The 144,179-nt window shown below is 42.0% G+C and overlaps 1 pseudogene; it reads right to left on the bottom strand.

Moving 5' to 3' along the window:
* Positions 1–45,285: 45,285 nt before the first annotated feature.
* On the bottom strand, positions 45,286–82,997 carry LOC138442973 (poly(A) polymerase type 3-like; annotated as a pseudogene).
* Between the last annotated feature and the right edge of the window lie 61,182 nt (positions 82,998–144,179).

Genomic DNA, 144,179 nt, shown 5'->3' with positions numbered 1-144,179 from the left:
TCCCATCTTACTCAGAGTTCAAACCTAAGTCCCTTCAGGGGTCAGGTCCTCACCCCCTCCCAGCTCCTTATCCTCCATTCATCTCCTCACTCACTTTCCCCACATTGAACCCCTGGTGATTCCTCAAACATGCCAGGCATGGTCTGACCTCAAGGCCAATGAGGTGTGAGCTGTGTATTGTATATGCTTAAATGTTATGTGTTCCCCACCTCTAAACAATGGGAACCAAACAATTCTCCTGAACTCTGACAGCAGGCCACATTTGCTAGTTTCATCCTGTAAGTTTTCATGCAGATAGTTATTCGCTCAGTCGTGTCCCAACTGTTTGTGACCCCATGGACTGTATCCCACCTGGCTCCTCTGTCCATGGATTTCTCCAGGCAAGAATACTAGAGTGTGTAGCCATTCTTTTCTCCAGGGGATCTTCCCAACCCAGGGGTTGAATCCAGGTGTCCTGTGTTGCAGGCAGGTTTATTATTATTAATATATGCATATTATATATATGTATTATATATATAATATATATATGTATTATATATATATTATATATGTGTATTATATATGTATATACATATATACATATATATGTATATATAATATATTATATATATATGTATATCATATATATATATAACCATCTAAGCTACTAGGGGCAGATAGAAGACTTTCTAACAACAAAAAAAATCAGTGACTTTGGTTAACAATGACACGTGATTGGGAAATTTTGGGGATAGATATATATTTTACTTATTAATTAAATGAATATTTTCCCCAATAGTCTTGACCAAGGCATATGTTGGCTAACTGATGAAGCCATGCCTTTGCCTCTTTCTGGCATCACAGGAATTCCCAGGAATGGGGAGCACATATCCAACATTCCCCAGCTCATGGTTTAAGGAGGAAATTGGCAACATTTTTCTGTAAATATCTAGACAGTAAATATTTTATGCTTTTGCAGATCATTCTAGTGTGAAAGGATCTTTAGATAATATACAAATAAATCACCATGGTTACATTTCAGTAAGATTTTATTTACAAAAAATGGTGGTGGCCAGATTTGGTTCATCAGCCATTAAGTTGCCAAACCTTAAACTAGGGGCACATGTAGGAGCCCAATCCAACACATGGGAGCACAGGTCAGGCAGGATACTTCCATGGGAGCTCTTGACCAGAATATAAACCACATTTTTTTTTTCTTTTATTTTCAGTGTCTAGCACCTCACCTGGTACATAGTAGACAGCCATACAACTTGCTTGGAATAAACTGCAGAATGAAGCATAGTTAGCAGTGGATGGGTCTCTTCCTATACTTATAGAGAGAGCTTGTTCATTTGGACATGTATTAGACAGACATTTACTCAGTGCCCCCACGTACCAGTACATGGCCTATGGGCTGAGCAAAAGGATGGGAATTTTGTCAGACCTCACAGAGTGTATCTGAGGAGACGAGTGTATCTGACAGCACAAATGTTTGAGAAGGAATATCAGTTGAGTGTGAAACATGGTAACGGGACGTTCAGGGGGCTTTGGGGTCACTTTGGGGGTGAAAAGAACACTCTCCGATGTGTTCCAAGAACAAATGATGATGTTTTCACAGTTGTCGATCAAAGCAGGATTGAGTTTGGCTAGAGGGCAAAGATAAAAGCCCACACGAGGGGACCAGAGCTTACCAAGTGATGGACGTGGTTGTTTTTGTAAACATTGATAAACTGTTTGGCTGCAAGGGCCTGTCTTCAATAAGGGAGGCTCAAACTGGTTCATAACAGGACTTTCCAACTGTTGATCAAGGGTAAATCACTCTGCTGTGAGGCTATTTTAGGAATTTTGAGTACCATTTTCTCTCTCTTCAAGGCTTTTTGAGAAAGTATTATGTTCAAAGCCAGCCCTTTAACAAAGCAATATATTTAATCTTTTTCCACTTTGATCTGTCTCACTAAAAATTATTTCCATTATTCCAAGCTTCATTTTTCCTTTTCTGTAATTCCTTTATAAAATTTTCTTTAAAAGATAAAGAGCCCATTAAATGTTGTGAAGTCCCAATTTTCCTTTAATAAAAAAAGAAATATGGGAGCCCTAACAGAAGGTCACTGCTTTGTGAGAAAAATGGGTTCACAGGATGTGGATTTTTTGGGACTTTGTTTTTTAGTGCACATGCTGGAGGGAGCATATGGCTGTGACTGTAAGAAAAATGGTAAATTCCAATCCTGAGATTTATCAGAATAACATTACTTATACACAAGATAGTCACACTATAATGAAAGATCTAACACTCACGTCTTTAGAGCCTCAAAAAGAGAGGAAAAAGAAGGCAGGGCTGAAAAAGTACACAAGTATTGTAATAATGGCTGAAAAGTTCCCAACTTTGGCAAACAATACTCATGCAAAGATGGGCACAATAAAGGGCAGAAATGGTACGGATCAAACGGAAGCAGAAGATATTAAGAAGAGGTGGCAAGAATACACAGAAGAACTGTACAAAAAAGATCTTCATGACCCACATAACCACGATGGTGTGACCACTCACCTAGAGCCAGACATCCTGGAATGTGAAGTCAAGTGGGCCTTAGGAAGCATCACTACGAATAAAGCTAATGGAGGTGATGGAATTCCACTTGAGCTATTTCAAATTCTAAAAGATGATGCTGTGAAAATGCTGCAATCAATATGTCAACAAATTTGGAAAACTCAGCAGTGGCCACAGCACTGGAAAAGGTCAGTTTTCATTCCAATCCCAAAGAAAGACAATGTCAAAGAATGCTCAAACTACTGCACAACTATACTCATCTCACACGCTAGTAAAGTAATGCTCAGAATTCTCCAAGCCAGGCTTCAGCAATACGTGAACCATGAACTTCCAGGTGTTCAAGCTGGTTTTAGAAAAGGCAGAGAACCAGAGATCAAATTGCCAACATCCGCTGGATCATCGAAAAAGCAAGAGTTCCAGAAAAACATCTATTTCTACTTTATTGACTATGCCAAAGCCTTTGACTGTGTGGATCACAATAAACTGTGGAAAATTCTGAAAGAGATGGGGATACCAGAACACGTGACCTGTCTCTTGAGAAATCTGCATGCAGGTCAGGAATCAACAGTTAGAACTGGGCATGGAACAATAGACTGGCTCCAAATCAGGAAAGGAGTACGTCAAGGCTGTATATTGTCATCCTGCTTATTTAACTTATATGCAGAGTACATCATGAAAAACGCTGGGCTGGAGGAAGCACAAGCTGGAATCAAGATTTCTGGGAGAAATATCAATAACCTCAGATATGCAGATGATACCACCCATATGGCAGAAAGTGAAGAACTAAAGAGCCTCTTGATGAAAGTGAAAGAGGAGAGTGAAAAAGTTGCCTTAAAGCTCAACATTCAGAAAACGAAGATCTTGGCATCCAGTCCCATCACTTCATGGCAAATAGATGGGGAAACAGTGGAAACAGTGGCAGACTTTGTTTTTCTGGGCTCTAAAATCACTGCAGATGATTGTTTTAGCCATGAAATTAAAAGACGCTTGCTCCTTGGAAGAAAAGTTATGATCAACTTAGACAACATATTAAAAAGCAGAGACATTACTCTGCCAACAAAGGTCTGTCTAGTCAAAGCTATGGTTTTCCAGTAGTCATGTATGGATGTGAGAGTTGGACTATAAAGGAAGCTGAACGCCAAAGAATTGATACTTTTGAAGTGTGGTGTTGGAGAAGACTCTTGAGAGTCCCTTGGACTGCAAGGACATCCAGCCAGCCAATCCTAAAGGAAATCAGTCCTGAATATTCATTGGAAGGACTGATGCTGAAGCTGAAACTCCAATACTTTGGTCACCAGAGCTGACTCATTTGAAAAGACTCCAATGCTGGGAAAGATTGAAGGCAGGAGAAGAAGGGGGCGACAGAGGATGAGATTGTTGGATGGCATCACCGACTCAATGGAGATGAGTTTGAGTAAACTCGGAGTTGGTGATGGACAGGTAAGCCTGGCATGCTGCAGTCCATGGGGTCACAAAGAGTCAGACACAACAGAGCGACTGAACTGAGCTGAATAAGTTCACAGATGCAAGAAGGTGGGTGAATTCCACACATAATCAAATTAAAAGAATTAACTCCAAGACACACTGTAATCAGACTTCTGAGAAGACAGAAGAGTATCTTAAAAGTAATAAGGTGGCTCATATGGTAAAGAATCTGCATGCAATACAGAAGACCGGTTTCAATCGCTAGGTCGGGAAGAACCCCTGGAGGAGGGCATAGCAACACACTGCAGTATTCTTGCCTTGGAGAATTCCATGGGCAGAGGAGCCTGGCAGGCGATGGGGTCACAAAGAGTCGACATGACTGAATGACTAACAATGAGAAGGAAGCAGAACCTTATCTAAAGGGGAAAAACAAATGGAATGGTATTGGATTTGTCCTCAGAAACCACGGAGGCATTTTCCAAATGTTGAAAGAAAAGCACTATCAACCCAGAATCCTATTCCTCTGAAGATATCTTTCAGGAATGAAAGAGGAATCAAAATAGTCTCGGGTGAAGGAACCAAGAGAATATGCCACTAGCATACCTACTCTAAAAGAATGGCTAACTAAAGTTCTCAAAGCAGAAAGAGAATAATAAAGGAAAAAACCTTGGATCATTAAGAACGAAGAAAGAATACAGCAAAAGTACAGATAAATACAGCAGGATTTATTTCTCCTCTTGAGTTCTCTAAAGTATATGATGGTAGAAGTAAAAGGATATTGTCTGCTTTGGTTCTAAGTGTATGTAGAAAAAAATGCTTACAATAATTACATTATAAGTGGGGAAAGTAAAGGGACATTAAGAAAGTTAAATTTTCTTTTCTGGTCACATGGTGTGCAGGATCTTAGTTTCCCAACTAAGGATGGAACATGCACCCCCTGCGGTGGAAGCGTGGACTCTTAACCACTGCACCACCAAGGAAGTCCCAAGAAAAGTAAGTTTTCTATACTTGATTCAAACTGGTGAAATGACACCACCAGTAGACTGTGTTGTGTACATATAAGATAAGATTTACAACAACCACTAAAATATAAAAATGATATACAATAGATACAAATATTTGCAAATTAATACAAATATATACAAAGTAATATACAATATGTAATATTATACAAAAGCAGAGACATTACGTTGCCGACTAAGGTTCATCTAGTCAAGGCTATGGTTTTTCCTGTGGTCATGTATGGATGTGAGAGTTGGACTGTGAAGAAGGCTGAGCACTGAAGAATTGATGCTTTTGAACTGTGGTGTTGGAGAAGAATCTTGAGAGTCCCTTGAACTGCAAGGAGATCCAACCCGTCCATTCTGAAGGAGATCAACCCTGGGATTTCTTTGGAAGGAATGATGCTAAAACTGAAACTCCAGTACTTTGGCCACCTCATGCGAAGAGTTGACTCATTGGAAAAGACTCTGATGCTGGGAGCGATTGGGGTCAGGAGGAGAAGGGGACGACAGAGGATGAGATGGCTGGATGGCCTCACTGACTCGATGGACGTGAATCTGAGTGAACTCCAGGAGTTGGTGATGAACAGGGAGGCCTGGCGTGCTGTGATTCATAGGGTTGCAAAGAGTCGGACACGATTGAGCGACTAAATTGAACTGAACTGAACTGAATATTATACAATCAAAAATATCACAGATAAGCCAGAAATGGAATTCTAAAGAATGTTGCCATAATTCACAGAAGGGAAGGAAAAAGAAAACAGAAATGAAAAGCACCATCTTAAATCCTCAAAAATCATGAACAAACTTCAAATAAAGTTGTTCTTTTGAATCCCTTCATGGTAAGGGCTGTAACTTCACGCCAAGCAAAGTCAGTGTATTTTATGGCCTTGTAGATGTTATTGTCCTTTCAAAATTGTTGCAAGGTTGTTCCTGATTCATCACTTGTCTTTATGGCTTGACAAAAAGTGTGATGTAAATATTATTTCTTAAAAGTCAGTATCATTCCCTGGTCCATGGGCTGGATGTATGATGTAGTATTCAGGGGCAGAAGCACTACTTTGATATTGAGGTGAAAGTCTTCCATGAACGGAGGTGGCCCAGAGCATTGCCTAGGAGCAAAAGAATGTCGAATGGGACCTCTTTCTCCAAGTAATATTCCCTAACTCCAGGATAAAGTGGTGGAAAAACCAGTCCTGGCAAATGAGCTACGTAACTCAGGCTTCGGTGTTACTCTTCCACACAACAAAAAGAGAGCCCTTGGCTCTGCTTTCAAGGGCTCTTGGATTCTCTGAATGATAAACAAAGAGAGGCTTCAGCTTCATATTACCAGAAACATTGCTACCAAATATCAGAGTTAGCCTATCCTTTGCTGCCTGGCATCAACTTTTCCTCCTTATTGAGGTAACTTCAATCTGGCATCCTCTTCTGGTACAGCCCCGTCGCATCCACATTAAAAGCCTGCTCGGGTAGATAAGTGCCATCATCAAAAATTTCTAGAAGCTTTTCAGGAAATCCCCAGGCAGCTACTATATCTGTACTCACTGCCTCGACACACTTTTGCATTGTGAAGTTTGGCCCTAGCTTTGAACTGGTGAAACTAGTCATGACTGGCATTAAAAGGTGCACCTGCCAATTCTTCACCATACTTCTTCAAGTCTTCAAAAAGGCTTTTAGCTTTCTCTTGAGTCAGCATTAAGCTGAGCGGGGCTTGACACTGACGCTGATCCTGCATCCACATGCTGAGAATTTTTCCACCTCCTCCATCACTTTTCCATTCTTCCTCAATGTTATTGTTGATGTCATTGGCACAGCAAACTTCACACGTTCCATGATCTTGTCCTTGTTCTTTAGAATCACGTTGATGGTTGAATGATTCATGTTATAAGAACAATCTTTTGTTTGAAAAGATGGTGCACCGTCTTTTCACCTTGTTCTACTCTCTCAATTATTTTCCTTTTTGTTTCCGTCGTTATCACTTGGTGCTTCTTAGCAGTAACAGCTACATCACCACTGCTTTTATGCTTGCTTTTGGAAATCATGGGCTGGAAATAAAGATACTATACTACTGTACTCTATACAGTACTGTACATAAAGTACGCAAAATCACAGCCACTTGTAGAGGACACACGTGTGAGACAAGATATACTAGACATATGAACTAACTTGCATGGTTGGACATGAGAACACATGCCTGCATCTTTGAATGTTCACAACTTGAAGGTTCATATATAGGGGACTTACTGTAATGAGAGGCTTCAAAAATAGTCTGAATCAGGAAATGTTTATTGATTACTTACTATGGCCAGAAACCTTTTTAGGAGCAAAGGAGACATCAAGGAATCAGACTAAGTCAATGATTTCATAGAATGTGTAGTCTAGCGTAGGAGAGAGAGAATTAACAAAGAAGTTAATTTATAATGTAATGTTCAATGTTGGTAAGTACTTTTATAAAAATAAAACAGTTTAAGGAAACAGTGATTGGGGGAAAGAGTAGGCGGAAGGCACTTCAGGGATCTGTCTGGAGGTTTAAGAGTTTGGTTTGGAACATGCTGCATTGAGATGCCACTGGAATACATAGATATCAGGTAGAGACATCCAGAAGGTAGAAATAAAGACATAAATTTTTGGAATCATTTTCATGGGAATGAATTTTATAGTCAGGGGAATAAATGAGATAACTAAGGGTGACAGTGTAGAGGGAGGGTAGAAAGAACCAAGGACAATCTTCATGAGTCAATACTAACATTTTTTTCCCCTCCTCGTGAATCCTGTGTTGGACATTCCCAGTTTTCTTCCTGAGTTTCTCCTCCGCTTCTAGCCCTCCTAACATTGGAGTTTATCAGCCCCTAGTCCTTTAATCTCTTCTCTTCTCCCTCTCCATCACCCCATTAGAGATCTCAGCCATCTGAACCCTTCTCCTAAGCTTCAGACTCTTCAGTTCAACTGCCCCTCTCCAGTCCATTTGGGTAGCAAGCTAGTTTTCTGGAATTGAATTTGAGAAGGTAGATATAAATAGAGCAGAAAAGCAAGAAATTTCAGCAGATCCTAAATTTCAGTATCTTGTTTTCATAGGAGTTGGGGAATCTTGGCCCAATTTTTTTTATGGTATATATTTTTATATTAAAAATAGACATTTATATATGGACACACAAACAACCAGGAGAATACAAGAACAACAAAATTAAACAGTGATAAGGTTGGCCCAAATTTTTTACAAGATGTTTTTCTCTAGGTTTCCTTCAGAGATATTCTATTCTTATTGGCACAAATATTATACACTTTATCTATAGTCTATGTTTTGTAACTGTGCTAGAGCAAAAACCATAATACTGATTGAAAAGGAAGTAACTGAAATGGGTGGGATGATCTTATTATCTCCTTTTTTCATTTTATTTGCAGTGCTTCCATTAACAAAGATGAGTTTTACAGAGGCAGATGTAAGCTGAAATAATTTCTAATCCCGGCTCTAAACACCTTTTGTTCTGAAATATATGCATATTTTCAAGTTCTTAATGAACAGTTTCCAAGCAGTCTGAAATATCTCACATAATTAAAAGTCCTTCCAAATCACTTTAACTTATGGTTAGTTTCATGAATCTTATATATTTAGGCTAAAAGGCCAAATTACATTATTGTTATGTTACCATTGTGTTTTGTACACAGATGCAATAAAGGTTCAGACAGTAAAGAATCTGCCTACAATGCAAGAGACCTGGGTACAATCCCTGGGTCAGAAAGATATCCTGGAGAAGGGAATGGCTACCCACTCCTGCATTCTTGCCTGGGAAATCTCATGGACAGAGGAGCCTGGTGGGCTATCGTCCATGGGGGTCGCAAAGAGCTGGACATGACTGAGGGACTAACACATGACATGACATGATACAGTGAGGCCAGGTGCCACTTTCTATGGAAACTGTTCGCTTGCCTTAAGAAAAAGACCAATGTATTTTTTTTCAATTTGTATCTTCGGTGCCAGGAAAGTGTGTATTGATCATGTCTCTGTGTAACAAATTACCCCAAAACTTGGTAGACTGAAACATCGACATTTATTTTCTTCCAGTTTCTGTGGATCAGAGATCAGGGCATGGCTTGGCTGGGTCCTCTGAATCAAGGTCTCTTGAAGCTGGGGTGAGGATGTCACCCTGGGCTGCAGTTAATGCAAGGCTAGATTAGAACATGCTTCTGAGCTCACTCATCCAGTTCACAGCATCCAGTTCCTTGTCTCATGAGCCTCTCAACAGATCAGCTCACAGTTCAGCCACTTACTTCAGCAGATAGAGTCAGCAAGTGAGATGAGACCAGAGGGAAAGACAGACAGACAGACAGACAGAGAATGAGAACAAGACAAAAGTCATGGTCTCCTGTAACCCATTCTTGCAGGTGATATTCCATGACTTTTTCTGCATTCTCAGTAAGCCTAGCCCATATCCAAAATTTATATTTAAGGGAAATTATACATGCATAGTTCCAGGAGGCAGAGAAAATACACATGCATAGTAACAGGAGGCAGAGATGGTTGAGAAACATTTTAGGAGCCGTGTACCATATGATGCTTGTATACTTGTTGAATGAATGGATAGATTAGATACATGCATGATGTTATACAGTCTGATGTCAAGCCTTGCAAAATAGCAATCTGTATGATACCCTTGATAAAGTCAGTCCATCTGATCGAGCACTTCTGGGTCAAAGCATATTTCAATGAAGGTCCATTCTTGGAAGGCTCTAATTGTCAGTTATATGTTTCTCCAGCTTTATTGAGTCAGTGGGACATGGAGTGGGCACTTTCTTAAAATGTTCATTTGTGTCAGGCTAGAATCTGCCAGTCCGGTTGTTGGAGGTAAATATTTCCATACAGCTGTCACTGACTCACTCAAGAAGATTCAGGCTTATAAAAATAGTGGACATATAAAAATTTCCTTAATTAAATCAAAAAAAGGACTGTTATCAGCCCAAGGGAAAAAAAAAATCCCCTTTTAGAGTCAATGAAATGGCCCAACATAGACACAAGAAAGACTTCAGACTAGTAAATGAGTGAGTAACAATATCAGGTATCAAAAGACCTGTGTAGTTATCTATCTCAGTGCATCCAGTGTGGACTCACAATGCAGGAACCATGCTCCTGGCTGTCCCAGCCACTGTGCCCAAACCAGCCCTTGAGGTAAGAGCCACTGGCAACGAGAAATATTCCTATAAAAGTCTGAAGCACGATTCTCAGAATATTCCACTTGTCTTCCCTCAGGATTTGTGACTGCTGATTGTGCACAATTTCCAAAACAAAACCAGGGCTAGCCCCACCAGCATGACGTTAGGGGGTCACCAATGGATGCCATCGGAGGCTGAGGAATCATGGCCCTGATCAAATGTCCTCCAAACCCCCTTGCCCTCGTTGCTCTCAGGTTCCTGTGCCACCAAGAAACCAAAGCAGAATCTGTGTAGGACGTATCCCTTTAAATGTATCTCATCCAGGAGGAGACAGATAACAAGTCACAAAGTTCAATATATCAGATTCCAAGCTGGTAAGCTGGCAAGCAGAGATCCTGAGAGTAAGTTTTAGGGCAAAGCAGTTGGAACACACTGGGAGGTCTGGCCAAGTGCCTGCAAACGGGAGAGAGAAGCCCCCACCACAGCTCTGCCGGTCTCGCCTACTATTTTATACCAACTGTATCCAGCATGTGATCTCTGACTCATTTCACAATTCCACTGAGGATTATTGCTACCATCTTACATATGAGAAAGTGAGGTTCAGGGGACAGAGGGGCAGGAGGAGGTATAGCCAGGATTTGAGGGCAACATTGTCTAGTTTTATTGCTGTAACATAAGTACTATTAGGGGTCTGTGGGCTGAGGAGTGTCCCCTAATATTATATCCACCCAGTTCAGTTCAGTTCAGTCACTCAGTCGTGTCTGACTCTTTGCGACCCCATGAATCGCAGCACGCCAGGCCTCCCTGTCCATCACCAACTCCCAGAGTTTACTCAGACTCACGTCCATTGAGTCAGTGATGCCATCCAGCCATCTCATCCTGGGTCGTCCCCTTCTCCTCCTGCCCCCAATCCCTCCCAGCATCAGAGTCTTTTCCAATGAGTCAACTCTTCACATGAGGTGGCCAAAGTACTGGAGCTTCAGCTTTAGCATCATTTCTTCCAAAGAAATCCCAGGGTTGATCTCCTTCAGAATGGACTGGTTGGATCTCCTTGCAGTCCAAAGGACTCTCAAGAGTCTTCTCCAAAGAACCTTAAAAAATATGATCTTATTTGGAAATATGGTCTTTGCAGATGTAATCAGTTACCTTAAAATAAGATCATGCTAAACTAGCCTGGGCCCTAAAGCCAACGGCTAGTGTCTTTATAAGAGGAAGGAGAGGGAGAGTCAGACGTACAGGCATGTGCTCACAGAAAAGAAGACCACGTGAAGATGGAGGCAGAGGCTGGAGTAATGCAGCTGTAAACCCAGGATCTCCAAGGAATGCCAGAGCTGCTGGGAGCTGGGAAGAGGAAAGGAACAATGCTTCCCTAGAGACTTCAGAGGGGACATGGCCCTGCCAACACTTTATTTAGGACTTCTGGCCTTCAGAATTGTGAGAGAATAACTTTCTATTGTTATAAGCCACTCAGTTTGTGGCACTTTGATATGGCAGCCCTAGGAAGCTAATAAGATTCCCTAAAATGGACATAAGCCCAAATGTTCTAAACCATTGTTGCCAACAATTACAACTGTAATTGTAATTGACTTACAATTACAACATTACAGCCTAGGACCACAGATAAATATTTCCTAAGCAGGACCCTCCCACTGCAATAATTTCCTTTCCTGTTTCCCCTTTACACTCTTTTTTTGGATCCAGTTTTTTTTTTTTTTTTTTTAATCAAGGCTCACATTTTTACCTACCTCAAGGATTCTTGGGCCAGTGACAAATTCAGTACTAGACCCGAATGCCTACCTGATCTCACTCTCTTTCCAGCATCCTTTTTTTCTTTTCACCTGATAAGGTAAATCCTTAAGATGCCCCATGCTGGGTGTTGTATATCCCAGCCACTCAGATACTCTTGGCTAGTGAGACCCATGTTTTCAGTTCATAGTGGCATGAAGATAACTTGTGGGATTTTATTCAAAGGGAACATTTTCCCCATCTTATCTATGGAATATTTCCTAAAGAGCATTCATATCACCAAGTCTGTGGACATCACCGCAGAGAACCAGATTCTTTCAAAAATTCTGCTGGGCTGCCTTCTCCCATAAAGCTTAAAAAAAAAAAAAAAAAAAAGGCAGTCTGGCTATTGTCCTTGGTAAATCTTGTTCCAGCAAGTTCTGCATCCACTTAACTTTATGAATTTGGGTTCTGTGGTTTGGATTCCCTCCTTGTTCCCCTCACCGCCCTCTTCCCGGTTGAAATCCAGGATTTCAGACAAAGTTGGGGGCTGGGGAAGCCAAAAAGAACATCAGATTTACTGTCTCTTGCTGCCCCCTGCTGGGAAAATCATTCCTTGTATATTTTCCTTTTTCTTTCTCTTTCTCAACTAAGGAAATATTGGCGGGTTCCCGGGGGGTGAATGGGTAAGGGAGAAGCAAAATGTCTTAGAGGGCGATAGAGGGCCAGACAGTTTCCATTACTTGAGATTCTTAGTTTACTTATTTTTTTTTAATGAAGAAATGGAATTTGTAATATTTAAAACATGTTTATATTCATCTGATTAGCATTTTTAAACACACACAAATACAAAATAGTGTAATGGTGCTTCCATAAGCGTGCTTTCAGATTAGATTTGTGAAAGCGTTGATTGAAGGACTTCCCTGGTGGGCCAGTGGCTAAGAATCCTCCTCCCAATGCAGGAGGCACAGGTTCAATCCCTGATCAGGGAACTAAGTTCCCACATGCTCGTGCTCCACAACTGAGACTGTGCGCCAAAAACAGATTCCTTGTGCCGTAATGAAAGATCCCGAGAGCCCCAGCCAAGACCTGGTGCAGCCAAAGAGGAAAAAAAAATGTTTGAAAGTACACTGCTGGCAGTTTGGCCTAGGCACGGAACATCAGAGTAGTTTTCTTCATTAATCCATCTTGGTCCTTGGCCACATCTGGCACCACTTTGGGATGATGGTAAGATTTTCTGCATGCTGAGATGAGGCTCATGGCCTCCCACCCTCCCAGGGACAGTATGGAGGAGACTGGCACTTTAGGGCCTTCAGTGAGGGCGGTGGGGGACGCAAGGGTAGGCACAAGCTGGGGACTACACAGTCCCTGGTCAGTGCCCAACACCCCTACCACCTAGTGAAAGACTGTAAGACCCTCTTCCCTAGGACTCCATTGCTATTGGAAAAGCTGTGGGTAGGAAGGCCTCTTAGGTGCCTCTGTTTACAGCTTCTCTGGGCCGGCCCTGAGAGCTTGGGGCCAGACCCTGATGTCAGAACTTGGAGGCAAGAGCAAAGGGAAAGGCCGCAGAGACAGCCACAGCAGCTTCAGGGCTGTCTGCCCAAAAGGAGAAAGCCAGGGTCTGCCTCTGCTTCCTGATGCTGATAAACAGGGATTTCTGCTCAGGATTCAGATCACAGACCTCATTTGAAGAGTCAAGGCCTTTCGGGAGAAAGCAGTTTCCTGCCAGCAGGAGTAAGTTCCCCATGCTGTGTATACTAAGGGTCTGCTGCTTCTGGGTCTGCCCCACCCACTTCCCTTCTAAACACACATTTAGTAGGTGCCCCGACATCATTCATTAGCACTACTGTTTCTTTTTTTTCACTGTAAAATCAGTTCACATTGACTTTATCATCTAAATTAGTTTATCTAAAATGCTGAGACAGAGAATCAGTTGCAGATTTTAGTTGATTTGAAGGAACTAATGGAAATGACCAGGCGCATCACTCCTCTCACCTGAGTCTGTATATGCTCGAACCCACCTCCTTATTTGTCCTGACATCTCTTGCGTTCCATTGCTGCTGCTGCTGCTGCTGCTAAGTCGCTTCACCCCATAACCAATCTCTCCAACATGGAAACTTCCTTTAGGTCTGCTTCTGTCTCATACTCCTCCCTAGTTGTGGGTCACTGAGAGTAAAGGTTTAAAAACTTCGGTTGCAATTTGACGTTGCTGCAACATGGCCATGGAATGGACTGATCTCCTAGAATGGAGTAGAACACTCAGGTATTGACAAGCTCAAGTGGTGGGTCTCACGTGTGTGTGACTGCACAAATCATGGCCTTTAGAACTACATATTGGTATAGGCTGAACTGGAAGAAATTCCAGCCCTTCACCACAGATAGTGTGAGAAGCGTGGGAGAAACATCCTCCCCTCCACAGCGCTCCCCCAACTTCTCACCTGAAGGGAGGTTACTGTGGCCTCTGTGTATGTGCAGCCTTACTTGATTTGTTTCCTCCATTGAACTGTGAGTTCCAGGAGAACACGGCTCTTGCTGTCTTGGTTCCCACAACACCCAGTGCCAGAGTGATGATAGTACACAGCAATGAATCACCTGACAAATACTTGTTAATGTTCCCTCTGCCCATGATCAGGAACCACCTAAACCCAGCACATTTTCCTGTGTTGCAGTCAGGACAATCTTCCTAAAACTTAAATATGATCAAGACCCTTCCCTATTGAAGGCCCTTCAATGACTCCTTGGGTTTCCCTGGTCGCTCAGATGGTAAAGAATTGTCTGCAATGAAATAATCATTAGTCAAATAATCTGCAGTCAAAGTTGACTCAAATTCTCCTCTCTTTTTCAGGCTTTCTTGAAGTCTCCTCTTTTAGGATTGAACATGAAGGTAAACTTGATGGGGAAGTCCTTCTCTGTGCTTGCAAGTCTCAAATGGGTGGTTGTATTGGGAGCAATCCCAGGGCCCACTGCCACATGATGATGCTAAAAGCAATAATAAATGAATAGCCATAAAATCACTGATTAATGGCACTTGTTACTACAGGAAGAACTTCACTCTTTTCATGTCACCGCTGGCAGAAGCTGGCTTTAAGAGCAAGTCCAATATTCTGTTACAGAGAAGGTCACAGGATAAACATTCCTCACCTAGCACTGCAGGATTTCATGGCAAGCAATGCAGTGTGTCATGCAGGTCTCTCCTGGTCAACCACCAATTTTGTCCTGTCCCTTTGATCCAGGAGTGCTGCTAGGGACAGGCGACATTCTCCTCATGAAGCTGGTTGTGTGCACATGAGAATCTGTATGTGTGCAGATATGTGCATTTATGTGCAAGCGTGCACGTGTGTATTTGCTAGAGTTCCTGTCTCTGTGTTCCACATGCTAACCACCCCCCTTATTTTGTTTTTAGTTCAACCTTTCCAAATTAGGTAAACAAAGTCTGGTTGAATAGATACAATGAAACAGACATTTTACACTCTTTAAAAAAAAAAATAATGGGCAGTAAGAATCGTGTTGGTTTGGAATCATACTGACTCTGGGATATGGAAAATTCTCTCTGTGAAGAAATTTGAATCCTGGTGTATTAACTGAAAGAATACAAGTTTTCTTTCTTTTTTCTTTTTTCTTTTTTGGCCACACCACATGGCATGTGGGATCTTAGTTCCCCAATCAGGCATAGAAGCTGTGCCCCCTGCGGTAAGAGCGTGGAGTCTTAACCACTAGACCACCAGCGAAGTCCCAATAAACGTTTTCTTAAGCAGTGACCTGAAAGGGTAAGCTTTAAAAATGCCTACATGACAGCCTGAGAGTGACTTGGTCTCAATCTTCAGTGCACACCAGAACCATGAAGAGGGCCTATTAAAACACAGATTGCTGCTGTGAGGTAGCCATCAATCCCTAGAGTTGCTGACCCAGCAGGTCTGGAGTGCGGCTCGAGAATTGGCATTTCTCACAGGCTCTCAGGTGCTGCTGGTCTGGGGCACACACTTTACCACGTATTAGACCACTGGTTCTGAGACTTGGCTACATAAAAATTAATGACGCCTTCACCCTGCCCCCCAGTGACTCATTTAATTTGTATGGAGAATGACTTAGGCATAAGAGAGTCTTAAAAGCTCCCAGGTGATTGTAATGTAAAAAGTTGAGAACCATTGATATGGAGGGAAAAAAAAACCTCACTTGTTGACGGCCTTTCGGGCCATTCCCTGGTGGCTCAGATGATAGAGAAACTGCCTGCAGTGTAGGAGACCCAGGTGCGATGGATCCCTGGGTCAGGGAGATCCCCTGGAGGGGGGAAGGGCTACCCACTCCAGTACTGTTGCCTGGAGAATTCCATGGTCAGAGGAGCCTGGCAGGCTACAGTCCACAGGGTCACAAAGAGTCGGACGTGCTGAGCGACTGACACTTTCACTTCACTTCATTCTGACTGAAACTAACACAACATTGTAAGTCAACTGTACTCCAATATACAATAAAACTTTAAAAAAATGTATAGGTGGGAGGGGGGTTCAAGTTTGGGAACGCATGTACACCCGTGGTGGATTCATGTCAATGTATGGCAAAACCAATACAGTATTGTAAAGTAAAATAAAGTAAAAATAAAAATTTAAAAAATAATTAATTAATTAATTAATTAAAAAATGTGTAAGATTTTAAAAAAATGAGGGTGTGGGAATCCCCAGGTGTGAAGTGGTCTGCCATCCCCTTCAGATGAACATTGTCCTGGATGGTTACAAAGGGGCAGGCGAAGAGCGCGCTGTGCTCGAAGTCTCCAAGCGCCTAGCTTGTTAGCAATAGCTCTGGTCAGCAGTGATTCTCAGGCTCCTGGAAGGCTGAAAACATTCCCCAGTATTTTGCACTTGTATCTCTCAGGGTTCTTAGTTTGATGCAAAGAAGTTTGCTGCCAACTAGGTAAGAAGAGTTTGTAAGAAGATACTGGATGATTTGAGGCTAAACTTCTGGAAGTCATGGACAAAATCAAGCTCAGAATGGCCTGATGAGGAAACTGAAATGGTTGCCCGCTCCCCGCTTCCCAGACACTTGAAAAACCACTGTAGCCACTGCCCCACCAAGAACTTGACACTGAAAACTTCTGGCACCTGTGGAAGCCAGACACCCCCTGTACCACCCTCATCAATAGACTTGGTCCCCCAAAGTATACATCTCACTTGGGTGAGCCTGATTAGAAGAGCTTCTTCACATGCTCTGTTCTGGAAACCAAACATGCAGGTTCTCATTGGACATGGCCATAGATGTCTGGAAATTCCTCCAAGTATCTTCCATTGACAGGGAACATGATAGACAAGGTGTGTTTATTATTGCTCAGACTCATGGCTCCTGCATTTTTCTTTTCTGATCTTCCGTGACCTTCACCAGAGGTGTCTTCCACCCTATAGTTCAGCTCAGTTCAGTCACTCAGTTGTGTCCAACTCTTTGCAACCCCATGAACCACAGCATGCCAAGCCTCCCTGTCCATCACCAACTCCTGGAGTTTACCCAAACTCATGTCCATTGAGCTGGTGATGCCATCCAACCATCTCATCCTCTGTCATCCCCATCTCCTCCTGTCCTCAATCTTTCCCAGCATCAGGGTCTTTTCCAATGAGTCAGCTCTTCGCATCAGGTGACCAAAGTATTGGAATTTCAGTTTCAACATCAGTCCTTCCAATGAACACTCAGGACTGGTCTCCTTTAGGACTGGTTGGATCTCCTTGCAGTCCAAGGGACTCTCAAGAGTCTTCTCCAATACCACAGTTCAAAAGCATCAATTCTTCGGTGCTCAGCTTTCTTTGTAATCCAACTCTCACATCCATACATGACTACTGGAAAAACCATAGCCTTGACTAGATAGACCTTTGTTGGCAAAGTAATGTCTCTGCTTTTTAATATGCTGTCTAGGTTGGTCTTAAGTTTCCTTCCAAGGAGTAAGTGTCTTTTATAATTTCATGGCTGCAATCACCATCTGCAGTGATTTTAGAGCCCAAAAAATAAAGTCTGACACTGTTTCCATTATTCCCCATCTATTCTCCATGAAGTGATGGGACCAGATGCCATGATCTTCGTTTTCTGAATGTTGAGCTTTAAGCCAATTTTTTCACCCTCCTCTTTCACTTTCATCAAGAGGCTCTTTAGTGCTTCTTCACTTTCTGCCATTAGGGTGGTGTTTTCTGCATATCTGAGGTTATTGATAGTTCTTCCAGCAATCTTGATTCCAGCTTGTGCTTCCTCCAGCCCAGCATTTCTCATGATGTACCCTGCATATAAGTTAAATAAGCAGGGTGACAATATACAGCCTTGACCTACTCCTTTTCCTATTTGGAACCAGTCTGTTGTTGTTCCATGTCCAGTTCTAACTGTTGCTTCCTGACCTGCATAGAGGTTTCTCAAGAGGCAGGTTAGGTGGTCTGGTATTCCCATCTCTTTCAGAATTTTCCACAGTTTGTAGTGATCCACACAGTCAAAGGCTTTGGTGTAGCCAATAAAGCAGAAATAGATGTTTTTCTGCAACTCTCTTGCTTTTTCCATGATCCAGCAGATGTTGGCAATTTGATCTCTGGTTCCTCTGCCTTTTCTAAAACCAGCTTGAACATCTGGTAGTTCACGGTTCACGTATTGCTGAAGCCTGGCTTGGAGAACTTTGAGCATTACTTTACTAGCGTGTGAGATGAGTGCAATTGTGTGGTAGTTTGATCACTCTTTGGCATTGCCTTTCTTTGGGACTGGAGTGAAAATGATCTTTTCCAGTCCTGTGGCCACTGCTGAGTTTTCCAAATTTGTTGGCATATTGAGTGCAGCACTTTCACAGCATCATCTTTCAGGATTTGAAATAGCTCAACTGGAATTCCATCACCTCCACTAGCTTTGTTCATAGTGATGCTTCCTAAGGCCCACTTGACTTCACATTCTAGGATGTCTGGCTCTAGGTGAGTGATCACAGCATCATGATTATCCAGGTCGTGAAGATCTTTTTTGTATAGTTCTTCTGTGTATTCTTGCCACCTCTTCATAATATCTTCTGCTTCTGTTAGATTCATACCATTTCTGTCCTTTATTGAGCCCACCTTTTGCATGATATATTCCCTTGGTGTCTCTAATTTTCTTGAAGAGATCTCTGCTGCTGCTGCTAAGTCACTTCAGTTGTGTCCGACTCTGTGTGACCCCATAGACAGCAGCCCACCAGGCTCCCCTGTCCCTGGGATTCTCCAGGCAAGAACACTGGAGTGGGTTGCCATGTCCTTCTCAAATGTATGGAAGTGAAAAGTGAAAGGGAAGTCGCTCAGTCATGTCCAACTCTTTGCGACCCCATGGACTGCAGCCTACCAGGCTCCTCCGTCCATGGGATTTTCCAGGCAAGAGTACTGGAGTGGGGTGCCATTGCCTTCTCTGGAAGAGATCTCTGGTCTTCCCCATTCTGTTGTTTTCCTCTATTTCTTTGCATTGACCGCTGAGGAAGGCTTTCTCATCTCTCCTTGCTAATCTTTGGAACTCTGCACTCACGTGGGTGTATCTTTCCTTTCCCTCCTTTGCTTTCACAGCAGTGAAACCAGTCTTCCCTGTCGTTTCTATCACCTGCTCCTTTCACAAATGGATTTTACTCTCAATCACTGCTTTTCACAAAGAGCAAGCTTGTGTTGTCAGCATTAAAGAAAAGAACTACTGTACTTGTTTTATGTGAAATGCCTCCTCTTCAGCCAGATTAAAGGAGGCCAATAGATTAAACCTTCTGGAATGTTGTTCACAGAAAGAAGAAAGGCCAAGAGTGGAGCCATTTGGAGCTGCTGCCTGGAGCTGGTTTGAATTCCTGATATCAAACAGAAATGAGGTTTTGACAATGCAAACTGGAGTTGAAACAAATCTAGCTGCCTGAGTTGATGGTGGCCTGAGTTGGTGGTGGCCTGGCTTGCCTTGGAATGAGAGTCAATGGCAGGTCTTAGAGATGCAAATTTCATTTGTTTCCTCAGAAGCCACCAGTTGTGAGCTCCATGAATGCAGGGTTCATCTTCCAATGACCTTCTTCCTCAGGCCTGTGAGAGCAGGGTGACTCTGTGGTCAGGACTCTGCCCAAACACTACTCTGCTATCCCCTCCTCTCCACTGCCATAGCAGGTGCTTTCATCGGCCCCGTTGCAGATAAGCAAGCCCAAGGCAGGGAGGATAAGAAGCTTGCCTAAGCCCAGATACACGGTGACCCAAACCCAAACTGACTCCAGAGACATCACTCTTTATTTCATAACAGAAATAATTTAATATCTTTTTTCTCATTATAGAACTGCATGTTACTCATTGTAAAACAACACAGGAAAACAACACAGGAAAATTTAAGAGAAGAGGTCAGGTTCACCTGAAATCCCATGGCTCTAAGATAACGTTTATATTTCGGTAACTATTCTTCACACAGACACACATACACACAGAGGCACACGCTGTGTTGCACAAATGGAATCCTTATGCTAATATTGATTCAGAATGGTTGCTGCTGGTCAGTATAACTCAAACAAACCCTCTGTTTCCTTATTGAAGTTACGATTATTGTAGGTAAAGAAGAAAGTCTGATCCAAGCAGAGAGCCCTATGCAGCCAAACTCTTCACTGTGCATGGATCAGTCCATTGCACTCCATCCCCATAGAAGGGAGGGAGGGAGTGTGGTGTGATTACAGTGTGAAGTCAGAATGCAAGGGCTCCTTTACTTACTAACATCTCACTTCCCCAGCTTGAAGGGAGGATAACAGTATCTATCTCATAGGTTGTTGTGAGAATTACGTTAGAAAATACATGTAAATTTAGAACATTCCTTCATCTAGCGTAAAGGCTTAATGTGGATTGATATATCCGCAGTGTGCAGAAATCCAGAAGGTATTCAAGTGAATCGTTCATTACCATAAAAGTATATGTGCTGTATTTAAAATTTCTTCCCTTGATACTAGTGATATTTACTGCTATTTTTAATCTCCCAAGTATGAGGTCTGTGGACAGTAACGGGTTTTTAAAAATTGTTATTTTTCTGAGGCCATGAGAAACAAGAGCATATAATGTTGGCGAGATATAGTAATGTCTTGAAGCTGGTGGTTTATTCGTTCACTTGCTCATTTACTTCTTTATTCATTTATTTATTGATTGATAATGCTAGGAAAGTAGTAAATATTTGTTGATTAAAAGAATGAATTGGGGGGGAACTGTAAAGATGGCGGAGGAATAGGATGGGAAGACCACTTTCTCCCTCACAAATTCCTCAAAAGAACATTTCAACGCCGAGCAAACTCCACAAAACAACTTCTGTAGGCTGGCAGAGGACATCAGGCAACCAGAAAAGCAGACCATTGTCTTCAAAAACAGGTAGGAAAAAATATAAAAGACAAAAAAGGAGACAAAGGAGGTGGGGAGGGAGCTCCGTCCCGGGAAGGGAAGCCCGTCCCGGGAAGGGAATTTTAAGAAGAGAGGTTTCCAAACACCAGGAAACACTCTCCCTGCCGAGTCTGTGGCGAGCCTTGGAAACACAGAGGGCAACATAACAGGAAGGAAAAATAAAGAAATAATTAAAACCAAGAGATTACAAGCCCAACAGTAACTCCCCCTGCGGAAAAGCAGCACAGACTCCTGCATCCGCCACTGGGAAGTGGGGGCAGGGCAGGGAAGCAAGGGAGGCGCGGGCTGCAGTGCTTTGTAAGAATCGGGCAGGAACGCCCCACGCGCCCGCAACCAGAATGATCTAACTTGGGCTAGCAAACCAGACTGTGGGATAGCTATCGCACGAAAAGCTCGAACATAAGACACCGCCAGGACTGAGCACCGAACAAAGGACGGAACGGAAAAAGCCGGCTGCAACCTCCCCCGCCCGGGACAGGCAGCCAGAGCCGTAAGGACTGGAAAGGGGCAATTGCAGACCCGGAGAGACTTTACTTACCTAACTGCAAGCAGGCTTCCTTACTAAGACTTCTGGGGGTGCTGGACGGTCACAATCTGCCTCACAGGGGGGCGCCAGCGGTCCACCCAGAAAGCTGAGCAGCAGCAGCAGAAAAGGTGACAAGCTGCGGCGATCGCGCTCGCCAAACTCCTGAGCTACTCGGACCTGGGAAGGGCACAAAGCGCAGTCCCAGCCGAATCTGTGCCTCTGAGGGCTGCCTGAGCGCCGAACCTGAGCGGCTTGGACCGGGGAAGTGGACGCAGCCTAGGGCCGGCCCCAGACGGTTCCCAGCTGAGCATCGTAGAGCCGGAGCGGTTTGTGCGCTGCAAGAAGGGACAGGTCAAGCGGGGCTGAGACACTGTGTGCACACAACAGTGCTATTTGTTTGCAGCATCCCCCCTCCCCACAGTGCAACTGAACTAGCGAGCCTAAAAAACCAGCAAACAGAAGAAGTTAAACAGAGGGAACCACCTTGGAAGTGATCCCACACGGCCCACAACATCAGAGAAGGACGAGATATATTTTTACTATTTTTAAAATCATTCTTTTTTGTTTGTTTGTTTGTTTTGTTTTTTCTTTTTCCTTTTTTTCTAACTTTTTTTAATTGTTAAGTCTTTTATTTCTCCTCTAATTTTTATTTCTATAACCTACTATTACTATTTTTTTAAAAAAAAGACTTTTTTTTTTTTTAAGGCAAACACCATATATAGTCTTTGGATGGTTGTTGGTGTTTTTTTTGTTTTGTTTTTTGTTTTTAAATAATTCTTTTTTTTTTCTTTCTTCCTTTTTCCTTCTGCTTCTTTTCTTTAATATTGTATTTTTGAAAATCCAACCTCTACTCTAGATTTTTAATCTTTGCTCTTAGGTTTTTGTTGTCAATTTTGTACATTTAAAAACCCAAACTTCACTACCCAAGTTTACCTGAGAGTGAGATTACTGGCTTGACCACTCTCTCCTCCTTTGGACTCTCCTTTTTCTCCACCAGGTGGCCTCTGTCTCTTTTCTCCCCCATCTCTTCTCTATCCAACTCTGTGAATCTCTGTGTGTTCCAGACGGTGGAGAACACCTAAGGAACTGGTTACTGGCAGGATTTGTCTCTCTCCTTCTCATTCCTCTCTCTTATCCTCCTGGTCACCTCTGTCTACTTCCTCCCTCTCCTCTTCCCCGTATAACTGTAAATACCTCTGAGTGGTCCAGACTATAGAGCGCACATAAGGAAGTGACTACTGGCTAGCTTGCTCTCTCCTCTTTTGATCTCACTGCATCTCATTCCAGTTACTTCTAACTACCCCCTCCATCTTCTCTTCTCCTTGTAACTCAGTGAACCTCTCTGAGTGTCCCTCAATGTGGAGAAACTTTTCATCTTTAACCTAGATGTTTTATCATCGGTGCTGTATAGATGGAGAAGTCTAGAGGCTACTGTAAAAATAAAACTGAAAACCAGAAGCAGGAGGCTTAAATCCAAACCCTGAAAACATTAGAGAACTCTTGAATTCAGGGAACATTAAGCAATAGGAGCTCATCAAATGCCTTCATACCTACACCGAAACCAAGCTCCACCCAAGGGCCAACAAGTTCCAAAACAAGACATACCACTCAAATTCTCCAGCAACACAGGAACACTCCCCTGAGCTTCAATATACAGGCAGCTCAAAATTATTCCAAAACCTTTGACGTCTCATAACCCATTACTGGTCACCCCACTGCACTCCAGAGAGAAGAAACCCAGCTCCACCCACCAGAACTCCAACACAAGCCTCCCTAACCAGGAAACCTTGACAAGCCACTGATACAACCCCACCCACAGTGAGGAAGCTCCATAATAAAGAGAACTCCACAAATTACCAGAATATAAAAAGGCCACCCCAAACGCAGCAATATAACCAAGATGAAGAGACAGAGGAATACTCAGCAGGTAAAGGAACAGGAGAGTTGCCCACCAAACCAAACAAAAGAGGAAGAAGTAGGGAATCTACCTGAGAAGGAATTCCAAATATTGATAGTGAAAATGATCCAAAATCTTGAAATCAAAATGGAATCACAGATAAATAGCCTAGAGACAAGGATTGAGAAGATGCAAGAAAGGTTTAACAAGGACCTAGAAGAAATAAAAAAGAGTCAAAATATAATGAATAATGCAATAAATGAGATCAGAAACACTCTGGAGGCAACAAATAGTAGAATAACGGAGGCAGAAGATAGGATTAGTGAAATAGAAGATAGAATGGTAGAAATAAATGAATCAGAGAGGAAACAAGAAAAACGAATTAAAAGAAATGAGGACAATCTCAGAGACCTCCAGGACAATATGAAACGCTCCAACATTCGAATTATAGGAGTCCCAGAAGAAGAAGACAGAAAGAAAGATCATGAGAAAATCCTTGAGGAGATAATAGTTGAAAACTTCCCTAAAATGGGGAAGGAAATAATCACCCAAGTCCAAGAAACACAGAGAGTTCCAAATAGGATAAACCCAAGGCGAAACACCCCAAGACACATATTAATCAAATTAACAAAGATCAAACACAAAGAACAAATATTAAAAGCAGCAAGGGAAAAACAACAAATAACACAAAAGGGGATTCCCATAAGGATAACAGCTGATCTTTCAATAGAAACTCTTCAGGCCAGGAGGGAATGGCAAGACATACTTAAAGTGATGAAAGACAATAACCTACAGCCCAGATTACTGTACCCAGCAAGGATCTCATTTAAATACGAAGGAGAAATCAAAAGCTTTACAGACAAGCAAAAGCTGAGAGAATTCAGCACCACCAAACCAGCTCTCCAACAAATTCTAAAGGATATTCTCTAGACAGGAAACATGAAAAGGGTGTATAAACCCGAACCCAAAACAATAAAGTAAATGGCAACGGGATCATACTTATCAATAATTACCTTAAACGTAAATGGGTTGAACGCCCCAACCAAAAGGCAAAGACTGGCCGAATGGATACAAAAACAAGACCCCTCTATATGCTGCTTACAAGAGACCCACCTCAAAACAAGGGACACATACAGACTGAAAGTGAAGGGCTGGAATAAGATATACCAAGCAAATAGAGACCAAAAGAAAGCAGGAGTGGCAATACTCATTTCCGATAAAATAGACTTTAAAACAAAGGCTGTGGAAAGAGACAAAGAAGGCCACTACATAATGATCAAAGGATCAATCCAAGAAGAAGATATAAAAATTATAAATATATATGCACCCAATATAGGAGCACCGCAATATGTAAGACAATTGCTAACAAGTATGAAAGGGGAAATCAACAATAACACAATAATAGTGGGAGACTTTAATACCCCACTCACACCTATGGACAGATCAACTAAACAGAAAATTAACAAAGAAATGCAAACTTTAAATGATACATTAGATCAGTTAGACCTAATTGATATCTATAGGACATTTCATCCCAAAACAATGAATTTCACCTTTTTTTCAAGTGCTCATGGAACCTTCTCCAGGATAGATCACATCCTGGACCATAAATCTAAACTTGATAAATTCAAAAAAATCGAAATCATTCCAAGCGTCTTTTCTGACCATAATGCATTAAGATTAGATCTCAATTACAGGAGAAAAACTATTAAAAATTCCAACTTATGGAGGTTGAACAACACACTTCTGAATAACAAATCACAGAAGAAATCAAAAAAGAAATCAAAATATGCATAGAAACTAATGAAAATGAAAACACAACAACCCAAAACCTGTGGGACACTATAAAAGCAGTGCTAAGAGGAAAGTTCATAGCAATACAGGCATACCTCAAGAAACAAGAAAAATGTCAAATAAATAACCTAACTCTACACCTAAAGCAACTAGAAAAGGAAGAATTGGAGAACCCCAGAGTTGGTAGAAGGAAAGAAATCTTAAAAATTAGGGCAGAAATAAATGCAAAAGAAACAAAAGAGACCATAGCAAAAATCAACAAAGCCAAAAGCTGGTTCTTTGAAAGGATAAATAAAATTGACAAACCATTAGCCAGACTCATCAAGAAGCAAAGAGAGAAAAATCAAATCAATAAAATTAGAAATGAAAATGGAGAGATCACAACAGACAACACAGAAATACAAAGGATCATAAGAGACTACTATCAGCAGTTGCATGCCAATAAAAGGGACAACGTGGAAGAAATGGACAAATTCTTAGAAAAGTACAATTTTCCAAAACTGAACCAGGAAGAAATAGAAAATCTTAACAGACCCATCACAAGCATGGAAATTGAAACTGTAATCAGAAATCTTCCAACAAACAAAAGCCCAGGTCCAGACGGCTTCACAGCTGAATTCTACCAAAAATTTCGAGAAGAGCTAACACCTATCCTACTCAAACTCTTCCAGAAAATTGCAGAGGAAGGTAAACTTCCAAACTCATTCTATGAGGCCACCATCACCCTAATACCAAAACCAGACAAAGATGTCACAAAAAAGAAAACTACAGGCCAATATTACTGATGAACATAGATGCAAAAATCCTCAACAAAATTCTAGCAATCAGAATCCAACAACACTTTAAAAAGATTATACACCATGACCAAGTGGGCTTTATCCCAGGGATGCAAGGATTCTTCAATATCCGCAAATCAATCAATGTAATTCACCACATTAACAAATTGAAAAATAAAAACCATATGATTATCTCAATAGATGCAGAGAAGACCTTTGACAAAATTCAACATCCATTTATGATAAAAACTCTCCAGAAAGCAGGAATAGAAGGAACATACCTCAACATAATCAAAGCTATATATGACAAACCCACAGCAAACATTATCCTCAATGGTGAAAAATTGAAAGCATTTCCCCTAAAGTCAGGAATAAGACAAGGGTGCCCACTTTCACCGCTACTATTCAACATAGTTCTGGAAGTTTTGGCCACAGCAATCAGAGCAGAAAAAGAAATAAAAGGAATCCAAATTGGAAAAGAAGAAGTAAAACTCTCACTGTTTGCAGATGACATGATCCTTTACATGGAAAACCCTAAAGACTCCACCAGAAAATTACTAGAGCTAATCTATGAATATAGTAAAGTTGCAGGATATAAAATCAACACACAGAAATCCCTTGCATTCCTATACACTAATAATGAGAAAGTAGAAAGAGAAAATAAGGAAACAATTCCATTCACCATTGCAACGAAAAGAATAAAATACTTAGGAATATATCTACCTAAAGAAACTAAAGACCTATATATAGAAAACTATAAAACACTGATGAAAGAAATCAAAGAGGACACTAATAAATGGAGAAATATACCATGTTCATGGATCGGAAGAATCAATATAGTGAAAATGAGTATACTACCCAAAGCAATTTACAAATTCAATGCAATCCCTATCAAGCTACCAGCCATATTTTTCACAGAACTAGAACAAATAATTTCAAGATTTGTATGGAAATACAAAAAAAACTCGAATTGCCAAAGCAATCTTGAGAAAGAAGAATGGAACTGGAGGAATCAACTTGCCTGACTTCAGGCTCTACTACAAAGCCACAGTCATCAAAACAGTATGGTACTGGCACAAAGACAGACATATAGACCAATGGAACAAAATAGAAAGCCCAGAGATAAATCCACACACATATAGACACCTTATCTTTGACAAAGGAGGCAAGAATATACAATGGAGTAAAGACAATCTCTTTAACAAGTGGTGCTGGGAAAACTGGTCAACCACTTGTAAAAGAATGAAACTAGATCACTTTCTAACACCGCACACAAAAATAAACTCAAAATGGATTAAAGATCTAAATGTAAGACCAGAAACTATAAAACTCCTAGAGGAGAACATAGGCAAAACACTCTCCGACATAAATCACAGCAGGATCCTCTATGATCCACCTCCCAGAATACTGGAAATAAAAGCAAAAATAAACAAATGGGATCTAATTAAAATTAAAAGCTTCTGCACAACAAAGGAAAATATAAGCAAGGTGAAAAGACAGCCTTCTGAATGGGAGAAAATAATAGCAAATGAAGCAACTGACAAACAACTAATCTCAAAAATATACAAGCAACTTATGCAGCTCAATTCCAGAAAAATAAATGACCCAATCAAAAAATGGGCCAAAGAACTAAATAGACATTTCTCCAAAGAAGACATACGGATGGCTAACAAACACATGAAAAGATGCTCAACATCACTCATTATTAGAGAAATGCAAATCAAAACCACAATGAGGTACCACTTCACACCAGTCAGAATGTCTGCGATCCAAGAATCTGCAAGCAATAAATGCTGGAGAGGGTGTGGAGAAAAGGGAACCCTCCTACACTGTTGGTGGGAATGCAAACTAGTACAGCCACTATGGAGAACAGTGTGGAGATTCCTTAAAAAATTGCAAATAGAACTACCTTATGACCCAGCAATCCCAGTGCTGGGCATACACACCGAGGAAACCAGAATTGAAAGAGACACATGTACCCCAATGTTCATCGCAGCACTGTTTATAATAGCCAGGACATGGAAGCAACCTAGATGTCCATCAGCAGATGAATGGATAAGAAATCTGTGGTACATATACACAATGGAGTATTACTCAGCCGTTAAAAGGAATTCATTTGAATCAGTTCTGATGAGATGGATGAAACTGGAGCCGATTATACAGAGTGAAGTAAGCCAGAAAGAAAAACACCAATACAGTATACGAACACATATATATGGAATTTAGAAAGATGGCAATGACGACCCTGTATGCAAGACAGCAAAAAAGACACAGAGGTGTATAACGGACTTTTGGACTCAGAGGGAGAGGGAGAGGGTGGGATGACTTGGGAGAATGGCATTGTAACATGTATACTATCATGTAAGAATCGAATTGCCAGTCTATGTCTGACGCAGGATACAGCATGCTTGGGGCTGGTGCATGGGGATGACCCAGAGAGATGGTATGGGGAGGGAGGTGGGAGGGGGGTTCATGTTTGGGAACGCATGTAAGAATTAAAGATTTTAAAATTAAAAAAAAATTAAAATTAAAATTAAAAAAAAATAAAAGAATGAATTGAAGTTACTGAATTATTCATTTTGTGAGTGTCTACTATGTAGCAGTTACTAAATTAGAGACATAAGAGATACAGGCTTTAGTAAAACAAGACCATACCCTCAAGATGCTTACAATCTATGATTCCTTATGTTTCTTCATTGGAATCACACGTACACATGGTTTAAGAAAGTGATTTTCCAATAGTAATAGTCCTCTGGTTAAATTGTTTCAAAATTTAAGCTGCAAGGTACAAATGGATGAAAATTAAAGCCCAGACACATTCAAATTAACTGCACTTGTTTTTATCCTGTTTGGTTTATAAGGACAACAGAAAAAAATTTTTTCAAAATTGAGTCCAAATGTCAGCCACCAGTTATACTGAGTGTAAGCTTCTGGGGAAACAGTGGAAATGGTGTCAGACTATTTTTTGGGGCTCCAAAATCACTGCAGATGGTGATTGCAGCCATGAAATTAAAAGCCGTTTACTCCTTGGAAGAAAAGTTATGACCAACCTAGAGAGCATATTCAAAAGCAGAGACATTACTTTGCCAACAAAGGTCCATCTAGTCAAGGCTATGGTTTTTCCAGTGGTTATATATGGATGTGAGAGTTGGACTGTGAAGAAAGCTGAGCACCAAAGAATTGATGCTTTTGAACTGTGGTGTTGGAGAAGACTCTTGAGAGTCCCTTGGACTGCAAGGAGATCCAACCAGTCCATTCTGAAGGAGATCAACCCTGGGATTTCTTTGGAGGGAGTGATGCTAAAGCTGAAACTCCAGTACTTTGGCCACCTCATGCGAAGAGTTGACTCATTGGAAAAGACTCTGATGCTGGGAGGGATTGGGGGCAGGAGGAGAAGGGGATGACAGAGGATGAGGTGGCTGGATGACATCACAGACTCGATGGACGTGAATCTGAGTGAACTCCGGGAGTTGGTGATGGACAGGGAGGCCTGGCGTGCTGCGATTCATGGGGTCGCAAAGAGCTGGACATGACTTGAGTGACTGAACTGAACTGAAGTTTCTCTCCAGAGTTACTATATCATTCAGGCCCCACCAGGGGAAAGACGCAGCCCTCTGAAAGTGTCCCGAGGCAGGAAGAGACACTGCGACTGAGCAGAGGAATTGCATTTTGCACGTGTGCCTTTGGAATACCTGTTGAACGCTCCCTCATGATAAAGAAAAAAAAAAATGCCTGATGGAGCAGAGCATGCTTCATTGTCGGCCAAACTCAATCCATTTTTTGGCGTGTTTACCTCGGCAGACAAGGAAGAGGGTTAGCTGAGGGATCTGCACAGGTTCCTGCTGCTGCTGCTGCTGCTGCTAAGTCACTTTAGTCGTGTCTGACTCTGTGCGACCCCATAGAAGGCAGCCCACCAGGCTCCCCCATCCCTGGGATTCTCCAGGCAAGAACACTGGAGTGGGTTGCCATTTCCTTCTCCAATGCATGAAAGTGAAAAGTGAAAGTGAAGTTGCTCAGTAGTGTCCGACTCTTCGTGACCCCATCACCTGCAGCCTACCAGACTCCTCCATCCATGGGATTTTCCAGGCAAGAGTACTGGAGTGGGGTGCCATCACCTTCTCCAGCACAGGTTCCTAGTGGATAATAAAACAGATACTGAGGGTAGATGTTCTGTAGTGTAATTCACTGAAACATGCAAACTCCTTTAAGTACACCAAAAATATTTTAGTGGTTTCTATTCCCTCCTCCTCATCCCTCAGTGTCATTATTTGCCTTATGTTAATTACTTCTTACAGCAGATTCAGCAACAGTTTCTGACTTTTTGGCAGACACAACATTGAGTTTTATTGCTAACTTTGTGTGTGTGTTAATCAACCACCTTGGGGGAAAAACAGCAACATTAGACTTAATATTAGAGGTATTTTCTCCTCTATTTTATTACTTACAGACACAAAACTTTATGGCAATTGGAAGAAATGTTTCTTCACTTTATTAAACTTGGCACTCCTTCAAGAAAATGTCAGTGAACAGAATAAAATCCATTATTGGTATGATTGCCTTAGCTGTTGTCTGGGAAAAGATCAAAATAGCAAAGTGAACTATTAAAAAGAGCGAGTTCATTCAGCTTACTTTTTTATTGTTGGCTACGTGAGTTCCATTGTAACCAAGAAAGATGATGGAAAAACAGGATGTTGTTTTCCACTTTTTACCAATGCTTGGCGCTTGGGCTTCATTTGGGCTTTTCGGGGGCCTAAGGAAGGTACTCAGACTAACTGGTGAGAGTCACTTTGGCTGTGGCACTTTCTACATTTCATTGTGTTCCATTTGGAGCGGGGCCCAACCTAATACCTTATAAAATACAGCTTTCTCTGAAACATACGTTAAATACAAAGGAGTTTCACTTAAAGGAAGACATTTTACCAAAGCTGATTATCTTCGAAGAGGCTTTATTTCTGAAAGTTTGTATTCACTGATTTCATCTAACAAAACAGTTGTCTTTGGCAGATGTTTTAAGTTTCTCAAGATACCACTGAGTCATTTTTTGATATATGAAATATTTAATGGATGTGAATCTCATTTTGCAAACTTCAGTGTAAAAGAAATATAACTTTGTACATGTTCCATAACTCAAATTCGTTTATGACTCTGAGCTCTTGCTCTGCTAGACTCGAGTGGGAAACAGTCTTAAGCGGAGCCAAGATGTGTGTGTGTGGACTGGTTACTGATGAAAGTTTTGAAATTATGGTCCTATTTGCTTAACTTTGGATATAACTTGAAAATAAATATATTGAGCTCGGTGAAATTGCTTTAATCTCTCTTCTTCCATTCCTATCCACATGCCTTTGTGAAATTAGTTTCTCTACTATGAATGTTATGAAAACAAAATATACAAACTGTTTAGATATACAGTATCCTCTGTGAGGATCATTCACCATCAATCCTACCTAGGTGGTATAAATCATTCAGCAAGAAGCAAGCTTATTTGGTCACACTAAAACTTTAAAAATTGATATACATGGGGCTTGTTCTAAATATGCATATAAATGTCTGAATGGAGGTTATTTCCTCCATGAATTCTTTATTATTATAGTTGAAGATAGAAATTTACAGGTGTAATAACAATTCTGTTTTAATCGCCTATTACCTATTCTTTCAATGAAAAACGTTCGCAGTTTTAGTGATGTTTTTCTTTTTTCCTATATTAAGTTTAACTGTAACTTTTTGTCTGTTGACTCTAATAATTAAAAAATTAAAAATTTTAATCTTTAAAATTTAATCTTCCTAGTAATCCATTTTTACTGTATTTTACAAAAGTATTGGTCTGTGATGATAAACAGTTCAAAACAAACAAACAAAAAAACTTCCATTACAAATAGTTTGAAAATTTACAAAGGACTGTACACAAGTTGGGAAGAAGCTAATATACACAAGTTTTATATGCAAACATTTTCTTCTTTTCTGAAAGAGCTGCAGCTTCAGAGACTTTTCTCAGAAATCTCGGGAAGCAGGGGTGGTGCCCTAGGTACTCAGGTGCCATTTCTGATGTCCATCAGAGTTGATGAAGGCTGTGAGTAGGCACCTGACTTCTATAAAGGTCTGTGTAACCCCAAAGACACTACTTTTTCTGAGAGACTGCACTGGCTCCTAAAGGAAGCAGAACTTATGAACCCGATAAATAATTACTGAGCAACTATTATGTGCCCCACTTTTTCTGAGCATTGAAAGCCAGTAGTAATTAAAACAGAGAAAAATCCCTGCATCAGGGACTTTCCATTTTAGAGCAAGGCAGAGAACTTGATGTCTGGGTCACCACACCTGAAATTAGGCTTTTGTTGGGTGCTTGGGATTTAGCTCAGTGTTTTCCCATTAAAAACAAGTGCATAACTGAGATGACCCTGAGGGATCGGATGGGGAGGGAGGTAGGAGGGGGGTTCAGGATGGAGAACACATGTACACCCATGGCTGATTCATGTTAATGTATAGCAAAAACCACTAGAATATTGTAAAGTAATTAGCCTCTAATTAAAATAAATAAATAAATTTTTTAAAAAACAAAACAAGTGCATAGTAGAGGTTTTGCCTGGTTAATGATACAATTAATTAAGAGGATGCACTGTCTCATGGTAAAGATTTCGCCCAAATTTTACTTAAAACTTCAGTACTAGAGTCTAAGGAAATACATCAGTTGCATAAGCACAAAGTTATTTTGATATTTTAAGATGAATACATCAATATTTAAGATTATTCCATGAGGATCAAATAGTCTTTAGGAGTTTCATCTCCAAGGACAAGTCTGAGAACTCCCAAACCATAGACAGACAAAGAGTAAGCTGCCATCTTTTCCTAAGGTCATATTTAAAGATGAGTAAGTTTATTTCTAAAGGTCTGGAGAATTAATTCCTTTCAAATTTATAGAAATGTTTAGAGTGTTTTCAGAATTATGGGGAACCGACATCAGATAAAGAGCCTATGGAATCCAATCTTAAAAAGATAGGAAGAAAACCGTCATGAGAACACACACACACATAAAAAGCTAACAAATATATTTTAAAACATCAATCTCATGGACGATCAGAAAAATGCAAATTAAGCAATAATTGTTGTTGTTTAGTCTCTAAGTCATGTCCAGTTCTTTTTATGACCACATAGACTGTAGCCAGCCAGGCTCCTCTTCCAAGGGATTTCCCAGGCAAGAATACTGGAGTGGGTTGCCATTTCCATCTCCAGGGGATCTTCCTGACCCAGGGATTGAACCCGTGTCTCCTAGACTGCAGGCAGATTCTTTACCACGGAGCCACCAGGGAAAGCCTAAGCAACAATAAACTACCAGTTTTCACCTATCCAAATGCAGAGCTTTAAAACAACACTGGAGATAAAGATGAGATGCTTGCTCTTTTGCACTGCTTTTGGAAATATAAAGTGGGTACAACTTCACAGAAGCACTTTCTCCACAATAGTTTTAAATAGGTGCATAATCGTTGTTCCAATAAATACATTCTGGAAACCTATTGAAAACCAAAAAATGTAGGAAAAGGGTCATGTACAAAAATATTCACTGCAGTACAACCTACATCAGCAAAAACATGTAAAGAATCTAAATTTTTTCACAGAAAGAAAATTGATAAGTAAAATATGTTGCAACCCACATGATTTAATTATGTAGCCACAAATTGTTCATAAAGTTAAGGGACAGAATAAAACTATAGTTGAATCTCAAACATCCATTAAATACAAAAGGGTACAAGACAGTGACTGTAGTTGATGATACTGTATTCTATACTTGAAAGATGCTAAGAGAGTAGAACCTAAAAGTTCCCACCACACAAAAGAGTAACAATGTGTCATGATAGATACATTAACTGTTTGTTGTAATAATTATCTTGCAATATATATGTATATTAATTCATCACTTTTTATACTTAGGCCAGAAAAGAACGGGAAGTGTTAGCCTCTCAGCTCAGTCATGTCCAATTCTTTGCAATCCCATGAACTGTAGCCTGCCAAGTTTCTCTGTCCAAGGGATTCTCCAGGCAAGAAAACTGGAGTGGGTAGCCATTCGCTTCTCCAGAGGATCTTTTGGACCCAGGGATTGAACCCAGGTATCCTGCATTGCAGGCAGATTCTTTACTGTCTGAGCCACCGGCTTATACAGTTATTTGTCAATTATATCTCAAAAAAGCTGGAAACAAAACAAAAGAATACAAAAGGGAACAGCATTAAGATTTTAATGTCATATTCTCTGGGTGGTGGGTGGCGTTATGGGCAGTATTTTTTTTTTCTGTTTTTCTACATAATCCAAGTTTTCTTAATTATGATATATGACTTTGATTATCAAAACTCTTGAGAGGACAGTACAAGTATAAACCATTTTAGAGTGTCGATTCAACAAAGATGTCCATAGTTAAGTCCTTATGATTAAAGAAATTTTCACTCCAGAGCTGAAGAAAGAATCTGTGAGAGGAAGCACACGCATACACACCCATGGGAAAACCTGGGAGTGCAAGGCGCTCCACCCACCAGTCGCTCACTCCATGAGCAAACATCTCAGAGAGTGGAACTGGAAATGCTGAGGTTAGGCTCACTGCTGGTGCAGCTTGTGTAAAGAGATCGTTTTCAGTTAAACATTACCGTTCACATGGTACATTTATGCGAACACAGTGCTGCACACAAAATCATGTACACCAGGAGGGTTCATTCAACAGCAGTGTGATTGCCATTTTGGAGCTGGTATTTCTTGTTGGGTGAGGCAGGTGGGGGCAGTGGAGGAGGCCTCCCGTGCATAGAAAGGCTTTTTAGCAGTATCTATGGCTTCTGACCACTGGATGCCAGAAGCAGCCTCACCCCCAGTGATGACATTGCCTAATGTCCCCTGGAGTGGGTGGCACTGCTCTTTCCCAGCTGAGAGCCACTCGTGTGCAGGGGTGCCCTGTGCCACGCAGAGATGCACCTGCATGCACGTGTGAGATTGCAGCCATGAGGGATTTACAACCAGGGTGTCCATTCCACTAACGAGTGCCAGCGCTAAACCTGCTGTTAAAAATTTGGAGTGTTGCATTTCCGTGCTGTACTTTATGGTCTATTTAAGAAGGATCCAGGGAGAACACAGCTCTGTGTGATTTCCCCTTCGTGCTGATTTTAAAAGTCAGTGCAGTGTAGATTATGCTGTGTATAATCTTTTATGCCATCTTCGCATTTTCATGTCATTTTTAAACCATAAACCTGGCACATTCTAGATTGCTGATGAATACACATTATGTGTTTAGTTAAATGTTATTAGCTCTGGATGAGGGGAAAAGTTGATTACATTTTGAAAACTGAGCTTTGGAGTCAAACGAACAAAATCATCCAAGGGTAGCTCATGACTAACCACACTCTAGCTTGTGAGTAAGCGGACACACGCCCTGGAAAATAGGACACTTCACTCTCAGGACGGACTTCCCTAGTGGCTCAGACGGTAAAGTGTCTGCCTACAATGCGGGAGACCTCGGTTCAATCCCTGGGTCAGGAAGATCCCCTGGAGAAGGAAATGGTAGCCCACTCCAGTATTCTTGCCTGGAAAATCCCATGGATGGAGGAGCGTGGTGGGCTACAGTTCATGGGGTTGCAAAGAGTCGGACACAACTGAGCGACTTCACTCACTCACTCACTCACTCTCAGGACAGAGTTGCAAGGCCAGCCCACCCGAGACCAGCTAGCACCTTCCCACAGCTTTCTGTAGACTTTTGAAGGTAAAGGACACACTTCAGCAGCATACTATTTCTTGGGGGGAAAAATTATTATTGAAGAATGATTTGGAAATAAGGAAAAAAATTACCCTAAGAATAGCAGCTCAAATCTATAGATCAATAAAAACTAGATCTTATAGAGCTGGAAGTTGTGCTTCTTTGCTTATTGGAACCAACACTCACATCTGGCTACTAGATACAGCATCTTATGGATAAAAGCTACAAATGGACTTGCTGTCATCTGTGGAAACAAGTTTGAATCTATGGGGATTTTAGCACAAGATGACCCTAGAATAAACAGCAGGCTTGTCCAGCTTTGACCAGTAGAATCTTCTCATTTAACTGGATTTTTTCAAACCACCTTGGCATAAACACCATTAATATACAATTACTGATATACACATACAAACAGTTAAAGAGGCCTACTGACGCAGAAAGCATAATTCCAGTGTGTGGGCATTCTTCAGTACAATCATGATTTCTCTGCTCCCTGGTCATGGCCATCTAAGAGCAGCCTTTATCTGTCTACCCATTCCCACCATGCTGCTATGTAAGGACACAAGAGGTGACAACCGGCAAGAACCAGGTAAGTGAGAAAGACAGGCTCTAAGAAAGATACATCTCTATTTTGATGACATTTATGTAATCTTCAAACATACACATGGTAAACTACATTGTTAATGGATATACGTCAGTTCAGTTCAGTTCAGTCTCAGTCATGTCCGACTCTTTGCAACCCCATGGACCACAGCACGCCAGGCCTCCCTATCCATCACCAACTCCCAGAGTTTACCCAAACTCATGTCCATCAAGTCGGTGATGCCATCCATCCATCTCATCCTCTGTCGTCCCCTTCTCCTCGACCTTCAATCTTTCCCAGCATCAGGGTCTTTTCAAATGAGTCAGCTCATCACATCATTTGGTCAAAGTATTGCAGTTTCAGCTTCAGCATCAGTCCTTTCAATACACTCAGGACTGATCTCCTTTAGGATAGACTGATTGGATCTCCTTGCAGTCCAAGGGACTCTCAAGAGTCTTCTCCAGCACCACAGTTCAAAAGCATCAATTCTTTGGCACTCAGCTTTCTTTATAGTCCAACTCTCACATCCATATACGACCACTGGAAAAACCATAGCCTTGACTAGATGGACCTTTGATGGCAAAGTAATGTCTCTGCTTTTTCATATGCTGTTTAGGTTGGTCATAGCTCTTCTTCCAAGGAGTAAGCATATTTTAATTCCATAGCTGCAATCACCATCTGCAGTGATTTTGGAGCCCCCAAAATAAAGTCTGCCACTGTTTCTACTCTTTCCCCATCTATTTCCCATGAAGTGAAGGGACCGGATGCCATGATCTTCATTTTCTGAATGTTGAGCTTTAAGCCAACTTTTTCACTCTCCTCTTTCACTTTTATCAAGAGGCTCTTTAGTTCTTCTTCACTTTCTCCCATAAGGGATATGCATATATTTATGCAAAACTATATAGGGATATAAAACAAACTCATGATTTTATATATATATATGATATATCATATATATTAAGGAGATAAAATCAGTCAGTCCTAAAGGAAATCAATCCTGAATATTCATTGGAAAGACTGATGCTGAAGCTGAAGCTCCAATACTTTGGCCCCCTGATGCAAAGAGCTGACTCATTGGAAAAGACCTTGATACTTAGGAAGATAGAAGGAAGGAGGAGAAGGGGACGACAGAGAATGAGATGGTTAGATAGTATCACTGACTCAATGGACATGAATTTGAGGAAACTCCTGGAGATAGGGAAGGATAGGGAAGCCTGACATGCTGCATTTCCTGTGGTCACAAAGGCTTAGCAATTGAACACAATTGTTAAATATATATATATATATATATATATATATATATACACACACACACACGTATCATGTTTGTTGTTATTGTTCAACATATCAAAATATAAATATACATTAAATAGGATTAAAAGTCAAATAGATTCAGATTTTGGTCTTTGCCATTTACTGAGGGACCTTGAGCATATATATTTTTCTTGAATATACTATCTCAGTTTTATCATTATATAATACAATAAAGATAATAATAGTACACACCTCACTGGATTGTTATGATAATTAAATAAAATAAACTTTGAAGCAGGCACGCAATACATGCTCCGTTCAAAGGAGCTACTATTGATATGACAAGTTCCAAAGTTCTGAGCATTGCATTCTAAGTTTCACAATAGAATGTCCATTGTCTTAATTTGTGCCTGGAGAACTAACTGGAAGCTTAACTCAGAGCAGACACAGCAGAAACTCCAGAGACTCCAAAGTCCACTGAGGACTCATTTATGTTGAGTTACTCTGGCCAGAGGGAGAAAAGGCACCCCACAGTGCCAAAGAATGGGAGTTACAGAGCGTGGTTTTTCAGATTGGAAGCCAAAGATTAGGAAGATAAGTCAAACGTAGCTCCCTGATCCATCTGGATTGTGCAGAGAAGTGCCAGGCCAGCTTACTGAATACCTAGGGCTGCACCCCAGGAGACGTGCTCTGCCCTCTTCTGGTTCTCCCTTTTTTGAGCTGATCTTAAGGGTGAGCCTTTTCAGCTCGACTGGGAATGGATATTGTCTATCTGAGCTGGATGCCAGATGTTTAGGAAAGGTTGGGGCATGCAAGGCGCTCAGCTTCTGGATTTCTTGGGGGGGCGATGGTATAGAGGAAAGATGAAAAGAAATAGAGCAATAGAATAGAATAATAGAATAAAAAACAACAGAATGGGAAAGGTTAGATATCTCTACAAGAAAATTAGACACACCAAGGGAACATTTCATGCAAAGATGGGCACAATAAAGGACATAAATTGTATGGACCCAATAGAAGCAGAAGATATTAAGAAGAGGTACCAGGAATACACAGAAGAACTATACAAACATTATCTTCATGACCCAGATAACCATGATGGTGTGATCACTCGCCTAGAGCCAGACATCCTGGAATGAGAAGTCAAGTGGGCCTTAGAAAGCATCACTACAAACAAAGCTAGTGGAGATGATGAAATTCCAGTTGATTATTTCAAATCCTAAAAGATGATGCTGTGAAAGTGCTGCACTCAATATGCCAGCAAATGGAAAACTCAGCAGTGGCCACAGGACTGGAAAAGGTCAGTTTTCATTCCAATCCCAAAGAAAGGCAATGCCAAAGAATGCTCAAACTACTGAACAATTGTACTCATCTCACACGCTAGTAAAGTAATGCTCAAAATTCTCCAAGCCAGGCTTCAACAGTACATGAACCACGAACTTCCAGATGTTCAAGCTGGATTTGGTAAAGGCAGAGGAACCAGAGATCAAATTGCCAAGATTCGCTGGATCATAGAAAAAGCAAGAGAGTTCCAGGAAAACATCTATTTCTGTTTTATTGACTATGCCAGAGCCTTTGGCTGTGTGGGTCCCAACAAACTGTGGAAAATTCTGAAAGAGATGGGAATACCAGACCACCTGACTTGCCTCCTGAGAAATCTGTATGCAGGTAAAGAAGCAACAGTTAAAACTGGACATGGAACAACAGACTGGTTCCAAATTGGGAAAGGAGTACGTCAAGGCTGTATATTGTCACCCTGCTTATTTAACTTATATGCAGAGGTACATCATGTGAAATGCCAGGCTGGATGAAGCACAAGCTGGAATCAAGATTGCTGGGAGAATTGTCAATAACCTCAGATATGCAGATGACACCACCCTTATGGCAGAAAGGGAAAAAGAACTAAAGAATCTCTTGACGAAAGTGAAAAAAGAGAGTGAAAAAGTTGGCTTAAAACTCAACATTCAGAAAACTAAGATCATGGCATCCAGTCCCATCACTTCATGGCAAATAGATGGGGAAATAATAGAGACAGTGATAGACTTTATTTGGGGAGGGGCTCCAAAATCACTGTAGATGGTGACTTCAGCCATGAAATTAAAAGATGCTTACTCCTTGGAAGGAAAGTTATGGACAACCTAGAGAGCATATTAAAAAGCAGAGACATTACTTTGCCAACAAAGGTCCATATAGTCAAAGCTATGGTTTTTCCAGTAGTCATGTATGGATCTGAGAGTTGGACTAGAAAGAAAGCTGAGCACTGAAGAATTGATGCTTTTGAACTGTGGTGTTGGAGAAGACTCTTGAGAGTCACTTAGGCTGCAGGAGGTCCAACCAGTCCATCCTAAAGGAGATCAGTCCTGAATATTCATTGGAAGGACTGATGCTGAAGCTGAAACTCCAGTACTTTGGTCACCTGATGCAAAGAACTGACTCATTTGAAAAGACCTTGATGCTAGGAAAGATCCCCTTGATGCAGGAGAAGGGGATGACAGATGATTAGATGATTGGATGGCATCACCAACTCGATGGACATGAGTTTGAGTAAGCTCTGGGAAGTGGTGATGGGCAGGGAGGCCTGGCGTGCTGCAGTCCATGGGGTTGCAAAGAGTTGGACACGACTGAGTGACTGAACTGATCATGTAGTGGAGGTGTGTGTGGACAGCTTGCCTGGGGAGAGAGAACTCCCAATTCCACAGAAAGTTTAGTTTGGGCACTGCTTGAGTAAAACCAGCACTGTCCCAGTGAGTCCACTGGCAAACAAACCAGAAGGAACCCTGTGGTCCTTTCCAGGATAATCCTGATTATCCTTCTAGTGGACAGAGAATGATGGACACTTTTGCAAACATTCTGCAACAATAAACTTTCTAAACCATCTCGAAGGCCATAACGTTAATGTAGGTCAGGTAAGAAGTGGATGCAGTCTCTGCCCACATCTTCCATGCAAATGCTGCGAAAATTAGAGGTTTTGGTGCTTTGGTGGGGTCGGGGGGGGGGGTACATGGGTGTGGGGACTTACTGGGAATGGAGCACTTGAACTGGGTCTCAAGGGATGGGGGGCTTTGAAGGATGGAGAAGAGCAAAAGCTGGAAGAACTGAATGAGCAAAAGCATGGAGGAGGACAAGGAGAACAATCTAGAATAAGTTGATGTGTAATGCTTGAATTGAACATTTATTTGGAGGTGGACCAGAAAGGAGGTTGAGATCAGGTAGTGGTGGCAACCAATCACCAGGCTAAGGCTTTTCGACTTTAAATACAGCTGAGGAATGACAGCGCCAGGGTGATAACTCAGGTCTTCTGGCTCCTAGCTCTCCTCTCCAGCTCTCTTCAACTCTCCTGCACTGCTTCACAATGTCTGTCTTCAGGAAGTATATTGTTTCACTTGGAAATGAGATAATCTGGGCTTCAGGTCATGAAATAGTTGTGTGCCTTGGCCAGACCTCCTTTTTGGGTTTCGGTTTAAACCCCAAAATGAGATAGTTGGAGAAAATATTTTCTGGCTCTTTAAGATGGAAGAAATCTCTTTGGAAGACTCACATAATGACAATGTTCAGAATGGTTGGGGAGGAGGGAAAACCAACAGACACCAAAAATCCTCTGGTTCCATGATTTATGCTATATATACATTGTCTTTCATTTAACAAACACTCCTAATTTCTCTCTCTCTGCTCTCTCTCTACCATCCTTTTATTTTCTTTTTAACATTTTAAGAAGCAACTGTGCTTTACTTAATTTGATCTTCTGTTACTGTATCTCTCTTACTATGAGGCAGTTTTATATGTGAAATACTTTCTGTTTGAATGAGCTGCCATCAAGACTAATAACTCATCTTTTAAATCTTTTATCCATTTTAAGTTTCATCTAATTCCTGGTCTCCATCCTTAATGTCCAATTCCCGCATGTCCGCTTGGCTTTGTCTATAACCCAAAGCACGTCTCAGGAAGAGGAGCAAAACAGGGACTAGGAGGGGCAACCAACCAAATGCTGGACCACGTAAACTTTCTCTTGATGTGCCCCCAAAGTCTGCCAAACCAAAGTCCTTGAGGATCTCAAAGAATTCAAAACCGGATATAAAATAAATAAATGCAAATGGCACATTTCTTAACTATAGGGTCTCCTTGGTCTTCTTCAGGTCCAAGTCACTCCCTGATTTTTTCCTTCATTGATTTCACGGGGGATGAGGCCAGAGTTTGACCCTTTACTGAAAGGTTATATACACGGAGAGAGGGATGAAAGAATAATACTGAGTCAGGTCCTATGGGGAAGGAAAAGGAAAAGTAAACATCTCCCTGGAAAATAAACTTCTGCTCTTTCAAACCCTGGATGCCACCTTTTCAAGAATAAGCTGTTCAAAGAGTGGATATATGTATATGTATAACTGATCCATGTTGCTGTATACCTGAAAATCACACAACATTTTAAATCAATTATACTCCAGTAAAAAGTTTAAAAAATTCCAAATACATTAAAAATAATTTTTTTTCAGATTTTATTTTATTATTATTTTTTTGCTTTACAATATTGTATTGGTTTTGCCATACATCAACAAGAATCCACCATGGGTGTACACGTGTTCCCAATCCTGAACCCTCCTCCCACCTCCCTCCCCGTACCATCCCTCAAAGAATGAAATGTTCCAAACTCTGGTGTCATCCCTGAGAAGACCTGTTTGTAGAAAATTGGCCAAATTAAATGGGCCATCCTAATCTGTACAAAACTTTTTCATATTTTCATCAGTCAAGTGTATGTTTATCTGGTGTTACTCACTACGGGCTTCTCACACGGCACCGTGGTAAAGAATCAGCCTGCCAAAGCAGGAGACACAGGAGACATAAGAAATGCAGGTTGATCCCCGGGTCAGGAAGATCCCTTGGAGAAGGAAATGGCAACCCACTCCAGTATTCTTGCCTGGAAAATTCCATGGGCAGAGGAACCTGGTGGCCTACAATTCATGGGGTCACAAAGAGTTGGACACTACTTACTAACTAAACAACAACAACAATATGTAGAAGAAAAACCTATTCCTCCCAGTCTCAACACTTCTGATGTCAGAGGTGTGGGCTTTCCTTACATCAGCCAATTCTCTACCTCTCTGGATACCACCTAGGTGTGCCACAATTCAGTTACAATAGTAACCACCAGGAGCTAGTGTAGACCTCACGGAGCCCAGTCCCATAAGACTCCTCCCACTTTAGACATCAATTGCAATCGGACTGACTAGCTATAAATTGGAGGGGGCGGGTCTCACAACTCCCTCCTTTGGTTTGATAATTTGTTAGAATGCCTCTCAGAACTCAGAAAAGGGCTTTACGGTCACTTATTTATTATAAAGGATACAACTCAGAAACAACCAAATGGAAAAGATGCCTGGAGCAAGGAGTGTGGGAAGGGGCAGGGGGCATCCTTGCCTTCTCTGGGACCCCTTTCTTTCTCCTCACCTATCACTTGGGAGATAATGACAGTACACCTGCCTCCCAGGGTTGGTGTGAAATGAAATACTGTGTGAAGTGAAACATGTGTGTGAAAGGTTCAGAACAGTGCCTGTGAATAGTAAATGCTACTAAGGACCAATGCATGTGACTTTGTGGTGTAGGATTAAATACCCAAATGAGAGTGGGCTAGGACAACAATAATTAACATTCATAGAGCAGTGACCCTGAGGCTAGGTGCTTTCTATGTATTAACTCATTTAATCCTCACAGCAGCCCAGGCTATATTTAAACTCTTAACTTTCATCATCATTACCATCACCATCATCCTTGGCATTATCCCCATTATACAAATGAAGATACTGGGATCCAGAGAGGTAAGTGGCTAGTCCAAGGTCACCTGGCCTACAAGTAAGTAGCCCAGCTGGGGTTTGAGCCCCTGAAGTCTAGAACCAAAGACCACTGCCTTCTCCCCTATTCCAGAAGGTGAAGATCCACGAACAACAGGCAGATTAGGAAACACCACATTAAATGTTATTGCCTTTTATTTGGCAAACTTCAGGGCAGCAAACTTGAATACCGTTTATTTTCCAGAAACACACGTCTTTAGCTTGTGCTTTGAGGGCTTCTTTACCCTTGTTCTTTTCAGCTCTGGGGGTGACGGCCCACATTGGCAGTGTCCCCTGAATGCATATTCAACCTCCATTCCTGCAGCACAACCTACAATCCTGGAAACATCTACAATTTCAGGGCCATGAACTCTTTCTCTTTCTTTTTTTTTCCCTCTTTTCTTTCTGCTTTCTCCTTACCTTCTCCATAAACCTCTTTTCTCTCCTTTCCACAATTTATTTAGGCCTGAAAAGAAGCCAGGGAAATGATATTTGCTTTGGGAGGAGTAGAGAAAAATAAAAGTTGAGCTAGCCAAGGAAAAGAATTAACTCTGATTTTCCACAAAGGGCTACTTCATAGAAAGTCTGGGACTTAACGGTGCTTTATAGTGGCTCTCACTCTCTCTCTCTTTCTCTCTTCTTTAGGAAAAACAAAGTTGCTGTAAACAGCTGGAGACCATAACTTGAAAAACCAAGAAAGTAAGATGAATAAAACTTCCTGTTTTCCTCTCCTACCCAAGTCTACAGGGGGTTGGCCTACGAGGCCGCCTTCCAGACCAGATGTTTGATTCCCAAAGCTTGTTTCAGAGTCTCTGCATATCAATTAATCTTGACACAGCACGACCAGACCTTAGATTCAATTACAACGAGCAGGCTTCAGCCAAGCGCCTGCTGGGACACAGGTTCCTCCTGGGAAAAGCCGGGTAAATGTGGCCAGCATATGACATGGGACCAGCGAGTCAAATTCTCTTTTATCGCAATCTAAATTACATGCAACAGCAGAACTCCTCCTAGAAGCCAGGTACCATGCTAAGATTCCAGATTTAGTCTCACTGAACCTCCTCTAATCCACATGACAGCCACACAAGGGAGATACAGTTACTAGCATCTCTGGTTTACAAATCAGATCAAGCCTTGGAGGGGATAAAAGACCTGACTTTACTTCTCCTCTTTCCCCTTCCTCACTCTCAACCCTTACTTGTGTGTGTGTGTGTGCGCGCGCACGCAACCGTGCTAAGTCACTTCAGTCATGTCTGACTCTTTGCGACCCCATGGGCCAAAGCCCACCAGGCTCCTTTGTCCATGGGATTCTCCAGGCAAGAATACTAGAGTAGGATGCCATGCCCTCCTTCAGGGGATCTTCCTGACCCTGAGATAGAACCCACAGCTCCTATGTCTCCTGCACTGGCAGGCAGGTTCTTTACCACTAGCGTGGTCCAGAAAAGACTAATGCATGGGAAAGAAACAAAGGGTCAGAGAAGCCTCCTCTCTGGTAAGGAGACATACTTGTCTGCGTTGCTCTGCTCCTGCCTAGGCTTCTGGGCGTGTTACTTTTCTCCTTGGCTGTTCATCCTCTTTGGAGACATGTTGTCATCTGTTTTGAAGGTCTGTCTGCATCCTCTGAGTTCACACCCAGCCATCAGCCTCAGGACCCACTGCCAGTAATGATGCAGGCTCCTTTCAGCCCGTCTCTCCTCCTCAGATGTGTAACCCAGAGCAAGGAGGATATATCCCTTCACGGTAAAACTCTTAAGTGCTCCAACGGATTATAAAACCGAGCTCCAAGCATGACACCCATCCGTATTTGTCGTTCTGACTCTGAGTGAGATCTGCCAGTAGGGTTAGTGGTGGGGTTGTTATTAAGTCTCTTCTCTGCAAAAGAAGGCCAAAACATGTGCTTGGACTGGAAGCTGTCTCTTGCCTTTTGAGTAGTTATCAGTAGCTAGAAATAGGAAGTCATTAAAGTATGTGTTTTTGTTTATTTTGTGGGATCTTCAAAATTTTCCATAATTTCTCAACTATAAAGACAACAGGTTTAGCTTTTCAACCAGCTAATGGGTACCCACCAGTAGCCTTCAGTGCTTTTCTGGGTGGCTTCCATATCAGGTAGAGCTTTGAGTGACTGCCCCCTCCAGTTTGTGGTCCCCATTCTCACCATCAGCCCCCCACCCTGTGCACCAAACTCGTCAAGGAGCAGAAACGTATAGTCTTTTCTCACCAAGTTCAGGAACTCCAAGCGTAACCTCCCTCATCCTTTTCAGGCAAGCATAGTGTAGGCCAGTGTTTAATGTTTGACAGCTGGAGAACATGCATTTAAATTTTTTTTTTTAAAAGAGAGAGAGACAAACAAATTTCTTTCCAGTAGAAATTTTCAGTGCCGTCAATATCCTAATGTCACTCTGAGTCCCCAAGAAAAGAATGTAGTATGTAGAGATTCCTAAACTTTTTTGACCTTAAAAGACTACTTGGGGACCTCTTATGATATTAATGTCCCATAGATACACTTTGGGAAATCATAAAGTGCCCATACAGCCACCATATGTTAAGGACTGATCAATGCTGAACACTGCATCCGTTTTCTCACTTAACATTCATCACATCCCAAATTGCAGGCCTGATCACCATTTTATAGGTACAGAAAATGAGGGTCAGAGAATGTCAGGTCCTTGCTCAAGGACACATAGCCAGGGGAGAATAATGCAAGGGCAAGGCCAAAGATTTTTTGCTGTCGTTATTGTTTACATTTTATTTATTGATTGATTTGGCTACATCCACTCTTAGTTGCTGGAGAAGGCAATGGCACCCCACTCCAGTACTCTTGCCTGGAAAATCCCATGGATGGAGGAGCCTGGTAGGCTGCAGTCCATGGGGTCGCGAAGAGTCGGACACGACCGAGTGACTTCACTTTCACTTTTCACTTTCATGCATTGGAGAAGGAGATGGCAATCCACTCCAGGGTTCTTGCCTGGAGAATCCCAGGGACGGGGGAGCCTGGTGGGCTGCCGTCTATGGGGTCGCACAGAGTCGAACTTGGCTGACGCGACTTAGCAGCAGCAGCTGTCTTAGTTGCGGCATGTGGGTTCTTCGTTGTATCATGCAGGGTTTTATTTTTGATGTGACATGTGAGCTCAGTAGTTGTGGTGTGGAGGCAGTGGAGTGCCCCAGCTTCAGTAGTTGTGTCCCTTGGGCTTAGTTGCTCCATGGATTATGGGATCTTAGTTCCCCTACTAGGGATCAATCTTGCTGTCCCTGCATTGCAAGGTAGACTAGACCACTAGACCACGAGGGTAGTCCCCAGGATCAAAGGTTTTGAATGGCAGACCTTGTCTTCTTTTTCCTTAAGAAAATTTCCTCCTTTCTAAGAAAGTTTTAAAATGCAGGAAAGAGCGTAACAAACACCCACCTTTTTACTATACAAAATTAGTCATTTTTCTTTGGTCATATTTCTTTCCAGTCTTTTTAAAAAATAAATTAAATATTATAGATAAAAGTTCATTTCTTATCAGGCTGCTTCCCTGTTATCAATAAACCCCAACTCTAGGAGCGAGGTCATGAAGGTCCATAGCCCAGGCTGCTTTTGGGTGCTCTCTTTTCAACCCATAAAAGTGTTTTCTCTCACCTGTGTTTTGTTTCCCCAGTGCCCTCTTGCATTCCATTCTAAATCTGAGGCGTGCAGAGAAATATTTTAAAATAACCTGATAAACAAAGCCTGAGATCAGTCGCCAGGACCATGGTCCACAGTTAAGAAGAGCCCTATTCAGGTTTTCAGAGAAGGGAGTAGAATCTAGGGGCATACTCTCAGGTGGGGCTGGAGCTGCAGAAGCTGACAGAGTAAGTGCTGTGGACCGCTGGCTAGTGAGGCTCATGGTGGAGCAGAAAACGGAGGGTCTACGCATGAGGACCCAGGCGGCTCCGTGTGCAGGCCAGTTATACCTGTAATCACCCCAGATCATCTCATCTCAGGTAAAACTCCCTGCCATCCTCGCTCTCCTCACTCGATTTTTTGTTCTACATAGTTACCCCTTCCCGGTATTCTGTTACATTTTCACTTGTTTATCGTTTCTTGTCTGTCTTCTCCACTAAAACGTAAGCTCTATGAAGGTAGGGCCATGTCTGCTGGTCACTATGCTCCCCTTTCACCTGCCCTCCTCTGCTCCAGCTCAAAGAGAATATTCAGTGCTTCTGGAGAGCATGGAAGGAGACAGCCAAGAAGGAAGCAGGGAATTTTTTTTTTTTTTTAAGATTTTAAAGCATCAATGGAGAATCAAGTTTGATAACGATTGAGTATAAGTTTATGACATACAAAAAAGAGAGAAGACAATGCTACACCTGGTGTTATTCTTGTAGGAACCTCTTTTCAAAGAAGGAAAACATGGACATTAGGAAAAGAAGTTAAACCCCACGCTTCATGGAACAAAATTTGCCATGAAAAATCCTGCTGCTGGTCACAGGAAGGAGGGACAGTAAATAGAGTTTTGTATCTCCCAATTTGGGGCTGTAGAGGTAATGGTGTGATGACCAAAAGTGGTTAAACCAAAAGCACATTGATCGTCATTGCTGTGACAACAGCAGACCCCCAGCTTTCTGTGGTTTGCAACAACAAAGATTTGCTTCTGTCCACTATGACCCTGATGGTCTCTGCTCCATTTAGGATACAGGCTAAAGGAACAGCCCTTATTAACAGCATACATTTCTTATGGCAAAAGACTTCTCCTTAAACATGGTATCCATTTCCATTCTATCAACCAAGGCAAGATACATCGAGGGGACAGGGCTGTATATTTCTCTTCTCAGGGAAGTCACTGGAAGTCTATGGCAATGGACAGGAAGTGCGAGACTTCCATAGGAAGGAAGAGTGAAGAGTTGAGAGCAATGATATGATCTTACCCCATCCCACCCCCAATTTTTCTGTCTTACTGAAGCTTAAGAAATTTCAGAACACTTCCTATACAATCTTAGGAGAAGGAAAGAAAGAAGGAGAAAGGAAACATGTAGAATGCTGCTGTAGTTTCTTAAAACAAGGAGAGATAAATCAAGGACATAGGATGCGGGTAGATGTAACATCTCCATTTATGCACTTTAGAAGGTAAGAAGGGGCACAGAGAGCCAAACCACAGCTGCCAAAGAATGCGGCCTTATGCATCACAGCCGTGACATTCGATTCATAATTTGGTAGGCTGCATTATCACTCCCAATTATTTGCTGCCCCTCCTTGAGAGAGGATTAGGTTTCCTTGAGCCTGGTGGGCTGCCGTCTGGGGTCGCACAGAGTCGGACACGACTGCAGCGACTTAGCAGCAGCAGCAGCAGTCATCAATGGATGGAGTTTGAGTATTCTGAATTGGAATGGTAGGCGAGAGACCACAGCAGTGCTTGAAAAGCACGGTTTCACTTCAGTAAGCACATTTTACCTTAGGCTGGTAACAGATTTTACTCTACATCTGCACCTCCACCCTCTGTCTTGCCCCTCGTCAGTTCTAGTGCTCTTGTTTTCTGTAATCTTTACAGCAGACTCTTTACTGATTGCCATTGGACTCAACTCTCTAGACTCTGATAGTCAACCCTGATCTGGGTCCTAAAAGCTGGTCCCTTACATCCAACAGCAGCTAGGTCATCACATCTGGACTTTTTCCCAGTAGCTTAAACTCGATATTACTAAACCTGAGTTCATCATTTCTGTACTTCCCTTCACTGTTCAGTGTCTTTTCTAATTCCAGTATTCAAATTACAACTCTGCCAGTCTCCAGAGGCTCAAAATAGCAAGTGAAATATACATTCTGAGATGTTTGCCACAACATATATCTTATATATGGAAATAGCCTAAATGCTAAACAATAGAGGAATAGTTTAAATTATTTGACTATATATAAGAGTTATGATGTTTAAACTAATACATTTATTAATTTAAAGTAAATTTCCAAGGAATGTTTAATGACTGGAGATGGGGTCCATAATATAGCATTAAATGAAGATAGACACAGAGGGGAAAAAAAGGTAATTTTTAGAAGTCAGACTTCAGTCAGGAGAATAAAGACACCTCCTGTCTTGCAGGCAAGGAGAGCTTCAATACAAGGAACAAGAGGATTCCAGACTTGTTGGAAAGGCTGGGGGAGCCATCCTGATCACCCCAGCCTGCATCCCTGAAGCAGGTGGCTCCCAGGAGCTCAACTGGAAGCCTCTGCAAATCTCAAGAACCCCCAGGAAGCTTTGGCTAGTGCCTTTGTCTGTAGCAGAGAAGTGGCTGGTTTTCAAAGGCTCATTCCCCTTAAGCCACTATAAAGTCACAACGTCCTCCCCTGTCTCAGCTGCCTCCAGGCTTAATGGCCTCTCCTTCTAGACCGACTTTCAAACCAGCATGAGCATATCGTACAAGCAAATCCCAAGAGGGAAATATTCAGCAAGAGGATTCTGGGAAATGCGGTCTCCAGAAAGGACTAACGGTGATGTGTTGATAGCAGATAATCAGTAAGTTACGGTGAATTATTATGCTTCCATATGGTGGAATAGTATGCAGGAACTAAAAAAAAGCAGCTTTACATATATGTTAAAACTGAAAGGTTTAAGACATATTACATAAAAAAGGAATATTGCTGACCATAAGTATAGTGTAACCTATTATAAAAATTAATAAAACATAAGTGTTGCCATAAAGAAATATAGCGAAGAAAGCTATCTGAAAGGTCACATAGCAAATTCATAGCCACAGTTAATTCTGGGGAGAAATTGGAATTAATGGGTTAGTGAAGAAGGGCTTCTTTTTTAATAGGTTCTTTACTGTTTGACATTTTCATAAAAATAAATTCATGTACTACTTATATAATTAAAAATTGAACCATATCACACATATATACAGGTGCGGCTTCCCTGGTGGCTCAGATGGTAAAGAATCTGTCTGCAAAGCAGGAGACCTGGGTTCCATCCCTAGGTTGGGAAGATCCCCTGGAGGAGGGCATGGCAACCCACTCCAGTACTCTTGCCTAGAGAATTCCATGGACAGAGGAGCCTAGCGGGTCACAGTGCATGGGGCCACAAAGTTGGTCATGACTGAACTCAGCAGCAGCAGCAGCATATCTGTATTTATGTATAGATATCATCTATCTATTTATCTATTGTCTATCTTCATTCATACACTGTAATGTGGCAGATATTGGGAAAATGACAATGGACAGACAGTTTGAGTCTGTGTTCCCCCTTCTCAGCAGCCTTTAGGGACTTCCCTGGCAGTCCAGTGGTTAAGACTTCACCTTCCGATGTAAAGGGTGCGAGTTTGTTCCCTCGTCAGGGAAGCTAAGATCCCACACACCTGGTGGCCAAAAAACCAAAATATAAAGTAAAAGCAATATTGTAACAAATTTGATAAAGACTTAAAAAAGAACCTTTAAAGAATTCGGGCTTGCTAAGTTCTTGCCCCTCCTTTGCCTACTCATTTTCACCACCACTCCATTTGAGTCTCTTTATTCCAACTATTTCATCTCCCAGAGGCACTACCCTCTCTTTCTTCTTGTTTAAATTCCATCTCAATTCTACGGTCTTCAAAGTTTTGTTCAACTCTTAGTTTCTCTGAAGTAGTGTGACTTGGGGAATGATTCCCAGACTTTAAGTCCTATCCTCTCTGAAGGTCAATGTCAAGTTTCTCCCTGGGAACCAATCTCCCTGTTTTGTCCATAGTGTTAAGCCCATGGCTATCTACATCCACGTACTAGACAAGGAAATGAGGCTCTCTGAAAGCCAGACTGCGTCTCCCAATAGCCCGCGGCTAGTGCAGAGAAACCACCTCCACTTCCCCTCAGTTCTGATGTTAGATGCTGTCTGATGTCTGCTCGGACAGCAGGCTTGAAGTACAGAGCTCCAGCATATTCTCAGGAGACATATGAGACTTTACACACAGCACAGACTAGCCCTGCGGCGTTCCCTTGTTAAAGGCAGTGCTCATTTTCTATCTATAGAAGAAATCCAAGATCAAAGCCACAGGTGTTTTTGTGGAAAACAAAGCACTTGCCTTTCAACCAGAAAAGAAGAGGAAGCCTTCACCTTTTCTCTGAAAGCTTGTTGAAAACGTCCCTGTCCCCATGTAGGATTAACCTAAATGCTCGTGCTCCCTGATGGTTCTATTCTTCATAAAAATGTGTCACTAATCTCACAGGGTTTTGGCTGAGTATAGAAGTAAAGATCTAGCTCTCCTGGGACACCGTGCTGGTCTCTGGGAAGATATGATAATTAAGAGAAGGATCTGGCCTCAGGAAGCTCGCAAGCTTTTTTTTCAGAAAATGTCATAAGAATCACAAGTTCCTTTGAAATCAAAGCTGCTTGCTAATCAAGCCTGTGCTTCTATCCTGACTTGGACAGATGGCACCAGTATGTTATTCCACCTGGCCTTCAGGATCAATGTAAACTGTGTCCTTGAAGATCCAATGTAATTAACATTCATCAGTCAGCAGCTATTAAGCACCTACCAAGAGCAAGGTGAGGCAAGGGCAGGGACCCAGTGCTGAGTGAGATGAGCTCCTTGCCTTTGGGGCAGTTGCACACCAGAGGTAAGTTTATTTATTTTATTATAACTAAAGGCTCTTTCTGCTCCTATCCTCTCTATTCCTCTGACTCTCTGATCTTGTGACTTGGAGCCTCTGCCACCGCCATGAAAAAAGAACATGACCACCAGTTTCATATAGCTCACAAGTCTCAGGGGAAGGATGAAGAAATCTTGGAGTAAAGCTGAGCTGTCCCAGCCCAGGCCAGGCAAATGCCCTGACGCTCATCTGAGCAGCAGCTCCATGACAGTGAATGGTTGCTATTTTAATCCACTGAGTTTTAGGGTTGCTTGTTATGCAGAGAATCTAAGCCAATCCACTGTATGATACTACATACTGTCTATGCCCTAGTCACAGCTGTCTTACAGGTAGGCAAGTCTGAATGTTCAGAAAAACTACATGATCTTTCGTTCCTCACATTATGATTCTTTAAGTTCTTAAAATGCAAAGGACATATGAATTACTGTACAGATTTGTATATAGAACTCACGTATGCAACATTTCATGGACAAGTTAAAGAATTTTTTGAAGGTGATTTTGTTTTAATGTGGACATCTCTATTGAATTTGTTACAATATTTATTCTGTTTTTTATGTTTTGGATTTTTTTTTTTTTTTTTTTTGCCATGAGGCATGTGGGATTTTAGCTCCCTGAGCCTGCAACCCCTGCACTGGAAGGAAAACTTTTAACTACTGGACTGCCAGGGACGGCGCTCGAGAGTAAGATCACTTGATTAAGTGAGATTTTTTTATTTACTAACTGATTTTTTTCTTTTTTGCCAGGGTGTGGGTGCAGGGAAGGCTGTCCAAGCCTTTAGTTGCAGCATGCAGGATCTGTTGATAGTTCTCTGACCTGGGATCAGACCCAGGCTCCCTGCATTAGAAGTGTAGTTTTAACCACTGAACCACTAGGGAAGTCTCTATTCACTAATTTTAGAATCTCAGTTCAGTTCAGTTCAGTTTAGTCGCTCAGTCCTATCTGACTCTTTGCGACCCCATGAATCATAGCACACCAGGCCTCCCTGTCCATCACCAACTCCCAGAGTTCACCCAAACTCATGTGCATTGAGTTGGTGATGCCATCCGGCCATCTCAAATCTACTCTTAATTAAAATGGAACTTTATCAATAATATAAGCTTCTGGAGACAGTTCAGTTCAGTTGCTCAGTCATGTCCGACTCTTTGCAGTCCTATGAACTGTAGCATGCCAGGCTTCCCTATCCATCACCAACTCCCAGAGCTTACTCAAGCTCATATCCATCGAGTTAGTGATGCCATCCAACCATCTCATCCTCTGTCGTCCCCTTCTCCTCCTGCCTTCTATTCTCCCAGCATCAGGGTATTTTCCAATAAGTCAGTTCTTCCCATCAGGTAACCAAAGTATTGGAATTTCAGCTTCCGCATCAGTCCTTCCAATGAATAATCAGGACTGATCTCCTTTAGGATGGACTGGTTGGATTTCCTTGCAGCCTAAGGGACTCTCAAGAATCTTCTTCAACATCACAGTTCAAAAGCATCAATTCTTCAGTGCTCAGCTTTCTTTAGAGTCCATCTCTCACATCCATACATGACTACTGGAAAAACCATAGCTTTGACTAGATGGACCTTTGTTGGCAAAGTAATGTCTCTGCTTTTTCATATGCTGTTTAGGTTGGTCATAGCTTTTCTTCAAAGGAGTAAGCATATTTTCATTCCATGGCTGCAATCACCATCTGCAGTGATTTTGGAGCCCAAGAAAATTAAGTCTGCCACTGTTTCCACTGTTTCCCCATCTATTTATTTGCCGTGAAGTGATGGGACCAGATGCCATGATCTTAGTTTTCTTAATATTGAGCTTTAAGCCAGCTTTTAACTCTCTTCTTTCACTTTCATCAAGAGGCTCGTTAGTTCCTCTTCACTTTCTTCCATAAGGGTGGTGTCATCTGCATATCTGAGGTTATTGATGTTTCTTCTGGCAATCTTGATTCCAGCTTGCACTTCATCCAGCCCAGCATTTCACATGATGTACTCTGCATCGAAGTTAAATAAGCAAGGTGACAATATACAGCCTCGACATACTCCTTTCCCGATTTTGAACCAGTCTGCTGTTCCATGTCCAGTTCTAACTGTTGCTTCTTGACCTGCATACAGATTTCTTGGAAGGTCAGGTGATTTGGTATTCTCACCTCTTGAAGAATTTTCATTTGTTGTGATCCACACAGTCAAAGGCTTTGGCATAGTCAATAAAGCAGAAGTTAGATGTTTTTCCAGAACTCTCGTGCTTTTTCCATGATCCAGCAGATGTTGGCAATTTGATCTCTGGTTCCTCTGCCTTTTCTAAAACCAGCTTGAACATCTGGAAGTTCACGGTTCATGTACTGTTGAAGCCTGGCTTGGCGAATTTTGAGCATTACTTTGCTAGCATGTGAGATGAGTGTAATTGTGCAGTAGTTTGAGCATTCTTTGGCATTGCCTTTCCTTGGGATTGGAATGAAAACTGACCTTTTCTAGTCCTGTGGCCACTGCTGAGTTTTCCAAATTTGCTGGCATGTTGAATGCAGCACTTTCACAGTGTCATCTTTTAGGATTTGAAATAGCTCAGCTAGAATTCCATCATCTCTACTAGTTTGTTCATAGTGATGCTTCATAAGGCCCACTTGACTTCACATTCCAGGATGCCTGGCTCTAGGTGAGTGATCACACCATTGTGATTATCTAGGTCATGAAGATCTTTTCTGTATAGTTCTGTGTATTCTTGCCACCTCTTCTTAATATCTTCTGCTTCTGTTGCATCCATACTATTTCTGTCCTTTATTGTGCCCATCTTTGCATGAAATGTTCTCTTGGTATCTCTAATTTTCTTGAAGAGATCTTTAGTCTTTCCCATTCTATTGTTTTCCTCTATTTCTTTGCAATGATCACCGAGGAACGTTTTCTTATCTCTCTTTGCTATTATTTGGAACTCTGCATTCAGATGGGTGTATCTTTCCTTTCCTCCTTTGCCTTTAGCTTCTCGTCTTTCTCAGCTATCTGTAAGGCCTCCTCAGACAACCATGTTGCCTTTTTGCATTTCTTTTTCTTGGGAATGGTCTTGATCACTGCCTCGTGTACAATATTATGAACCTCCATCCATAGTTCTTTAGGCACTCTTTCTATCAGATCTAATCCCTTGAATCTGGAGGAAGGGACTGTATCTCTGTGTCCACCTACCCTGACTCCACTCCTGTGATACCTCAGTGCTTCTTTAATAGAATTGTTTGTAGTCATGAAGCTTCCTGAAATAGGGCAGCTTTTCTAGAGAGCTCTGGGGCACAGTTTGTTGCTGCCAAAAGTTTGCAAGCTAAGATGTGTAAGCACTCATTCAAACATTACATATATCTTTTAACTAAAAATTTAAAATAAAGCCAGAAAACCCCAGTCTCAGGTACACATTTCCCTTGCCAATTAAAGCAGCACATTTTTCTTCTTCTCTACCAATCAGGTGCAAATTAGAAACAGGATTTTTTAAGAAAAATTGTCCCTCCCTCAGATTTCATCGCACAGCGGCCCTCAGTGCATGTACCCTGACAATTGCAAAACGGCCAATAAACTGTTGTGCTTGAAGGAGGCGTGCTCCAAGTTCCGGCGCAGGAATACGAATCCTCCCCAACGAGACCTGCCCCACGCGCCCACTCTGGCTGCAGGAGGATATCGCCCGTTTCTCTGTCCAAACCTGGCCTCCGTGTGATCTAGGTCAACGCAGCCAATCTCCTTTGTTTGTCCAGCTGGACATTAGGGATAATGACACCAAAGTACCTCACCAGGGCATCGAAGAGTTCAACAATGAAATCACATAGAAACCGTTGGTTGAAAAGTGCCGCAAAAAGTGGGCAGGAAAGGAAAAAACCCATTTGGCAGAAAAAGAGCGGTTGCACAGAAAGGGCCCTCCAGCAAACCAGCAGTTTCCTCTCCAGATCTTTCGATTCCCCCGGGTATTACCCAGCAGCCAATGCACTTCCCTCAATTGCAGCTGCCCAGGTTCACTCACCCCAGACCCCGCCCCTTTGACTTTTGTTTAGAGGAAGCACCGCCCACCCCCTTTCCCGGAAGCGAGGATGGACCTTACCATACACTAGCAGTTCTCGCTGACAGTCTTTCTCCTGCTTCCAACTCTTTTCTCAGCTTCAAAGGCTGGGGACTGTGCGTCAGTTAAGGAAAAATCCCAGTTCTCCACAACCTCATGTTGCAAGTCTTGTCGGGTGGTCTCACATCTCTCTTGAGAATGTGGCTGCTATATCTTGACTCCTCAGGTATACTGAGACAAGAAGAGTCCGATTTTAATGCCCCCTTATTTTGCTTGTAAATTGCCAGACTCATAGGCCCCTGATAAATTTTGTCGAGTGAATAAATATTGCTATTTCTCTCTTTACAGTTTGTTTTGCTTTGAATGTGTTTTGACTCGCCAACCAAATTTGAAGTTTCTCTAGGACAGAGGTTATGCCTCGCAGAGAGCAGGACCTCCGTTAGTCCTAGGAACTCAAAGTACAGTCCTGGGACCACCAGCATCAGTTACATCAGTTAGCTGTCTTGATAGATGTCTCATTGTCCTAGCAAAGTGCAACCAATTTCCTTGTTTTCTCTTTCTCTCCCCAAGAGCAATTTGTACTTTTACACTATAGAAGGAAGGATAAAAATCAGTTCTGATTTATCACAGCCTAGTTAGTGTACTTTTGACAGTTCTATCACGCTTCTAATGTTACACATTTCTTGCTCTGTCTCTTTTTTTGAGGAAGGTTCATGTTCAACTCATCCTCCAGTGCACAATAATCCCCTCACACACTAAATTTGTTATTGAAGTGTTTGATTTCTTTCTTTGAGCTGTCCTTTGATTGTGCCTACTGCCCTGCACGCATGAACATTCAATATATGTGCCACATTATTTACCAGCTGAGCCACCAGGGAAGCCCAATAAATGTGCCAGTCTCTTGTCAATAGAGTTTTGATGAGAAATTCAGTAATTAGTAGGAGAGAGTGGCAAACCCAAAGCATTAGGGCTATAACATATCAGCGTAAAGATCTTTGTTGGGAAGAGGACAGAGAATTATGAGGAGAGGAAGAGTCTGTAAATGGATGAGGTAACTAGGAAACACCTGGTGTGCAAAGATCAGTGTCTGTGTTAATATTTTTGCAAGGATAATCACAATTTCAGTTATTTTGCAGCACTACAGATTTCTGTACTGGCTCCAACTGTTGAAATATGCACCTGGAAATCTTGAGGAAAGGTTTTGTCTTTTGTTGAGCTCATCTTAAATGTTGGCTGGAACTTAATTTTTATTAGGGGAGACTTTATAGCTATTATCTGGAATGATGAGTATATGCCTTGATGTTAACAAGGATTTCCCAGTGGAAATGTTTCAGTGTTACAAAATGGGAGATTCAAGATGCAGGAAATAAAGTCAGCATAGGAACTGGGCATCCATTTCTCCCTTCTGAATTTCTCATTCTTTTTTTTAAAACCTCTGCAGAATATGTAAAATTCTTTGGATCTGAGCTCATACACAAGCTGGGAGAAGAATCTCACAAAAGATGGAATCCTAACCATTTAATGCTATATACAATGTGATGTTGTATATTTAGAGGGCAAATGTAGAGTCACTGAGCCTCTCTCAGAAAATGAGAATATGGAAATAGAAAAATCAACAAAAGCAAATGTTGGTTCTTTGAAAAGATCAACAAAATTGACAAAACTTTAGCTTTTAGCTAACAAGAACCAGAGTGAAGATTCAAATTACTGTACTAAAATCAGGAATGAAAGAGAAGATATTAATATTGAACTTCCAGAAATAAAAAAGATTATAAGGAAATACTATGATTAATTAACTTTTCTAGGTGAAATGAAGAAATTCCTAAAAAACACAAAATTCTAAAACTGACTCAAGAAGAAATAGAAAATGTAAATAGAATTAGAACAAGTAAACAGATTGACTTAGTGATTTAAAAACTTTTCACAAAGGAAAGCCCAGGCCCAGATGACTTACTTCTGAATTCTACTAACCATCTAAAGAAGAATTAATGCCGATTCTTCACAAGCTCATCCAAAAAATTAGAAAAGGATGAAATAGGCCCCAGCTCATTCCATGAGATCAATGTAATCCTGTTAACAGAGCTAGACAAAGACATCATGAAAAAGAAAATGATAGACCTACACCCCTATGAACATAGATGCTATAATCCTCAACAAAACACTAACAAAATAAGTCCAGCAATGTATTAAAAAAAAAAAAATTGCTTCCAGATGCCTCTCAGGAACTATATGAAATTAAAAAAAAAACCATCTTTTGTTTTACACCCCTAGATTTGGGGAAAATTTGTTACATGGCAGCTGATAACCATTGTACATGAGGTGCTGCCATAACAAAAACCAAATGTGTGATTGAAAGGGAGCTAGACCCTGCGAGGTCCTTCCAAAGGCCTTTCTGTGTCCCCTGCTTCTTGTTTGTAAGAAAAAGGTTTTCATTTTTCTAGACCTTCCCTGAGTTCCAAAGGGTAGACAAACAGTAATTAGGAGAATGAGGGAATGCAGAAAGACACAATGGTGCAGGGAGAGGGCCTGGGCCTGGTTCCTCTTCTGGGTATGTGCATAGCAATCTGATGCAAAATCTCTGTTCTTCTGCAGGAACTAAGGCCCCCCTCCAGGTGGAGGATGGTAATTTCAGGCTGAGCACAGCCTATGGATCCCAGACTGCTTGGAACCAGAAGGCTGTTGACTGAGATTTCTGGAACGCCGCCCTGTTACTTCAGTTCAGTTCAGTAGCTCAGTCGTGTCCGACTCTTTGTGACCCCATGAATCGCAGCACTCCAGGCCTCCCTGTCCATCACCATCTCCCGGAGTTCATTCAGACTCACGTCCATCGAGTCCGTGATGCCATCCAGCCATCTCATCCTCTGTCGTCCCCTTCTCCTCCTGCCCTCAATCCCTCCCAGCATCAGAGTCTTTTCCAGTGCGTCAACTCTTCTCATGAGGTGGCCAAAGTACTAGAGTTTCAGCTTTAGCATCATTCCTTCCAAAGAAATCCCAGGGTTGATCTCCTTCAGAATGGACTGGTTGGATCTCCTTGCAGTCCAAGGGATTCTCAAGAGTGGGGTTACACACCACAATTGGCTTATAAATTCTCCTTGCATGGCCCTTGCATCAACCTTTCTCTGCTCCAAACTCCGATAACATTGACATTTCAGTTTGTTTGTAGGTCAGGCACGGGAACCTGGGATTAACAACAGGATTAACTTTGGAATCAGAAAGTGGGAGAAACATGAAAGAACTTTTAAGAAAATGTGCTAATGAAAGCTCAGGAGTTCTGACTAAGGGTTAACTAAGCCCACTGATCCCAGGGGAGGTTACCAGAGAGAATGAGAAGGGAAGGAAGAAAATGGCATTGGAAAAGGGAGGAAGAGGTACACAATGGTAAAAAGGTCAGCAACATTAAACTATGGGATTGTGGAAAACAAAATATGTGCCCAGTGACCTGGCTGAGCTGGGGAAGGAAATTTCCAGCCCGAGTGCTGAAGGAGCCTCCTGGTTTCTTCTTCCTGCTTATATTTAAATGCAAGAGGAAAGAGACAAAATCAAGAAGTATTGTTTGAAAAAAAAAAAAAAAAGGAAAGACTCTGGAGGACTGACAGGTTTTGAAAGTTCTCAGCTTCTTTTTTTCTCAGCTTCTTTTAATGGCCAAGAATAAAACTTAAAACTGGCTTTGAGGCAGCATCAGTTCTATTGCAGCAATCCATAATTTGTTACACAATAATAGATAGTGTATATACTTCCCATCACACTCATAGTAAGTCTCTAATTTTTTACCAAGGCCTTTAAAATTCCCCTTTACTTACCAGCATCCATAGCACTCTCCTCCCACCTCATGGGCTCGAGCCAAGCTGAATTTCTCAGTCTTTCCTTAACATTCCAAGCACTGTTCAATCTAAGTGACTTTCTATTCTCTCGATTTCAAATGATTTCCCCCAACATGTTCATGGATGACTCTTTCTTATAAGTCATACCTTCCCTTTGTATTTAGATCAATACAGTTGATTGATCAATATAGTAGATCAATACAACTTAATTTCTATCAATTAAGTTGAAGAGTCAAAGTTTCTTTAAGGAGGCAACATTTCAGCTGTGGTCTGAAAGACAAGATACTAATAGTATCATTTAGTTGCTGGTATTATTTTTCATTTATTGATTTGTGTATATTTTAATTGTCTCTACACATCATCAAAAACGTCAATTCCACGAGAGACCATGTCTATCTTATTTATCACTATACTCTCAATGGTGCTTTCTTAGAACCGTGCGCAGCACAGAGCAGGAAACCAATAGATGTGTGCTGAATGAACAATGAATGAATGAGTGAATGAATGAATGCCTAGTTTAGGTGGCTGGGGCTAGGTGTCACAGCTGGCAGGGTTGAAACTGGTAACTCAACACTCAGGCCTTTAACCGCTTACTTCAATTATCTGAACAATTCCAATGAAATTGATGTCGTTAATAATTTCAGATCTCTCTATTGACAGGACCTTTCTTAAGTATATAAACAGAAACACACAATAGACCCAGAACAAAAGATATTTTAAAAATTAGTTCAAGAAGCTTTTATTTTATTATTATTATGTGTTCAAACTCTGCCAAATGTATTCATTTCATTTTGTCTTTTCTTTCTATATATTTTCCATAGAATTTTCCTTTCTTCTACCAGACTCAGGTAAGTCAGGATTTAGGGTTTCATCATTTCTCCCTTTCTTCTTCAGTTTCACAGAAAAAAATATGCAGTCACCAGAAAAGCCCACCACAGGGAATAATGAACATGAGGGGCCATATGGAGATGAGTGGAAGGTGTTAGAATCACTGCATCTCTTGTTTGGAGGGTAAAATCACTCTGGCAAGAGCAGGCATGACACAAATTCATTGCCACATGGCAGTGAGTGTTCTGCCTGGGAGATTATTTTGTTAACTCCATCTGCCTGGCATCACCAGAGGCTCTAAGAGCATGCTGGAACATTGAGACAATCTCAGTTTGGGGGGAGAACCCAAGCTCTTTCATTACTGGGTCCCTCTGGGGCTGATAGGGATCCTTTCTAACTGAGAGGTCTGTTTTGATCTCACTAGGACTGAAGTCCATCATTCTGTGTGGGCTGGCCCTGTTGGCTCACTCAGCAGCCCTCAAGTATTTTAGCTTCATATTGAAAGTTTTTCGTAAGCCAAGGAGGCAGGACAAATACACAGCAAACAGCTTTGAAAACTGTGGACAAATTTGGTCTCATTTATAGTGTTCTAACCAGTAAATCTTATTCCTCCCCCATAATAATCCTTCAATACACACACACAGTCTCACCACACACCTTGACACATATACACATATATACTACATATACACATATATACCCTATCTGCCTGCTAAGTCACCCGTGTCTGACTCTTCAAGACCTCATGGACTATAGCCCACTAGACTCCTCTATCCATGGGATTCTCCAGGCAAGATTACTGGAATGGGTTGCTATGCCCTCCTGCATGGGATCTTCCCAACAGGGATAGAACCTGCTTCTCTTATGTCTCCTGCATTGGCAGGCGGGTTCTTTACCACTAGTGCCACCTGGGAAATACATACATACACACACGTGTATACCTAAACACATACACACAAGCACAGTCACTACCCCTTTAAAATCAGCATAAAATTCGACTTTAAAATTACCATAAAAACACAAAAGCTGTGGTTTCGGTATGTGTATTTTCCAGGCTACTTTAATTAAGATTTTTTGTATTTGTTCTCATTTGAAATTTCTTTCAAGTCATGTGGAAGTTAGGCAGGAAGGCTGCTGCTGCTCAGTCGCTTCAGTCGTGTGCAACTCTATGCGACCCCATAGACGGCAGCCCACCAGGCTCCCCCGTCCCTGGGATTCTCCAGGCAAGAACACTGGAGTGGGTTGCCATTTCCTTCTCCAATGCATGAAAGTGAAAAGTGAAAGTGAAGTCACTCAGTTGTGCCCGACTCTTCGTGACCCCATGGACTGCAGCCTACCAGGCTCCTCAGTCCATGGGATTTTCCAGGCAAGAGTACTGGAGTGGGGTGCCATTGCCTTTGCGAAAATACTTTCCTAAGACTTAGTCTTTGCGTAAATGCTCATCCAAACAAACCAGAGAAAATTGATAGTTATGGTGGGAGGTGGCAAATTAGTGTCTACATATGGAAATATTTGAATCAATTTCTAATAAATACCTCCTAGGCTTTCTGTGTGAAGCAATATTTTAATATGGGATTTGGCATCAAATCCTCTCTGGAATAAACTGAGGGAGGGGATGGAGAGTGAGAATTTGTTTCATGGATATTACTTTATGGTATCTATTGAAAAAATGATTTGACACATAGGAAAGTGTAGGGGTGATCTGGGGACACTGAGGCAGGGTGTCCTTGCTCTGCTTGAAAGGCATAGGACCCAGACCAGCCATCAGAAGACCCTCATCAGGTTGATCAGGCACATTTCCTAGGGAACTTTAGGCTTACCTGATCCCATATCCTAAGAAGCCTCTATAACTATCAATTCATCCCCAGGTAACTAGCCTCACATTGGGATTTTCAAAGCCCACAAGCCCACAGTCTGTACAAACAGATGTTTTTGTGTCCTTTCTGCCTCTGAACCATCAAAAATTATGAAAATGCTATTACCTGGTACTGTTTATGGAATGTTTGTAGACTGAACAAAGGTTGTGTCATGGGATGGACAACTCACTGGCCTAGGAATTAGAGGGTAGGTATTCTGGTCCTCTACTATTACCTGTGTAAACTTGGGGGAACCCTGAACCTCTCTGAGACTCAGTCTCTCCATTTTTTAAACGGAGATAGTGGTAATATCTGCTCTCCCAATTGGTCAAAGGACTTAAGTGTGTGGAACAGTCCTAAAATGCGTGTCCCAGAGGGAAGGCATGATCATGATTTATGTCAAGGGATGCATGGAGTTAATTCATTACAGGTTACAGATTATTTTGGGCTTCCCAGGTGGTGTCGTGGTAAAGAATCTTCCTGATAATGCAGGAGGCACAGATGTGGGTTCAATCCCTGGGTCAGGAAGATCCCTTGGAGAAGGAAATGGCAGCCCACTCCAGTATTCTTGCCTGGGAAATTCCATGGACACAGGAGCCTGGTGGGCCAGAGCCCATGGGATTACCAAGAGTCGGGCACAACTGAGCGACTGAGCGTGCACATGTACAGTTTATTTCAGGGGGCTGCATAGAGCCCAGCTGGAGAAATCGTTAATGCTCTCCCCCACCCCACTCAAGCATGTTGTTGTGTGTATATTAGCAATTCTCAACTAGAGGTGATTTTGCCACCCACGTGGCATTTGGCAATGTCTGGAGACAGTTTTGATAGTCATGGTTGTTAGAGAGAGAGCAGACGTGCAACTGGTATCCAGACAGCAGAAACCAGATACCTCTAAACATCCAAAAAGGCACAGGTCAGCCCCTTACAACAAATTGCAGGACCCAAATATCAATAGGGCTGAGATGGAGAACCCTGGTGTGTGCATATGCCTTAGAGCTAGAGAGCAGTTGTAGGATGACTTGAGAGGCTCCAGTCCTCTGAGACACACCGTGAAATCTTCTCCTGGAGAGCTCAGCCAGGAGGTGGGGGTGGCTTAGTCACTAAGTCATGTTCGACTCTTGTGACCCCACAGACTGTAACCTACCAGGCTCCTCTGTCCATGGGATTTCCCACTGGAGTGGGTAGCCATTTCTTTCTCCAGGAGATCTTCTTGACCCAGAGATCAAACCCAGGGCTCCTGCATTGCAGGCAGTCTCCCTACATTTCTGCATTTCAGGTGGATTCCTTACTGACTGAGCCACAAGGGAAGCCCTGGAGAGCTGAGCCAGGTAGAAGGTATGAAATCCCCTGCAGTAGTTATGTGGGGGTGGTGGGGTAGGGGAAGCTCCTGAAGTATCTTAGCAGTAGCTGTCAATGTGTGGTCCTCAGACCAGCAACATCAGCACCATCCCAGGGAGCTTGTTAGACGTGCAAAGACTAGAACCTCACTCTGGACATGCTGCTGGTGCCTGGCAATCTGCATTTTTAACAAGCCCTCCTGGTGATTCAAACCCAGACTGTAGGTTGAGAACCCCTCACTGAATAATATCAAGACTCAGATCTTGCCACGTGGCACCCGGAAAAAGAGTTAGCTTGGGCCAGCTGTGGGGACTCCTGACCATCTTTTTAGTCCAGGAATCTCCCTGCTAGCAGCTCTACGCTTCAAAGAGCTGAGGCAACCTCTAGCTGCAGAAAGCAAGTGTCGTTATGACTTAGACCTCCTATTATAAGGCACCTCGCTGAGAACCACCTGGGGGAGGAATGCCCCAGATGGCACACACTCACTTGTGATGAGATGTTTGGGTGACAAGGTTTTTCTTAGTAGAGGACAGGAGTAGCTTAATGCTTCCCTGGGAGGGGCTGGCTCCCAGGTTCATGGTCTTGCCACAAGGTATGGCCCGATGTGGAGCACTACTCTTTCCAGTTGGTCCTCTGAGGATGCGGTTGAGGCATAAGTGGGGGTGGGTAGCCAATGAAGTTTCCAGAACTTGTGGTTTTTCCTTCAAGAGAGACTCCTCAGTTTCTAGACTTTTACTAATGGGACAGGTTCAAGCCCCAGTGAGAAGAGATACAGTAAATTCCTTTTGTCTCCAGATCTGGTGTCTGGGCCCATCTCTTACATGATCTCTGATTATATGGCCCTGGGAAAGTTGATTAATCTTCTTAAGACCACACTGCTTCATAAGTAACTTTGTAGGAATAATACACTTTCACTACTTCGTGACAATACTCATTCATTTAATAAACATGTGTTCCATACATGCCAAGTGGCATGGAAACTTGTAAGTGGGAACTGAAGATGCATGATGCCAAATCAACTGGAAACACACGTGTCCACTCAGTGTTTACAACATAAAGTGATAAATGCTGCATGAAGCCTGATGGGAGCCCAGAAGAGGCGGTGTGGAGGGCATCTATCGATCTCCAGGCCCCCTTGTTCTGACAGTAGCACCCAATTTAGTGTTGGGTAGCTAGGCTTCTCCCTTGGGACCCAGTGTCGCAGAACATGCCCATCAAGCACTGTAGCTTTCTCCCGGCTGAGGGCTGGCCCGGGAGCCCTGCTTGTTCAATCCCGGCTGAGGGCTGGCCCGGGAGCCCTGCTTGTTCAATCAGTCATGTCATCCCTGGAAGTACATTTTTGAGCTAAGGAAGCAAAGGCTGAAAAACATTTGAGTCTCATTTTTCCTCACAGGGGAAGTATGAAAAGACCATCTGTTTCTCTTTCTTGGATTCCAGCACTGCTTTCTGAGAAAGTATTGTTCAGCTCATCCTTCAGTTCTACGAGGACCCGACACACAGTCAATAGATGTATCCTTCCTGACCCAGAGTTGCTTCTGTTTCTCACAACCAGGGGACTCTAATTCATACACGGACTGTGAGTGTTCAGTGTGCAAAGGTAGGTCCACCGGGAAGCTCTCTGAGCTTGGGCATCCGGACACTTGCCTGCAAAGATGCCTTCCAAGGCACCCAAATGGATCCTGATAACATATTCAGATGGTCAGAGGTTTTCATTGCAAAAGAAGATTTTGATAGCAGTTGGTTATGAGCAATGCTCCTTTCGACCCTGGCTTTCTCTTATCACATTTCCTCTTGTCTTAGGTGAAAATGGAGTGACATTTTGAGAGCTCAGTTTAGGGGAAGCCAAGAAGAGAATACATTTAGTTTGAATTTAATGGAATAATAAGCAGATTTTCAGTCATTTTCAGATATAATGAAGTATTTCTAGTCTTTCCAGTTTAGGAAAACCACAGGTTTTAGGTATCCTAAAGTCATCTATTATAAAAAAGAATTTTTTTTTGATCAACCATGTTAGAAGAATTACTAAATTATATTGCTATTTCTCTATTAAAAGATTATCTTATAAATAATATTATAAAACTGTTGTTACATAAAGAGGTGATAAAAGACTATGCAGCCCAATGAATAGGGGGAAACTAATACAAAGACATATCAGATAATTAATTGCTTAAAGAATTCATTGATTTTTGTAATGTATTAGTTTTCAAAACTTGCATTTGTTGTAGTTTTTCTCATTCTAAAGAAATATTCATGTTTACATCTAATTTTATATTATTTTCTTAAAGAATGTCTTCCAAATTGAATTAGGATCGGGCCCACGAAACACAATCCAGCCCTGAAGATAAGAGTACATGTGGGAGACTTCCACGGTGGTCCAGAGGTTAAGAATCCTCCTGCCAATGCAGGGGTCCCTGGTCCAGAAAGATTCCACGTGCCGTGGGGCAACTAAGCCCATGTACCGCAGCTCCTGAAACTTGCAGACCTAGCACCCCGTGCTCCACAACAAGAGAAGCCACCACAATGAAAAGCCCAGGCATTGCAACTAGCGAGTAGTCCCCACTCACTGCAACTAGAGAAAAGCCTAGATAAAACAAAACTAGAGAAAAACCTGCAGCAACAGAGACCTAGTACAGCCAAAAAATAAAACAAAAAGTTTTTTAAAGATTGCATATGGGATGGCCCTTTGGAAGCTGTGACACACTGTGTCAATGTAAAGGGTAACACTTACCCAGCAAACATTTTACTGACAGCTACCTTTTTATGCCAGGCATTGGATAGCACTGATGATACAAAGTCACAGGCCTGGCGGGTGCATGGCACAGGAGCAGCCAAGAGGAGCTACCACACATCCAAGGTCAGGAGCAGCTGCAGATAGCAGTTACCCCACTTCAAAGGTCAGGAGTGGCAGCCAAGAGGAGATACCCCACGTCCAAGGTAAGAGAAACCCAAGTAAGATGGGGGGCGCTGAGAGAGGGCATCAGAGGGCAGATAGACTGAAACCACAATCCCAGACAACTAGCCAATCTGATCACATGGACCACACAGCCTTTTCTAACTCAGTGAAACTAAGCCATGCTGTGTGGGGCCACCCAAGACGGACGGGTCATGGTGGAGAGGTCTGACAGAATGTGGTCCGCTGGAGAAGGGAATGGCAAACCACTTCAGTATTCTTGCCTTGAGAATCTCATGAACAGTATGAAAGACAAAAAGATAGGACACTGAAAGATGAACTCCCCAGGTCAGTAGGTGCCCAATATGCTATTGGAGATCAGTGGAAAATAACTCCAGAAAGAAGGAAGGGATGGAGCCAAAGCAAAAACAACACACAGTTGTGGATGGGACTGGTGATAGAAGCAAGGTCCGATGCTGTAAAGAGCAGTATTGCATAGGAACCTGGAATGTTAGGTCCATGAATCTAGGCAAATTGGAAGTGGTCAACAGGAGATGGCAGGAGTGAATGTCAACATTCTAGGACTCAGTAAACTAAAATGGACTGGAATGGGAGAATTTAACTCAGATGACCATTATATCTACTACTGTGGGCAGGAATCCCTCAGAAGAAATGGAGTAGCCATCATAGTCAACAAAAGAGTCTGAAATGTAGTACTTGGATGCAGTCTCAAAAATGACAGAATGATTTCTGTTCGTTTCCAAGGCAAACCATTCAATATCACGGTAATTCAAGTCTATGCCCTGACCAGTAGTGCTGAAGAAGCTGAAGTTGAATGATTCTATGAAGACCTACAAGACCTTCTAGAATTAACACCCAAAAAAGATGTCCTTTTCATTATAGGGGACTGGAATGCAAAAGTAGGAAGTCAAGAAACATCTGGACTAACAGGCAAATTTGGCCTTGGAATATGGAATGAAGCAGGGCAAAGGCTAATAGAGTTTTGCCAAGAGAACGCACTGGTCATAACAAACACCCTCTTCCAACAACACAAGAGAAGACGCTACACATGGACATCACCAGATGGTCAACACCAAAATCAGATTGATTATATTCTTTGCAGCTAAAGATGGAAAAGCTCTATACAGTCAGCAAAAACAAGACTGGGAGCTGACTGTGACTCAGATCATGAATTCCTTATTGCCAAATTCAGGCTTAAATTGAAGAAAGTGGGGAAAACCACTAGACATTCAGATATGACCTAAATCAAATCCCTTATGATTATACAGTGGAATTGAGAAATTGATTTAACAGACTAGACCTGATAGGCAGAGTGCCTGATGAACTATGGATGGAAGTTCGTGACATTGTATAGGAAGCAGGGATTAAGACCATCCCCATGGAAAAGAAATGCAAAAAAGCAAAATGGCTGTCTGAGGAGGTCTTACAAATAGCTGTGAAAAGAAGAGAAGTGAAAAGCAAAGAAGAAAAGGAAAGATATAAGCATTGAATGCAGAGTTCCAAAAAATAGCAAGGAGAAATGAGAAAGCCATCCTCAGTCAGTGACCATTGCAAAGAAATCGAGGAAAACAATAGAATGGGAAAGACTGGAGATCTCTTCAAGAAAATTAGAGATACCAAGGGAACATTTCATGCAAAGATGGGCTCAATAAAAGACAGAAATGGTAGGGACCTAACAGAAGCAGAAAATATTAAGAAGAGGTGGCAAGAATACACAGAAGAACTGTCCAAAAATAACTTCACGACCCAGATAATCATGATGGTGTGATCACTCACCTAGAGCCAGATATTCTGAAATGTGAAGTCAAGTGGGCTTTAGGAAGCATCACTATGAACAAAGCTAGTGGAGGTGATGGAATTCCAGTTGAGCTATTTCAAATCCTGGACGATGATGCTGTGAAAGTGTTGCACTCAATATGCCAGCAAATTTGGAAAACTCAGCAGCGGCCACAGGACTGGAAAAGGTCAGTTTTTATTCCAATCCCAAAGAAAGGCAATGCCAAAGAGTGATCAAACTACCACACAATTGCACTCATCTCACACGCTAGTAAAGTAATGCTCAAAATTCTCCAAGCCAGGCTTCAGCAATACGTGAACCGTGAACTTCCAGATGTTCAAGCTGGTTTTAGAAAAGGCAGAGGAACCAGAGGTCAAATTTTCAACATCACTGGATCATGGAAAAAGCAAGAGAGTTCCAGAAAAACATCTATTTCTGCTTTATTGACTACACCAAAGCCTTTGACTGTGTGGATCACAATAAACTGTGGAAAATTCAGAAAGAGATGGGAATACCAGACCACCTGACCTGCCTCTTGAAAAACCTGTATGCAGGTCAGGAAGCAACAGTTAGAACAGGACATGGAACAACAAACTGCTTCCAAATAGGAAAAGGAGTACATCAAGGCTGTATATTGTCACCTTGCTTATTTAACTTCTGTGCAGAGTACATCATGAGAAATGCTGGGCTGGAGGAAGCACAAGCTGGAATCAAGATTGCTAAGAGAAATATCAATAACGTCAGACATGCAGATGACACCACCCTTATGGCAGAAAGTGAAGAAGAACTAAAGAGCCTCTTGATGAAAGTGAAAGAGGAGAATGAAAAACTTGGCTTCAAGCTCAACATTCAGAAAACTAAGATCATGGCATCCGGTCCCATCACTTCATGGGAAATAGATGGGGAAACAGTGGCTGACTTTATTTTTCTGGGCTCCAAAATCACTGCAGAGGGTGATTGCAGCCATGAAATTAAAAGATGCTTCCTCCTTGGAAGGAAAGTTATGACCAACCTAGACAGCATATTAAAAAGCAGAGACATTACTTTGCCAACAAATGTCCATGAAGTCAAGGCTATGGTTCTAGTAGTCATGTATGGATGTGAGAGTTGGACTATAAAGAAAGCTGAGTGCTGAAGAATTGATTCTCTTGAACTGTGGTGTTGGCAAAGACTCTTGAGAGTCCCTTGGACTGCAAGGAGATCCAACCAGTCCATCCTAAAGGAGATCAGTCTTGGGTGTTCATTGGAAGGACTGATGTTGAGGCTGAAACTCCAATACTTTGGCCACCTGATGCAAAGAGCTGACTCATTCCAAAAGACACTGATGCTGGGAAAGATTGAGGGCAGGAGAAGGGGATGACAGATGATGAAGTGGTTGGATGGAATCACCAACTCGATGGACATGAGTTTGGGTAAACTCTGGGAGTTGGTGATGGACAGGGAGGCCTAGTGTGCTGCGGTCCATGGGGTGGCAAAGAGTTGGACATGACTGAGCAACTAAACTGAACTGATTATAGAAAGTAGAAGAATCCAGAAATTCCCAAACCTGGCCGGCAGGCAGAAAACTGATAAGCTTTGAAAATATACAGATGTCTTGATCCAAAGGAGACTCACTGAAATCAACTATAGAGATGGAACCTATGAGTCTATATTTTAAACAAATTCCTCAGGGGATTTTATGCAGCTGAACCAGCCAGCATCAGTCCTCCAGCAATCAGAAAGCACTGGAATGAGACTTTCCTTGCTGCCTTCAAATTACTTTAATTCCAGTGCAAGAGACTGAAAACTAAGTGCATAGTTACAGTATTATGTGATAAAAGCTATATGAGACATACAGGCATTTGAGAAACAGGGAATTCATCTACATCTATGTCAGATTAGAATGTTAAGGAAGCCTTCCTTAAGGAGGTGATGCTTACATTACACCTATTTCTGGTGAAATCAAAGAAAGGTAAGTCCCTTCTTTTCTCAATATAAGATTGTACTTTCACATCCTAAAGCTAAAATCTCTGACCTTGGCTGATTATTCCCTATTGTGCCAGCACCATGCAACACGGTAACTTTGTCACTGCCTGTTTTTATAGATGAGGGGACAGGCTCAGAGAGGGTAAGCAGCCTGCCCAACCTTCACAGCTAAGTGGTGGACCAAAGCACCAGATCCCAGCAATCTGACTCCAAGTTCACACACTTCCCACCTTAGTACATGCCACCTTCCTTTAATCACATATATGACTTGGAAGGGCAGCAGCCTTCAGAACTTTGCTATTCAGAGTAGGATCCAAAGATGAGCAACCAGGTCACCAGGGAGCTTGTTAGAAATGCAAAACTCTAGATCTGTTGAATCAGAATCTGCATTTTAAGAAAACCCAGGGGCACAAGGAATGGGAGGAACACTTCTGGGAAAGAGGAGACAGGTGAAGAAGGAAGTTTCCTTCCTACAGATACAGGCCAATCTCATCCCAAGGAGGTCAGGATATATTGAAAATATTCTTTTCCAGAGGAGGGAATTCCCAAAGATATAAAATAGGACACTGTTCTCACTCAGATGTTCTGTTTCCCCCAATCACTTCATTTGGAACCTGCATTGTTCAATATGGCAGCAACTGGTCACATGTGCAACTGGGCCTTTGACATGTGGATTGCTCAAACTGAAATGTGACCCAGTGTAAAATGGGGCTTCCCAGGTGGCACAAGTGATAAAGAATCTGCCTGCCAATGCAGGAGTTGCAAGAGGCTTATATTTGATCCCTGGGTTGGAAAGATGCCCTGGAGTGGGAAGTAGCAACCACTTCACTATTCTTGCCTGGAAAATTTCACAGACAAAGAAACCTGGCAGGCTACAGTCCATGGGGCCACAAAGAGTCGCACATGACTGAGTAACTGAGTGCACCAGGTAATTAATGCACACCAGGTTTTGCAGACTTAGTATGACAGAGAGCACTTTTTCATAGATAATTGTTTATATTGATTGCAGGTTGAATTAATAGTTTTGGGGGATCTATTTGGTTCGCTAAAATGTATTATTACCGTTAATTTTACTTACCTCTTCAATTTTTTTTAACATGGGTTCTAGATCATTGTAAATTACATTTGGAGCCTGGTGTGCTATAGTCCTTGGGGTCACAAAGATTCAGACATGACTGAGCGATTAAAGTATACCAGGACAGCAAGCATTTGGGGCTTGTATAACATTTCTGTTGCATAGCATGGATTTAATTCTTCAGCTTCTGCAGCAAAAGAAGACTGAAATTTCCTTGCTTTTCTATTAGTGGTGAAAGGTGACAGCAGGTTCTTACTTTAAAGAAATTCAGGGGCTCCACATCTCTGTTAAGATCAGGTTAGAGGCTAAGCAGCGTGTCTTCCACATGGGTTGAGCCAAGAGAGAATCCAAGCTTGTCTCTAGGTTTGACAAAATGGCAAATCTGGTATCTACTTGTGTAAGGACTTTGGATTTGGGGCTGGGAGATGGGTCAGTTTCTGGGGAGCAAGACAGGACAGCTGGAGAATGAAAGAGGACTCAGTGTTGTGGAGGTCTCCACAGCACAGGGGAAGGTAGATACATTTCCCATGCATTGGCCCCTTGAGGGTAACAATGCCATTTGACTTCTTGAGTCCTTCTTGGCACAGGACATGCTTAGCTGTCTCTTATCCTAAGTGGACAGAGAATACACAGATGGAATAAATATTAAGTTGTGTCTCTGTGGATTATCCACATAAAGGTTAACAGAAAAAGAAAGAAAATGCAGAGCAAGGCATCTTTTCTATACTGTTACCTTTCAAGCACACATGCTGTAATTATATAGCAGGCAAACTGAAAGAGGAGAATGAGCTGGGTGCTTCCTGGAGACTAAGGCTGCAGTCCATATGGAGTTTTCCAGACCTTCCAAGGTTGGCTTCATGGTGAAATAACTTTCAGCTGGTCCTACAAACTGCTGCTCTCAGCCGGGCTCAGCAGCTTAGTTCCTTGGTCCAAGAAGCGGAGAGAACCCTGAAGGCTGCATTTTGAAAACCAAAACAAAACCTTGCTAAATGTGTTCCAGCTTTTCCTGTCCCAACCCAGACAGCTGCTTCGTGGAGCTCATGGATGTCAGTGCTATAGAACACTTCAAACAGGAAGGCAGTTTCCATGATTTCCAAGTGAGTGAGAAGGTACACTCATCTTTGGAGGAGGGGTTGGTGGAGGACTTCAAAAACATTGACTATATAGAAGAAAATATGTGTTGTTTGTCATTAAGTGATGGTAGATGAGACTAGGACAAAATGTTGGTGTCAGTGGATGAAACCCAGGCATGGTCTTTATTTTATGGGTTGGATATTAATTATACCCAAGCTCTTTGTTAAAATAAGTAAGGAGTGAGGGAGATCCCAGGCTTTGGGGAAAGAAACAGAAATAAAGCTGTGACAAGGTCCAGGCCCATTAGGTGACATAACTTGGCAATGTAACCTAGTGCTGGAGGGTAGGAAACAAAATCCTTTAAGAGAACTTGGAGGCGGCTTTTAAAAGATTTTGCATTGTTTGTTAGAATGCAATAATGTCTTATAGGGAGGAGATAGGTAGGAATAATAATAGCCTTCGTGGGAACATCATCTATGCCAGACTACGCCCCAGACACTCTCACTCGTTCATTCTCGATTTTCATACCAAGTCTGCCAGGTAGGTGCAGATGAAAAATTTGAAGCTAACAGAGATTGGTTCATGAGTTTAAGGAAAAAAGCTGTCTCTGTAACATAAAAGTGCAAGGTGAAGCAGCAAGTGTTGCTGTAGAGAGCACAGCAAGTTATCTCTTCTAGATACATTTTAAGATTTAGCTTAGATCATTAATGAAGGTGGCTCCATGAAACACCAAATTTTCAATGTAGACGAAACAGGCCTTATGCAGATGTCATTAAGGACTTTCATAGCTGAAGAGGAGAAGTTAATGCCTGGCTTCAAGGTTTCAAAGTCCTAATAACTACAATTAAAAGCCATACTTGTAATATTTTGAAGTAATATTTATAAAATTTTATGCTATGAATCTCTTAGCAAATGTTCCTTGTCTAGACTTAAAGAAACCAGTGTATCATGGTTTTGACATACCCTGAAGGCAATATATAAATATATGAATGCATATTTCAGCAAGGGGCTTCCCAAGTAGCACAGTGGTAAAGCATTCTCCTGCCAATGCAGGAGATGCAAGAGGCAAAGATTTGATCCCTGGGTCGAGAAGATCCCCTGGAGAAGGGAATAGCAACCCACTCTAGTATTCTTGGAAAATTCCATGGACAGAGGAACCTGGTAGGCTTCAGTCTCTGGAGTCACATAGAGGCAGATACAACTGGGCACGTACACATATGTTAGCAATGAGAAAACTAAGAAGGAAGTGTGTGTGTGTGTGTGTTTGTACACGTCTTTCAAGTAATTTAGAAATGTTAAATCAAAAATGGTAATTTCGCAATTTTTGATAGAAAGAAGAGAGAGAGAGACAGGCTGACTCTTGCAGAAGCTAATGCAGCTGGTGACTTGAAGTTGAAGCCAATGTTCATTTACTGTTTGGAAAATCCTAGAGCCCTTAAGAATTATGCTAAATCTACTCTGTCTGTAATATATAAATGGAACAACAAAGCCTGGATGACAGCACATCTGTTGAGAACTTTTGCTCGGGAGAAAAAAAAGATCCTTTCAAAATATTACTGCTCACTGACAATGCACCTGGTCAGCCAAGAGCTCTGATGGAGATGTACAATGAGATTAATGCTGTTTTCATGCCTGCCAACACAGCATCCATTCTGCTGCTCATGGATCAAGTAATTTCAACTTTCAAGTCTATTAGTTAAAAAATACATTTTATAAGACTACAGCTACCATAGCAAGTGATTCCTCTGGTGGTTTTCGGCAAAGTCAATTAAAAACCTTCTGGAAAGGATTCACTATTCTCAGTGCTGTTAAGGACATTTGTGATTTATGTGTGTGTGCATGCTAAGTCGCTTCAGTTGCGTTCGACTCTTTGTGACTCCATGGACTGTAGCTGGCCAGACTCTTCTGTCCATGGGATTCTTCAGGCAAGAACACTGTGAGTGGGTTGTCATTTCCTTCTCCAGGGCATCTTCCCTGACCCAGGGATCAGACCCACATCTCCTGCAGGATGGATTCTTTACCAGAGTGCCTCCAAAGGTCTATGGAAAGAGGTAAAAATATTAACACTAATTAGAATTTGAAAAAGTTGATTTCAACCCTCATGACTTTTTAGGGTTCAAGACTTCAGAGGAGGAAGTAACTGCAGACCTGGTGGAAATGCCAAGAGAACTAGGCTTTGAAGTGAAGCCTGAAGATGTGACTGAGTTGCTGCAAATTTCATGATAAAGCCTCAATGGATAAGTTGCTTATTATGAATGAGCAAAGCAAGTGGTTTCTTGAGATAGAACCTATTCCTGGTGAAGATGTTTTTGTGAAGATTGTCAAAATTACAAGACATTTAAGCTGTTACTGAAACTTAGTTGATAAAGCAGTGGCATGGTTTGAGAGCATTGATTCCAATTCTGAAAGAAGTCCTACTGTGGGTAAAATGCTTTCAAAGACCATTTCATGCCACAGAAAAATTGTTTGTGCAAGGAAGTGTCAATCAATGTGGCAAACTTCATTTCTGTTTCACTTTAAGAAATTGCCACAGCCACCTCGATCTTTATCAGTCACCACCCTGATCAGTCAGCAGCCATCAATGTCAAAGTAAGACCCTCCACCAAAAAAGAATATGACTCACTGAAGGTTCAAATGATGGTCAACAATTTTTAGCAATAAAGTATATTTAAATTAAGGTATGTATGTTGTTTTTTTAGACATAATGCTCTTGTACACTTGATAGACCACAGTATAGTGTAAACACACTGGGGCTCAATTTATTCTAATATTCACTTTATTACAGTGGTCTGGAACTGAATTCACAATATCTTGGAGGTTGGCCTGTACTTGGGGCCAAAATACAGACTTGCTCAATAGGACAGATATAGGAATAAGTCCCCTTGACCACAATGGTAGCCTGTCAATCACTCTGATGAGCACCTTTGGAGTATACTTGTATTTTGTGGGCAGAGGACACATGGGAACAGAGAGGGTCTCACCAGTGGGGGGCCAAATTAAAACTCTATGAAAATTAAAAAGGCTTCACATGGCTTGTGTCTGTTTAGCGTTTCAGGAATATTTGGCACCTCATGAATATTAGGTTTCTCTCGGTCCTTCCATCCTTTCAATATCCAACACTGAAGTGCTTGCTCTACTTATTAACACATTTATTCAATATATCTTATGAATTCTGACTATGTCTTACAAGGTACTTGCTTACTCATTATCTATGCTTAATACATGTCATGACTTTCACATCTTCTATAGTAGAATAGGGTATTTTTGAATGATACTAGAAAGGCTCATCACAACCGTTTAATGCAAACTATTTCCATTGGGGTAGAAGCTCCCTCAGGTTAGATTTTGTCTGACTTGTTTATTGCTGTGTCTTTACTGTCTAGTGTACTATGAGTAGTCTTTAAATTGTTAAATGAGTGAATGAACATCGTAGAAAGGGAAATACAGAGAGAATAATTAGGCTAAAGAAAGGAAAGAAGCATGTGAGTCCAAAGCTTCCTCTGCTAAAAGCCATACATGGGTCCCAAGATCACAGACGCCTTCCTGTCTCATGTGTTAACCAGGTCTGTGATTCTGCCAGAGCAGTGACTCCTGAAGCATGACCCCCAGACCAGCAGCAGCAGCAGCAGCAGCAGCAGCAGCAGCAGCATCTGGGCAGAAATTCAAACTGTTCCCCAGACCTCTTCCCCATCTACTGAATCAGAAACTCGGTTGGTGGGCCCATCAATCAGTATTTCCACCAGCCTTCCAGCTGATTGTCAACTGTGCTCAGACTTGAGAACCACTGTGCTGGAATATTGTGGTGTCATCATGTTTTATTTCAATACACTTGCCTTGCAGGACACTGTGTTTCTCCTCTCTAGAAACAGAAGTCCAGTTTCATTTGTTTGTATAGGAAACCATCCCTGGGTTTGCAGCCTCCTGGGTTGATGATGCTTCCTCACTGACAAATGCTAATGGGCAAGACCTGCCCAGGATGCTGAAGGTGAGGCACGACCCATATGCCAGCTCTTTCTAGAGTGAAAGTGCAAGCAGGGAGACAGGACAGAGTGCGGATAAGGAAGAATCAGGCTAAAGCCAGCCACATGAGGGGTTTTCCTCCAGGTTCATCAGAAGCTCAGGCATGCACTGTTTTTGTGAGCAGCACCCTCTTTCAGCTACCCAGTCTTTACTAGCAGACTTGGAGCCCCTGGGTAGAAATAGATGCAACTCGGGCCCAATAGGTGGTCAGAGAAAGCAGGACTTGGAAGGGAATTCAGCATCACATGGCTAAAATAGCCAAGTACTGTGTTTGTCTTCGCATGATTTTTTTTAAAAATTACAAATGTATTTTAAAATCTTGCTTTGCTTGGTGTTCATACTCAGTCGCTCAACCATGTCTGACTGTGATCCCATGGACTGGAGCCCACCAGGTTCCTCTGTCCGTGGAAGTTCCCAGGCAAGAATACTGGAGTGGGTTGCCATTTCCTACTCCAGGGATCTTTCTGACACAGGGATTGAACCCAGGTCTCTTGCATCTCCTGCACTGGCAGGTGGATTCTTTACCACTGTGCCACCTGGGAAGCTCCATGCTCTGCTTAGTTCTAACTATGTATTTATTGCATAAAATTTGAAAGACATAGAAAAGTATAAAGAAAAGATTGAATCATCCATTACCCTACTGCCTAAAGATGACAACTCAGTGTTTTAAAGTATTGCATTTGAGATAGAATAATTAATAATATTAATAGATGTTGTATATAATAACTTTTACAGAGTAGGAAATCTTGATTTTGCTTCCTTTTTAAATACTATATGCTATACATAGTATACTATATGTTTTGATACTATAATACTATACATAATTCTTCATAAGCATCACTTTTTAAAGAAAATTTTAAATTTCATATTGGCATATAGCCAATTAACAATGTTGTAATAGTTTCAGGTGGACAGCAAAGGGACTCAGCCATACATATATATGTATCCTTTCTCCCCTAAACTTCCCATCCAGGCTGCCACATAACACTGAGCAGAGTTCCCTGTAAGCATCACTTTTAGTAGCTACACAGTTGGTAAAGAATCCACCTGCTAATGCAGGAGATGTGAGAGACTCAGTTTCAATCCCTGGGTTGGGAAGCTCCCCTGGAGAAGGAAATGGCAACCCACTCCAGTATTCTTGCCTGGGAAATCCCATGGACAGAGGAGCCTGGTGGGCTACAGTCCAAGGGGCTGTGAAGAGTCAAACATGACTGAGTGCACATACACACACACACAAAACAAAATATCCTGTTTCATGTATTTTGTTTAGCAATCTGCCCATTATTAAAGATATAAGTAGTTTTTAATGCTAATATTAAAAAGCAGAGACATTACTTTGACAATAGAGGTCCGTCTAATCAAAGCTATGGTTTTTCCAGTGGTCATGTATGGATGTGAGAGTTGGACTAGAAAGAAAGCTGAGCACTGAAGAATTGATGCTTTTGAACTGTGGTGTTGGAGAAGACTCTTGAGAGTCCCTTGGACTGCAAGGAGATCCAACCAGTCCATCCTGAAGGAAATCAGTCCTGAATGTTCATTGGAAGGACTGATGCCAAAGCTGAAACTCCAATACTTTGGCCACCTGATGCAAAGAACTGACTCATTTGACTGAGCAACTGGACTGAACTGAATACACAGAGAGACAAGAACATGTGTAAAATGTATAGATACGTGTAGATATATTTGAGGTGACTGTTCAATAAAGCTTCACTAAAACGGATGTATAATCAAAAAATGTCTGGAGGCACGTAGCATAAAGAATAAAAACTGAGCGTGGCATATGAAGCAAAAAAAAAAAAAAAAGAAAGAAAAGACCCTGATGCTGGGGAAGATTGAAGGTGGGAGGAGAAGGAGATGACAGAGGATGAGATGGATGGATGACATCACTGACTCAATGGATATGAGTTTGAGTAAGCTCCAGAAGTTGGTGATGGACAGGGAAGCCTGGTGTGCTGCAGTCCATGGGATTGCAAAGAGTCAGACACTACTGAGTGACTGAACTGAACTGAACATCTTTGGGTCTTTCCTTGCATTTCTATTTCTTTAGGATTGATTCTTAGAAGTGGAATTACTAGATCAAATGACATTGTGTAGGTATAGTGTGAGATGAAAGAGCTCGTCCAGTTGGGCAATAACGTGGAACTGGCATTCAAGAGACCTGGGGTTCAACCCCAGATTGCCAAACATTCTCTGTGTGGTCTTGAACAAGACACTTTCTCTCTCTGGATGAGAGTTTTCTCTCATGTTAAATAAGAGAATGGGAATAAGTCCTTGCATCTTGAATGGAAATATTATACCACTCAGCTAAAAATCTAAAGCATTACTTTTATATTAAAACAAACATCATATATATATATGTATATATATATTCCACATCTTCTTTATTTGTAAAACTGACATTTAAATTTCAAGATAAAATTCAAAATTCCAAAAATTTCTTGCTTTTATTTGGCTAGTTAGATTTCTTCCACAGAACAGACCTCCCTTAGAGCATGTGTCAGGATCCTTGGCCAATAGGAGTACGTCAATGAGAAAGTTTAAGAAGAACCGGACTAAGTGATCTCATGTATTAGTTGTAGTCTGGATATTCTGTGCACACATAGTTCCTGGTGTCTAAACTATGTATCTTTATCTTCCAGGTCTGATTTAGTCTTCTTCCTGGGATTGGGGTATTTTCATACTTTTTTCTATTGACCAGCTCCATGTGGACTCAGGTTAAAAAAACTTTTGAAGATTCTTTAAAACCTGATCAGTCAGCCCTTAGCCTACAGCTGCTTAACACATCACACTGGTTCACAGAAGCTCACCTTCAGGCACTTATTCATTTACACAAAAATATTTATTTTGGGGCACATAGTCCAACACTATGTGTCAGACAACATTATGAAAAGCCAAATCAAAGATGAGTAAGATATAATATTTATCCCTGTCTTCTGGGAATTAATAATGTATTTCCCACAAAGTATCCCAGAAAATGTGCATTGTCAATAGGTACTGTTTTTTTTTAAAGAGTATTCATATCAAATATGTTTGAGAAGTGTTGGATTAAAGTTAAGCAGGTTCATTTACTGCAGGCCTTTTCAGAGACTTTAATATGTTAATATACAAAGAGTGCAGTGTTCCCAAAGTTATTTGTTTAGGAAACTCTTCATTTGTGGACTACCTCCAAGAACTAGAGACTCATGGCTCACAATTTGAGAAATGCTGACCTAGTAAAATCTAATCAGTACACTTACTCAAAAATTAAATTGTAGTTTTATAGATAGCAAAATACGAGGGAACTGAAGACAGATTCTTTCTCTTGAAGAGCTTTCAATCTATTTAACTGGAAGGGTAGTCCTGAAACACACACAGAGGATATCTACAAACACATGAAAATCAATGTGAAAGCATGGAGCTGTGGAATCAGCAGAAAAATATGAAGGGAAAAGGATGAAATTAATCCTTTCAATTCTTTAATCAAGGAACATTTCATGGACGAAGTAGGGTTTGGAGAAAGAAATTCTCCCATGAAATAAAACTCCAAAATTTATTCTCTTAAGAAAACATCATGCTAAGTGAAATGTTGGACATGGAAGGACAAATACTGTGTGAGCCCACATGTATATGTAGATTCTAAAAGAGTCAAAGTCATCAAATCAGATTGTATCAGGGTATGGGGTATGGGAGAAACTGAAAGATATTGGGCAAAGAGTACAAAGTTTCAGTTAGCTGGGATAAATATTTTCTGAAGATTTTATGTACAGCCTGTTAATTGTGATACTGGTGAATAATTGAAATTTTCCGAGAGAATAGATCTCAAATTCAATCTTCTGAATACACACAAGAGGATAACTATGTAGAGGTGGTGGATGAATTATTTAGGTTGGCTGTGGAGATCCTCTCACAAAGTAAGCGCTTTCTCAGTTGCTAAGTTGTGTCTGACTCTTTGTGACCCCACAGACCAGCTCTCCAGGCTCCTCCATCCATGAGATTTTCTAGGCAAGAATACTGAAGTGGGTTGCCATTTTCTTCTCCAGGGTATCTTCCCAGCCAAGGGATTGAACCCTCGTCTCCTGCATCTCCTGCGTCGGTAGGCTGGTTCTTTACTCCTGAGTCATCTGGGAAACCTTCACAATGTTCGTTGTTGATATTTAGTCACTCAGTCATGTCCGACTCTTTGCAGTCCCATGGACTGTAGCCTGCCAGGCTCCCCTGTCCATGGGACTCTCCAGGCAAGAATACTGGAGTGGGCTGCCATTTCCTTTTCCATCACAATGTATGCTGCTGCTGCTAAGTCACTTCAGTCGTGTCCGACTCTGTGTGACCCCATAGACAGCAACCCACCAGGCTCCCCCGTCCCTGGGATTCTCCAGGCAAGAACACTGGAGTGGGTTTCCATTTCCTTCTCCAACACATGAAAGTGAAAAGTGAAAGTGAAGTCACTCAGTTGTGCCTGACTCTTGGCAACCCAATGGGCTGCAGCCCACCAGGCTCCTCCATCCATGGGATTTTCCAGGCAAGGGTACTGGAGTGGGGTGCCATTGCCTTCTCCAATCACAATGTACACATAACCACAAAAACATCAAGTGGTACAATTTAAATGTATACAATTTATTTCTCTATGTCAGATATATTTAAATAAAATGATTTTTAAAAGAAAATAATGCATCTTCATTAAAGAAACAATTTTTTTAGTTACAGAAAACGAAAATAACCCTCAAACCCAAACACATACATATGTATGTGTTTATACATATATATTTTTTCTCTTTTCATGAGGGACTATTTTCTACTAGAATTTTTTTTCAGTGTCTACAATCAATTTTATTTTAATATAATCTATACACATACCCAGAGAAGGCAATGGCACCCCACTCCAGTAATTTTGCCTGGAAAATCCCATGGATGGAGGAGCCTGGTAGGCTGCAGTCCATGGGGTCGCTAAGAGTCAGACATGACTGAGTGACTTCACTTTCACTTTTCACTTTCATGCATTGGAGAAGGAAATGGCAACCCACTCCAGTTTCTTGCCTGGAGAATCCCAGGGACGGGGGAGCCTGGTGGGCTGCTGTCTATGGGTTCGCACAGAGTCGGACATGACTGAAGCGACTTAGCAGCAGCATACACATACCATTTAGAAAATACCCAGAAAATTTATGTACAAGAGTTGTTACTATTGCATTTGGATAAAGCTAGCAAGTTCTTGCTACTAGCATAGCCCAGGAAATACCATCAAGAAAACCTAATACATTAAAATAGATATTGTGGCATTTGGCCCACAGTTTCATAGTCCTCAGGGTTAATCTGAAGTTGTCAATGTTTGGTACTAGATATAAAATTTCACTGGATACCCTGCAACCGTTAAGACTTATTATACATCTTACATCTAGATGTTTAAGCAGACTGTCATCTGTTAAGTCCAAGTCTTCTAGAATAGTCTGCAGCGCTAATCTTGCAAACAAAATATCAATCTCTATCCCATCAAAACACAGTTTGATAACTGGTACAAATGCCTCTTCAACAGCTCTTAAATCTTTTACTTCTTCCTATAATTTCAACTTATAGAATGAGGAGAAAAAAATCACTTCGATCAACAAGTCTTGGTGCATCAATATCGGCACCTTTTGTATGTAGCCCTAATCTATAAGATACACATGTGAAATTTTTCCCACCAACATTTTCAATTACAGACCATGGAAGATTCTTGCTTTCACTGATTTCTCATATCCACTCTTTCACCAGGTTATTTAATTTTCCCCAAATTAAAATCCTGTGCTGCAGCTCCTCTTCCTCTTCAAAAACCCCAAAGGGCTTCAGAGTCTCAACTAGCTTCTGTGTAAGTAGGCAGTCAGTCTCCTTGGGCCCTGCTAAGTCAGTCCTGAATATTCATTGGAAGGACTGATGCTGAAGCTGAAACTCCAATACTTTGGCCACCTGATGCAAAGAACTGACTCATTGGAAAAGACCCTGATGCTTGGAAAGATTGAAGGCGGGAGGAGAAGGGGATGACAGAGGATGAGATGATTGGATGGCATCACCGACACAATGGGCATGAGTTTGAGTAAGCTCCAGGAGTTGGTGATGGACAGGGAGGCCTGGTGTGCTACAATCCACGAGGTCGCAAAGAGTTGGACACGACTGAGTGACTGAAATGACTGAAGCTGATGGGAGAAGTAATGCCTCAGTGCAACTGTGCTTGCCGGGATCCCTGTGTTGTAACTGGAAACGGCATCATCTCCTGAGCTGGTACCACCCAGTCTCTTCCTCACCCCCCACCCGCCTCCTGCAACTGCTGCAGCTGCCACCCTGGGCATGATCCACTAAGGCGAGAGGACGGGTGGGTGCTGCCTTAGCCCTGGGTCCTACCCCACTCCCACACCCGCTCCCGCCTCTTTAAGCGCTTCTCCCCCTTCCCCTTCCTCCTCTCTACTAGTATTTTTAATATGCATCGGTTTTGGAGGAATTATTTATAAGTATAAATAAATAGTTTTTGTTTTCTTGCTAAGGTAAGGAAAAATTTGTGCCTCGAAGCCATGCATTGTTTAGAGTACACCCTTCCAAGCTATTCTGCTCTAACCTTTCATTATCTTTGAGCTATTTTAAAATTCTGAAAATTGCAAATAACTGTATGGCATTATCTTTGTGGGAGAGACTCTTCGGAGTAGGACTAATGAGTCAAAAAGTATGGAAAGATTTCAGGCTCCTGATCCATTGGTCAGGTTGCCTTACAGAACAGTGAATGAGAATTCTCTTTCCTTGACAAAGGGTCAGACAGTTTCAACCGGTGCTTGTGTTCACCCCAGTCAGTTCTGGAGTCAAAGCCAGCTTGTATTGCTTTAAAAAATACCTTTTATTATGTTAGATAGGAAACTGTATTGTCTCAGTTGGGGGGTGGCTTTTAATTAAAAACATATTGACAATATAAAAGAATGGATGTAACTTTAATAAATATAGTAAGGTGTGGACAACTTCATCCAGCAGAATTCTCTCTTACAGAATACCATGTGTGTCAGGAAAAAATGTCTTGGGAACTTCCTTGGTGGTCCAGTGGCTAAGACTCCATGCTCCCAATACAGGTGGCCCAGGTTCAATCCCTGGTCAGGGAACTAGATCCCACAGGCGGAAACTAGGAGTTCACCTGCCACAGCTAAAAATCCTGCATGCTCCAATGAAAATGGAAGATACCAGCTGCAGCTAAGATCTGGCGCAGCCAAATAAATAATTATTTTTAAAGGAAGAAATGTCATGATGAGATGGATGGAGTAGGGATGAGACTCCTAAAATCATGCTGATAGAAAACGATTGTCACTGATTGCTCCAACCTCACCTCCTAGAACAATCCTTGGCAAATGGCAGGCGCTCAGCAAATACTTGTTGAATGTATGAATTATGGAGTCTGCTTTTTAAGGCGTATACGTTCTATTAACTGGAGAATTCTTTCTTGTGCTAGATCCCAGCAGTGAGTTTCCCAAGTTAGAAACAGGAACAGAGGCAGCTAAGTTGATCTGCCAGTAGACGGTGGAAGAGTTTAAATTTCCTGGGGTCATCTTAGAGTGAGAGTCAACAGAAAGGACAGACACACGCTTTGCAGAGAAGAAGCAGAGGGGAAGAAAAACCCTTCATTGTGGAGGGTGAGGTTGAGACAGGACTTCGGAAAACATACACTGTAAGGTACAGTTCAGGCAGAGGCAGAAAAAGGGAAGACGACTTCAAAGGAAGTAGGTTACCTTTATTCAGGCAAGGAGGGGCGACAGTTGGCCTAAGGACCAGGCTGAGTGCGGAGAGGGATCAGGGAGGCTCCATATTTATAGGGAGGTTTGTGTAAGTGATAAGGGAAATGTTAATCAGGTGGGATGTTTTGGGTATACTTTAGTTGAGATGGCATTTGTAGTTGGGCAGGGGGTGATAAGTCTTCTGGGCAGGTGTAGGGGGTGGAAGGTTTCTGGACAGGGGATAATAAGTCCCAGACAGATGCAACCAGCCTGGAGCATTGGAGCAGGACTTAAAGTTCTGTTTTGTTTTCTCTGAAGTTAGATGATTCAGCAAAGGCCTTTGAGACTGTTGTTTTCTTTTCTAGGCCCAAAAGACTCCTTCATAAACCTCCTTTTAAAATTTTATATTATTAAAGTGTAGTGGATTTATGTTGTGTTAATTTCTGCTATACAGTAAAGTGATTCTGTTTTATATATATATATATATATATATATACACACACACATTCTTTATCGTATTTGTTTCTATTGTAGTAATAGAAAAAATAGAAAATAGTAAAATTAACAATAGCTCCCTGTGCTATACAGGAGGACCTTGTTGTCTATTTGTTTATCCATCCTATGTATGATAGCTTGCCCCTGCTAATTCCAAACTCCCAATCCCATTCCTTCCCTCTGGCAACTGCAAGTCTGTTCTCTATGTCTGTGGACATCTTAAAGGAATTTAAGTGGTTTGCTGTGGGGTGGCTAATGCAGAGCCTCTTCTCTGTCTCTCTTTCGGGGTGTAGCAACAGCTGCCTCACTTACTAATGCTTTTGTGTGAGTGGATTCAGACAGGTGCTGAGCTCCCCACGTCTACACAGCAGGTACAGAGGGACAACTGTGAGCCCATGGGTGTAGAAGAGAGAAGTGACACAAATGTAAATGAAAGACAGAGCAAGCGATCCCCCTCCTGAAACACGCCCCTCTCTGTCTGGCCAGCCGTGTCCCCAGGGCTGTTTTAAAGTGCAGGTGGCTTGAAGTCATGGTTTAGAGTGAGTGGCCGGGGTGTCGGGGGTTTGGGGGCAGGCATTTGTGCAGTTTTGGGTTTTATTGCACATTTTCTGGTGCACCTTATTGACGGAAATGTCTGCAACTTTTCACACACTGCTTCTAAAAGTGTATAAAAATGGCAGGGATCACAAATTTTGAGTTTCAAGAACTCATTTCTTTTCAACTTCATATCTAAAAATGAATCTCATCAATTTTATAGCTCTTCTGTCCCTTATTCCACTTTTGAATTCTCTCCTGCAGCCAATCCTGTGTGGCCTTAGGCTCTCCTGGGGCTTTTAGAGTTTCATTATCTTTTGATATGTACACCTGCAATCTACATTAGAACTAAGAGGAAACAGCCCCATTTCCACTGCTTGATGTCCATGTTTATGGCACATGAACCCTAAGCCTGACTGAATTCCCTTCATATTCAAAGCTGACCCCCTACTCCTGTCGTCTATCTCTTGGATAGTAGCCAAAGGCATTATACTTTTCCAAGGACTTTGTATAATTCCCTTTTTAAAAACTTCAGTGGGCTAAAAGTGGTTAAGGGCAAGCTCTTTTTCAAGTGTGGAAGCCAGAGTGTGTGTGCTGCTAAGTTGCTTCAGCCATGTCTGACTCTTTATAACCTTATGGACTGTAGCCCGCCAGGCTCCTCTGTTCACAGGGATTCTCCAGGCAAGTATACTGGAGTGGGTTGCCAAGCCCTTCTCGAGGGGATCTTCCCGACCCAGAGAGTGAACCTGTGTCTCTTACATCTCCTGTACTGGGAAGCCGGTTCTTTACCACTAGAGCCAGCTGGGAAGCCCTCATAGCAAAGTCTCCAAGATAGCCAAGTCACTGGTTGTCAATCTAGGAAGTCGGTTCACCTCTGCATTAACTCTTCCCTCCTGGCTAGGGACCATTATTACTCTTAGATTTTAAAACATCTTGAAATGTTGGTTCCTAAAGTCCCAAGAAAGAGCTAGAACAAATTAGCTTTATGAGCACATTAAAAGTCTAGAAAAAACATCTCGAGGGTAGCCCTGTGACACTAAGCTCACTCTTTTGTTCCTAAGTTTTCCTCTTATTGTTTGTTTTGATTTTCTCATTACAAATATGATTCATGGTAATACAAAAAAAAAGAAAAACCACACAAAATGCAGACAAGGGATCCTTGATTTTCAAGCCTCATGACCTGACTGACCTTGATGAGCAATCTTCCAGTGTATGGCACTGTTCTTTATTACAGCTTAAATAGCTGACTTATTCCAGCACTTTCAAATATTTTCTTGGAGTATGACTCATGATTTAAATTATGTATTTTTTAGATACTGAATAAGTTTTCTCTTTATCTCACTTTCTCTCTCTCTTTCTCTCTTTTTTTATACATGCAAATAAAACAGAATTTTCATAAAGCAATACTTACCCTTCCTACACATAATATGCACTGATACTTTCCATTCCATTCTTTTACTTAACAACAACAACAACAAAAAACTGTTCTGTTTCCCTTCCCATCTTAAGTAAATATTTTCTTGAATACAGACTCCTGGCCTTGACCAAGGAAAAGGTATAGAAATAATGACCAACCCAGTAGCAATAAATATCCACAGTGCTGAGATGTGTCTCTCTAAATATTATTACCCACTGGAAAGAACCAGAGCTCTTTGAAGTCTGGGAGCTCTTTTGGGTCTGGGAGAGGAAATATTTGAAATGGGCCAGAATCAATTGTTCCACTAGAAAGCAAAGAAGGTATTAAGGAATATTAGGGTCATGTCACAATGACCCAAGAGTTAACCTGAAGAGGTTCCCGCAGAACAAAGATAGGGTAATTTGGCTAGATAATCCTATATTATGAAAAAACAATAACCTCAGTGATTGAGATACTACAAATACTGGATTGGCCAAAAAGGTCATTTGAGTTTTCCCATAACATCTTATGAAAAACCCAAATGAACTTCTTGGCCAACCCAATATATTGGAATCTATGAGTTTATAATAAGCCAAAAAAAAACACACCCCCCAAAAAACCTCTAAATGGTAATCCCTGGAGGATGTGAGGGAACCAACTTATTATTCTAGAAACGGGTAAATAAAGGGAAACAATTAAGCATTTATCCTGCCATTCCTGTATGGATTGTATCCCAGGAAAACCAAGTAATTGCTGAGTAAAGTTTTCTTTAGAGGAGAAACTAGGCCAACGAATGTGTAAGAATGTTAGAATGGACTCTTTTTTCATGAGTGGATATAAAAGGGTGATATTCTAATGAAACAATGGATATAGGTAATAATCGCCAATACTTGCTAAAGTCATTAAGGCAAAGCCCGTGTCCAGATTAGGCTGATAGCATCTGAGCCCACAGACCAATCTTAACCTCACAAAAAGAAAGACTGCCAATGTTATGCAATGCTACAGAAATTTTTCAACATCTCTAAGAAAAATCTTCCAGAAAATGGAAACTGGTTCTGATCAAATCTTTATGTATTAGTTTACAGGAAATGAAACACAGTAAATTTTGGTAAACACCACAACAAATAGGAGGCTGAAGAAGTACCATCCCACACCAAGTTGAGGGGGACTGTCTGCTTAAGTTACAGTTGGTGGGGTCCAGCAAGGAAAACCCAAAGAGCCCACAGATGCACTTTAAAACAAAGGGAAAGACCTGAAAATTCATCAGGCTCTGCCAGGGCCAGAGAGAACCAACACCAGACTACTCGGGTGTCAGACAAACACACCGCCCCTGTCCTTGACTCTCTCGCCTCCTCCTCTTCAGTCCTGGAGGACCCAGGGCCACCTGGCGGGGGTGGCGGTGGGTGGAGGTGGCCATCCTACCTCCAGACAGGGCACCTGTGTGCAGAGTCCATGCTGCTTCTGGGTCCACGTCAACAGCGGCTCTGGTTCTCAGCCCAGGTTGATGAAAGAAGAAACAGAACAAATGGGCAAGGAGCCAAAAGGCAACAAAGAGTATCACATTTGCAGAATACAGGAGGAAGTGCGGTGGAACTGGGATTTCAGGCAATCTTCTCTAATCTTACAAGCCAGCCTGTATATAGTGGTCAATGTCTGTGTCTTTTCTCTGTGGTTTATCTCATCTTGCCAAATTGTATATAATTCAAGGGATTAAAAAAGCCTCAGGACAGCCTCATCTATCACAGCTCACCGTTCCTAACAACTGGATAAAAGAAACTAATCAAAATGAACTAATGAGGTGTATGACCTGCCTTGGACTTTTTCTGGAACCCTCTCTCCTCTCCACAGTGGAGGCTCAGGCTCTCTCTGCCAGGCAGCCGCTTGAGCTCCAAGAGATTCCCCACCCCCCACAGTTGCCTCTGCACGCTCCACATTTTGTTTCAAGGGGGACCAGATGGCAGGTCTGGGTAGGGGTCCCCTAAAAGAAAAACAAGGTGTGCAGGCAAAGAAAATAAACAGGGAGAAAAAAAGAGACAAAAGCAGCTGTTGGTGGGAAGAGGCGGGCAGCTGGCTGAAAAGCTGCCTGAGATGGAAATGGAAAAGCCCCCCTCCTGATCAGATCTGTATCTGCATCTGAGGTCAAGTCAGGGTAGGACTGGGGTGAGGGGGGTGTGGACCAGGGGCTTATGCCATCTCTGTGGTCAGACGCTGGGCAACAATAGCTGCCTTGTACTTACACTCAAGCAGCAAAGCACAGCAGGAGGAGCTGGGAGAGTGGCCCTGAATGGAGGGATGTGGTGGAGGGTGGCTGGAACCCTGGGAAGAGGAGTGTAACTCAGAAGTGAATGCATCATGCCTGTGAGGCTGGAATCAGGAAGGGTGGAAGACAAGATGATTGAAGTCACAGGTCACAAAAGGGCATGTCATGGCCTGTGCTCCGGTGAGTGAGCTGGGAGACCGGAGGTCACGCTGAGCTACACTCCTAAGGGGCTTCACATGTACATTTCGAGTGCGTCGCAGAATATTTCAGTCAATAGCAGAAACTAAAAGCAAAAACACTGCAATGGAGGGACATTGAGAATGTTGAAGACATGGGATTTAAGGGAGAAAATTGAGTAATGCAACAGAGATATGGCCTGTAAAGCCTAAAATATTTACTATGACTTCTCGCAGAAAAAGTTTGCTCTCTCCTTGCTGCAACCATTCAGGACCCACTCTCAAGGCTGGAACTGGGGCTGGTTCTCTCTGAAGCACTTAGCCACCTGGAAAAGGGGGATGCTACAACCAAGTTAGGCTCCCTTGGAAAGGAGAGAGCAAGCATGAAATAGACTTTCCTCTCCCAGCCTTTGACTGTGTGGATCACAACAACCTGGAAAATTCTTCAGGAGATGAGAATACCAGATTACCTTACCTGCCTCCTCCTGAGAAATCTGTATGCAGGCCAAGAAGCAACAGTTAGAACTGGACATGGAACAACAGACTGGTTCCAAATTGGGAAAGGAGTATGTCAAGGCTGTATATCATCACCTTGCTTATTTAACTTCATGCCAGACTTCCTGATGAAGCACAAGCTAAATCAAGATTGTAGGCAGAAATATCAATAACCTCAGATATGAAGGTGATACCCCTCTTATGGCAGAAAGTGAAGAGGAACTAAAGAGCCTCTTGATGAAAGTGAAAGAGGAGAGTAAAAAAGCTGGCTTAAAATTCAACATTCAAAAAACTGGAAAAAACTAAGATATGACATCTGGTCCCATCACTTCATGGCAAATAGATGGGGAAACAATGGAAACAGTGACAGATTTTATTTTCTTGGGCTCTCTCCAAATTCACTGCAGATAGTGACTGCAGCCATGAAACTAAAAGACGCTTGCTCCTTGAAAGAATAGCTATGACCAACCTAGACAGCATATTAAAAAGCAGAGACATCACTTTGCCAACAAAAGTCTGTCTAGTCAAAGCTATGGTTTTTCCAGTAGTCGTGTATGGATGTGAGAGTTGGACCATAAAGAAATCTGAGTGCTGAAGAACTGATACTTTTGAACTGTGGTGCTAGAGAAGACTCTTGAGAGTCCCTTGGACTGCAAGGAGATCAAACCAGTCCATCTTAAAGGAAATCAGTCTTGAATTCTCATTAGAAGGACTGATGCTGAAGCTGAAGTTCCAATACTTCGGCCATCTGATGTGAAGAACTGACTCACTGGAAAAGACCCTGATGCTGGGAAAGATTGAAGGCAGAAGAAGGGGATGACAGAGGATGAGATGGTTAGATGGCATCACCAACTCAATAGACATGAGTTTGAGCAAGCTCTGGGAGTTGGTGATGGATAGGGAAGCCTGGCATGCTATAGTCTATGAGGTCGCAAAGAGAAGAGTTGAACACAACTGAGCTACTGAACTTACTGACAGCCACAATTTATTAATCTGTCCAAGGACAGGATTGTCCTAAGCCAGAAGAGTCTAATTTTTTTGAACTTGAAAAGAAGGAAGGGGGCCAGTCCCTCTTTGGTGTCTTGATTGTCAAAATGAGCCTGAGTTGCAAGTGGCCAAGTTCCCAGTGCTATTGAGGATGCCAGTTTGACAGAATGGAGCAAGTTTCAGAAACAAAAGATGAAGCAGAGAGAATGTGCGGGCAATAGTCATGTTCCTGGTTCCAGGTGGGGCCCAGATGCAGACTTCATCTTGCAGAGATTAGGAATGGAACCATTGTGTTCTCCATGTTACCCATGCAAGTTTCATCTGACTGTGATGCTTCACTTTCAGACACATGCGACCCAGCAGCTCCAGCCTTCAAAGAATCTACTACCCACCTGGGGAGCTAGAACTTTCTTTCTAAAATGAGAACTAACACCAGAAGCTCAAAACTAAGGACCAAAGGATAGACTCAGCCAGAAGTGCCATAGGATTTCAGAAGGGAGAGGGATGGCCATAAGTTGCTATGGTCAAAGAAAAGTTACGAATGCAGATAAACTTGGGAGAGACCTTAATGCAAGGAGGGAAGGCTGGGGGATCTCACAGCTGGAGAACTGTCTGGGCAGAGTCAGAGGTGAATATGCACAAAGCAGATTCAGAGTAGTGTGGTAGGCCAGTCTTTCCAAGCTTGTGGCTTCTTTGCTGAGTCAAGGGCCATCAAAAGCCACGTGAATCCACGGACAATTGATGAGCAGGGGCCTGATATGATGCCTTTTGCAGCTATTATTGTTAATGTTTGTTCAGATTCTGATGTAGTTTCACTTACATATCTGGAGTGCATAGTAAAATTCTGAATTCTCTTTTGCTATGTGTGTGCTAGTAAGTTTAGGCCTATCCTCCTTAGAAAAGTACTCTTAGTAGAGTTCAGCTATTGTTCAGTGTCCCTCCAAAATTATACATCAGCCACTAAGCCAGAATGACCAGGCTCCACCAAAGATTACTGAACTGAACAAATCAGGAAAGCTTCCTGCACTCTGTAATTTCCTAAGTCAGCCTTTTGACACTTTGAAGGATGAGGTAGGGAAACTGCTGGTCTCCTGGTAATTATCACCACCTGTTCTCTAAGCAGCCCTTCCCCAGTTACATCTCCCCACAGGAAAGCAAGGGAGGTTGGAGGGAGAGAGCCAGCTATACACACTTGGCAGGTCTGCCTGGCAAGTGTCACTTCTGCAGACCCTGTCTGCAGGGTTGCATTCTCCCGTTCTAGGAACCCGCCAGCCCTTGGCAAAATTGGGAAATGGCCAATTCAAGGCTCCCTGTCTCCTTTTAGTTCTTTCTTCTAAACTAGCTTTCTCAACTTTCTATTGATATCTTTCTCAGGCTGCTGGAGGCTGCCCAGCCCAATTCTCCTGCCAGGATCTCATTCTGTAAGATTATGTGAAACACCTCATCGTGAAGGTTATCTGGATCATGCCAACAGCCTCTGTTTAGCTTTCCTGCTCCCAGCTGCACTCCCTTCAAGGCAGCCCTCCACACTAACACAGTCTGAGCTTTGGAAAGTGTGAACTTGCTCCATAACCCCCTCCCACCTAGATTAAAGTCCTTCAAGGATCCCACACTGCCTGATGAATACAGTTCACATTCCTCGATATGATGCAGACCAGTGACTCTCAAAGTGTGGTCCCCAGACCAGTAGCAGCATCCCCTGGACCTCTATCCAGACCTACTGAATCAGAAACCCTGGGGTGGGGTCCAACCATTTGTGTTTAACCTCCTGGTGATTCTGATGTAAGGTCAATTTTGAGAAGCATTGATGTAGGCAATCCCTGCCCACTGACCCAATATACATCCTGTGGTTTTAGCTCAAATAGGCAAAGAGACTTCACCCGATCTATCAGTCTCTCCAGGTTGGTGTCTATCTGGTGTGCTGTGTTGAAGATGCTGAAGCCTTAGCCTGAGTGTATCAGGCAAGAAAATGGCTCTGCAACTGATCAGTGAAATCTACATGTGTAAGGAATAGGGTAATCGTGGTACAATGCAAGGCACTGTCCAGTCTCATTCTAGCCACAGATTACCAGTCCCCCCAATTCACCAAGGCTTGTGTTGAATTGACTTGACGGAGATAACCAGCTACCCTGGTGGATAAATGTGTATTTCAAAGGATGACGGGCTGGAGAGGGTTTAGTGTTAGTTGTTCAGTCATGTCTGACTCTTTCTGACCCCATGGATTGTAGCCTGCCAGGCTCCTCTGTCCATAGGATTCTCCAGGCAAGAATCCTAGAGTGGGTTGCCATTCTTTTTATCCAGGAGATCTTCCCAACCCAGGGATGAAATCCGGATTTCCTGCATTGCAGGCAGATTCCTTACTGGTTGAGCCACCGGGGAGAGGGTTAAATTTAGCCCTAAAGAACCAATCCCTAAGAAGGAAGTGACAGGGTTCAGGTACTGGTAGAGTCTGAAGCGAGGGGTGCTCTGCCGTGGAGCCACGCTGTACCTTTTCTTTCTGGGCTTGGCTGTAACTGATTAGGGGAAGGGCTCAGCCCCAGGGCAGCAAGGAGACCCCATGGGAGGCGAGCCAGCCCCCATCGTCTGCTGCTGGAGATGGATGCTGTGGACAGGCTCCTGCTCAGGATCCCTAAGTCCTAAGGGGGAGTTTAAGTGCAATACTTAATTTTTCCTCCATAAGAGGCAGAGGGCAGGGAAGCCAGACAGGGTGGGGCCCGAGGGGCTGCAGGAGCCAACACAGCTGGAAGTGATTAAGACTCAGCCTAGAAGGCAGCAGACAGGTAATAGTCTGGGGCCTGGCAGAGCTACAGCAAGAAACCTTTGCCCCAGAAGTGTTTGGCAGCCCCCTCTGCTACACTTTGACTCAGTGTCTGACATGGCTGTGGAGACATCACAGTGAAAAATGAAAAGTGTTTAGCAAGTTCCTCTGCATTCTGGAGATGGGGGGCTATTTCTCATTGCTTCACATACGCAAGGGGCCAGATGCTCCCTCCAGACCTACCTGGAGAGAAATATAGCTTAGAATTTCCTGTGAACCTTTTTCCTTTCCTGAGGGCTGAGGCTTGCATTTCCTGCTTGGGCCATTCTGCTGCAGTCCCTTTCAGATGACTCTACAGGGTACGTGTGGTGCCTTTCCTTTTTCCCCTCACTTCCTCCCTCACCCAGATTTGTCCCTGGCCTGGCCAGGCTGGGTGACCGTGATGGCAGCCAATTCCTTCTCTTCCCTCTACTTTCGAAGTTTCACACCTTCCTGGAAATTCTCAAGCTTAGCATTCCTCTTGGACATTGTAAATGTAACTCTTACATTGGAGGTTTTCAAGAAAATCTATTTAATAAAAAAGAGAGCTCCGCATCCCTCTTTATTATGGGAAAAAAGTGCCCCAGGAGTTATTTACAATGATCCACACATGAAATATTCCAGTACAGCCTGCAGTAATTCCCTTGTCATAATTCACGAAGGAGGAATGCCAACAAAAATGGGCTTGTGTTTTATCTTAGAAATTTCACCTATGCACCTTCTAAGAACAAACTTAAATGCAGAGGCAGCTGAGGAACCCTGCTTGACACAGTGTTTCCCTGAATCGAGCCTGCTTTGCAGGAGTACAATCTGTACTCCATTATGCCTCATTTTCTAAGTCCTTGCTAAGTAGTATCAGGCCTGCCACCCTGGCTGTTAAATGTCAGTTAAGACCTAATTAATCTAACTGCTCTGACAAGTTTAAATTAGTTCCCACAGAGACCATAATTTGCCTTTTCCCAACTGATAGTGCTACAGGCATATTTTTAAAAGACTTTAAAAAAGTTAACCAAGTCGTACATGTTCATCATAGAAAAATAAAAAAAAAATTGACATCAAAATAAGATTTTTAAAAATCACACAGTTTTGTCACACAGTTATAAACACTATAAATACCTTCATGTAAATCCTTTCTCTTTTTTGGTATGTGTCAGGAGGTGATATTTCAAAAACTATTAATGAGCATTTTTCTTTTGCATTTTCATGTTCATGACTCAAAATACGATTTTACAGGCAGTGACTCTTAAAGCCAAAGTGAAAGTGAAGTTGCTCAGTCGTGTCCGACTCTTTGCAAACCCATGGACTATAGCCTACCAGGCTCCTCCATCCATGGAATTTTCCAGGCGAGAATACCAGAGTGGGTTGCATTTCCTTCCATTGCAGGCAGATGCTTTACCTTCTGAGCCACCAAGGAAGCCCCTCTTAAAGCCAAGTTTTATTCAAAGAGAGAGGAATTTTTTATTGAGATACAAATGACATACAACTTTACACCGGGCTTCCCAGGTGGCACTAGTGGTAAAGAACCCGCTTCCCACTACAGGAGATATAAGAGACACAGTTTCGATCCCTGGGTCGGGAAGATCCCCTGGAGGAGGGCATGGCAACGCACTCTCATATTCTTGCCTGGATAATCCCCATGGACAGAGGAGCCTGGCGGGCTACAGTCCATAGGGTCACAAAAAGTCAGAATGACTGAAGCAACTTAGCAAGCAACTTTATATTAGTGTCAGGTGTATAACATAATGATTCAATATTTGTATATATTGTGAAATGATCACAATAAGCCTGGTTACCATCTGTCACTATACATAGTTATAAATTATTTTTCTTGTGACTTTTAAGATCTATTCTCTTAGCAGCTTTAAAAATGTATATTTATTTATTTATTTTATTTGGCTGCACCAGGTCTCAGTTGCAGCACTCAGGATCTTTCGCTGTGGTATGCAGGCTTCTCCGGTTGCAGCCTGCGGGCTTCTCTCTCGTTGCAGTTCTTGGGTTCCAGAACTTTCTGTCTCGGTAGATGGTGCACGGACTTAGTTGCCTTGAGGCATGTGGAATCTTAGATCCCTCACCAGGAATCAAACCCATGTTCCCTGCATTGGAAGGCAGATTCTTAAATACTGGACCACCAGGGAAATCTCTCTCAGCAACTTTTAAATATGCAACACCGTATTATTAACTATAGTTACCATGCTCAACGTTACAACCCCGTGACTTATTTATTTTATAACTGAAAGTGGCAGGGGGAGTTGAAAGCCCACATTCACGTGCAGATAAACTACAGAGAAAGACGGGGAGAAAGAGGCCAGATACAGACACATAGAGCTCAGTCTCTCTGCTTCAAGACATAGGAGTATGTCAGGTAGGATGAGAGGAACCCCAAGGATACAGGACTTCTGCCCACAGAATACATCTTAGTTACTCAGTGTAAGGCCAGATGTGGTTCCTCAAACGGTACTCAGTTCCTTGTCTCTTGATGTTGGAAACTTGCTGCTGAAGCCAAGGACCCGACTGTCCATCATACTGTGATGGCTGTCTCAGGGATGAGAAGTAGATGAGGAAAAAGCCTGAAAAACTGGGTATATAGACCCACAAGGGACACGGTTACCTAAACAGACTGTTCCTGTGATGGAAGAGTTGATCAAATTGAACTAAATGTATCCAACCCAACTGTCACCCAGCAGGGTAGAGAGCCTGAGTCTAAGTGAACTCCGGGAGTTGGTGATGGACAGGGAGGCCTGGCGTACTGCGATTCATGGGGTCACAAAGAGTCAGACATGACTGAGCGACTGAACTGAACTGAAGCAAACTCAGATGAATCATCAGTTAGGAAAGAAGCTACTGTTTTCTCCCTGCACATCTGAATATAGTCTGAATGAATTTTACCAACCCAAAGCTGACGTATAAAAATGTCTGAAGGGACTTCCCCAGTGGTCCAGTGGCTAAGACTCCACGCCCCCAATGCTGTGGGCTCGGGTTCCATCCCTGGTCTGGGAACTAGATCCCACATGCCACAACCAATGATCACGTGTGCTGCAACTAAGACCCAGTGCAGCCAAATAAATAGATAGGTATTTTTAAAAATGTCTGGACATGCTGGAGCTGGGATTAGAAAGAGCAGGCTGATGATGTAAGCTACTTCCCACCCTGTCCCAGAAATTTGTTCCACAGACCCCAAATCACTTAGCTGCCTCAGAATACCTACTGGATATCAGGGGTCCCGTAGGAGGACACTTGAGCCTTGTAGAACTGAAATTCAGACATGAGTGGTAAACGGGGTAGGGACATGGTCAGAGGTTTGATTTCAGGGAGCAACTCCAGGGACCCATGAATGAGGAAGGCTCCGACGCAGGGGCCAAGTTCCGAAGCAAGACCTGGAGATCTAAAGGGAGAAGGTGTCTGGGTAAAGAAGAAGCTGGGTGTGAATCTTTACAACCCAGACCCCCTGCAGCTACTGTGAGCCCTATGAAGGAAGGGGGCAGGTTAAGGGGTAGACAAAATCCAGGGAAAGGCATTCAAACTCCAGTCTCTTAAAAACAATTCTAAAGTTCCCAAAGTCTGAACAAGAGAAGTTAATTCCAACTTGGACACAAACTCGTTAGTAGGAAACCCTCATCTACACTAAGCTGAAGCTCTTTATGGGCTTCTCTGTATCCCACTACGTATGGTTATTTCACTGCAGAAATAGTCATAACCACACACTAGGAGTATTAAGTAACACAGAGCATATTTACCACATTACCTTTCTCAAATCTGAACTTTTCTGAATTTGAAACACCTCTAGCTGTGTGTTTCAGGTAAGGGATGCATAACATGCATTTTGACCCCTGGATTGGGAAGATCCCTTGGAGAAGGAAATGGCAACCACTCCAGTATTCTTGCCTGGAGAATTCCATGGACAGAGGAGCCTGATGGATTACAGTCCCTGGGACTGCAAAGAGTCAGGCATGACTGAAGCAACTTAGCACAGAACAACATGTATTTCAGAATTCCCCTTGTCATCCATGCAAGGCACAGTCTTAACTGAATAAACTTCTCTTTGCAGTCCAGGCATTAGATTTTTTCTATTACTTTCAAAGAGGTTATAAAGTTTTATCTAACAGAGATACAACTGAGATTTATTTTCTTTATCTGATTCTTAATGCTGATTTGATGGATGAAGAAAAATTTAGCCAGCTTTTTAAAATTTCCAATTTATGAGAAATTGGGAATTTGATTTACTTTCCTTTTTATGGTTTTTTCAGATTGTATGGAGGAGCAATGTCATCAGACAATAGATGGGTGGATAATTACTTTTGCAACACTTAGTATTTAGGGATGCACTTTGGAAACATCTACTTAGGCTAGAGATTGTAAAGGAGAAGAGGTTAAGACTATCTGCTACAAGCCCCCTTTCTCCTGTACCATTTACTGTAATCCTCATTACATTTACCATTTAATTTATTTACTATAATCCTCACGAAATGATAAAATGGTAATTTTATCACTACTATTAATGAAACCCTCATGAAAAGTCTATCAAGTAATAGTCGCATTTGTGTAGTTGAGTAAACCAAAGCTCAGACAAGTTAAGTAAATTGCCCAAGGTCACACAGCCAGTAAGTGGCAGAGCCAGGATTCCCTGTCTCCTTCCTTCTTTTTTTAAAAATAAATTCATTTATCTTTTAATATTTATTTACTTACTTTTGGTTGTGTTGGCTCTCTGTTGCTGTGAGGGCTTTTTCTAATTGTAACAATCAGGCTTCTCACTGCGGTGGCTTCTCCTACTGGAGCATGGGCCCTAGAGTGTGAGGGCAGCTCGCGGGCCCTAGAGCTCAGGCTCAGTAGTTGTGGCTCATGGGCTTAGTTGGATCTTCCCAGACTAGGGATTGAACCCATGTCTCCTGCACTGGTGGGCAGATTCTTAACCACTGAACCACCAGGGAAGTCCCTCATTCCTTCTTAAGAGCTATGGCCTCCTAGCTGGTCTCAACACCACTGGTCTTGTCTACCTTCAGTGCCCCCTCTATGTGCCTTGAATCCATCCTCCAACACATCTTTCCAATGTTCATTTCTGTTCATGGAACTTCCCTGCTGAAAATTCTCCAATGGTTTCCCTCTGCCCTCAGACTAATACCTATTCTCCTTATTCTGGTATAGAATACCACTTGTCATGTGACACTTTCCTACATTTCTAACTTCATCTCCAAGCTACAAAGAACTGCTTGACATTTCCTAAAATGTTGGTTCACTCTTCTTGTTTGCACAAATTATTTCCTCCGCTCAGAGGACTTCCCCACTGCTGTTCCTCCAACCCTCTTCACTAATTCAGTCTCATCTCCCTGTCCCCATGGTCTGGTGACTGCTGCAGAAGCCACCTCACCTCTGCTTCTACCCTCACCCACTTCACACCTCTCCCCCCAGTCCAACATACGAGTGGTTTAAAGCATAAACCAAGTCTGCATTCTTCTGCCCCTGGTGGCCAACCTTCCTCATGACTCACAAGGCCCGCCACGGCCTGGTCCAGCATCCGCCTGGTGCACGTCCACCATCCCCTTGAGTACCAATGCCCCACCCACACTGGCCCCCTTCCTGCCTCTTGTCACCACCTCAGGGCCTTTGCACTTGCTGTTCTCTCGGTCAAGAATGCTTTTTTCCTAGTTCTTCTCATCGTGGATGTGCTTCTCCACCTTTGGGTCTTCACTTAAATAAAGCCTCCTCAGAAAGCCCTTTGCTGATTGTTCTCCCACTCATTCCAAATTCCAGAGTGCTGTGCCCCCTGGCTGCCGCCACTACCACTCTCTATCACAGTATCCTGCTTGTATCCTTCCCCATGTCTTTTACAGCCATAACCATTTGATGTACTTGTTCATGTATTATTTTATGTATTATTTTCCTTCCCACCAGACTACCATTCTGTTCTCAGCACCTGGGCCTAGTGCTCAGCCCAAATTTTATTTGTTGATTAGAAGAGTGAGTGATTAAATGAATGAATGACTCCTCCATAGCCCAGCACAAGCATCAACTCATTGCAGAAGCTTTCCTGCCCCCTCCCAGCTGAACTGGGCTTCCTATTACAGATACTGATTTTCTCCTGTTTCTCCCCATCCCCCAGGCTGATTGATCATTAAGAGAAAGGACTATGTGTATATTCTTTGTGCCGACCACAGTGCCTGGTGCAAATGGTGAGGGGTTCATAAATGTCTCTTTAGTTAATGAAGATTGAATACATTAAAAAAAAAAAAAAAGCCCTGCAGTTTCTGTGACAGCTCAGAGCTCCAATCACAATCACCTCTGCTTCATTCTCGCTGGTAATCCTACTTCAGCTCAGTGCTCGACATAGGGGAGGTGTTCAGGAACATTTGTTAATTGGAGGAATAAATACATTTTTAAAGGAGTAATAGACCTACAGAGCTTATCTGTTTATTAGCAACTACCCTTTCACAAAACTCTACTTAAGCTTTAGCTTGTCCATTACCAAGGAGAATATGACTGTTCTGAATCTAAAAATATCCTAAGTATTTTTTTTTCTTTTAGCAGTGACGCTCTTTGGATAACTCCATATTAATTAACCCATTCATTCTTTCACTCACTCATTTATCCACATACCTGTTCCCAGAGTTCCCAAAGGCCCAAGCTCAATTGTCCACACTGTAGGGCTCTTTACTGAAAGATCCCTAAACACAGAGCAACTCTTCAGCTTACTGGGTGAGAGGGACTATTAGCCCTTTTTACCTTAAGGAACTAGGCCCAAGAAATGGGAAAGGTCATGAGCTATAGACCTGGGAGTGAGAAACGTTCTTAGGATTTCATCTTCTAACCTAGGTCTGATGGACTCCATCCACCCTGGCCTGTTACTTCCTCGGAAGCCATCTGGAGTCCCTACACGTGGTTATTTTCTTCAGCTTCTCTCCTTGCTCTGCCCCTCTCCCACCCCTCCCCTCGTCAATGTGCTACTGACCCTGTCAGCTTCCCCAGTAAAGGAAAGAATATCTGAAAATGCTGATCACCCTGAACTAGTGCTTTCTCATGTATTGAACTCTTAAAAGTTCAGTGGAAAACCACATATAATTTGTTTTTCCAGTTTTCTGATTTTAAAATAATACACATGCATTTGTGGAAATTTTAGGAAATACAAAAAGAACAATGAAGGAAATGAAGGCCACCAGCATTATCATGCCACAGAAATAACCACTATTAATATTTTTTAACACTCCCTTCTACTTGATATAATCATGATCAACTTCCTGTGCCTATCATGTTTAAGTCTTCCTCGTCCCTTGTTTAGGTGCTCAATAAGTGAATGAACACGTAGTTCTGCTTTTTTCCCCAAAGTGGGTTAGTACTATGTATATACTGTTTTGTTATTTACATTTTAAAAACCTAATATATCAAGAACATTATTTCATTGAACTTTTTCTACAAAAATATTTTAATCATCTAAAACAAATTTTGTTGGATTTCCTTAAAATATAGCTGCCTAATATTCTAAAGTATAGGTACAAGTTTTAAAAAAATCCCTCTTTGTTGAGAGATTTAGATATTTTTGCCTTCTTTTCTCACTAAAAATAACTCTACAAGGCCATTCACTTAAAAATTTCTCACTTAAAAATAACACTACAAGACCTTAGTGGGTATATATGATTGTTTCTATAGTATCCGTTCCTAGGGGTAGAATAACCAGAATTACACATGTTTAACTCTTGTGACACGCATTGACAACTTGTCCTCCAGAAGGTTGGTCTAGTCTATCCTCCCCAGTATCGAGGCACGTGGGTGCCTTAGTGCTGCCTGAAGTTTAGTGCTTTTGAAGTATCGCTTAAATCATTCCAGGGTAAAGTGCTGTCAAAGCAAGATGCATTTACCACTTTACTCCATCTACTTCAGTTGAACATAAATTGCTCCGAGTAGTTGCATTTTTCTTGTAAAAGGTATGCTTCTTGCTAGCACATCTTCCTGTCAACCAGAGGACTGGGGGACTTCACTGTGGCTAAGAATCCACCTTCCAGTGAAGGGGATGTGTGTTTGATCCCTGGTCCCAGAACTAAGATCCCACATTCTGCAGAGCAACTAAGCCCTTGAGCCACAACTACTGAGCCCACGCCTGAACTAGAGAACCCCGGGTGCCATAACTAAGACCCGAGAAAGAAAAAAGAAAGGAAGGAAGAGAGAGAAAGAAAGAAAACCAACTAAAGGACCAACTCTCCACTCCCAGTCTTAGGTGATGTGCATCTTTGTAGGTTCACGGCCTCCTCAGCCTACCTGTGGTCAAGATGTTGATGATTCCTGGTTTTAGTTTGGATGAAAACATATCATGGCATCTGCTGCCAATTCCCCTTACAGGAGGCCGAGCTCCTGCAAGGCTCTAGGTCCCTTCGGGATAACAAGGTGGGACGTGGGATACATCTTAAGACGTGGTCACCTTTGAGGTAGCCAGCTAGGCTCAGCTAGCCTCTGAGGCCTGTGCCAGAGACCGCCTCAACAAACAGTCCCACCAGGGCCTGAGGGTCCCCAACCAAACCTCCTGCCTACCGGCCAGCTATGAGCCTTCTGCTTTACAATAAGTCCATTCAGCCTATCTTTGTCTGTGCTCTTTCTAAGTGAAAAAGAAGTACTCCCAAATGCTTACCTCTTTGTGTGTTCTCAGTTACTTCAGTCGTGTCTGACTGCTTTCGACACCATGGACAATGGCCCGCTAAGCTTCTCTGTCCATGAGATTTTCCCAGCAAAAACACTGGAGTGGATTGCCATGCCTTCCTCCAGGGGAGCTTCCTGATCCAGGGATCAAACCTGCGTCTCTTGTATTATAGGCAGATTCTTTACCTGCTAAGACATCAGGAAAGCCCCACACCTCTTTATACCCTACTAATTATTTAGAGGATGAAGTGGAATGATCATACAAGCTCTCATATAATTCTCAGCTGGTTCCTTCCTCCATTGTCTCTGCATCCAGACTTAAGTGGGAGGTAGCAGGGAGCCAGCTTACCTTTCAGTTCATTGCATTGCTCAGAATATCCCAAATCAGTGAATGCTGGGCTCCCTGCTCCCTGATCTCTTCTTCCCTCTCACCTCTCCCTAGGAAGGTTGTCGCTGAAAGAGATTTGCCCCAGACAAGTAAACCCTGGATAAGTGGGAGGGAGGAAGCCCACTGACTTACGAAAAAACATATAAGAATTCCTTTAAATATATAATCCTTTTAATATACAGGGCAATAGAAAAGGTATCTAAGTAGCCATTTTTGAAATAAATATTCTGTTAGTATATCCTAAAATTCCATTTCTATGTTTTAATTTAATTTTAATTTTATTATTATGGTATAATCAACTAAATATTAGTAGCTATACACTTATACATGCTCAGTAGCTTCAGTTGTGTCTGACTCTGTGAGACCCTATGGACTGTAGCCAGGCTCCTCTGTCCATAGGATTCTCCAAGGCAAGAATACTGGACTGGGTTGCCACTCCCTTCAGGAGATCTTCCCAACTCAGGGATCGAACCTATATATTATAATTCCACATGAATAGATGCCTGATACTGAGGCTGCCTAAGGAAATAGCTCTCCATCAAACATTTTACAATACTATTAAAAAAAAATTTTGGCTGCACCACGAGATATGTGGGATCTTAGTTCCCCAACCATGGATTGAACACGCACCCCCTGCATTGCAAGGCAGATTCTTTACCCCAGTACCACCAGGCAAGTGCATATTTTGTGTTGCAATATGAAAATGACCTTTGTCATTCTCCTCCTTTATCCTCACTCTCCCTTACTACTCTCATCCTGTTTTTTTGCTAAATGAACTCTTTCCCCTATTCTTTTGCTAAAAGGAATGAATTTCCCCCTATTTTGTTTAGTGCTTTAAAGACAGTGACTGATTTCAAAGACAGAGGAAAATAGACTTCTTCACTGTCTTCCAGCAGAGGACAGGGAATGGACCAGGAGAAACCAAAAGTTCTAAAACGATGTGAAGACGCATCTGAATATTCTATCCATTGGGAACCTGGCCTCACAAGGCTCCAATTATTATTAGAGGAAATAACAGGGCACAGATGCAAAAATCTCTGACCCAGCCTCTGCGGTCATGCAGGGCCAGGCCTCGCAGAAGGCTCTGGAGTGGCATGGCCTTCGCACTGGCCTGGAGGCCTGGAGACTGACCTTTAAGAGAGATGCAGGGCCCCTCGGGAAAAGAGGGCTCTCCCTGGCACCACCAGAGCTGACTAGTGTGGCTCGAAGCTCTGCAGGCACATTTTCTTGCCCCAGTAAGAGTCTCAGGGGATGTGGTGCAGCTGTGAGAGCTCGTAAAGCCAGTGTGGTGACTTCATCTCTGGCCAGCAAGCAGACCATTAACAGAGCAGGAGCCACTGGCTAGAGCTAAATAGGGGTGAGCAGGAAAGCCTGGAAAAGATGGAGGAGTCACCTGTGGGTGTTAAAAACCACACCCTACCAAGAATAGAATCATTCTACTATAAATTAACAATATCCCACATAAGCACTGAGGGGACTGATGAGAATTCAGGCACATGACTCAGGTTTTATTTAGCAGATGCCCAGCGTTCTTCGTCTGGCTCCTCAATGGCTGACTGGGCCCCCATAGGACGGAGAGTTCATTTGTTTTAAGCTGGTTTCACTCATTTCCTAATGCTGGGGATATGTGTGTTTAGTAATATCCATTTATGTAGGGAGCTTGAGAGATCTTCCCCTTTATGTTTTTTAAAAAAATTTTATTAGAATATAGTTGATTTACAACTTTATGTATCTGCTGTATAGCAAACTGATTCAGATATACATATACATATATTCATTCTTTTCCAGATTCTTTTCTCATAGAGGTTATCACAGAATGTTGAGTTGAGTTCCCTGTACTATACAGTTGGTCCTTGTTGGTTATCTATCTCATATATAGAAGTTGTTGTTATTGTTGCTGTTGTTGATCAGTTGCTAAGCAATGTCCAACTCTTTGTGACCTCATGGACTGTAGCCTGCCAGGCTTCTATGTCCGTGGGATTTTCCAGGCAAGAATACTGGAGTGGGTTGCCATTTCCTCCTCCCGCATATACGGTATTGTGAGTATGTTAATCCCAAACACCTGATTTATCTCTTCCCCCAATATTTCCCCTTTGGTAATCATAAATTTGTTTCCAATGTCTGTAAGTCTGTTTCTGTTTTGTAAATAAGTTAATTTGTACCTTTTAAAAAAATTAGATTCCACATATGAGTGATATCATATAATATTAGATCTTCCCCTTTAGAGCATCTTCAGAACCCCCAAATTCTCTTGCTTTGGAAAGAGAAATTTGGGACTTATATAAAGCATGTAATAATCTGTGGTGAGCACTGGTTCTGCAAATGCTATTGGTTGTGGTGTTTTTGACACTGAATAGCAAGGCAGCTAAGGTCAAGTTCTCTCATTTGGTCGTGCGGCTTTTCCATGTTATTTAGGTCAACACATTGAAACAACCCTTCATTTTTGGACATTGTGATAGGTGCATATGTATTTAAATTCTAATTTCTGAATATTGAATCATATTTTATAAACAATAAGGCATTATGTTATTTAAAGGATACTTTGTGAATCCTTTTGTTTGGCTGGGCTTGGGAGAATAAACATTTATTCTCTTCAGACAAAAGAAATATCCTAGTAGTGGATAATCTTATTAATAAAAATCAGAATGTATCAATGTTATTTACAAAGTCTTCAGAGGTTTTACAAAATAACAATATATTTTATCACTTTTTAATGGTACACTCAATCTTGTAATATTTTTCAAAGGATATTTTTTAAAAAACATACATCAAAGGACAGTTTTCAAAGTACCAGTGTACTAAATAATGGCAATTTTTTTCACTTGCTCAAAGTCTTTTTATGAAGTTGTGAAGTCCCTGGTATATTCTGGGCACTACAAATTGACCCTAATTGCTCTTTTCTAGGTATTTCCAGGTAGAAAATCATTTAACGCAAGGCTTGCCAGCTGACATTGCCTATCCCAAGCTAGTAGCTCTTAGTTACTCATCCATGGTTAATTTGCTGTACCATGGCTGACCTTCAGGACTGGTGGGATGTCACCAGGACCATCTCCTTCTCAACTCTGGGATTAAATACGGCTCCTTTAGAGTACAAGTCAGAATTCTGTATGAGCCAGACTGCAGACTCCCTAGAGAGCAGCTGAGAGAGTAGGAGTCTCCAGGTAAGAAACAGCCGTAAGAATGGAAGGAAGGTGGGGTGGTAGTTAGCGACCTTTGCTGCATGCAGTTTACTTTCAAAGATGAGAAAACTGAGGCTGAGAGAAGTTATCTGCCTGATTTTAATAGCTGTAACTATTTAAACATCCATTTGGAACCAGAAGTCGTGCTTTGCTACTATTCAACATGCATTTGTTCCCCAAGCACTGAGCATCTTCCATGAACCTAGCACATTTCCATGGCATTGGAGAAGTGAACAGAGGCCAGGCTCTGAAGAGGCTTTGCATCCAGTAGGGAGACAACCAGGAGCCAGGTGACAAGCTTTGCTGTTCTGTTGCTTCTTATACTATGGCTTTCCTTCCTCTTTGGTCTAAATTGAGATTGTTACCTACACTTGGAACAGCTCCATTTTTCCATCCCCTTCCTGTTATCAAGAGACTATATATTATCCTCAAGTGTTCCTCCCTTTATTTTCACAGGAAGCAGTAGTGACATGTCCTAAGGGTACGTGCATGCTAAGTCGCTTCAGTCCTTTCCAACTCTTTGAGACCCTATAGATTGTAGCCCTCCAGGCTCCTCTATCCCTGTCCATGGGATTCTCCAAGCAAGAATACTGGAGTGGGTTGTCATGACCTCCTCCAGGGGATCTTCCCGACCCAGGGACTAAACCCGCTTCTTCTGTGTCTTTTGCATTGCAGGTGAGTTCTTTGCCCACTGAGCCCCCTGGGAAGCCCCTGTCTGAAGGGTATAAGCTTTGCCTTATGGTGGTGATGAGCTTCCACGAAGACATTTGGCATTCATTCTGTCCCTCTTTTAATTAAGGATGCCTTTCAGATAGCAAGAACTCTACACATTTTGACAGATTGACCCAGATTGTAACACAGTCTGGACTTCGAAATGGAAAAGACCCAAGTTAACAAGAGAATAAGGAGAAGAGCTACACACGGGGACCGCATCATCATCTGCAGCTGTCTAGTTCGTTCTGTTTGATCGAGTTCCCTCCCTTGAGTGCAGCCAAAGCCGCATATTTAGCCACATTCCTGGCTTCGTTTTAGAACACCGCCCTTCTTTTCCTTTCTTTCATTCCTCTCTCAATTTATGTTTCCCTGCAGTACATGTAAATCCTTTTAAACTTTCTTAAATTTTTCCTGGAACCAGGGAACACATAAATTAATCAATAAAGATTAATCAGTAACGCTGGTCATATTTCTTTGTCTTCTCCTCTCTCTGGGCTCACTGCTCTGGCTTCTGCCTGCTCTCTCTCCCGTCGGAGACCTGTCCTCTGCCACCAGATTCTTCCTAGTGGCTTTTCTCACTCCTTACCTCTGTACCAGTTTAGCCCTCAGTCATGGTAATCATCATCTCTTCCTTTCTCAGTTTCCATTGTGATGCCTTGTTCTCTTATCTCATCAACAGCTTATTTGAGAATCCTTTTCTAGTTCCTCTTTCCAACCCCATTCATTAAGTATGAGTCTGAGACTCAGTTCCTGGCACTCGTATTCTTCCGTCTCAAAGAGAGCTCACTTTCTGCCACGGACCACAAACCCCTTAGGGACAGAGACCATATATTTTTCAATATCACAGAAGGCCTGGCATATACTTGGAGCTCAACACTCATTGCCGCTTTAAACTTGATAATTCCAGGAGTGGTGGTCTATAGTGTCCATCTAGAAAGTTTGGAGAAGAATTTTAAGAAAACAAACTACCTACTCATGGAATATATATGATTTATGTTGTCCACTGAAGTCTCTAGTCTCATAAACCTATGAAATGAAACTAGACAAGGATTACTTTGAAATCTTTTACCATGACCAGCATTAGTTTTAGTACATCTTACAGGGTGACACAGATGCAATTTTGGTTGTTGTCATTGTTGTGTGTTTTTATGTATGTATTTCTAAAACATATCTTGAATCCCTCATCTCTGCCCATTCTCACTTCCATGATGCTGCATGCTGTTTGCAGCCCTATTGTCTGTTACTTTGATGACCCAGTGGCCTCTGACTGGTTACCCTGATGTCTTTACCTCTCATGTATTCTCCACACAGCAGCCAGGGAGGTCTTTAAGCAACCTGCATGTGTTGTTCCCCTGCCCCATTTACCTTTCCTGGTTCCCTATTGCTCTGCGGATAAATATCCAGTGGTGTGACCTGCAAGGCATTCCATGACCTCAACAGCTTTTCTCAGTTCCTAGGATTCTCCACACTCCTGACCCTATGCCGTTACATGTCCTCTTTGTTGGGGAGACTCTGAACTTACCCTTAAGGGCTTGGCTTCTGCAGAGAAGCTGCCCTGACTCCTCAGATTGGTTCCAAAATGCTGATTATTCACTGCCATTCTTCACTATGCTTTTCTTCCATAGGACTTACAACAACCAGAAGGAAGCAACTATTTGGCTGTTTATTTGTAGCATAGTGTCTGCATTCCCGTGCTGGACCAGAAGCTCTCCAAAGCCAGGCTTGCTGCCTCTCTTGCTCACCACTTTATTCAGAGGAACTAGCCTGGCACATATATGTTTGTTGAAGGTATAGAAAAATAAAAGTTGTTAAAGAATCAGACCTTGCTGTCTGGTATCCCAATAAAACGCTCTAGTTTAGAAAGATGTTTAAGGCATGGCTGAAGCTGGAAATTAAAGAGGAGGGCTGCATTGGGAGTGATGTGGTGAAGATGTACTTGAAACAGGTTCTGCAGGCCCCTAGGTGCTGATTGGAATGTGAATTGAATGAGGGTCCATGTGGATGTTCAGCAGAGAGGCCCAACTCTGAGAGCCAAGGGTCTTTTCCTCAGTCATGGAACACAAAGGCTTATCTGATCTTCCCCACTTGCCAAACCTACACATAAATGCCTTGATTTATTTCTGCATCCTATTTTTCACATAGTAGATAAATCTGTGATTATCTTTTAGGAATTCTGCTAGATGGAAGCCAACACACTAAATAAGTCACAAGTCATGATTCTTTTTAGAAAGAATCACAAGTTGAGTTTCACTTCACCTTTCCCTGGCTAGTCATTGGAATTTTGACATATTAGCATCAGGATAAATTAAGAGCTTTGGAAAATTAAAAGCAGCATCTATGGTTTGAGAAAAGTAGGCATGAACTGTAAGAAACTGAACATCCCTGTAGTTCTCAATGTGACTGCTTTTTGGAGTCCCAGAGCTAACTTCACTGCATCTTCTATTTGGTGACATTGATTTTGTTATTTTTGAATATATAGCCATGGCAAAATACCTATGTGAAGCTTTTTAGTTATTCATTTCATTAAAAAGACAGATTTTTTTAAACCGAAGAATAATTGGTTTTACAATGTTGTGTTAGTTTCAGGTATACAGCAAAATGGTTCAGTAATATATAGGTATTCTTTTTCAGATTCTTTTCCGTTATAGGTTATTACACAACATTGTATATAGTTTCCTGTGCTATATATTAGGTCCTTGGTTTTAAAATCTATTTTATACATAGTAGTGTGTATTTGTTGATCCTAAACTTCTAATTTATCCATCCCCTGCCTTCCCCTTTAGTAACCAAAAATTTGTTTTCTTTGTCTGAGTCTGTTTCTGTTCTGTAAATAAGTTCATTTGTATCATTTTTTAGATTCCGCATGTAAGCACGGTGTTTGTCTTTCTCTGTCTTACTTCACTTAGTATAATAATCTTTAGGTCCATCCATGTTGGTGCAAATGGCATTGTTCTGTTCATTTTATGACTGAGTGGTATTCCGTTGTGTATACATACACATCTATACCTGTCATCTGTCAATGGACATTTAGGTTGCTTCCATGTCTTATCTACTATAAATAGTGCTGCGATGAACACTGGAGTGTGTAGCTTTTAGAATTATAATTTTTGAAAAAAACACAGGATTTTTTTTTTTTTTTTTTGGCTCTGCCAGGTCTTATTTGCAGCTTGCAGGATCTAGTTCCCTGATCGAGGTGGAACCCAGGGTCCCTGCACTGGGCGGGGGATCAGAGTCTTAACCACTGGACCATCAAGGAAATCCCAAAACAGGATTTTTAATTCTGAAAGAGAAAATTTTGGTGGGACCTTTCAGAAAACACAGAATGTGCCCGAGGATGCGTGTAATTATTCTCTCAAAAGGAATGCCCTGGCTGTCTGCACCTGAGAGGGACTGGTGCTGCAGGAGACAGAACAAGACGCAAACCCAGCCTTTGCTCTCAAAGTGCTGAAGTCTACTCTGGGAGACGAGATAAGACAACACTTCTTAGATCTATAGTTCATGGAGGGAAGTTGCAAGTATTACAAAGGCACACGTGCAATTCTGCGCGTTCTACGTATGTCTCATGTATCTTCTACACACGCTTAGGGATGGGAAAGATCGCTTCCAGAGAGCACTGTCGTGAAAGGTTCTAAAGGGAAGTAAGATTTTAGACTGGTCCTAAAAGATAGTAGGTTTTCTTTTCTTTTGCTTATTAACTTATTTATTATAGAGAAATAAATATATGTAGACAGTATGGGCTTCCCAGGTGGCTCAGTGGTAAAGAATCCAGCTGTCAATGCAGCAGACGCAGGAGATGCAGGGTCGATCCCTGGGTCAGAAAGATCCCCTGGAGAAGGAAATGGCAACCCACTCCAATATTCTTGCCTGGAAAAATGCCACGGACAGAGAAGCCTGGTGGGCTTACAGTCCATGGGGTTGCAAAGAGTCAGACACGACTGAGCAGGCATGCAGACAGTATAAATGAGTGAAAAGGATCAAATAAAAACTTAATAATATCACTAATCACTGTTAACAGTTATTTTTCCTCTGTATATATTTAGGTTATTGTTTTTACGAACTTGGGATCATACATTGTGTAACACTGATAATCTAATTTTCTCATTTAACATAAACATCTCTCTGTGTCTGCTTGTCAGTCAATACATGGGTATATTTTTGACTGGGTAGCAGCTAGGTGGGAAATGCCTAAATCTGAGTTGCAGGATCTTCAAGAACCAAGTTTAGGAGCAAAGTATGGATCATCAAAAAAGCAAGAGAGTTCCAGAAAAACATCTAGTTCTTTTTTATTGACTATGCCAAAGCCTTTGACTGTGTGGATCACAATAAACTGTGGAAAATTCTGAAAGAGATGGGAATACCAGACCACCTGACCTGCCTCTTGAGAAACCTGTATGCAGGTCAGGAAGCAACAGTAAGAACTGGGGGACATGGAACAACAGACTGGTTCCAAATAGAAAAAGGAGTACGTCAAGGCTGTATATTGTCATCCTGCTTATTTAACTAATACACAGACTATATTATGAGAAACACCAGGATGGAAGAAGCACAGGCTGGAATCAAGATTGCTGGGATAAATATCAATAACCTCAGATATGCAGATGACATCACCCTTATGGCAGAAAATGAAGAACTAAAGAGCCTCTTGATGAAAGTGAAAGAGGAGAGCGAAAAAGTTGGCGTAAAGCTCAACATTCAGAAAACTAAGATCATGGCATCCAGTCCCATCACTTCATGGCAAATAGATGGGGAAACAATGGGAACAGTGAGAGACTTTATTTTTCTGGGCTCCAAAATCACTGCAGATGGTGATTGCAGCCATGAAATTAAAAGACACTTCCTCCTTGGTAGGAAAGTTATGACCAACCTAAATAGCATATTCAAAAGCAGAGACATTACTTTGCTAACAAAGGTCTGTCTAGTCAAGGCTATGGTTTTTCCAGTGGTCATGTATGGATGTGAGAGTTGGACTGTGAAGAAAGCTGAGCACTGAAGAATTGATGCTTTTGAACTGTGATGTTGGAGAAGACTCTTGAGAGTCCCTTGGACTGCAAGGAGATCCAACCCGTCCATCCTAAAGGAGACCAGTCTTGGGTGTTCATTGGAAGGAATGATGCTAAAGCTGAAACTCCAGTACTTTGGCCACCTCATGCGAAGAGTTGACTCATTGGAAAAGACTCCGATGCTGGGAGGGATTGGGGGCAGAAGGAGAAGGGGTCGACAGAGGATGAGATGGCTGGATGGCATCACTGACTTGACAGACATGGGTTTGGGTGAACTCTGGGAGTTGGTGATGGACAGGGAGGCCTGGCGTGCTGCAATTCATGGGGTCGCAAAGAGTCAGACACAACTGAGAGACTGAACTGAACTGAACTGAACTGATAGTCTTTGCGGGAAGAGACATGCTCAGCCAGGGCCAGGGAACCCCTGCTGAGTGCACAGTTCCAACTTGGCCATTTCTCTTGGCATCAGACAATGCTGGCTGTACTTAGAAAACACAGTAAAACACACCTTGCCATTCTGGTTAATAACCTGGTCTATACAATCAGCCCAAGTGCTCCTGAGATGCTTGGGGAGACTAAAGAGTTATTAGAAAAATTCTCTACCTGATGGAGCAGACCTGTGGTCACCACTGAGAGTGTGCCTGACTTTTGATTCATTGCCAACTGGAGCAAACGTGGCATGTGGGTGGCTGTATTTTTATTCAGAAAAGCCCTGCCAATTATCTGCCAAAAGCCTGCAATTTTCTGAATGTTTATAATCTTAGTGGGTGTGCTCAGGGTGGGGCTTGGTGAAAAACTGAACACTTGAAAACAGGCTGACCAAGGCCAGTGGTACACGAGCTGGTTGTTTTTCTCCAAAACAGAATAAATGTTAAAGTGCCCAACGTGAATGGAGGGTGATTCAGAATGTCTGACCTTCAATGCAGGAAGTTAGTGTTTGCCTCTGTGGCAGGATTCTGGGGTGGAAATGCTGGCAAGGTAAAGGTCATGGTGATATGACCAAGAGGTTTTGGAGTTGCTCATGCCCTACAAGTGAAGACTATTCCCATCTTGAAAGTGAGTGTCCTGTGCCCAGATTGGAGGTATGCAAAGAGCCTCTAATGTTTCTATTATTGATCTGCTCACACACACACACACACAGAGTGGTTGATTCAATGTCTATTACCATGTGCCATCAACAAAGTAAAATTTCACTGAGGACAAATCTTTTTAATCTTCCTTGTTTGTGGAGGCAGGTAGGGAGAGCAATGACACCAGACCACACTTTGACCAGCTGCAGGAAAAATGGACACCAGGTATCAAGAGAGCAGAACTGAACCAGCAGAGCAGGCTGTGTGCCCCGAGCAGGCTGGAGAGACTGTCCAGGGAGTTCACAACAGCCAGACTGGACACTTCCACAGTGAAGAGCCCTCGGTGAGATCCCTTTGATTTATTAAGTACAGACTTCACAGGCAAAGGCAATCGAAGCAACAGTCTGATGCTAGGCAGACCAGGGCTTAGCTAAGTGCCCCCATAAGAAGCCCAGCTGTGCTCTCGGCCCCGTGCTCCCAGAATGGGCCCATTCAGCCTCACTGGCAGTGGAGTCAGATTGGCCATCATTTCTTCAGAGAACTGCTGGTTCCTTCTTGTCGTGCCTCCCATGCTGCCTCCAACCTAACTGACTTCCAGCTGTGCTCCCAGGGCCGCTGAGTCCATCAGTCCTGAAGAACCACCCCCACCCTCCTCTCCGGCCTTTGTGAGAGGACAGTCACCCGTTGGTAAGTGAATGCTCCTGGTGGTCAGGAGAGCAGTCTCTGGGTGTGAGTTGTGTGAATCCATATGGATACAAACTGTGGACTGAAAATAATTAGCAGTGTGAACTTGGACAAATTATTTAACCTCTCAGGGCCTTGGGTTCTGCATCTAAAATGGAGGGAAAATAATGTTATCTACCTCCTAGATAGAAAATACCTAGGATTATCTATGTTGTGAGGATTAAAAGATATAATACTCTTGAAATGCTCAGAGGTGTTTCTGGCACTTTGCTCATATTCAATATTAACCTTTATCGTCATTTTTAAGTTATTATCATTATTACAGAATTGGAAAGGCTCTTGAACATTTATTATAATTTAAAAACAATTATTACTATTTTAGAGCAACATGGATGGACCTAAGGATTATCATACTAAGTGAAGTAAGTCAGATAGAGAAAGACAAATATCACATGAGATTGCTTGTATGTGAAATCTAAAAAAAATACCCAATACAGATGAACTTATTTACAAAACAGAAATAGACTCACAGACAGAAAAGAAACTTATGGTTATCAAAGAGGAAAGCAGAGGGAGGGGTAAATTAGAAGTTTGGAATTGAAATATACACACTCAGTTCAGTTCAGTTCAGTCGCTCAGTCGTGTCCGACTCTTTGCGACCCCATGAATCGCAGCACGCCAGGCCTCCCTGTCCATCACCAACTCCCAGAGTTCACCCAAACTCATTCAATATCACAGCAATCCAAGTCTATGCCCCAACAAGTAACGCTAAAGAAGCTGAAGTTGAACGGTTGTATGAAGACATACAAGACCTTTTAGAACTAACACCCAAAAAATATGTCTTTTTCAGTTTAGGGGACTGGAATGCAAAAGTAGGAAGTCAAGAAACACCTGGAGTATCAGGCAAATTTGGCCTTGGAGTACAGAATGAAGCAGGGCAAAGGCTATTAGAGTTTCGCCAAGAGAACGCACTGGTCATAGCAAACACCCTCTTCCAACAACACAAGAGAAGACTCTACACATGGACATCACCAGATGGTCAACACCAAAATAAGATTGATTATATTCTTTGGAGCCAAAGATGGAGAAGCTCTATATAGTCAACAAAAACAAGACCGGGAGCTGACTGTGGCTCAGATCATGAACCCCTTATTACCAAATTCAGACTCAAATTGAAGGAAATAGGGAAAACCACTAGACATTCGGGTATGACCTAAATCAAATTCCTTATGATTATACAGTGGAAGTGAGAAATAGATTTAAGGGACTAGATCTGATAGATAGAGTGCCTGATGAACTATGGATGGAGGTTCATGACATTGTACAGGAGACAGGGGTCAAGACCGTCCCCATGGAAAATATACACACTACTACATATAAAATAGAAGATCAACAAGGACCTACTGTAGAGCACAGGGAACTATACTCAATATCTTATAATAACTATAATGGGAAAGAATCTAAAAGAAATTATATATATATAAATCATTTTGCTGTATACCCAAAACTAACAGAACATTGTAAATCAACTACATTTCAATAAAAATTGAAAACAATAAAATGAAAAATTAAGTTATTATTACCAGTACAGAATTAGGAAGGCATGAATTTCATACTCTTTAGGCCATGGATAGTGTTGGTTGTTCTCAGAATTTAGTGACTATACAGAAACTCTTCTATTCTTTTTCTAGCCCATCTTCCCCCTGACCATTCATCAGATGGTGAGTGTGGGGAAATCAGAAATGAAATCTTTACTCCGGATCTAAACTGAAATTAATTTTCACTTTAGTTTCCTTGCCAAATCCTGTGGCTGGAGGGACCAGCGAATGCTGAAAGATTTAGAGCTGTAATTAGGGGAGGGAGTGTGGTTGGGAGCCTGTTGCTGCTGCTGCTAAGTCTCTTCAGTCCTGTCTGACTCTGTGCGACCCCAGAGACGGCAGCCCACCAGGCTCCCCCGTCCCTGAGATTCCCCAGGCAAGAACGCTGTAGCAGGGAAAAAACGATGGAGAGAGGGGTCTGACCCTGGGTGTCCTGTACCACCCCCCTTGAAGTCTCCTTTGTGCCCAGAGCAGTTGATGCAGATGAACTCCTGAGTGTGGCGGTTGTAGTTGCCTTTTGGAGTTGTTAGGATTTGAAGTATTATTTCAACAATGGCTGCGACATCTACTCCAAAGTTTTGCTGATGACGTAAACCACCAAATCTTCCACCTTTGGTTTTATGGGGAATTTTGCTAAATACTTTTCCTGTACCCTCATGTCTGGACATACCTCTGCTTCAAGTTGAGAAAATGATCTCCACTAGGATTAAGAGACCCCAAAGCATTATATTAAAATTTGATCAGGGTATCACATATTATTCCACAAGCCAGAAAGGAACCTATAGGCCAGAGTGGCCTTTTAGGACTGTTTCATTCCAGACAACCCAAAGGGAATTTGGTTGGGAAATAGGCTAGCAGGCCCAGATTTTTTAATGTTCACCAAAATGTACAAATTGCTAAGTAGTGCATAAAGGTCATACTAAAGGCATTCTGATTTCCCAGGTGCTGCTGCTGCTGCTAAGTCGCCTCAGTCATGTCCAACTCTGTGCGACCCCATAGACAGCAGCCCACCAGGCTCTGCTGTCCCTGGGATTCTCCAGGTACTGCTAGTAGTAAAGAACCTACCTGCAGAAGCAGGAGACATAAGAGACATGGGTTCGATCCCTGGGTTGGGAAGATCCCCTGGAGGAGGGCATGGCAACCCACTCCAGTCCGTTCTTGCTTGGGGAATCCCCATGGACAGAGGAGCCTGGAGGGCTACAGTCCATGGGGTTGCAAAGAGTTGGACACGACTGAAGCGACTTAGGCATGCATGCAAAGGCTTTCAGCATAATTCAAAATACAAAATATTTTAAAATGTGCGTGGTAGATCCTAATAAAATCTGGCATGGTTACTATGAGTATTTCCCGTGAAGAGGAGTTCTCCTTCAGATTCTGGCTCCACTATTTACCATCTGTGTGACCCTGAATCAATTTGCTGACCTTGCTATGCCAGTTTCCTCATCTATCAAACGGGAATGATAGTAGCCACCTCCTAGGGTTAAGTAAAGGAAGTAATAGTTGCAAAGCCCTTCAGGCAGCTGTTGGCTCAAAAAAACCCTCAGTGGATCTGAGTTATAAACATAATTTTACTTTCCAAGTATCTTGTCAACCACCTGTGTAAAATCACAAATTCATCTACCTTTAAATGCTTAAAAATAATGTATTTTTAAAAATCTTTTCATTAATATCTGACCAATGGGAAAAAATTACATCAGTAGTTCTGTGTTTTGAATATATACAGACATACCATAAAGAAAGAATGTTTCAAAGTATCAGTTCAAGTCTTTTGGACTCTGTGGGAGAAGGAGACGGTGGGATGATTTGGGAGAATGGCATTGAAACATGTATAATATCATATAAGAAACAAATTGCCAGTCTAGGTTTGATGCAGGATACAGGATGCTTGGGGCTGGTGCACTGGGATGACCCAGAGGGATGGTACGGAGAGGGAGGAGGGAGGGGGATTCAGGATGGGGAACACGTGTACACCCGTGGCAGATTCATGTTGATGTATGGCAAAACCAATACAATATTGTAAAGTAATTAGCCTCCAATTAAAATAAATAAATTTAAATTAAAAAATAAAATAAAAACAAAAAAATTTTTATTTAAAAAAAAAGAAGAAGAAGAAAGCTGGAACCCCTTGTGGGAGTGGCTTGTGTCCCAGTGAAGTTATGTGCTCTGCTGGTTTAAATGAAGAACTAGTGTTATTTATGAAGCTTTCACCTAAAGCGTTATCACTGGATCTCATGGAAAGTTAAATTTGTGAAATAAAAAATTTGCTCTTCTCAAAAATAAATAAAGTATCAGTTCAGTTCAGAGGCTCAGTCATGTCTGACTCTTTGCTACCCCATGGACTGCAGCATGCCAGGCTTCTCTGTCCATCACCAACTTTGAAAGTATAGGTTTGGTAAAATACTTTATCAAAGTAACAATATCATAAGATTTTTCTCTTCTTTCCCTTGATAAGGAAAAAGAGGAAGTTGACTTTCAGCTATGCTTCAATCTAGAAAGTTCTAGAAGGTTGCTGTCTACGGTCCATCGAATGTTCTACCAAATGAGCACCAAATGTTATCTAACACTCCTCAGATGCGGGCATGAATGGCCAGGGCTGCCAGCTTGTGTCAGGGCTTGGTTGGCATTTCCATCCTTTCCCCAACATCCAGAGATCTTTATGTGAAACTACACGTCCCTCCTCTTCTCAATCTATTCTCTGGCCCATGAGTTTTTAAAAAATATTTATTTGGCTGCATTGGGTCTTAGTTGCAGCCTGTAGGATCTTTAGTTGTGGCATGCAACCTCTTAGTAGCTACATGTGGAATCTAGTTCCTTGACCAGGGATCAAACCCAGGTCCCCTATATTGGGAGTGTCAAGTCCTAGCCACTGGACCACAAGGGAAGTCCCATAGCCCACGGTTTTAATCACCTTCTCTAGAACACTCGTATATTTATTGCTTGAGCCCAGACTTTCCAAGCTCTGAACTGTCTCTAACTTAATAAGTTCTCTAGGATGCCCAAGAAACCTTGAAATCAATGTAACTAAAACTGAACTCATCATCTTCCTTCTCAAACTTGATCCTCTTCCAAGTACCACTATGTCACTGGATGGTACCACCATCCCATCATTATCCCATGATTCAACTATAACCTTCAGCTCAACCCTGACACCTCCTCCGCCCTCACCTGTTACCCCACTTTCCACCAAATCTTACATTTCCACGGACGCATCTACTTCTGCATGCGTCTACTCCCATGTCCACTACCTGCGCTTAAGTTCACACTACCTATGTTGCTTATGTGAACCACTGCCTTTTAGCTGGGTTTCCCAAATTCACTCTAGGTGAGTAAGCTTTTCAAATCTAAGTCACCTCTCTTCTTAAAATACTGAAATGATTTTTCATTACTTTTAGGATAAAGACAACTTCTTGACTTCTTAATTCAGCCTGCAAGATCCTCCATGGTCCGGTCTCCACCCTTCCCTTCCTCTTTCATCTTGCAATCCTATTTCATTTGGTTTCTCCTCCTCTGCCTTCAGGTCATCTTTCTGTCCTTTATCTTTGTTCATATTCCCTCTTGCCACAGGGTCTTTGTGCATATTACCTTGAATGATCTCCCATCTTTTCTCAGCCTAATTCCCACTTTTCTTCTCAAGTATCTCTTCTGCAAGGAAGTATTTCTTGACTTCCCTGATGAATCAACCGATTCTAATAAAGGACCTGAGAACACTGAGTACTTCTGATAGCACTTTATTAATACTTTCATCTAAAGAATATTTACTGAGAATCTACAATGTGTCAAGTTCTATTTTAGGTACTAGAGCCATGTTACTGAACAGGACAGACAACATCTCCCTTATGGAGCTGCCATTCTAGAGCGGGAAACAGACAGTAAACAAACAAATAAATATAAACATCACAGAACAAGTACTTTTAAAACAGATAAAGCAGGGAAGTAGAATAGAGAGAGACAGAGGGTGTCAGATTTGCAGTTTTCCATTTGTTTATGTGGTTACTTGAAATAATACTTATATTCCTCACCAGACTGTAAGCTCCAAGAGAGCTGGGTTTTCTCACCATTTATATGCAGCATTTAGCACTTATATGAGATAGTGCTTATCTAGTAATCGGAGAAGGAAATGGCAACCCACTCCAGTATTTTTGCCTGGAAAATTCCATGGATGGAAGAGCCTGGTAGGCTACAGTCCACGGAGTCACAAAGAGTCGGACACAACTGAGTGACTTCACTATCTAGTAAAAGACATCCAGTAAAAATAATTGAATAATTTTCCTTCTAACTAACAGCAATTGTACAGAGTGGAGTGCAACACTGTTGGATTGGGTTGCCTTACATGAGTAGATATTAATATTCTTTAAAAATGAAAATGAATAGTATGTCTTACTTCAAAGTAATTTAACTTTTTAAACCGCTATATTTGAATGTAACACAGAGATCGTGGGAAATGTCATACATTGAATATTTTGAGTGCACTTTGTTCTTAGATGAAAAAAAAAATCCTGAATACATTCTGCACTTTCTTAATTCTTATACTTGTAAATGATTTTCAAATTGAAAGTTTAAAAAATCAGTTAAACTAGTGAACTCAGCTGCAACGAAAAAAGCCAGCTAGAATGTGGCCCTGCTTCACAACTGGGTTTGCACCTTTGAAAAGAGTGTAACTCTCCCCGAAGAATGGGTGATGGCCCTAAGACCATACACTTTAACTTGAGATTTTTTAACTATTTCCAGGAAGCAAGACTAGCTACACTTCCAAGAGATTTTATTTTTCTTCTCTATAGAGACAGTCAGCACTTTTGAAGAAGCAGGGTTTGTCTGCTAAGCATTTCTGGGTAAGGCAAAGCATCCAGAAAATAGGGTTTGTCTGCTAAGCGTTTCTGGGTAAGGCAAAGTGCTCTCTGGTATATCTGCTTTATTTCCCAATTAGAATGAAAACTAAAATAAGAGTGAGGATAACAGGATGATGAGGAAAAAGTAAATGCTAACAGGATTTTTTATGATGTTTAATTTTCAAAGCAATAAATCTATCTACAATAACTATCCAAAATGTTTTTGTGAATTTATACTCCGTAGCAGGTTTTCTCTTGGTTTTCACATTTTCTACTAAAGGAGCCCTTGAGAAAGAATGATTTTGTAGAAATTCCTCCAGAAAATGAAGAGGAGGAAATCTCCAATAAGGCAAAAAACTGTACTGAAAGCAGAATTTTAGTGAGATGGATATGAGTGTGGGTATGGGTCAAGGACCCATGAATTCATGGCCATTTGGTTAAAAAATGCAAAAAAGCAAAAGCACAATGAGTTTGAAATTTTTTCAAGAATGGATCATTGCAACCAGGCAGTGATCAGTTGAAACATAGAGCTCTACTGACATCTAGTGCACAGATACATGATGACTTTCTATGAAATGAAATGCTCTCTGTTGTTACATAAACTAAAAATAAATATATATACATATAGGTCTGGTAGTCATGTACTGATGTGAGAGTTGGACCTTAAAGAAGGCTGAGCACTGAATAACTGTTCGTTTCAAACTGTGGTGTTGGAGAAGACTCTTGATAGTTCCTTGGACTGCAAGGAGATCAAACCAGTCAAACCTAGTGGAAATCAACTCTGAATATTCATTGGAAGGACTGATGCTGAAGCTGAAACTCTGGTACTTTGGCCACCGGATGCAAAGAGCTGATTCATTGGAAAAAGACCCTGATGCTGGGAAAGATTGAAGGCAGGAGGAGAAGGGGACAACGGAGGATGAGATGGTTGGATGGCATCACTGACTCAATGGACATGAGACTAAGTAAACTCCAGGGAAGCCTGGCATTCTGAGGTCCACTGGGTCGCAAAGAGTTGGACACAACTAAGTGATTAAACAACAACAATGATAGATCAAGAGAAACCACAGCGAGTCCTTCAGTGGGGAGCTTTCTTATGTGACATCTGATTCTATTCCTTCTGCACTCACCCTGCAAGGAAACCAGAAAAATCATCATCAGTCTCATTCCACAAATGGGAAAACTGAGGTAAGAGAAAGAAAGGTGACATGCCTAGTAAGGAGCAGACCAGGACAAAAACAAGAGACTTCTTCCCTCTCAGCCTTCTCTCTTCTCCACATCTCTGCACTCACAGTACTACCTTTCCAGCCTCAGAGGACACTGAAAGACATCCCCACTTTGGGAGAAGGGGAGGTGGGAGAAGCATGGTCTGATCTCAATCCCAGGGAAATTGACTGAGTTGTCACTCTAAATTTGTGCTCCCCTGGCCTCTAAAACCACAAAATAGAAAAACCCAACTCCCCAATAAAAATGGTCATTGAAAAGTAATAAGCTTTACATTTTTGTAGAGTAAATGTCCTTCTCCCCACTTTTCAAGGGCTTTCCAGGGGGCACTAGTGGTAAAGAACCTGCCTGCCTATTCAGGAAATATAAGAGACATGGGTTTGATCCCTGGGTTGGGAAGATCCCCTGGTGGAGGGTGAGGCAACCCACTCCAGTATTCTTGCCTGGAGAATCCAATAGACAGAGGAGCAGTTCATGGGGTCACAAAGAGTTGGACACAACTGAAGCAACTTAATAGCCCCCCAAACATTAGGGTTTTTCCATAGTATATTTTACACTGCAGGCAGATCCCAAGTATCGAATTTTAAGTTTGTCCGTTTACTAACAAACACAATAAATAAACAACAACAACAAGAATGCCAGATAAATAGTAAAGAAATTATAAGAAGAGTAACTGTGGAAAGTAAAGATAGTAGAGAGAACATTTTCTTTCATTTGGGTTTCTAAAAGGAGTTATCTGCAGATAACTACAGCCCCAATTCAGACTTCTGACCTGATTTCAACCTTTCCAAAGGCTTTTAAAAAATGTTTCAGCTCTCATAGTTAAAGTACTATAAAGTCAACTTTTTCTGAATGAAATTTAATAATAACTACACACTAAAAAGTGAATTGCTATGAAAAGCCAAAGTATTTGGGGGAATTATAGCTTTTCCTATTCATCTAGGGGACTCATGATATGCTTAATGAGCATTATTAGAGCATTTTTACTGGTGAAAAAGTCATTACATATGCTCATATATTTTAAAAGACATAATCTCAACTTCTTTAATTATAGCTCAAAGAGCAATCAACAAAAATGTACATTTGATCTTCTTCTGACCTATAACCTGGATTAAATGTTCTGAAAAAAATGCTTTTAATATCTCATTTTGAAATCTGATCATTTTGCATTTAGTTGATTTAAAAAAATGTCCAAGAGAACACTCCAGAAAATTTAAAATAAGATGGGTATTTATAACATAAGGGTTTTCCCAGGCCTTCAGTTTTAAGGTTTGACCCATTAATGTATGTTTTCATTGGAATCCTAAAAGCAGAGAAAAGACTTTAATTGAGAGGAAATGATGGTTATTTGTTGAAACAATATAATTATTTGTTCAACCAGAAAATTACTATAATTAAACTCCCATCCAGTTCAGGATTTCATTGTCATATCTGTTCTTTTGTCATAGAAAATGAACATATTGGAAGCTGCTGAGAGATTTATTAGGATGTCTTTAAAGCAAGAAATAATTAGAAATTGATTACCTGCCAATTTTCTGTATCCTTAAGAGTTTATGTTTTGTGTCCATAGAAGTTTTAGCACAACAAGTGAAGAAGTGGTTTGGCAATTGCTGTGCTGATTTCAACAAGGAGAATTCAACCCAGGTCATGAAACACCCACCTGGTTTGGCTATGGTCTACAGTGACTGAATTAACCTAATACTATACTTCCCCCGAAAGGGTGCACAACAGTCAGAAACCTAGAAAGAGAAAGAGGAATGAAGTTACTAGAATCTGACATGAGTAGTTTGTTTCAAGAAACTAGTAAGATTTGTGGTAGTCAAGAAATTAAACACAACAGGAGCCTTAAATTTAAATATCCTGATCTGTCCCTGGAGGGTAAGCAGTGAAGAATCTTCCTGCCAAGCAGGAGACCTTGGTTCAATCCCTGGATTGGGAAGATCCCCTGGAGAAAGAAATGGCAAACCATTCCAGTACACTTTCCTGGGAAATCCCATGAACAGAGGAGCCTGGTGGGCTGCAGCCAGTCCACGGGGTCGCAAGAGTCAGACACAACTGAGTGACAGACATCAGGAGCAACAGATGACTAGGAGGAGAGGGGATGACTGGAGTGATCACCAAGGGTGGTAAAGAATGTGGCAGATTGGACCGCACATGCCCTGATTCAAGAGGCATCATCTACTACCCATCTGTAGCCAATAACATGAGGTAAGAATGTCAGAAGGGGTCAGAAATCAGGAGTTTTCACTGAAATCGCCCAACTTTTAAAATATTTAAATAACAATTTTAACCTAAAAACTCAGACAGGGTCGAATGAAGAATGTCTGCAGATTGCATTCAACACATGAGTCACCAGTTTATGATATCTGACATGTAACATCTGGGCTGCATCAACTTTGTATTTCTTAGTGTGTATATATGTATGTGCCCCTGTGTGTGTGTGTGTGTGTGTGTGTGTGTGTGTGTGTGTGTACAGACATAGATTTACATATCTATCTACATAGCCAAGGATAAGTCAATTTGATGAATTAAAACAACAGTCCCCACCCCCCCACAATCAGTCTGCTTGATGGATCTCCTTCAACTATGCGATAGACATTGGTAAGGCAAACAGGGTCCCCCTCCATCAGATCCGCTCCCCTCTCAATTCTTCTTGGACCTCCCACCTCCTGCCCTCTCCCCAGTTTCCCACCTTTGCTGTGTATGGCATCCAACAGGGAGACTTCACAGCTCTTCTGTGCAGGACACCTTAGACCAACTGGAGCCACTTTGCTGACAGGTGCAGAGAACCAGAGGCACAACCTCCGTAGGGCAGGCAGCCCTTAACAACTGACTTTCCAGCATGGGAGCATGAAAACTCAGCTCCCCTGCCTTGGACTGGGGTGACTTTGAACTAGAACATCCACCCCAGAGCTCCCCTGCAGGATTAGGGTGATGCTTCCTTCCTCGGACTTTGTCTCCATCAGACCGTTGTTTGGCTTCCTCCTCTTCCCCTTTCTGCTCCCCTCATCCCCGCTGGTCCCCCTGGGAGTAAGTCCCTCCTTACTAAATCACTTGCACATGAACCCGCAGCTCAGAATTCTGCTGAAACCAACCAAAGAGCACCAGCCTCCACTGTATCTTCATTTCCTCTCCCTTAATATGAGGACAATAAAGCTGCCTACATTGTAGGGTGATTGTGATGATGAAATGACTTCACATGTATAAAGAGCTTAGAACAATCTCTGGCAACCACTATGTAAGTGTTAGCTAGAAGTATCTCTCCTGATATTTAGAAAATGTAAACAAAAATGAAACCATCATCATGTTGTCTTTCAGCCAAGTTCTGTCTCTTGATACAAGCACATATTGATTGAAACTTTGGAGATATATATATATATATATATATATATATATATATATATATATATCTCAATACATCTCTGTTTGCCAAGATGCACATGACTCATGACATACCTCTGGGATGAAGCAGGACCCCAGAAAGAAACCTAACCTAAGCTCAGTGCAGGGGGTGTGTTTATAGGTGGCAAAACCACCAGACCGTGGCATGGGACACACAGATACCCCAGACATTCTAATGAAGCATCACAATTGATTCAGCTGCAGCCCATCTGTCAAATAAACAGGCCATAGCTTAACTCCCATGGTTCATTTGTGTTTTCTACACTGATATGGCTTAAGCTTTCTGTCTTTCCTGCAGAAATAGGCATCTCTTTCCAAATCTCTCCATTGTTGTCAACAGCACCATCATCTTTCTAATCCCTCAAGATTACAAGCTTAGGATAGTTTATTTCCAACTTTATCCTCCCAAACCAATCTATCATCATGTTTTGCTTATTGTTTTCTCACGAAGCCCAGCAGATCTTTTCCTTTCTGAAGCTGCTCCAGTAATTAATATAAGCACTAATATGTTGTGTTTGGGAATTCCCATTGTTGACTTATTCTCTTACCTTCTTGTCTCTTCTGTCTTCGAGTCATTGTCAATATAGCTGGTAGAATACTCTTTTAGATTTTTCGTTTCTTTCTATAACCAAAGTGCACATGTAACCTGCTCAGATTATTTAAAATACAAGAATATGGTACAATATATGTGCTGGTTCTAAGTTCTTTACAGATACGATCAATCCTCTGAAAGTGAAAGTTGCTCAGTCATGTCTGACTCTCTGCGACCCCATGGACTGTAGCCCCCCCAGGCTCCTCTGCCCATGGGGATTCTCCAGGCATGGAGATACTGGGGTGGGTTGCCATGCCCTCTTCCAGGGGATCTTCCCACATGAGGGATCGAGCCCAGGTCTCCTGCATTGTGGGCAGATTCTTTACCAACTGAGCCACCAGGGAAGCCCAAGAATACTGGAGTGGGTAGCCTGTCCCTTCTCCAGAGGATCTTCCTGACCCAGGAATCAAACCAGAGTCTCCTGAGTTGCAGGCAGATTCTTTACCATCTGAGCTACTGGGGAAGCCCCAGTCCTCTGAATAAGGTGCTATTACCCCAGTTTTACAAATAAGGAAGCTGAGGGATATAACTTGCCTGAGGTTATCAAGCTATGTCAGAGCCACGACTCAAAGCCGCAGCAGTCTGGTTCCAGAATCCATGCACTTACTGTCAGGCACTTCCTGACAATACTGCAAAACCAACCCCACCTCACGGTCAATGCTGGCTGTCACCATCATCAACCTTTACCGCTACCTTCTCCCAAACCTTCAGTTATCATCTCTGAGTTGCTGTGTGTCACTCTGTAGGCAGAACAGGACAAGAATTGTTCTGTGAATAGTGAGAAGATGGCTTGTTTGGAAGATTTAAGGAGGAAAGTCATAGGAAATAATGCTGGGGTTGGAGTAAGTGATATCTTGGTGAAGGATCAGGCTACAACTATAGGCTGATCTGCTCATGAATGTACACTCTAGTGAATGTATCTATTGCTGACTCTCAAAATGTTAATCATCTCAGTTTGCCAGCTCCCACCTTGAAATCTGTTTCTTAGGGAACTTGGCCAGAGGCTATTTTACAGTCCCACCAAGTGATTTTCCCCAGAGACCAGGAATCAACCTCAGAAAGAGCCTATGAGTAACTCCCTTATACTCTTGGATTCCTCAAACCTCCAAGACTCCTCCTCAAAGGTTGGAGCAGGGGTTCTCTCTCTGCTTGAGAGTATTAATTCCAAGTTTTGTTTGAAGGTAAATAAGAATATATATATTTTTAACTTAAAGACTTTGAGGATTCAAGTAATATTTCCATTATACCACACTGATGTATATATCATTTCATGTTCAGAAGGCCTATCCAAATTCTTATTTACCTTCAAATGAACTAAATTTGACTGTGGTCATGAACCTTTAGTAATTTGCCAATCCTTGCCGTAACTACCACTCACTCCAGTTCATTTTCAAAGTAATTGCTTAAGTGATCATTCACATCTTCCTTAGGAACACATTAATATTTGCTGAATCTTTTAACCAAAATAGATTTACTAGGAGTGGTTTCACAAACAATTATAATTAAATGCTTAAAGTCAACAAAAATATGATACAAAAGTTTTACAACATAACTATTAACTGAAGAAAATAAATGAAAGACTTCAAATGTACATGGTTCAGTCATCATCTGGAATGGCTTAATATAAAATACAAAAAACAATACTATAGACTGCATGTTATTGTATTTCTTCAAACTAACTCAATTAAAGAGCCATATAGTGGGAGCAGATTGTGGTTATTTGGCCAGGGGGAACATAAACTTTTAAATTACTGTTTTCATTTTGAACCCAAAGGGAGGTGACAAAGAAGAGCTGGACATTAATCCTTTTAAAATGATCTCTTGAGGGAATATAGCAACAATTTTATTTCACTCTGCTGCTGCTGCTGCTAAGTCGCTTTAGTCGTGTCCGACTCTGTGCGACCCCATAGACGGCAGCCCACCAGGCTCCCCCATCCCTGGAATTCTCCAGGCAAGAACACTGGAGTGGGTTGCCATTTCCTTCTCCAATGCATGAAAGTGAAAAGTGAAAGTGAAATCGCTCAGTCTTGTCCGACTCTTAGCGACCCCATGGACTGCAGCCTACCAGGCTCCTCAGTCCATGGGATTTTCCAGGCAAGAGTACTGGAGTGGGGTGCCATTGCCTTCTCCGCTATAACTAAGACATAATTTCAATATGGCTCCCCAGCTGAATCAAACATGATATGTGACAGAGCCATTGGCAGTAGATGAGTTGGTGGCATGAGGTCAAAGCATGAAGTGGGCAGAAGGTACTCAAAGTCAAATTCTCTTGGCCTAAATTATTGCAGATTTTAAATATTCCTTACAATACTGTCTCAGGATCAGAGCAAGATGGTAGAGAGTTCGTCATCTTAAATAAAGTTCTGCTACTTCCTGAAATCTTAACTCTAACAATCAGCTATGGCCCACATCACCCTAGATATCTCTCTTAAATAACTTCTGGAGGGTATCTTTAACAAAAGATTAGTTCAGAGTGCCAAAACCCATTTTAAAACCACTATTATATAAAGCTTTGTTGTTGTTTAGGCACTAAGTCTGACTCTTTTGCGACCCCAAGGACTATAGCCCGCCAGGCTCCTCTGTCCATGGATTTCCCAGGCAAGAATACTGGAGTCGATTGCCATTTCCTTCTCTAGGGGATCTTCCAAACGGAAGGATCAAACTCGTGTCTCCTGCAGTGGCAAGCAGATTCTTTGCCACTGAGCCAGCAGGGAAGCCCTTTCATAAAGCTTGCCATACATTAATTTGGGCTCATACTCACTACTTAAGCATTAATTTACAACAAATCTCATTTTTAAAAGAGTGTAATTTACATTATTATAATATAAAGAAATATAAAAATTGTTTTAGTTGCTCAGTTGTGTCCGACTCTTTGAGACCCTGTGGACTGTAGCCTGCCAGGCTCCTCTATCCATGAAATTCTCCAGGCAAAAATACTGGAGTGGGTTGCCGTTCCCTTCTCCGAGGTATCTTTCCAACCCAGAGATTGAACCTGGGTCTTCCCACATTGTAGGCAGATGAGCCACCAGGGAAGCCCCAGTAACAGAAAATTAAGGGTAGTAAAATATTTGAAAGCAAGGTTAGTACATTAAAATATAATGTACAGTTGCCAGAAGTCAAAGCAAAGAGAAAAACGTCTTAATGTATAAAATTCACAGAATTCATAAGCATGAAAATGGAGTACTTTTCCAGTGGTACCAGCCTTTCTTGGTATTAAGATCTGAAAGTAATTTCTCCTGTAATGCCTTATAAAGGAGGTCTGGTCAAATTCACTTTTAGCCACAGAATCTTCCTTAACAGTGCGGTACATGTGCTGTTTCTTTTTACTGAGTTCTTAATGTGTTCATTTGTCTTTTATTCCAAAATGTTGATTGAGTACCTAGCATTTGTGTCAGATGCTGGGGAATTTGTGTCAGATGCTCAATCCTTGAGCAGAACAAACACAGTCATGCTTTGGAATTTATAATCTGGTGAGAGGTGAGATTTCTGAAAACCATACAAACAAACATGTAATTATACTATATATCTATAATGTAATATGTAAATATATATAGTTACAAACTATGATCAGTGCTATAAAGGAAATCTATGCAGTACCATGAAAACAAGTGGCTTGATTTACCCTTAAAGGTGACTGAACACATCCCTGAGGAAATAAAGGAAGCATGTGCCTGGAACTATAAAAGGAATATTATCTCATTTAATACTACATTATGCTGGGGGGATTTTTTTCCCCCTGTTGTTTAAGGGAGATAGAATCTGGTCTTGTTTTCTAAATTTCCCGTGGAGATGCTGAGCCCTTCCGGGCATCCATCCCCTGCTTCTTCTGTATCCTCCATCCTGCCTCCACCATGTCAGGAACACTGCAGTGCTCAAGAAACCCTCAGCTCAGTCAACTGTAACTGAAGAATACTAGAATATAGTTTAATACCGCCACCACCAAAAGTGCTCAGCAAGAAAATACAGCTCCCTTTAGCCTCAGTGCTTAGTACTTTGGACTAACAAATGTTTTAATTGACAGGAAATTCAAATACATCTTCCAAGCATTTTATTATTATTACAAGTTTTAGGAGAGATTGGAGTTCCCCTGGAGAGAAATTTAAGCTGGAGAGCTGGAAAAACCCAGGCTTTGTTACAACCTGGGACTTTCTCTTCACATGCTGTTTTTCTTCTGCTCACGGTAACTGATATTTCAATATTCCCTCTGCAGCAAAGAATGAAACAGCACCTGCAGACCTGTTCTCTTGTTCCTACCATAACAAATTGTTAATTATTCACAAATACTGCCAAATTGTTTTAACATGTCAATGAGGTCACTTGAGCGAGCCTTGACTTCTCTCATCCCCACCTCTCCTTTTCCCTCTTCCCATCTTTCTTCCCTCCCTTTTTTTTTTCTTTCCCTTACATGAATCTCTCGCCCTGTCTAACCTACCACCTCCCTTCCTCAGGATGTAAAAATAATAAAACTTGATGGCACTGCATCATGACACAAAGCCTCTGGAGATCAGCGATTATGGGCTTAGTGACTTCCCCCTAGACTAGGGCTGTTCCTGCCTGGACATGCAGGAGATGGGGCTGGCCTCGAGTGGTCCCTGCAGTTTTGTAGGGACCTTTAAGGTACAAGCAAGGAAAGAAGGGCTGGTGGAACAAAAGGGAATTGATGTTCCTGTCCCACATGGGAGAGGAGCAAATATCAAGGGAAGATCAGTTCAGTTCAGTTCAGTCGCTCAGTTGTGTCTGACTCTTTGTGACCCCATGAATCACAGCACGCCAGGCCTCCCTATCCATCACCATCTCCTGCAGTTCACTCAGACTCACGTCCATCGAGTCAGTGATGCCATCCAGCCATCTCATCCTGGGTCGTCCCCTTCTCCTCCTGCCCCCAATCAGAGTCTTTTCCAATGAGTCAACTCTTCGCATGAGGTGGCCAAAGTACTGGAGCTTCAGCTTTAGCATCATTCCTTCCAAAGAAATCCCAGGGTTGATCTCCTTCAGAATGGTCTGGTTGGATCTCCTTGCAATCCAAAGGACTCTCAAAAGTCTTCTCCAACACCACAGTTCAAAAGCATCAATTCTTCGGTGCTCAGCCTTCTTCACAATCCAACTCTCACATCCATACATGACCACAGGAAAAACCATAGCCTTGACTAGGCGGACCTTAGTCGGCAAAGTAATGTCTCTGCTTTTGAATATACTATCTAGGTTGGTCATAACTTTTCTTCCAAGGAGTAAGTGTCTTTTAATTTCATGGCTGCAGTCACCATCTGCAGTGATTATGGAGCCCCAAAAAATAAAGCCTGACACTGTTTCTACTGTTTCCCCATCTATTTGCCATGATGTGATGGGACCAAATGCCATGATCTTCGTTTTCTGAATGTTGAGCTTTAAGCCAACTTTTTCACTCTCCTCTTTCACTTTCATCAAGAGGCTTTTGAGTTCCTCTTCACTTTCTACCATAACGGTGGTGTCATCTGCATATCTGAGGTTATTGATAGTTCTCCCAGCAACCTTGATTCCAGCTTGTGTTTCTTCCAGTCCAGCATTTCTCATGATGTACTCTGCATATAAGTTAAATAAGCAGGGTGACAATATACAGCCTTGACTTACTCCTTTTCCTATTTGGAACCAGTCTGTTGTTCCATGTCCAGTTCTAACTGTTGCTTCCTGACCTGCATACATGTTTCTCAAGAGGGGGGTCAGGTGGTCTGGTATTCCCATCTCCTTCAGACTTTTCCACCGTTTATCATGATCCACACAGTCAAAGGCTTTGGCATAGTCAATAAAGCAGAACTAGATGTTTTTCTGGAACTCTCTTGCTTTTTCCATGATCCAGCAGATGTTGGCAATTTGATCTCTGGTTCCTCTGCCTTTCCTAAAACCAGCTTGAACATCAGGGAGTTCACGGTTCGTGTATTGCTGAAGTCTGGCTTGGAGAATTTTGAGCATTACTTCACTAGCATGTGAGATGAGTGCAATTGTGCAATCGTTTGAGCATTCTTTGGCATTGCCTTTCTTTGGGATTGGAATGAAAACTGACCTTTTCCAGTCCTGTGGCCACTGCTGAGTTTTCCAAATTTGCTGGCATATTGAGTGCAGCACTTTCACAGCATCATTTTTCAGGATTTGAAACAGCTCAACTGGAATTCCATCACCTCCACTAGCTTTGTTCATGATGCTTTCTAAGGCCGACTTGACTTCACATTCCAAGATGTCTGGCTCTTGATTAGTGATCATACCATCATGATTATCTGGGTCGTGAAGATCTTTTTTGTACAGTTCTTCTGTGTATTCTTGCCACCACTTCTTAATATCTTCTGCTTCTGTTAGGTCCAGACCATTTCTGTCCTTAATCGAGCCCATCTTTGCATGAAATAGTCCCTTGGTATCTCTAATTTTCTTGAAGAGATCTCTAGTCTTTCCCATTCTGTTGTTTTCCTCTATTTCTTTCCATTGATCGCTGAAGAAGGCTTTTTTATCTCTTCTTGCTATTCTTTGGAACTCTGCATTCAGATGCTTATATCTTTCCTTTTCTTCTTTGCTTTTTACCTCTCTTCTTTTCACAGCTATTTGTAAGGCCTCCGCAGATAGCCATTTTGCTTTTTTGCATTTCTTTTCCATGGGGATGGTCTTGATCCCTATCTCCTGTACAATGGCACGAACCTCATTCCATAGTTCATCAGGCACTCTATCTATCAGATCTAGACCCTTAAATCTATTTCTCACTTCCACTCTATAATCATAAGGGATTTGATTTAGGTCATACCTGAATGGTCTAGCAGTTTTCCCTACTTTCTTCAATTTAAGTCTGGATTTGGCAATAAGGAGTTCATGATCTGAGCCACAGTCAGCTCCTGGTCTTGTTTTTGTTGACTGTATAGAGCTTCTCCATCTTTGGCTGCAAAGAATATAATCAATCTGATTTCAGTGTTGACCATCTGGTGATGTCCATGTGCAGAGTCCTCTCTTGTGTTGTTGGAAGAGGGTGTTTGCTATGACCAGTGCATTTTCTTGGCAAAACTCTATTAGTCTTTGCCCTGCTTCATTCTGCATTCCAAGGCCAAATTTGCCTGTTACTCCAGGTATTTCTTGACTTCCTACTTTTGCATTCCAGTCCCCTATAATGAAAAGAAACTGAAGTTGAACGGTTTTATGAAGACCTACAAGATCTTTTAGAACTAACACCCAAAAAAGATGTGCTTTTCATTACAGGGGACTGGAATGTAAGGGAAGATAGTAATAATGAAATCAGTGGGAACAGGCTGAGAGTAAGGTTGGAACACAAACAGAAAACCCTCAATGGGGAATGAGCCAAGTATAGTTAGAGAGATTGGGTTAGAAAACAGGATTTTGAGAAATTCCCAGAGACAAGGACGTAAGGGAGAGAGAGCTTAGTCTGGAGCTGAGAGTGGAAGGGGGAATTGCTATTGAGGGTCCTTTATCCAGACAACTTTTCCCCCAGCTTTATTGAGATAAAATAGACTTATAACAGTATGTATGTTAAAGGTTATAAAGAGTCAAACATGACTGACTGACTTTAAGTGTAAATAAATGAAAGGTGGGCAATATTGTCAGTTTGATATGCTTGTATATTATAAGATGATTATCACCATGACCTTGGCTAATGTCTCCATCAGGTCACATGACAACTACAGCAGAATGATGATGGAGTGTGGGCTTCACCGTAGAGGTCTAGATTCAGATGACCCAAATTTGAATCCCAATCCTGCTTCTTAAGCTACTTGACCTTGGGCAAGTCACCCACCTTCTCTAAGTCTCATTGCCCAATCTGTAAAATGGGGAGAATAGTATGAACCTGGGCTTCCCTGGTGGCTCAGCAGTAAAGAATCTGCCTGCAATACAGGAGACACAGAAGACATGGGTTCGATCCCTGGGTCAGGAAGATCCTCTGCAGGAGGACGTGGCAACTCGCTAAACTACTCTTCCGTGGAGAATCCCATGAACAGAGGAACCTGGCGGGCTACAGTCCGTAGGGTTGCAAAGAGTCGGACAAGATTCAAGTGACTTGGCACACACACAGTATGACCCTACAGTGGCAATTGCCTAAGAAGAGGTAGCTGTTATTATTTCTTCTTCTGCTATTACTATTCTAACAATGTCTAGCATATGGTAGGTACTGAATTTTGTTGTTGTTGACTGTGGAAGGGATATATGTGCTATCTATGAACAGTAAGGAAAAGTTTTTCTCATAGGACAAAGTGCAACTAATCAGTTCAGACTTTAAACAGTTTCTTTCACGTATTACAAACATTGGCTGGACATTAAAGAGTTTGTCTTAATCCTTGACAGTCCCCATGTGGCCTCAGAGCACTCTTCTGTGCTTATTTTTCTGGAGGTCCTCCTATCGTACAATCGGGTTTGCTTCATTCTTTGGGAGCTACATGCTGCCAATGGAAACATCAGCATCCTCTTCCCTCGGGCGAGTAAGTTATGAAATAGAAAGGAAAACAGCCCTCTCGACCTGCAATTAGATGCAACCTTGATTTTGGGCAGCCAGGAGCTGAGAGGCTGGACCTGTATGTTGATGGTTTCTGGGCAAAGTTCACAATTCTGATGGTGTGGATTTCTATCAACAGTATGGTAAGAAAAGGGACTGCATATAGTCTGTGCTCTCTACGACCCTGATGACATGACTGTTATGGCCACCCTTGCCAATTTGGATGACTAAAACCACTGAGAAGAAGCCTTAAATAAACCAAGGAGAGATGTCAAAATATCAGGGTGGTCAGATCTCTTCTGGCATGCTGTGCTGAATTTTGGAGACCATATTTTAATGACTATCTTAAAGTTGTGTCCCAAGGATAGCAATAAGATGAGAAAGATAGTGATAATTTATGGATCACAGCACACAGATGTACTGAATTAAGAGCTAAAAAACGCTAACCAAGCATCATCCCATGAAATGTTCGCCACTACCCCGGAGAAGGGCCAGTGGTCCCCATGTGACAGACAGGAACATCAGTACTAGAGAACTATCAAGTAGCGCTTCTAAAGTCACAGCTAAAAAGCTCTGAAGGTGAGTTACAACCTCAGGTCTGTTTCATTCCAAAGTCTTTCCCCTTTACAATTACAGAGATTTGAAGCACGACCTTTCAGAAGGGGCTGGACATGCTTGAGAGAGGCTAAAACAAAGAACTGATGAAGACAAGACATGACACTTGGATTTCTTGTAAGAAAAATGCTTTTTTATATTTAGTTATAGACTTTGATTCTAGGATGGAAGCTTCTTAGAAATAGTTGTGACTTAATTTAAGTGGAAATTCTCTAACAGCCAGAGCTGACTTACAGAGAAACAGGTAGACTTGGGCATGTTCTGAAAGTTCCAGCATATTCAAGAAATGGCCCAGGCTTCTTCTGACAAGGAACGTGGTAGAGAGATCCTTGCATCCGGTTATGGCCAGACCATAACTTTCACGATCTCCTCAGTACCAAGATCATGCAGTCCTAAGTCAGCATTTGCACCGTGTGTTATCATGTCATGCTACACACACAGCAGGCAAGTTCTGGCGTAGAGCAGTGCCTAAAGGAGGACTCCTCTGATCTTAAATGACAGAAGCCCCAACTCAAAGAGGCCTGAACAAGAAATAATAAAAATGGAATTAAATAAACCAGTGGGAACATACTGGCTCAAGCAATTGACGAGAATGTGGCTATGGATGTGGCTAGAAATACCGCTAGATCTAGGATCACAAATAATCACTTCAAGATCTGACTTTCACGTTTTTAATCCCTCAGCTCTGTCCCAACTCTCTTGAGTGACTCTTATAACATCAAGGTGGCTTCTAGAATTTCTGGGGGGCCTACATCTTTCTAGGTTCAAAACGAGTAGAAGGAAAGAAAAGCTGGGCTGACTCTGTTTGTCCCAACATTTCCAACGAGTTCTGTGAATCACTTCGATAAAACTGGCTTCAGGACTTATGTTCAGAAAAATGAGAAGATCTGATTGACTTGGGCCAGGCCCTATGTTAAATTCCCAGGAAAACCACGCAGACAGAATTGGAAAAAGAGTAGCTTTCTAAACACATTCAATGAACATTATTTTATTAAAAAAATTTAAACAACGCCATTTGCAGCAACCAAGTGGGACCTAGAGATTGTCACACTAAGTGAAATAAGTCAGAAAGACAAGCTTCATACGATATCATTTATATGTGGAATCTTTTAAAAATGATAGAAATGAACTTATCTTTAAAACAGAAGTGGACTGTTATAAACAGAGTGGTTATTAAAGGGGAAAGATTGTTGTTTAGTCGCTAAGTCGTGTCCAACTCTTTTGCAACCCCATGGACTGTAGCCTGCCAGGCTCCTCTCTCCATGGGATTTTTCAGGCAAGAATACTGGACTGAATTGCCATTTTCTTCTGCAGGGGGTCTTCCAGACCCAGAGACTGAACCCACATCTCCTGTATTGTCAGGCAGATTTTTTACCACTGAGCCACCAGTGAAGCTCCAAAGGGGAAAGTGGGGGAGGGATAAATTGAAAATTTGGGATTAACAGGCATGTACTTCTATATATAAAATAGGCGAACAAGGACCTACTGGATAACACAGGGAGTGATACTCAATATCCTGCAATAACCTATAATGGAAAAGAGTCTTAAATTTGTGTGTTCAGTTCAGTCACTCAGTCGTGTCTGACTCTTTGCGACCCCATGGACTGCCACACACCAGGCCTCCTATTCACTGCCAACTCCCAGAGGTTACTCAAACTCATGTCCATCGAGTTGGTGATGCCATCCAACCATCTCATCCTCTGTCATCCCCTTCTCCTCCTGCCTTTAATCTGTATATATGTGTGCATATATATACATATATACATTTATATATTACTGAATCACTTGGCTGTACACATGAAACATTGTGGATCAACCATATTTCAACTTGAAAAAGCTGAGCATTATTTAGTACCTATTATATGAATAGGGCCCTGTGCTGAGCACCACTGAGCATGCTACAGGTGACTAAAAAACTTAAAGCTGTTGTATACAACAACTAAAGACAAGGGTGGCTCATTTGTACTGAAAGACATTTAGGAAGCAGGCTGTAGTCATCATTCTGCCTCAGTGTAGGGAATCTTATTTTTCTACTGTTTTGAAATCTGAGGACCTTCTCACTGGTTCTTAGACAAGGCAGTTTTACTGTCCAGCCCCCACCTTCTGGGGGAAGTTTGACAGTGTCTGGAAACATCTTTGGTTGTCACAAGCAGAGGAATGTTCCTGGCATCTGGTGGGAGGAGGCTAGGGTGCTGCTACACTTCCTAGGATACACAGGATAAGTCCTGAAAACAAAAATATCCAGCCCTAAATGCCAGTAGCACTGGGTTGAGAAGCGCTCTTGTGGTGGAAAAACACATAAACATGCATTTGCAATGCCCAGAAACTTCTCCATCACAGGTAAACCTCTATGGCACTCTAATAACTGATGGCACTATAGCATAGCTCTAAACTGGGAGAGGCATGCCACATTCAAGTTGGAACAAAGGGTGGCGAACCAGGCCTGGGTTTTGCTTCATGCAGAGGCACTGCTAGTAATTGCTCACAGGTGGTTGGTCACCTACTGTCTCATTCCAATGAAACCATCCCCAGCTGGAATGCATGCCACATTACCTTCTAGCTTCCAGACTGATCACCCAACAATCAGTAACTCAAGAGTCACTAGGAATTCATACCTGCTGGAAACTTGCCAGACAGCTAATGAATTGCACAGGGTTGCTGTCAAACACACGTCTTTAATTGGTCAGGAGACCTAACTTCATTTCAAAACTATTTGCTTGCCTCTTGGATGGGTGTTCCAGATGTCAAGGACAGAATCCTGTTGATGATCCAGGAATCGTGCCAAAAATATTTGCTGGCAGCACTCCAAGGAATTGACTTCACACTCTTTGCAGTGGGCTAGAGTTGGCCAGTGGTCATATAAGCATTCTTATTGAATTTGTGCTGCACAGCCAGACCTCACAGTCCACAAACTTCATCAGCTTACAATGGAACTCTGTCTATACTGTTACTTTAGCAAGTCTGAAACAGACTGGCAGAGTGAACGATGGAACATGAAAAAAAAAAGGCTGAAACTATATTATTTCAAACCAACATCCCCTCCTTCTGCCTTTCTGCCTCATTCTGAATTTTCAAAATCCTGCCATAATAAACTAATCCATAAGTAGGCAAAGATCATCACTTTAGACCAAGCTGGGGTTTAGTCAAAACCCCCAACACAATCATTTAATTATTCAGTTTTGTCAACAGTTCAGTCACTCAATCGTGTCTGACTCTTTGTGACCCCATGGACTGCAGCACGCCAGACTTCCCTGTCTATCACCAACTCCTGGAGCTTGCTTAAACTCAACAGGCAAACAAATCAACTGTTTGACTAATTTAGCACTGATTTTATTGGAGAAGGAAATGGCAACCCACTCCAGTATTCTTGCCTGGAGAATCCCATGGATGGAGGAGCTTGGTGGGCTACAGTCCACGGGTCGCAGAGTCAGACACGACTGAGCGACTTCACTTTCACTTCACTTTACTTAAATCAGTAGTTCTTGATCTTGACATACAGTGGCACTACTTATGGAACTTTTGTAAGTCCTAATACCCAAACCACTCCCTAAGAATCTGCTTCTGCTGCTGCTGCTAAGTCGCTTCAGTCGTGTCCGACTCTGTGCGGCCACATAGATGGCAGCCCACCAGACTCCCCTGTCCCTGGGATTCTCCAGGCAAGAACACGGGAGTGGGTTGCCATTTCCTTCTCCAATGCATGAAAGTGAAAAGTGAAAGAGAAGTCGCTCAGTCGTGTCCGACCCTTCTTGACTCCATGGACTGCAGCCTACCAGGCTGCTCCATCCATGGGATTTTCCAGGCAAGGGTACTGGAGTGGGGTGCCATCGCCTTCTCTGCCCTGAGAATCTATGGAGGTGGAAATCAGATATTTTTAAAGCTCTTCTGGTGATTCTAAAGTACCCCTACCTACATGTGTGTACTTTCCACTTTGTGATCTGGTGATCAGGAATGACTTAGGAGGCATAGACTAGCAGCATAACCTGGGCCTTATCACTAACAAAGGAAAGTAAGAAGGAAGGAAGAAGGGGAGGAAGGGAGGGAGGAAATTCAGTTCAGACCATTGCCATAGGTTCATTATACTTGGAATGTGGGTGTCACGTAAAGATAACTTCGTCTCATTAACAAGAAAAAAGTAGCTGTTCAATTCTCTTGTGCAGCAATAATTCTGAAACACCAAAGTGTTTCCTACAGTTTATGCAATCGGAAAAGGAAATCATAAACATTTCAGACCAGATAGTGTGGCCAACCCCGAGATAGATCATTTTCTGGTATTACTACTTGTTTGTCCATGTGGACAAAAATATTCAGTGACAGGCAACTGCATGGTGGTAGGGGATGTGGAGGGACTTCTCAATCTTATTCCAGCCAATTTAGGGGAGAACAGATGACTTCTATGTGTTTGTATTAGCCTTAACAAGAGATCGCAGCTCTCTTATGGATTCTTGGGTTCTCTTGGGTCATTAAAGCCAAGAGATGCCACCCACCTCCTAAAGCTTGCTATGCCAAGCTAAGTCACTTCAGTCACTTCTGACTCTGTGCAACCGCATAGACGGCAGCCCACCAGGCTCCCCTGTCCCTGGGATTCTCCAGGCAAGAACACTGGAGTGGGTTGCCATGTCCTTCTCCAATGCATGAAAGTGAAAAATGAAAGTGAAGTCGCTCAGTTGTATCTGACTCTTAGCGACCCCATGGACCGCAGCCTACCAGGCTCCTCCGTCCTTAGGATTTTCCAGGCAAGAGTACTGGAGTAGGGTGCCATCGCCTTTTCCTTCCTAGAGGTTAGATTTTCCTAAAACCATGGGACATAAAGACGCAGGATGAACATTCTTCCACCCTGATACTGGAGAGTTCTCTGGCAGTTAGCCTCTCTGCAGGATTGAAAACTCCCCTTCAAAACTTCATAAATTCCTGCTTGAGAGTTATGTTTTTCCAAGCCTAGGTTGCTAGTACAAGCTGTTTCCCTGAAATGAATGACCAGCTGGAGAGAATACATGTTTGGAGTCTGCATCTATGCTGGCTGTGTATCCATCTCAGGCCTAGATCCCTTTGCCTGGGAGTTGTATGCTTCTCACAGCACCTGATAGCTCATCATGAAAGGATGTGGAAAATTACGTCCTGTCACTCCCAGTGGAGACGGGAATGTTTGGTACCATTTCTGGCAATGAAGAGAGGTGGATGGCAGAGCAAATGCAGAGAAGATGTGGGGCAGTAGGCCTTGGCTGTACACTCAACTTTATCTCAAAACAGGGAATAAATAGGCACCAAGATGAATGGGAAGAGTCAAAGGAGATATTCAATGCATCTGTTTAATTGTACCCCATTAGCTATCTATGGTGCTTCTAATATACTATGAAGTACTAATTTTTTAAAGTACTTATTTATTTGGCTGCACCAGATCTTAGTCATGGCACACAGGATCTTCTTTAGCTGTGGCATGAAAACTCTTAGTTGTGGCATATAGGATCTAGTTCCTGACAACCTGGGCCACCTGCATTGGGAGTACAGAGCCTTAGCCACCAGATTGCTAGGGAAGTCCCTGAATTAATATTTTCATAAATTCTGAGTTTCTTATGGATAGCATCATTACATTAATTATTTCTTCATGTTTTAAAAATGTTAATGTATTAAATTAAACATTTATAATATATTACAATTTAAAAAACACATGTTGTGATATGTCTATCTTTTTTAAATGATCCCCAAACTATGGAAGTGGTCAAGGTCTCTCTCACATTCTGAGCGGCCAGGGTAAAGAGGTGTGCATCAGGAGACAGTCAGGGGAACCCTTCCAGCGCGAGCGAGGTGCTCCATGTGGCTCTGTTCTCTGAAGCTCAGCTGGGGCTGGGGCTGGCAGCCCTTTGATCTCCCGTGTGCTGACAGAGCCACATTTAGCTCTCCCTCAAGCTGGCATAAAGGAGAGACCGGATCCCCTTTGAATGGTTCCTGCTCAACAGAATGCACGCAGATGCTGGAGGAGGAGGCGCCGCCAGCACAGAGGCCTGCCAGGTTAAATCTCTATTGGCGGGCTGATGTTTCACACCTTGTCTGGTGAGCAAGCAGAGGCTGAGTTCAAAGGACACACAAGAAGGACCCTTAGCCCCACTGGGGAGTACTCCAGTGCCGTATGCTGAGAAGCTAGATGTGCCCTAGACCTTGAAGACTTTTAAACTTATGTTTATCGATTTTCTCAGATGATGAAAATTCTTCTCAATACCCCAGCACCATGGTTAGAGGTGCTATTGCTAACAGGAATGGGGGAATACATGATTAGGCTAAATAATAATGAAAAAATAGCCACTTCTGAACGAGCTGTAATAACGGAGCCAAGGATGCTATTGTAGTTTTCTACTCCAGCTGTAATTACCACACACTTAGTGGCTTAAAACAACATGAACTTAATATCTTATAGTCCTAAAGATCAGAATTCCAAAAGAGGTCTCCCTAGGCCAAAATAGGTCTCCCTAGGCTAAAATAGAGGTGTCAGCAGGATTTCATTCCTTATGAGGCCCTAGGGGAGAATCTATTTTCTTGCCTTTCCCAGTTTCTAAGAGAAGGAAATGGCAACCCACTCCAGTGTTCTTGCCTGGAGAATCCCAGGGATAGGGGAGCCTGGTGGGCTGCCACCTATGGGGTCGCAAAGAGTCGGACACGACTGAAGCGACTTAGCAGCAGCCGCAGCAGCAGACACACATCCTTGGCTGGTGGACCCTTCCTCCATTTTCAAAGCCAACAACATTAAGATGAGTCCTGCCCACATAGCATCTCTCTGGTTCTGGCTTCTGATTCCCTCTTCCACATTTACCTTGTGAGTACATCAGCCCCACCCACATAACTCGAGTTAATTTCTTCATTTTATTTTTAAACTTTTTTCTTGGTAATTTTTCTTTATTTTTCTTAGTTTTATCAAGATACAATTAACATAGAAAATGGTATTAGTTTAAGTTGTACAGCATAATGATGTGTATATATATATATATAGACACTGTGAAATGATCATCCTGATAAGTTTAGTTAACATCCATCATCTCACACTTACAAACTTTTTTCCATGTGTTGAGAATTTCAAACATCTATTCTCTTATCTATATATCTATATTCTATGAAAATACCATAATCTCCCTATTTTAAAGGCAGATGATTAGCAAGCTTAATTCCATCTGCAATCTTAACTCCCACCTTCCTCCCAACATGTAACCTAGCATCTTCATGGGTCTCAAGGACTGGGAGGTAGACATCTTTGGAAGGTCATTATTCTGCCTCTCGCATATGACATGTATATACTACAATTGGAGATCAAATAGTCTTTTATTAACAGACATTTACTGAACACTAATTTGCACCAGACATGTAAACAGACACAAAGAGAGAAGGCAGTGAGAGAAGTAACAGGATGGAGGCCTCTGCAAAGAAAAAGAAATGGCTCTTTGACTCGGTGGGACAAGGAAGCCCTCACATGGAACAAGGTCTTTATCCAAGAATGTCACTTACTTCCACCACTTCCCTGACAATCATGTCAGAGCTGCAAAAGTAAGTAGACAAATGGGCTAGTGGATCGTCGTCATCATTACTAGTGTTTAATGGAGCACTTACTGAGTACCAGGTACTCTCCTAAGATACTTTACTTACACCAACTCATTGAATCCTCACGATGATCCGGTGATATAAATGCTAGTCTCTCTAGTAGAGAAGGGAGGAAACTGAGCCCCAAAGTAACTTGCCCAGGTTCACAGAGCTAGAAAATACTCTCTCTATTCCCCCTTGTGGTGACTGTGTCTGTCACTGATTTGGCAAAAAGACAGGCAGAAAATGGTAATAATAGTAGTAATAGTCACAGCTACTTTTTATTGAATGTTTTCTCTTTTCCAGGTGCTTTTTATGTGTACTACATACATTATCCAACTTAATCCCAGAACACTCCTGAGATGTAATTATTATATCCACTGTACTAATAAATACATAGAAACTCAAAGACATCAACTTGACCATAGGTACCTAATCAGAAAATAATGTTCTACCTGCTGTATAACGTAGGGAGCTCAGCTTGGTGCTCTGTGGAGACCTAGAGAGGTGGGATGAGAGGATGAGAGGGAGGTCCAAAAGGAAGGACATATCTGTATACATATATTCACTTTGCTGTTCAGCAGAAACTAATGCAACATTGTAAAGCAACTACACTCAAAAGATGCTCAACATCACTCATTATTAGAGAAATGCAAATCAAAACCACAATGAGGTACCACTTCACACCAGTCAGAATGGCTGCAATCCAAAAATCTGCAAGCAATAAATGCTGGAGAGGGTGTGGAGAAAAGGGAACCCTCCTACACTGTTGGTGGGAATGCAAACTAGTACAGCCACTATGGAGAACAGTGTGGAGATTCCTTAAAAAATTGCAAATAGAACTACCTTATGACCCAGCAATCCCACTGCTGGGCATACACACTGAGGAAACCAGAATTGAAAGAGACACATGTACCCCAATGTTCATCGCAGCACTGTTTATAATAGCCAGGACATGGAAGCAACCTAGATGTCCATCAGCAGATGAATGGATAAGAAATCTGTGGTACATATACACAATGGAGTATTACTCAGCGGTTAAAAAGAATTCATTTGAATCAGTTCTGATGAGATGGATGAAACTGGAGCCGATCATACAGAGTGAAGTAAGCCAGAAAGAAAAACACCAATACAGTATACTAACACATATATGTGGAATTTAGAAAGATGGCAATGACGACCCTGTATGCAAGACAGGAAAAAAGACACAGATGTGTATAACGGACTTTTGGACTCAGAGGGAGAGGGAGAGGGTGGGATGATTTGGGAGAATGGGAGTTCTAACATGTATACTATCATGTAAGAATTGAATCGCCAGTCCATGTCTGACGTAGGGTGCAGCATGTTTGGGGCTGGTGCATGGGGATGACCCAGAGAGATATTGTGGGGAGGGAGGTGGGAGGGGGGGTCATGTTTGGGAACGCATGTAAGAATTAAAGATTTTAAAATTAAAAAAAAAAAGTTGTATGCCTACATTTATATTAATTACTGTATAAGATAGGGAAAGAGGAACTCATGCTGTGAGAGCAGGGTTAAGGCCAGAATTGGTGCAAGAATAAATACGTACATTGATAAAAGAAAGTGGTGTTCCAGTTTGTCTAGTGTCAAACCCTGTGCTTGGGAAGAGGAAAAACAAGAAGATAAAGCATGGTGCAATGCAGTGGTTCTCAAACTTCAGTGTGCATGAGAATCAGCTGGAAGACTGGTTAAAATCTAGATGCTTCTGACTCCATGAGAGCCTAGTGAGATCTAAAGCTTTGAGCCATGGCTGTGGCGGAAAGAAACCACAGCTCCCTCGTTCTTTCAGCACGTCACCTATGTGGAGCTTTGACCTTTCCCATCAACAATCATGTGAAAAATTTCACCATAGAATCTGATGTGATCATGGAATCAGGCCTCCCAGAAACCTGGGAAGCAGTTTCATCCTAGGAGATCCTTACTGAAACCAACGCTTCTTCTCCCAGATTTTCTGGTAATAGCAGTGGGGACGATAAGGCTTCAAAAACCTGGTTTGTTTGTGAGGACTGAGAAAATAGCTTGGAGACATGAGAGTTTAATAAACATATTTTTGTTCTTTAAAGGGTAAGTATTGTCTCATTTCAAACATTTTTCTCTCATTCATGTCCTTGAAACAAAACCAGTGCCAGGGTCTTTTAGATCTGGTGAAAGACTAGCTTCATTTTCCCCAGGAGTCCACCCCTCTGCCATTCTCCTCATCCGCAAGGCAGCTTTACCCACTGATCATAACCCTCAGGTCGCACTCTCAGACATGCCTGGGAGATTTCTCTTTTAAGATGCTGAAATCCCCAGGAAGAGCCATGAACTCCAAGAAATTTTTTAGTTGTTTCAATTTAACAACAAAACTGACTTACTGAACATTTTCAATATTATCTCCTTTGGACGCAAAATATATTCCCAGCAGTACTCTTGCTTGGAAAATCCCATGGATGGAGGAGCCTAGTAGGCTATAGTCCATGGGGTTGCAAAGAGTCAGACATGACTGAGCGACTTCACTTCACTCACTTAGGAGAGTTAATCTGATAAAATAAAACGAGAAACGAATGTCAGGATTCGTTAAAGAGATAATTCTTGGAGAAGTACTATCCAGGCCCTGGAGTAAGAGCCGATAAATACTGGGC

This window comes from Ovis canadensis, chromosome 6, assembly GCF_042477335.2.
Source record: "Ovis canadensis isolate MfBH-ARS-UI-01 breed Bighorn chromosome 6, ARS-UI_OviCan_v2, whole genome shotgun sequence".
NCBI classification, from domain to species: domain Eukaryota; kingdom Metazoa; phylum Chordata; class Mammalia; order Artiodactyla; family Bovidae; genus Ovis; species Ovis canadensis.
Note: the sequence above shows the minus strand (reverse complement) of the source record. Positions and strands in the feature narration are given on the sequence as shown.